This window comes from Triturus cristatus, chromosome 10 (assembly GCF_964204655.1).
Source record: "Triturus cristatus chromosome 10, aTriCri1.1, whole genome shotgun sequence".
NCBI lineage: Eukaryota > Metazoa > Chordata > Amphibia > Caudata > Salamandridae > Triturus > Triturus cristatus.
This window is the reverse complement of record NC_140593.1, coordinates 609,361,472-609,505,650: the sequence shown is the minus strand read 5'-3', so window position 1 is coordinate 609,505,650 and position 144,179 is coordinate 609,361,472. Positions and strand designations below refer to the sequence as shown.

General features: G+C 44.4%; 1 pseudogene; it reads right to left on the bottom strand.

Moving 5' to 3' along the window:
* Positions 1–62,124: 62,124 nt before the first annotated feature.
* On the bottom strand, positions 62,125–66,164 carry LOC146789786 (DET1- and DDB1-associated protein 1 pseudogene; annotated as a pseudogene).
* Positions 66,165–144,179: the final 78,015 nt, after the last annotated feature.

The window sequence follows — 144,179 nt, the reverse complement described above, 5'->3', positions numbered from 1 at the left end:
AGAAGATAGACTCGGTCCTCGTGGATGTGGGCCTGGTGAGGGCCGATTTGTCCAAAACGAATGACCGGGTCGATTCTCTGGCCCACACTACTTCGAGCCTCACAACAGACGTGGCGGCCCTCCAAAAGGAGGTGCGCCGGCTTGGCCAGGCGAGCGCCCTGATGGACCGTCGACTGGAGGACTCTGAGGGTCGGGCCCGGAGGAACAATGTCCGCATTATCGGGGTGCCGGAGGGACGAGAGGAGGAGGCGGCGGATCTATTTGTGGAGGATCTGATTCTCACCCATCTCCGGCCCCGGGGGCTGAGTAAACTCTTTGCGGTGGAACGTGCCCACAGGGTCCCCGGAGGAAGGCCTAAGGCCGGAGCCCCGCCGAGGCCTCTCATTGCCCGGATTTTCAACTTTCGGGATAGAGACGCTATCCTGCAAACTTCTAGGCTACAAGGACCGGTCAGGCTCGACAACATGGACGTGAATTTCTACCCTGATTTTACTCCGGCGGTCCAAAAGCAGAGACTGAGTTTTCTCGGAGTCAAACGTCGCCTACGGGACCTGAACCTTAAGTACGCAATGCTTTTTCCAGCTAAGCTGAGGGTAGAGGTGGATGGCCGCACGCACTTTTTTGACCGTCCCGAGGCGGCTGGGGACTGGTTGGACACTTTGCCCGGGGATCGGGGCCGGGGGGGTGGGGGAGGTGCGGTTGGCGGGGAGGGCTCGCCGGATCAGGACTGAGGGATGAATAGTAGGCCTTGCTCTGGACAACATTCTTGTCACCATTGACTGCTCGTGTATGTTCCCCTCCTGCGGAGGTCGTACGGGGTCTATTGGGGGCTTTCCCTCCTCCTCTGGGGGACTAGTTAGTTTTTCATCTATGGGGCGACAGGCACACTGCACTTTGGGGGGGCTGTCTGGGCTCATGCAGGGGTGCAGGGAGGGGGGAGTTCTGTTGGAACGGGTGGGTGGGGGTGGGGTGTTGTTTCTTTTTACCGCAAGGCAAACCCTTTACTGTATTGGTGTTTTCGAGGTGCTCCTGGGGGGACGACTGATGGCTTCTGTGTGTGATGGGGGGTAGGGATTTGACTTTGTTGTCGTGGAACGTTAACGGACTGGGGGATAGGATTAAGCGTGGTGTGGTCCTGCAGTATCTGAAACGAATTTCACCAGATGTGGTCTTCCTGCAGGAGACACACCTTATTGGTAATTCCTTTCATGCCATGAATCGGCGAGGCTATCGCTTGGTGGCCCACTCGGGCTTCACCTCGGGCTCGCGGGGGGTGGGCATCATGGTTAAGAACTCGCTCCCGCTGGAGATTGATGAGGTGCGCCATGATGAGAGGGGACGCTACACTGTCTTGGTGGGTAGAATGGAGGGCAGAATAGTCGTTTTTGTATCAGTGTACGTTCCACCGGGGTTACAATCTACCACGTTTGCGGACCTGGGGCGCCTCCTCCTTGACCTCCCGGGGGGGCTTCTGGTAGTTGGGGGGGACTTCAATGCGGTGGCTTCTGGGTCTATGGATCGTCATCCCCCTAGGGACCTCCCCCGGGCACAGGCGTGGTTGTCCGGCCTTTTAGATACACTGGGATTGGTGGACTGCTGGCGACTAAAGCATCCCGCGCAGTTGCAGTACACCTTCCATTCGGGTGCCCATGGTAGCCTCTCGCGGCTTGATTATGTCCTTGTCCCTGCGGCCTATGCTGGGAGAGTGGGAGAGGTGCGCCATCTGGCGCGGGGTATTTCAGATCACTCCCCGCTCCTGTTGCACTTTGGTGTCTTCCCGAGGGGGGAGGGCAGGGTAGCTCCAATCAATGCATGGTACCTGCGCGACCCCACTATTTGTGCTGACTTGATTAAATCCTTGCAGCGGTATTTTGAGGAGAATGTGGGGTCTGTTCCTTCGGCTATCTCCCTGTGGGAAGCCTTCAAGACAGTTCTTAGAGGGGAGGCGCTCTCCTTTATCTCCCATGCCCGGAAGCGCGAGCAGGAGGAGGTGACCCACGTGGAGGCTGAAATTACTGAACTAGAGGGTGACCTGGGGAGTGGGGTGACGGATGCCGCACTACATGTTCTACACCTTAAGCAGGCGGCCTATAGGGCCCTCGTCACGGAGGCGACCAGGGGCCTCAGTAGAGAGCAACAGGGGCGACTGTATGATGTGGGTGATAAAGCTGGTAAATTGATTGCGTGGTTGGACAAAAAGGAGAGAGCGAATCGTGTGGTCCCGCTGATCGAGAGAATGGATGGTGTGCGCGTCACCGAGCCGGAAGCCATTGTCTCCTGCTTCGCGGATTATTTCCGCGAGGTGTATTCCCCGGTTTCTCCCTGCTCAGAGGAGGATTCCCATGCCCTGCTTCGGGACATCGCGCTGCCCTCCCTTTCGGTGGAGGACAGGGAGTCGTTGGAGGCTCCTCCCACCTCGGACGAGATCGCCCTTGCCATACGCTCGATCGCATCTGGCAAGGCCATGGGCCCCAACGGCATCCCTATTGAGCTGTATAAGTTGCGACCGGACGTACTGGCGCCCCACCTTCGCGCAATGTTCCTGGCGGCCCGCTCGCGGGGCTCCCTTCCGCCGGACCAGCGTCTGGCTACAATCGTGGTGATCCACAAGGAGGGGAGACCCCGTGAGCGGGTCACATCCTATAGGCCTATCTCGCTCTTGAATGCGGAGCCCAAAATCCTCGCCAAGGTGCTTGCCAACCGGCTGGTCGGCGTGGTGGGCGATCTGGTCCACCAAGACCAGTCCGGCTTTATACCCCATCGCACCACGGCCCTTAATTTGCGGCGCCTGCACGGGGTGCTCGCGCGTGTTCCGTTTGTGCGGGAACCGGCCATCTTGGCGTCCTTGGACGCCACCATGGCGTTTGATACGCTCGAGTGGCCATACATTTGGGCGATGCTGGCGAAGTTTGGCTTTGGACCGAGATTCATCAGCTGGGTCAAATTGTTGTATTCGGGCCCATTGGCGCAGGTGGTGGTGAATGGACGAGTCTCGGCCCCATTCGCGCTGGGACGGGGCACGCGACAGGGTTGCCCCTTGTCGCCTCTCCTGTTTGCACTGGCCTTGGAACCCCCTGGCGGAGTGGCTGCGGTGGCACCCTTCCATCCGTGGTCTCCGCTGGACCCCCGAGCATGAGGACCGCGTGTCTCTCTATGCTGACGATATCCTGTTGTATCTCGCCTCCCCGCGTAAATCACTGATTGTCCTGGTTGATGTTTTGCGCTCATTCGGCCGCAACTCAGGCCTTGTCATCAACTGGGCTAAATCATGTGTATATGTGCTTTCCGGGGAGGCTCCCGTCCTCCCGCGGGACTGTCCGATCCAGATTGCCTCCCAGGGGTTTCGGTACCTGGGTATATTCATTACTCTGGACCCGGAGGCCCGCTACGAGCGGAAATTGCTTCCCCCCCTCCAGCGCTTGAAGGAGGACGTTGTGCGTTGGCGGCGCCTGCCGCTTTCGCCGCTTGGCCGAGCGGCATTGTTCAAGATGATGTCGTTGCCGCGCTTCCTGTACGCTCTCCAGAACACTATGGACTTGGTCCCGGCGCGCTACTTCCGTGAGGTGGAGAGTCTACAGCGTCGCCTGTTCTGGGACGGGAGGCCGCGTATTGCCTTGGCTAAATTGACGCTTCCGTGGTACGACGGGGGGGTTGCCCTCCCGGATATCAAACGGTATTACTGGGCCTCCCAGCTAGCTGCAATTAATCACGGCCTCTACGGGCCCGCCCTGAACCCGGCATTTGAAATGGACAAGATGCTCCTGCCTGGTGGCGACTACAATTGAGCGCTCTACTCTGGCGCGCCCGACCCCCGCCTGACGGGACCTACGCGTGTCATGGTGCGTGTATGGCACGCGGCTAACGCAGCTATGGGGTGGAAGGACCGTTTGACCCGGGCGTCACCGCTATATGCGTCTGAGAGGCTGGGTTCCCTGTGGACCTCGAAGGGCTTCGAGAAGTGGGACACGATCGGCATCAGTACAGTGGGAGATCTCTGGACGAGGGGAGGATTTAAAACATTCGAGACGCTGCAGACGGAGTTTCAGCTGCAGGGCAGTGAATACTTTCGGTACTTGCAAGTCCGTCACGCACTGGGCTCCGTTTTCCCGGACGTCGCATACATTCCGGAGTCCTCCCCCCTGGAGGATAGAGTGCTGGATGGCCATGTTCCAGACAGCACGATCTCCCTTATATACAAAAAACTGATTAATGATCGCTCGGGCCTGCTGACTGGCCTCCGCGAGGCCTGGGTTGCCGATGGGCTGGAGTTGGACGACGAGGACTGGATTTCCGCGGTGGCCTCTCCGAAGGAGGTGGCCATACCGGCTCGCCTTCGCTTCGTCCAGCTTAAGATCCTCCACCGGGTTTACATGACGGGGCCAAGGCTTCTGCGTATGGGCTATGCTGAGGATGGGTTGTGTAAGCGTGGGTGTGGTGCTTTGGCGACTTTTTTGCATATTTTGTGGGAATGCCCAAAGGTGGAGCGATTCTGGCGTGGTGTGCATGAGGTCCTGCGAGTGGTTACGCGTGTCGCGCTGTTGCCTGAAGCGAGATGCCTGCTGAATGTGTGGGAACCAACTGACTACTCGGTTCCGCAGACACGATGGGTGACTCTGGGATACATGATAGCTAAGCGTGACATCGCGCAGCTGTGGGGGTCCCAGAGGCCCCCGGCGGTGTCGGCCTGGAAAGAACACATGGATTGGTGTATGTTCCGTGAAAAGGTGGTGTATGTGGCGAGGGGTAAGCCTGGGGCGTGGGTGAAAATCTGGAGCCCCTGGAACGCCTACCGCGGGGGTATTTGTGAGCCACCGCTGCTGCCGGCTGCCTCGCCAGCTCCGTCCCCCTGGCTGGCCCCCTCCCCCAGCCATGGGCACGAGGTTCCCCAGTCCCTGATCTGTTCCCATTCCCCTCTTTAGAGTCTTGCGGCTGGTTGGGGTCCCCCACTTAAGGAGCGCGTGCTGTCACTTCGGATTGCGGGTTGCCTTGCGGGTGTGGTTTTTTGTGTTGTTGTGTTTTTTATAAAATGAAACCGTATTGTGGGCTTGGAGTTATGTGGCCCGCGTCATTGATACCTCCTGATTTACCTCTTTGCACCGCCAAGAGCCTTTTTCTGCATGTATGTCATATGCTTCTGCCACTCTAGCGGCCGGCCGGACGGTTGTAGGCCCATACTTGTATCTATTTAAGATTGCAATAAACGGTTTCAAAAAAAAAAAAAAGAATTTGCAGGTGCAGAAAGAGGTGAGTTGTCCACCACAGCGACAGCAGCAGGTTGTTGCCCAACAGAATCAGGCGCCTAAACCGCCTTTTCCACAGAGCATAAATCCTCAAAAATACAGTAATGAGACAGGATTCTACAACGAAGAACAGGTAAATAAGCTGCCGCGCGCTAGTGCTGTTTCGCAGTATTGGCTACAACGCGATGAGAGTGAGTCAGAAGTAAGTTATTGACGGTGCCGAGGGGAGGGAGAAGAGTGCGAACTTGGCGCAACTCTAGAAGTAGACCAGACAGGTCCTTTTGTGGATGGAAAGGTAAATGATGAAAATATTACTTTCCTAGTAGATACTGGTGCTACTCAATCCACAGTCAGGTCAGCTGATGTTAAAAACCTTCCTCTCTCGGATGAAACAGTCCAAGTAGTTGGAGTATCCAACAGACAGATTAAAACGTATCTTACAGAACCAGTAAAGGTTAACATAGGGAAATTTTCTGAAATGCACCGCTTTGTCGTGTGTGATTCAAGCCCTGTAAATCTGTTAGGGAGAGATTTGTTGTGCAAAATGAATTGCACCATATTTTGCACTCCCGATGATATAGCATTTGAGACCCCTGATGAAGATGTATTGTATAAAATGACTATGGCCAATATGGATACTGAAATTACTGAAGCATTTGCTGTATTTAACCCTGATGAGCTACCGAAAGAACTGAAAAAGACAGTAAAGGCAGAAGTCTGGGATATCACAGGAGAAGATGTGGGATTAATGAAAAATGTAGACCCTGTAAAAGTGACAGTGAAAGAGGGAAAAAGTTATCCAAACATTCCTCAGTATAAATTGACGCCCAAAATAATTGAAGGGATTACTCCTATAATAGAGAAAATGATTAAACAAGGTATTTTGAGAGAAATAATGAGTAGCCAATGTAATTCACCAATTATGGGATTGAAAAAACCTAATGGAACGTTCAGAATATTGCAAGATTTGAGAAAAATAAACAAAATAGTTGTGTCATGTTGTCCTATTGTACCAAATCCATCAGTAATTTTGTATCAGATTCCACATGATGCAGAATGGTACACAGTGATTGACCTGTGTCATGCTTTCTTTTCTATCCCATTGCATCAAGACAGTCAGCAGATTTTAGCATTCCGTTTTGGCGACCGAATTTTGGCATGGTGCCGAATCCCACAGGGTTATACAGAGAGCCCCTCTATATTTAACCAGATATTGAAAAAGTCCTTAGAAGATCTAGAGATGTCCGAGAGTTCAGTACTAGTCCAGTATATTGACGACCTGCTTGTGGCGTCAAAAACACGAGAAGCTTGTGTAGAGGATACCATAGCATTGCTAAATCATCTAGCAGATGGAGGACTTAAAGTATCCCCTTCGAAATTGCAATTCTGCCAGATAGAAGTACAATATTTAGGCCATAAAATTGAAAAAGGACTGAGAAAATAACAGTAGAAAGAATCAAGATAATAAAATGAATGAGAGCCCCAATGACCCAAAGAGAAGTGAGAATGTTTCTTGGAATGGTAGGATATTGTCGTCAGTGGATAAGTAATTTTTCCCTGATTGCCAAACCTTTGGTACGTCTGACGAGAAGGGATGTAAGAGATCCCATCGAATTGAATAAAGAATAATTAACAGCCTATAAACAGTCGAGAGATAGTTTGTGTGAGACACCAGCATTGGGTATGCCTGATTATGAGAAGAAGTTTGAATTGTACTGCAGTGAGAGGAATGGATGTGCACTTTTTGTATTAATACAGAAACATGGGAAACTGAGAAGACCAATTGCATATTTTTCAGCTATGCTTGACCCAGTGGCTGTGGCGTTGCCTGGTTGTCTGAAAGCAGTGGCTGCCACTTGTAAGAGTCTGGAACAGAGTGAAGGAATTGTGATGGGATATCCTGTGCGAGTGTTTGTACCTCATGATGTGGCAATCCTTCTAACAAGGAGCCGCACTCAGTTCATGACACATAGTCGACTGACTAAATATGAAAAGGCCATATTCGGTGCAACAAATGTGAGCATAGTGAGATGTCTGAATATAAATCCTTCAACGTTATTGCCGGATGCTGAGAATGTGGAAGTCAAAGACGACGTGGATCATGACTGTTTCGATGTGCTTGATTTTTGTACCAAACCACATCCTGATATAAAAGATGAACCTTTGTCAGAAAGTGATTATGTAATGTTTGTGGACGGGTCATGCTTGAGAACGGATGAAGGAAATCTGAGTGCAGCATATGCAGTATGTACAGTTGCAGCAGTAATGGAAGCATCTTACCTAAAAGGAGTAAAATCAGCCCAAGTAGCTGAACTCTTCGCATTGACAAGGGCATGTAAATTGGGAAAGAATGTAAGAGTGACTGTGATAACCGATAGTCAGTATGGCTTTGGTGTCGTGCATGACTTTGGCCAGATTTGGTCACAGAGAGTATTTTTGACTTCGAGTGGAACGCCTATAAAGAATGCCAAAGTGGTTGGAAAATTGCTCGAGGCGATACAGCTGCCTAAGCAATTGGCTGTTGTGAAGTGTGCTGCACACTCTAATACTGGAGATGATGTAGCAGTAGGGAACAGGTATGCAAACGTTATGGCTCAATATTGTGCACAAAACCAGAATTCGGTTAACAGGGCAAAAGAGAAGGAAATGAATTCATGTCCTTTGTTGTTTACTAACATTGTGAATACCTGGGAAGAGGTGAGGCAGTTACAAGAGGAAGCAGGAGATGAGGAAATGAGACAATGGGTCAAGGTAGGATGTGCACCAAGGGAAACAGATCATGTATGGGTGTATCGGGATGGAAGACCAGTTATGCCTGATAGCACGGTGTTAGCCATGGCCCGAATGTATCATGGACAAGCACATGTAGGGAGAGATGCCATGCTTAGATTATTTAGGCAGACATGGTATGATTCAAAATTCAGACTTGTAGCTGAGAGTCTTTGTCAACGATGTCTTATATGTCAGCAGTTCAATCCTGGAAGAAAAACAGTGGTAAGTCTAGGAACGATAGGCCGAGAAGGAGGGCCTTTCACCAGAATGCAAATCGATTTCATTGAGATGCCTCCCTGTAACAGGTTGAGGTATGTTTTAGTGATGGTCTGCCTGTTTTCTAGATGGGTAGAAGCATATCCCACAAGAAGAAGTGATGGAATAACAGTAGCAAAACTGATTTTTCAGGGAGTTCATACCAAGATTTGGATTTCCAGTCACAATGGAGTCAGATAGAGGAAAACATTTACATAATGAAATCATGAAGCTGATTTGTGAAGCATTGAATGTACAACAAAAACTGCATTGTGCCTATCGGCCAGAGGCTTCTGGTGTGGTAGAACAGGTAAATGGTACTATTAAAAACAGATCAGGAAAGATGTGTTTGGCCACAGGACTGAAATGGCCTGATGTCTTGCCTCTGGTACTTATGACTATTAAATCAATTCCAGATAGAAACACAGGTTTGAGTCCCCACGAAATTGTAATGGGGAGAGCAATGAGGCACGTCTTCATTCCAGTCAACAAGTTGTTCCTATCTCTGAAGATTTGGTGTTGGATTACTGTAAGGGGTTGGCTGACGCCGTACATTCTGTGTTTCATCAGGTTGGATCGGATGCCACCACCCTTGAAAAGAAGTCAGCTCATGATTTAAGCCCAGGTGACTGGGTGAGAATTAAAGTACACAGAAGAAGGAACTGTTTGGTCTGACATGGGGGAAAACCACGACAAGTGATTTTAACTACAACAACAGCTGTAAAGTGTGCTGGAATAAAGAATTGGATCCATGCTAGTCATACCTTGCGAATTCCAAATCCAGTAGATAACAAGGAAGGAGAGTATTTTGAAGAATCAGAATCCAGCTCCGAATCTGATACTGAAGACAATAGAACAGGACAAAACTTTGAAAGGGGGGAGTCAGAACAAAATTTGACAGTTGCCCCAGAGAATATTCCCTTGAGAAGAGAGTTGCAGATATCAGACACCAGCTCAGACTCAGAAACAGAACAAGCACAAGTACGTATTGGACGAGAGAAAAACAGTGAAGAAACAATAAAAGAGATTCTTGATAAAGAAATTCCTGATGGAAAGTTGAGAGAAATTCCACCTGAAGTAACAGAAACAGATGGTCAGGTGCCAGATATAGAGAGTGAGGGAAAGATTTTTGCGGAAGACCCCCGAGGAGCTGTAGGGAATTCGAAAATCCAGTTAGGAGAAGGGACAATTAGTCAGCAGGAAGATTGTGTTCAAGAAGCACGAGGAGGGACAGAAGTAGGGAAAACTGAAAAAGTGGTGGAAAGAAAAATAGTTGAAGGTAAAAGTCAAGTTGAAACAGAATCAGAAGACAGTGATGAAGAGGTACCTGAGGGTCAAGTTCTGAGGAAAAGAGCATGGAGAGCTGAGAAGAATGATAAAGGAAAGAAATGGAAAAGACCAGCAAAAGATGAAATTTGGCCAAACAAAATAAAAAGATTAAGATACCGTCTGACAAGAGTGAATTCATATAGAGCTGAACAAGTAAATGAAGTATCTAGTCAAGAAAAGTTGAAAAACGAGGGAAAAACAACAACAGAAGAAAATAAGAGAACAAGAAAACCTAACCAGAAGTATAAGTCGCCAGAATGGTCATATGTGGCGCTGCCTGAAATAAAAGAAGAGGCAGCTAGCCAAGGAAATCCAGAGATGACTGTCCCAGAAGTGGTTGAGGAAGACGAAGAATCAGAAATCCTGAAAGTTATCTTGTCCGACATTGGAGAAGAAACGGATGTTTAGGAAGTTCTGTATCAAGATTGTGAAAGAAAAGTGAAAGACGATCAAATGCCAAACTGAAAAGACTAAAAGCAATACCGATGGAAAGACAATAAAATTATTGGAAGAGACATAACTGATAGAACCAAGTAGGTGCTTAGAGCCTTGGGTTAGACAAAACTAGTTGTGAAGTAGAAGAGGCTAAGTCAAAAGACACTGTTCATTTTTTGAAATGGCAAACACAGAGAATAGAAAAGCTAAATGTATATTTCTTAGAAGGTGGCTAAAAATGTGTTGTTGTATTACAGGATTACTAATGCTTCTATGGAGTGCTTTAGCTTTGATGATCTCATTTAAAGTTACACTAGATACATTAGAAGGGCATAGTGAGAATAAAACTAATGTAGAAAAGTTTCAGAAAGTATATCCGACTAAAATAGATAGAAATTATATATATAAATGATTTTTCTAACAATGTATTTTCAAAACTACTATATGAATATGTAAAGACAATGGATGTGAGGGATTGCTACGTCTGCATGCAGTTACCTGCATCTGTATCTGAGGGAGTGACCTATCATCACCTCCCAGTAACGTATGGAATAACATGTAGTGTAATAGCAAGTTTGTTTTAGAAAATAGGGAAATTAGAATATTATTTTTCAGATGTAGATAACATATTTTCACAAGTACCTGTAATTAACAAATTGAATAAAGTTAAACCTGCAAAGGTATTAGGTGAATTTTTCTTAGAAACTAAAGAATTAACATTAGAATCTATATTTAGAAATAATCTAACTTGTAGTTTAAAGAAGGAGGAGAAGGTGTTCTTAGATATGGTTGAAGAAAGGAGATTGAAAATGCAAAAGAAAGCATCTGAGGGAAGAGAGGAAAAGACAGACTGGGATGTAGAAAAGGAAAAACATTTAAAAGGAGAAGCTAGTCCAACAATGGCTTTAGATTGGCCTCAGAAAGGAAAGTTGTGTATTAGAAGGAATCAAACTGCATATGATAATTATTTTCTAGGTAACAGTGATTGCCATGATACATATCGAATCATGGGCGGATGGGGATTTAAAGGAGGAAATGATCCAGTTTTTGCTGGATTATATTTTATCTGCGGGAACAAAGCATATTATCGATTACCGGATCATTGGTTTGGCACATGGTATGTGGGTCTGGCTTTCCCAAAGATATTCCATGTGGGAAGAGGAAAGGATTGTGTACATGAGCTAGGTAGACAACTAACACGTAGAAAGAGAGAAACTTGGACAGAAACTGTGGGAGACATTTTTAGAAAATTGATACCAGCAGTGGGAATATCTCTGAATGCACATAAAATTAGAAAATTATCAACAGTAGTGGATCGCTTGTCAACAAGCACCGCTGGAGGATTTTTATTGGTAAATACAGATATGTTTGCCATGCGTGCCATGGTAATGCAAAATCGACTTGCCCTTGATATAATTTTGGCAAAAGAGGGTGGAGTTTGTGGAATGCTGAAAGTTCAACATTGTTGTACTTACATTCCAGACGAAAGTCAAAATCTAAAGTCATACATTAAAAATATAATTGATTTGCATGATGAAATTGCACCACTGGAGGCTGAAGGTGTTTGGGAAAAGATTGGAAAGAAATTATCTTATACTAAAGATTTTCTACTAAAGTTAGGTAGTACATTTATAGGTAAAATCTTATTTCCATTAACATGTGTAATTTTTCTGGTATTAGTTTTAAGACTAGGATGCTTATGTTGCAAAAGAAAGAAAATACAGAAAAATTTAAAAGGAGAAACTTTGAAAAAGAGAGAGAATAAAAGACGAGAAAGAGAATTTGAAGAAGTAGAATTAGAAGAAATGAAAGATAGTATGTATAGAAAAGCAAGATAAGAAGAAATTGGGGAAACAAAGATGTTAACTAAATTTTATGAATTCATTTTCTTTTCATAATAAATATACAAAATGTTAGGTATTGTGGTGATAAAAATCACCAAAGGGGGGATTGATGGAGCAGGTAGTGCAAAATTTTGTATACCACCTCTATTTTTGCATGAAGATACTAATTAAATAATCTATTAATTATAATATTATTAAACGAGTATTGCATGTATACTAATCCACATTATTAAAACTTGAATTACACATGGGATTTGCTATCTGCATGGCTAAATAATATTTAGAACTAAAATCTGTACGCATACTAACAATAGTATATGTACTAATAGAATACTGCATGATATATGTTGCTTTGTGATGTTGCACCCATGAGGAGGATCGAAAAGGTGAATATAAATGGCTTTAAATGTCGCTATATGCTAGATAAATACAAGCACATAGAGGGATTAGCAAGGGGTTAACATTAGGATCACCAATTCCATGAATTAATTATTTGTTTGTGTTTGTTTCGCTAAAGTTGGCATTTGGGCCTAAATCAAAGATGGCCGCTGTCACCACACGACGAAGTGGCCATTATCTCATGAGGCACGGAGTGAGCTGCGCATGTGCAAGAAATCTCCTAAACCTCGCAGCGACCTCTACACAGACTGTCCCTGGTCAAGGATGGCAAATGGGATTTTCGCCAAGAAAGGGGAACAATCATCCTCACAGTAAACCGGAACAAGCCGATACTTCGTTGACCAATGACCTCACCCCTCGAACTGTACTGAAAATCCTGGGACAATGATCGTACAATCTCAACTAGCCAATCACGACCACTCTAAAGTTTAAATTTGTATCTTCTATAATTTGTTTTATTATAAAACCCTAGTAGAATAGGGAGGGACACCTTCTACTTTCTAACTGCCCCTAACTACAGCAGCAGCAGCGGATGCCATGTTCGTTGTGACGCTTTCCCTGATGTTCTAGATGCTGTCCGATTGATTGATGACTGCGAACTTTTCCAAATCTATGGGCTATGATAGATGCTTGTACGGCTTCTGGTCCTTTGATAAATTTGGGACGGTAGCGTGCTGAGCAGAGGACTTTGAGCTTTGGCCTGCTTTTCGGACAATTTACGACAAAAATCTGGTTATGCAGAGTCAATGAATTAGAGGACTTCAAATAGCCAGATTAGGTAAATATGATGTTCCGTGATTTACCTGAATTAATCAAGAAATTCTAAACTTTGGCGAGGCAAATGCAAATATAAACTTTATGAAAATTTTAGATAAACTATTATTGATTAACAAGACTTAATGAGTTTGTGGTTTTTCATTAAGAAAGTTAAAGATTCTGAATCTTAAAATGTGTTTTAGCTGGTTTTAAATCACCATCAACCAACACAACTAAATTGGTCCATTTGACCAAGTGGGAGGAGTGCCTTGATGTTTGAGATTAGGGATCTGTAGGCAAAGGATGTCTATGTATATTTTGTAAAATAACTTTTCTCACCCTATAGGGTTTAAGGTATTTCCCCCACATGTCCAGCGCTTGAATTTCTCATTCCTCTTGGCAACTGTACCAAGAGTTAGAAGAATGCGGTCTGGTGGCAGGATGTTTTCATTCAATGCCGCCAAACTTTGGAACCTCCTGCCCCTTCAACTCAGATCCAACCCCAATCTTTCTTCATTCCGTAAACTCCTGAAAACTTTTCTTTTTACTTTCCAAAATTAGCTTCCCGAAGTGTTCCCGGCCAGCCCTCACTCCATTCTTCAAGTAGCGCTTGGACGCCTTCTGGCAGCAACTGCGCTTTATAAATCCACTTTTCATTTCACTTTTCATTTCTTGTGTGTGCAGACTAGTGAGAGAGACGTATGAATGTTGGTGTTATGGGCCCCACCAATGAATGCATGTATGAATGAGTGTGCGTGACGACAGGTCTGAGGATATTGGTATATGTTGTTCCCCACTACCCAGTCTTGCGATGGATCAACATCATCTCTTCTCCATCGGCTATTAGACTTTGGATAATACCCCACTCACTAATGGTTAACTTTGCTAAGAAACAAATCATCCTTTTCGCTGTCAAATCATCAAAAGCATCCTAGCATTTTGACACCCACCCCAGCACCTAGGAACCCTGAGGTGTATTTTTATTTTAAAAAGAAACTGGAATCATTCATCAAACACACATCCACCTTAGTAAATGTAACAATATATATAGAAAGAAACCGGAAATACCTCACCTTTCAGGCAGTCAAGTTCATAATAAACACATTAGTGTTCAGTAAGTTAGACTCCCGTTGCATGCTTCCTTTCCTTTTGCTAAGATTAAACATGTTGTCATGCCAGCACTCTTTGACCTGTAAGACACACACCCATTCATCACTCTCACATCAAGCTAGGTGCCTGTCTGCCAAAAACAGGGCGCAGTACAAATTGCTAATCTTTGTGTTCAATGCCCTACATAGGTCAATCAGCTCATCTTACCTTTCACAAGTGGCCACTCAACAAACTGTGTCAGGCTCTGAATGTTCAGCCATTGTCTACCTTTTTACAGTGCTCACCCCTTCTCTGCTCTCTCTTTGTTCAAGGTCTTGGCAACACCCTCTCTTTTTGAGTTTAAACAGAAATTCCTATCCTGTCTTCAGTCTAGAATGACCAAATACTAACAACTTTTAAATTTCTATGGAGACTATCATTTCCTTATAAAAATGGTAAGGATTATTTTAATATTACATGTGTGTTATGACTTCAGAATATGCCTGTAATAAGAAAATGCATCACTAGTCAATCAATCAATCAATCAATCAATATAGTCTTTATTTCGATTTGTTTCAATCATAAGACAGTGTACAACTAAAAAATAGTTAAAATAGTCATGAAACAGTATCTACGATCTGCTAGCGTCTAGACTACAATTCATTAACATCATCTAACGTTCGCCGATATTAAAACATGATTACAATAAAATCTCAACAAGGTAAAACCTATGATAAAATGATTTGATTAAAAAAAAAAAGCTTAAAAACGGAATTAAATAACTACCACATACATTTTATCTGATACAAGCTGCTAAGCCCATAGTTATACGATGAGCACACCAGTAATAGCAACCTAGGTGTGCTTGCCAGCCGATATAGGTAGTGGATCTACCGCACCAGGACATGGTCCTCATGACCTCCTATGAACAATCTGACATGGCTAAGGTACGTTTAGTTTTTTATTTTGGCTCGAATTACCCACATCCAACTCAGGAACTTGGCCACTGTAATCACTATGGGTTACTCAGTGTTGGTCTTTAGAATCCTGAGGGCCACCATGGCACATCTGGTGCCCAAGTTCATACAGATTGGTTTGAGCCATTTATTCCTGGGTGACTTGTAGGCTGGACATACGAAAAGAATATGGGCAAGTGATTCAGTTTGGGCTGGGCAGAAAAAACATATATCGTCCGTCGGGGGCTGCCATCTACTGGTGAGAGCTTTGATTGGAAGCGAGCCCACTCTGAACTGATGGTGTTTGGTCTGGTGATTAGATCCCAATAGGACTCAAGTTTGGATTCCTCTTTAAGCTTCAAGAAATCTCTCACCATAGAAGGCCCTGTGGCTGCTATAAAACACTTGGATTTAACCATATTCCAATACGCTGCCTTAAGGTCCCTTTTAGATGGAAATAGGGTGTCCTCAGAGGCCACCCATAGAGAACACATCCCCATATTGGACAAGGTGGTTTTTAAGTTGGTTAACCATGGTATCTTTCATAGATGGCCCAATGCCCTGACTTCAGTGAATGCCTTGGTATATAATGAAAGCTCGGGAGTTGTCCAAAGCCTTCTCTAGTGCAATAGGTCTAAAGCGGGCTAGGCCCTCTATACTGTGACACTCCAGATCTAGGTATAAAGGCTTGAGTGGGGTGGATTGAGGGAGGCCTATTAAAGATCTAACAAATGTATTCTGTGCTAGGGCCAGGGAAGATAAATTCTCATAAGCCCAAAGTTCGGCTCCATACAATACGGAGGAACTAATTTTAGAGCTGTAGATCTTTAGCACTGGGGAGATGGGTTTGGACTGTGAGAGGCTCTGCTCTTTAATTAATACACCAGCCAGTTGTGCATGTTTAAGGGACAGCATATCTATCTGGGTCTGCCAGTTCCATCTCCTACCTAGCGTTATCCCCAGGTAAGTGAAAACCTCTGTCTGTTCCAAGGGGACGTTGTTCATAAACACTCTTCCTTTTATGACTTTATGTTTGTGGAGCACCATAAACTTCGTTTTCTCCACATTAACCACTAACTCATGTTCTTGGCAAAATACCTCAAAGCGAGATAGTGCTGCTTGAAGGCCCAGTTGGGTCTTAGATATAATTAGGGTGTCGTCCACGAACATGAGTGGAGGTATCTTCATACCCGCTAGCATTGGAGCATCGGTGGGGTAAGTGGTGTAATACTGAACAACTCTGTATACAAATATAGAAAACAAGGTTGGTGCTAAAACGCACCCTTGTCTAACCCCCTTGTTGACAGCACACCTATCTGTGACCTTCCCCTGCTTTCCCCAACGAACCTGTGCGTAATTTGATTCGTGCAATTTTACAAGGAAGGACAGTAATTTCAGCGGCATCCCCATATCCATAAAAGATCTCCACATTTTAAGGCGAGGGACTAGATCAAATGCAGATTTCAGATCTACAAATGCCACGTAGATTGTGCCCCCTCCAATAATGACTACCCTCCAGTAAATAGGCACAAACTTGAAGACCTGGTCGATAGTGCTTGTATGGGCTTGAAACCCCGCCTGCAATGGTGTTAAAATATCTATCTCTCCCATCCAGTCCTGGATTCTGACTAAAACCAACCTAGCCACTACCTTCTGAATTGAGTCTACGAGGCTTATTTGCCTATAATTGCCTGGTAATGATCAATCACACTTTTTATATATGGGTAGGATCTCAGTCCCTGCCCAGGTATCAGGAATGAATGCACCACTGGCTGTAGCATTCACCAGCAATTTTATGTAGGTGACCCAGTGTTCCCTGTCATTTACGAAGAGATCCGCAGGTATACAATCGGGACCTGGGGCCCTACCTCTCGGGATCGAACGAAGTACAGACTCGACCTCGGCACTGGTAAAACATAAAATGCTTTTATAATTTCCTGAAAGTAAGGGCTGCCATTGCGAAATCCAGAGTGTCTCCCAGATCCCCTTCGCTTCCCAACTTTGCAGCAAAAATTAATAGGCTTGGTCACCATGTCTCCCAAATCTACCGACTCCTGCGTCCCAAATCATCCAATATCAATTCTAAGGTGGTAAGCTACTGGAACGATCTGTCCAATACTCAGTTATCTGACGCTGCCTGGCCCCAGATATGGAGATCAGTCACACGTAATAAGATTTCCCCGGTCCTCTCCCAAACGAAATTTTGGTTATTACACAAGGCTTTTTGGACACCAGCCAGGCTATTTTCCGTGGGGATCCGGGACGATGATATATGTTGGAACTGTAAGCAAGACAAAGGGGATTTGGCCCACCTTATTCTACTCTGTCCTATTGTGAAACCCTTCTGGGATAAAGTTTATCTGTTTCTGTATGCATTATTTAACTGTCCTCTCCCTAGGTCCTTGTCATCCGTAGTAACTGCTTTTTTACAGGAGGACTTGCGCTCGGAGGGGGATCGTGACCTCCTTGATCTACTATTGATTTCGGCAGTTAAAATGATACTCACCAACTGGAAGGACACTAGCAAGGTCTCGTATAAGTGCTGGATGAACTGGGTCATTCATCTCAGGGGAGCAGATAATATTGTCCTACAACAGTCACCCTGGAAATCACCCACGAGGAACATTTGGTCTACCCTGGATAACTACTTTGCTTCCCATAAGCCGCCATGACTTTATTTCTAGCAGAAAAGTCGCAGATTGTCACCATACCAAGGTCACTATTAAGATGGTTACTTGTTGTTGTATCACGGTATTTTGTTGTGTAGCTAGAGGCGCCGGACATCTCTTCTGTTCTTCTCTTCTCTCCTCTCTCTCTCCTTCTTTTCCTTTCCTCCCCCTCTCCGGGTGTTGGTGCCTCGGTAGGGCATCTTTGTTATGATGATCGTCTAATTGGATAAACATTTGTTGCTCCGGTGAAACACAGTCATGGGTATTGGGGGCCCGCGATCTGAGCCCAACTCCTGTACTGCTTTTATGTTCTTGTTTCATAAAACTTTTCAATAAAGATATTTTGAAATTGAAACATAAAATGCTACTTGGAGTAGCCCATTGGAGTGGGTCATCGCTATGATTAAGAGTAAACTGTGCCTCAAAGTGAGTAACCCACAGTTCAGGAGAAACATGGTTAGTGGGAATCTGATTTAATTCACCACTGCCCCGTTTAACAAGTTGCCAGAATTTGACCATAGTTTTCCCTTCTCCGGCATCAAGCAAATCCTTCCAACGTGTCTCATGCCAGTCCTTCTTGGCTTACAATTGGGTTGTCTTATATCTAACCCTGGCTAATTTAATGTCGCCCATAGCTTTAGATTTTATGGCCCTTGATAGCAGCCTGTAGGCCTCTCTACAGGATTTATTGTACCAGGAGGCTGCCTTGGGGCCGAGATCTTTCCTGGGTTTGTGACTTTTTATAAAAAATGGTTTCAGTTGAAAAAACAATTCATTGTGGGTCTGAACGATAATCTGATTGATGCCCTCCTGTGAGTCACAACTTCTGAGAGTAATTATTGAACAAACTACTAGTTCCTTCATCTTTTCCCGTTCCCTGTCATCATTAGCGATCCTAGCCCATCTTACTCTCCTCATATCGTTTGTGAGCCTGCTGTTGGCCTGTTTATGGTCTGCTGGGCCGGTTTTGACTTTTGATTTACTTGTTATTACATCAAACATTGCCAGGAGCAAGCTAAAATCTATGCAGTTTACCATACCATCCAAAGCACTTACACAGTGTCTTTACGAGTTCAAAACTGTCTCAGTTTGCAAATATGGGCCTCTTTTTAGGTATCTAATTCATTGATGCGGGTACTGTTATTTCAGTGCCAGGGCCTATTTTCTGTCCCAGTATAACCCTGTTCGGGCTGCCCCTCACTGAGAGTCCTAATACAGCAGTACCCCGGTGTGAGAAGTTGGCCTGGCATATGCTGGTCACTAGTTATAGTGGCCACCTTACACCAGTCCAATTCGACTCTTATGGTAGATAGGTTTAAGACAACCTTTTAAAGAAAGCTATCCTAGTGGTAGCTGTGGAGAGCAACCTTCAGGCTAAGTCTCAGAGGAATGTAAAGCAGATTGTTTTACCTTATAATCTCTTGAATTACCAAATGAAAGGACACCACACAGGTATATATATATAAAATGTATATGTATTTATTTCTAGACACACTCTACTAATCTCTTTATGAGATTAGAAGTCAGGAACATATGCAAATATCAACATTTCACAATAAGTTAAGCACAAATATGGCTGGGGCCCTAGGGGTGTACCAGACCAGATTAGAAGTCAGGAACATATGCAAATATCAACATTTCACAATAAGTTAAGCACAAATATGGCTGGGGCCCTAGGGGCGTACCAGACAATATACTAAAAAAGAGGTTTAGGAAAGTCGACTTGCAAGGGGACAAGGCCTAGGGCCTGTAGAATCGCTGGGGCTTCACTAATCCACCCAAGGCAGGTAAGTAAAGGACCCATGGGAGACGCGTGCAGTGTGAGAACACAGCCGCGGGTTCCCTATTGATTTCAATGGAGCAAGTCGGGGTTGGATGTTTAAAGTTTAAGGGTACTTCTAGAGAGTCTACAAGCAAGCCACTTACAAGGTAAGTAGTTTGAGGGCCAACACCCACAGGAGCACCGGAGTGCACGAGTTACCTCACCCAGGGAAGCCAGGTGCATAGGTGTCTTTTGGTGTCGGGTCGCGTCGTCGTTTTCAATGGAAACAGAAGAAGTTTTGCTGCTTGTGAAGACTGGAGAAGTGTCCGGTGGTATCCAAGGCTGAATTCAAGATGAAGAAGACCTGAAAGCAGAAGGGACAGTGTTCACAGTTATGTTATTGACATTTGTAGAGCGCGACTGTTACCCGAAGGTGTCCTGGCGCTATTATATGAAGTCCATCCTTGGTCTGAGCTGGGTGGGTATAACAGGACTTTAGAGCGTAAATAGCCATGTTTTCAGGGCCTTCCTAAAATCCAGGTGTTTAGTAGTACTTCTAAGGTGTAGTGGGAGAGTGTTTCATGCCTTGGCTGCTCCCACTAAGAAGCTACGTCCTCCCCAATTAGCTTTTTTTGCGATTGGGACAGAAACTACTTTTGCCTCTGATGACCGCAACATTCTTCTGGGTGTATACCATTGAATGTGCCTTATCAAATGAGTGGGTCCACTTCCATGAAGGGACTTATGCATAACGCACATGGCCTTAAACAGAATTCGTTTTTTTACTGGTAACCAATGTAGCCTTTTAATCTCAGCCAAGATTGCGGCGTATTTTGGAATCCCAGAAATCAGTCTGGCAGCTGCATTTTGCTTTAGTTGGAGTTTTTTTAATAGTCCCTCCTGGATGTTTAGGTAAAGGCTATTACAATAGTCCAATCTCGATAAAGCCAGGGCTGAAACAACTATTCTTTGGCTTTCTTTAGGTAGTAGCGGCAGGATCTTTTTACATGACCTCAATGTATACGATGTAGCTGAGACTACCGCATTGATTTGATCGTTAAAGGATAGCTTATTATCGATAATGATTCCTGAATTTTTTACTTTCCCACTAGGAGTTGGGAGGGGTCCCAGTGAGTCTGGCCACCATGCTGGGGTCCAGAAGTTTAGATCATTTCCAAAAAGAACCACCTCCGTTTTGTTGGAATTTAGTTTGAGGCAATATTGAGCCATCCAGCTGCCCACCGCAGTCATACAGTCCTTGAACCCGGATGCTGTACTCTGAAGTCCCCCAGGAAGTAGAGAGACCACAATCTGGGTATCGTCGGCATAGGAGGTGAAGTAGAACCCAAAGGATTCTACTAAAGGTGCCAGTTGTTTTACGTAAATATTAAAAAGTGTTGGGCTAATGGATGATCCCTGAGGGACACCACAAGGGAGGGAGTATGATTTGGCAGAAAAGTCTCCAAGAGTAACGGTTTGCCCTCTATCAGCTAAGAAAGACTTAATAAGTTTCCAAGCTGTCCCGTTAACTCCAATCTCTTGCAGCCGATCCATCAATAGCCCATGATGGACCATATCAAAGGCTGCGGAGAGGTCCAACATGATCATTGCCTCTTTTCCTCCTTGGTCCAATATAGATCTAATTTCCTCTCTAGATTTGAGGAGCGCCGATCCGGTGCTATGTCCCCCCCGGAAACCATACTGTGTAGGATCCAGCACATGACCTTCTTCCAGAAATCTGAAAGTTGAGTATTCATTATTTTTTCAGCAATTTTTGCAGGTAGTGGGAGCCTAGATATGGGCCTACAATTATTTGAATCATTGGGATCCAAATGTGTTTTTTTCAAAAGAGGTAGGACTGATGCTGATTTCCATACTTTGGGGAAGTAACCTTTTCCAAACATGCTATTTATAATAGTTGTTAAAATTGCCGAGACTGGTTCCGGAGCTAATTTCAATACTGATGTGGGACATGGATCCATTGGTGAACCTGATCTGGCTTTCTCCAAAAGTTTTTCAACCTCAGAGACTGCAATTGGTGTGAAATTGTGGAACTGAGCCACTATGCTATTTGGGCTTTTTATACCTGTCAACCCAGATAAAGGTGTCAAGTTTGGAGTGTGTGAAAATGTGGAAAAGTTGGCTTCAGCCTTATCAAAGAGGGATTTAGCTATCTTATCACAGAGTTCTTGACATGCTTTTATAGGGGGGGAACTGGTTGAGCCAAGACTGTGAACAGTTCTTTGGTGGAGTTTTTTGCAGCATTGATTTTAATGGCAAAAAACTCTTGTTTTGTTTTATAAAGCAATTGTTTATATTGCTTCAAACTGGCTTTATATACTTTTTTTTATCAGTTTCACCATACTTCCTTCGCCAAGTTCTTTCAAGATGTTTAAAGAGGAGTTTTTTCTCTCTAAGTTCTTGAGAGTACCAGGGTGAGGTCTGTCGATCTCTAGAATTGCGGAGGATTTTTTTTGGAGCCAATTTGTTACTTACTGCTTCTAGCCAATTAGAATAATTCAGAGTGGCTTCATCTAGTTCAGAAGGAAGATTAGGGAAGGTGTCTACTAAAAAGTTGTTTAAATCGTCAGCCTTCACCTTTTTCCAAGATCGACTAACCATCTGTTTCATCCTCATTTTTTTGGTACCCTGCGTGGGGGATATTACCATGAATTTCACTACCTTATGATCCGACCAGACCACAGGGAAAATGTCAGCAAAAGTGACTTGTACATTATTTGAAAATATTCCATCTAGGGTATGGTCTGCCTTGTGTGTGGAACCAGAGATCAGTTGCTTTAAATCAATCGTGTTCATAAGATCTACTAGCTTTGTGGTATCACGTTCACTTTCAGCTTCTAGGTGGAAGTTGAAATCCCCTAATATCGTGTAGGAACTTGCACTTAATTCATTTTCCACCCAGCTGCCGGCTTGTGTTATAAACCGGCATTTAGGACCAGGAGGCCTATACACAAGAGTGCCTTTAAACGTAAATTGGTGCGAAAGATAAAAACAAAAATCTAGTGCTTCGCACTCCAAATTAGATGAGCTTTGAAGGTTACGTTTAAGGAATCTTGATAGATTATTGCTAATCCACCTCTTTTCTTATTTTGTCTATTTAATGTGTGGCAAATATAACCCAGGGTGTGGCTTTCACCATATCTGGGCCAAAGGCCTCATCTGTCCATGTCTCCGTAATAAAAGCGATCTTAATGGCTTCATTCTCAATTAAGGAAGCGCATTCAACGCTATGTTTGACTAATGACCTTGCATTCAATAATAGGCATTTAAACAAATTCTTTTCTCCACACCCTCTCTTTTCTTTAGACAGTATCTGTGTGGTTTTAGCCAGCTGTGGGATGTACAATGGTATTATTGTTCTGCAGCTGGGACAGCTCATCATGTCATTAGCAGGCTTTTTATCAGGGAAAATACATATACACCGGGAATTATACTCCTTAGTATTTAAGTTGTACAGCATTGCGCTAGAATAGGTCCGGCGTCTGGATTCTCTTAAAGTAGAAAGGGCATGGGGGCTAGCGCTGTGCGCGGGCCGTGCGCGGACAAGTGCAGACGGGCTTGCCTTAGGCGCGCCTTCAGCGCGCCAGCAGTGCGCCTGCTGCGCGCGTCCACTGCGCGCTCGTGCTGGCATCCGGTTTTAGTAGCCCGGAGGAAGAGCCACTAGTACGTCAACCTGCCTTTCCTCTCAAGATGGCGGCCTCGCCCTGGAACGAACGGACCCCAGAGGAAAGCTAAAGTGAGTGTGTGCAAGCAATAAAAGCGGCGATTCAAGTTAAAAAAACACACCATCACAGCGTTACTATTAAAATATAAAATACAGATTCTTAAAATACCCCAGTATCAAGCTCCTTTAAAGTCCCCCGGCTCAAGCCTCAGGGGACCACTTGCCAGTGACCCGGGGCCAGGAAGATGGATGCCCACGGAAGTCGGGTGATTTCAGGTGATCAACGGTGTTTTGACTCTTCAGCCATGAGGTCCAGGAGGCATCGACGACAACCAGGAGCTGGATTCGGAGTGTCTCACAAAGTCTGCAGCTTACTGAGGTGTCAGCAACCGGATTGGAGCCAACAAGCCTTGGCAACAGCAAGTCTTGTGTAATGTGAAGAAAGTCAGTGGTGCAGACCAGCAAGGTCTGAGGGACTCACCCAGCGAGGGTAAGTCAGGGCAGGCTTGGAGCAACCAGGGGAGCCCTCTGGTTTGATGATAAAGTCTTCAGCGGACCCACAAGCCAGCCGGCAAGGGATCACAAAGACATCTGATGAGGATTTGCTTCACAGAAGCCCACGGTCACTCGGGACGAGGTATGCCTCTGATTTTCAAGGGAAATCCTGCTGGTGGCTTGCACCATATGTGGTACAATGCACAAGTTTGTAGAACGTCGTGAAGGGGTTGCACTCGACAATAGTGCACGGTACCCGGGTATTGCTGTTCCTCGTCACTCGTGGGGTCCACTCGCCTCAGCTCTGCTGGGGACTCACAATGGCTGTCGAGAAGTCAGGAAATCCACTTCCGGGGATGCAGGGACTTCGGGCTCCAGCGGGAATGGGAAAGTTTGCGACCGTTGATTCAAGTTTTTGGTGCCTGCCAAGCAGGGGAGTCACTCCTTGACTCCAAGGGAGATTCTTCAGTGTTCCAAAGGTAGTGGAACACCGATGGTCCAGGATTCTTCTTGTAGAGCGTCGTCCAGGGATATCTGACTTGCAATGGCAAGGGTTCCCTAACTTATACTAAAGGAAAGGGAGGGACTAGCTCTATGACCACTCCTCTGGGAGGGTCAGGGGAGTGGGTGGTTACACCCACTTCCCTTTGTCCAGTTTTGCGCCAGAGCAGGGGCAGGTAGCCCCTGAACCGGTTTGAGCTGGCATATGCACAAGGGAGCCTACTGCTCCCCCAGTGCAGGACGTCAAAGCACTCTAGGAGTGCACCCACCCAGCCCCAATACACTAAATCCTGTCTGGAAGGTGGTTACACCTCCCTGTGACAGGATGCCTATTGTTGGGCCTCCTCCACTGCGAGTTTCAGTCAGCAGCAGGAGGGCAGCCCAGTGTCTGTGCTGGTGGCATCCATGTTGTGATGCCAGGGCTCTTTCAGATTTCTACCGTGTTTCCACAGTAGGTACATGTCTTCCCCTCTAGAAGGGTGGGATCATACTCCCACATCAGTTACTGGTGTGGGGGTATGATTCCAAGTTGTTTGACACTAAACACAACATGTTTTGATGCAGTCATTCCAAAGTTAGCATTTGCCGCTAGGTCATAATGCACTTAAGAGTATATGGTTTAACCACATCCACAAACAGCCACAGAGAATAGACTCTGCCAGCTGCAGAGGGGCCCTGCTCATGCAGAGGCACCCCCTCACATTGTAAACCAAGCACCCTGCTCTCAGGATTGATAGGGCCTGCCTTAGGGGTGACTGATAGGTTTATATGTGTGTGTATGGTGAGATATAGGAACCTATACCTCAGTGAGGAGTGCTAACACTACCTCACCCAGGCTGCAGTAGCAGGCCTGTGGTGTCAGATTTAGTCTGCTTCCCAGGGGTGGCATAATACATGCTTCAGCCCCTGGTAGGCCTGTGAAGTACCTATGCCCTTGGTACCTAAGGTACCATATACTAGGGGCTCATAAGGTACCACAGTATCCAATCACTAGTGCATCTAATATGCACTCCAAGGGGCAGATTTATGAGCCCCTTGTGCCTCATTTACGCTGCCGTTGCATCACTTTTGTGACGCAGCGGCGGCGCAAATCCTGCGCCATGCTGCGGGTATTTACAACGCGACGCATCTGGGAGATGCGTCACGTTGTAAAGCCCTGCGCCAGCAGTAGGCGTACCTGTGCAGAGGGGGGCGTTCCGTCGTAGGAACGCCTCCTAAAAGTGGCTGAGTGAAATCCACAAGATTTCACTCAGTCACTTTTGAGCCCATGCTGCGTCAAAACCCTGCGCCTGCTTGAAGCAGGCGTAAGGATTGACGCAGCATTGTAATGATAGGGCACCCCCGTGCCTTGCTGGAGCTGCGCAACTCCAGCAATGCGCCGCCTTTCCGACAGGAGATGCGTCACGCCTCTGCCCATCCGAGTGCCACGGTGCGCCGCATTGTAAATGAGGCGCATCAATGGTGGCGCACGGGTGGGCAGATGCGTCGCAACTTTTCTGGCGCATCTCTGCTGATTAGCAGAGATGCGCCAGACGTCATAAATCTGCCCCCAAGTTGTTTAGAGAGAACAGATAGACTGGGGCCCTGAATAGCAGGGACCCAGCCAGACTATAGCCAGAAACCAGTGTAAATATCAGAAAAAAAGTGGGGGCAACATAAGTGCAGATCCTACTCTCCTACACCCAGGCACTCAGAGAGACCTCTCATTGTGGCACTGCAGGCTCTCACAGAGGAGGAAAACACACAAGATGATGGACGGAATGTTGCACAATGGCAAAACATTCACCCCCAGTCACAGATCAGGGTTTAATCCATCGTTATTTTGCTCACCACACCACCCCAGTTCAGACATGGACATATGCAAATCAGTCTTGACCCTGTGCCTCATGGGAACAGTCCAGCCCGAACTGCCAGCCATGTCTTCCCTGGACCGGAATCAAGCATCCTAGGACCGGTTTCTGGCTATCAGCCGTCATCAGCCAGGATAGCTTGACTCCAGTGACGTAGTGAGCACGGGACCCACGTCTGGGCATACCCTTCCCACATAGGGTGAACAGCAAAACACACAAGATGATGGAGGGAATGTTGCACAATGGCAAAACATTCACCCCCAGTCACAGATCAGGGTTTAATCCATCGTTATTTTGCTCACCACGCCACCCCAGTTCAGACATGGCCATATGCAAATCAGTCTTGACCCTGTGCCTCATGGGAACAGTCCAGCCCGAACTACCAAGCCATGTCTTCCCTGGACCGGAATCAAGCATCCTACGACTGGTTTCTGGCTATCAGCCGTCATCAGCCAGGATAGCTTGACTCCAGTGACGTAGTGAACACGGGACCCACATCTGGGCATACCCTTCCCACATAGGGTGAACAGCAAAACACACAAGATGATGGACGGAATGTTGCACAATGGCAAATAATTCACCCCCAGTCACAGATCAGGGTTTAATACATCGTTATTTTGCTCACCACGCCACCCCAGTTCAGACATGGCCATATGCAAATCAGTCTTGACCCTGTGCCTCATGGGAACAGTCCAGCCCGAACTGCCAAGCCATGTCTTCCCTGGACCGGAATCAAGCATCCTATGACCGGTTTCTGGGTGGTGAGCAAAATAACGATGGATTAAACCCAGATCTGTGACTGGGGGTGAATGTTTTGCCAATGTGCAACATTCCGTCAATCATCTTGTGTGTTTTTCTCACAGAGGAGGAGCCTCATATGGCAGCTCAGAAAACACTCAGAGAGGGCTCACAGTCACACAGAGTGCTGGCAGAGGGGCTTCACAGGGTGGCACCACAGGCAGCCTCAGGGAGGCCTTGCAGAGGGGTGTCGCATAGGGGGCTTGGACGGCAGAGCCACTGGCTGTCTGAGAATGACCTCTCATGACAGAGAAACAGAACTTCTCATGAGAGGGTTCACATGGCTGCACTTTCACCTTTCACAAGCTAGCACCTAATGAAGTTACAAAGTATAAGGAACAAAGCACCAAAAACTATGCTTGGTACAAGGATATGTCCTCTCCTTCGAGTTCCACACCGCTATAAGGGCAGGCAGCATTCAGCATTGTGAATGTCTTTGGTCATCAGTGACTTTCACTATCAGTATAATGTACAGTTGAAAGCACAAGATCCCAACTTTAAAGCTTTCTCTGCTGACACATCCTACAGAAAGTAAATATGTGCCTTATTGTAAATGTGATATCAGTATATAAACATCATTATTGTTTCCTTTCATAGATCCGCCCTTTTTGTCACTGACCAAATGATATCCATCATCACATTTTCCGGGTGTTGGCACGTAATCTAAAATGTACCCTTATGTTCTGCCTTTGTAACAATATATGTTTTAAACACAGTGGTCCCTAAACAAGGACAATGAAATTTAAAGAATAAATATAGAACCAGAATCAGTACTATATTTGAAGCTGTTCAGCCCGACAGAAATGCTTTTAATTCATAAAATTAGCACAAAAACAATAAAGTGGGACACAAGCCAGCGTCCTACTAGGTGTACATACAGTATATACATAAAACAGAAAAACAAACAGGAAGGCTCAGGCAGAGCGACTTGCTTGTATATTATACATCCAATTAGCACAAGCAAAGATGTGGTGGGACACCGTTACACATGGGTAATATTGTTTGGGAAAGCATTTACGGTGCATATTTGGTTGGCGACGACGACGTTTCGAAAGGGGCGTTGCACATGGGGTGTGTACCTGGAATGAGTTATCAATCAACACACATAATTTAGAGCGCCAATGATAAAGTGGTGGTGCCGACCATATGTACACCGTAAACGCTTTCCCAACCAATATTACCCATGTTAAAAGCATTTCTGTCCGGCTGGACAGCTTCAAATAGAGTACTGATTCTGGTTCTATATTTATTCTTTAAAGTTCATTGTCCTTGTTTAGGGACCACTGTGTTTAAAACTCATAACTACCCAAGGTCCCTGACCAATCAGATTGGGTTCCCTTGTCATTTATAAACTTTGTAACAATATACAGCACTTCACTGACAAGCGATATTAAGCCCTTAATACACAGAAATACAAAAAAATCAATTTTGAATACAAGTTTCTGAAAATGTTGGCAGGTACTGGAAATTGTGTTGCAAGAACTGTTTCCTCTTCACCATCTCTTGAGATTTCACCATCCAATTTTCTCCCAAGAGAACAGCATAAAAAGTTGACCAAGTGAATATTTTCACAATCAATTACCAGTTTTTGTCTCTACCCTTTCCAATTAAAATCCACATCCTGGTCTGTCTCCTTTTAAGTTTAACTCTTCTATCCTTCTCGTCCAATGCTGAGCTGTTTGTTCGCTGCAATACAAGATATCCACTAGGTATATTCACTGCATGGATATTTGAGAAGATTGGTTTTGTCAGTGATCATTACTTACTAGGTGAGAGCTGTCTGCATAAGGCGTTGTAATTAATTATTTACTGTATGGGCAACCAATCTTTATATTTTTCATCTATCAATCATATTCCAGGTAAAGATAATGCAAACTCGCTTCAGTTACCCATTAATTCTTGCAGTGACTTCCTCACATTAATTCACCCATAACAACAGCACATTTGAGTGTTGCCAAGTTTTTGCTGCAAAGACATGCAGGCGTGGGCTTCTCCATAAGGAGAGTGCTTTGTTGGAGAGTGTTCTCACATCCATTTATGAGAAGTAAGAAGAAGCACTAGTAAAAGCTTTGTAATGGAGCCAATCCACTATAGCCATTGCCAAGTGTGAGTGTTTCAATCGCTTGCAGACAGTCTATAATTAAACACTTTCAGATGGAACAATGCAGAGCATTAGAAAAGTGCCATTAAAATCAATTATCTTTAAGTTAGGGGTGGCAAATTTGTAATTACGCCCAGTTAGCCCCGGTAACATCCGATATGTGCAGTATCTCCTGTTATCGCACATACTGTAATTATCAAACACAAGAAATTCTATACACCTCTATCTTGGTTTTATAATTGCAGTATATCATGCAGGGCCATCCGTAATGACGGCCATAGTCGTGAAGAATGAACTTCGCAAAAATCACCTCAAGGCCGACATAGTTTAGTTTGCCTAATCCCATGGGTTGGATTTCAAGCCCATGAGTGACATAAGGCTTCAGTGATTTGTGGTTCATTACTGTCTCCCAAACTGTAGTAGGTAAAAACATTGACAGCCTGTCTGCATCATGGTGTTCTTTCCCCACTACCGGAGGTCCCGCCCACCCTGGGAGAGGAGAAGAAGCATGAAGAAGTAAGGAGATAGGTAAGCAACTGCCACTTCCTGCCCCGGTGAGACATCAGGAAAGTCCCAGTGCACTTCAGGGTCTTTTTGACAAACTTTGTCAGATTTAGACAGAGCGAAGGTGATGAACTTAAAAAATGTGCAAAGTTGTGCGTAATCGGTCCTTGCAGCTCCGCGTCCCCCTATCTACCTCTAACAAGAGTTTATGGGAATAAGTGCTATGGCTCTCAAGGTTTGCTATGCCTTGCCGTTGTCCGTCTTCTCTGACACCAAGAAATTCCTTTCCTCTTCTCTATCAAAATCATCTTCTCATTTCTAGTGGAGCAGCAGAATTTTAGCTCCACCCTTACATGTCACAGAAGCACAATATATGTGCACTTAGTCGCATATATTGTGTTTGCTAACTTTATTAATGTAGAGTGAACTATTCAAATTTATTACTGAAATGCATTCACTGTAGAACATTAGAGATTCATAAATGTGTGCACACTTACGTTTAACCTAAACATGAATGAAATGTAGTCTCATACATATTTGCATGTTAGTCTCAAATTATGTTGCATTTATTTGAACAAAAACCAAAGGAAATGAGGCACAGGGTCAGTCAGGGTCAGACTGATTTGCATATGGCCATGTCTGAACTGGGGTGGGGAAGTGAGCTAAAGAATGATGACGGATTAAACCCAGATCAGTTGACTGGGGGTGAGTGCTTGCAATGTTCAACACTCCGTCCATCATTTCCTTTGGTTTTGCTTTGTTTGCCATAAATTGGCAGGGTATGCTCAGACGGGAGTCCCTTGCTCACTTTGCCACTGGATTCAAGCAAGCCTGGCTGAAGACGGCTGAAATGCCAGAAACTGGTCCTAGGAAGCTTGTTTCCGGTCCCGGGAAGACATGGCCTGGCAGTTCGGGCTGGACTGTTCCCATGAGGCACAGGGTCAGATTGATATGCATATGGCCATGTCTGAACTGGGGTGGCAGAGTGGGCTAAAGAACGGTGGTGGATTAAACGCAGATCAGTTGACTGGGGGTGAGTGCTTGCAATGTTCAACACTCCGTCCATCATTTCCTTTGGTTTTGCATTTATTTGAACTACACAGCGTATGTTTGCATTTATTTTGAAGTAATACGTGTACATATAATATGTACCTGAAGTGTACATTGTGAAATTTCACCATAGCTAAATTAACTAGGCCTGAGTTTCTAATGCATTTTGTTTGCCTTGCATGTTCTCTCCTCTGCAGGTGTGGTTTCCAGGCTCCAGTAGCCAGAGAAAGGAGTGATATGTATTAGAGATAGTGAGACATGAAGAGCTAATAAGTTGAGGAAGCATTCTAATCATCTCTTATCAGCAATGGTGTACTATCCAAGGTCACGTGAATGTCCCGGTTTTGTGGGAAAAGAAAATCTGGAGATGTTGCCGCTGTGAAAAGTGAAGTGTAACAGCATTGGTCCCTGGAAGGGTGGTGTGAGTGTCAGATGATGAGGATGTATATGTATGCTTCAATTAATGTATACACTGTTAAGAGTTTACAGCAGACACCTTTTGAACTCTGCTCACCCTATTCCTGAGAGTGTAAAGCTTTATGCTAAGTACTTGTTCTCTTTTGGAAGATTTCTACTGAAATCTTCATGATGCTGACACCTTCCTGCTTCTTAAATTTCTCTGAGATGTTTCAATTATGAACCATCCCCAATCTAACTTTAGAGCCCTGGTTAGATGACTTTAAGATTTATACATGCTGAGAAAGAGAGGTTGAGTTTTTTTAAGGAACATTGACTTCTGATTTCTTCGCTTGTACTTATGTGGTTGTGTTATCATATATTTAATGCTATCAAACTGATTTTACTTTGACTACCCTTCATTTCTGAATTTGGTATCCAAATGATGCTTAATTTACAGTGATAGTAATTAGTTATTATTGTGTAATAAACCCTTGTAACTTTAGGTACCAAATCCTGGTTCTTATTGTGTGGCCAAATGGGCTACACAGATTTAAAATATTTTATTGATTGCTAACAAAAGCACAAAGATCTCTTGGTTAGAATTGGTAACCATGCTCTAACACGCCAACACTAGCCATTGAAGGGTCTTTGTTTTACATTGTATTCTGTATCTTTTTGGTGAAAGCACTTAAGAAATTCAATGAAATTAAATCCTTCATATTTGATTCATAGTTGTTAGTTTTGTATGCAAAAGGCGAGTTTTATGGAGAAAAACACTCATATTAGGCAAAGTTGTTCTGTGGAAGAGAGTTAATCGTAGGCTCTAACAATGTTGTACAGCGTCTATCTTGTCAAATGAGAGAGAATGATTGTGTCATATTTTCAAGAACTCACCAGTAGATGGCATTACCATCTTTCTATAGAATGATACATTCAATTCAACTTTGTTTTACATATATTACTGTTTACAGTTGAATGCCCTGCTCTTCAAGGAAGTACACATAACATTTTTTATGCACAAACTTTAATTCACCCAAGTCGTGAATTTAGTGAAATATATTGCATTACACAAGTACATCTGGTACAGTAGGTTTGCCAATACAGACACTTAGGTCTCAATCTGAGTGCTAAAACAGATGGCAATATCCCCTTGCCCCAGATTTACTGATACCAGTGACATTGGTAACTTAAAATGATTTATTACTGGTGTAATCAATAATTCTCTTCCTAATACAACTAATTAAGTGTCATTCCTTCTCCCCCCTCCTCCACCCCAGTAGTTAATTTTCCCATCCCCTGTACTTCATTTTGAGAATTCACCCTCTTTTAGCAGATGAACGGGCATATTTACAAGGTGATTATACCACCAGAACGTCACTTTTTTTGACGTTCCGGTGGCGCAATGCCCTGCACCATATTTACAAAACAGCGTTAAGCCACTTTGCATGGCTCAACTCCGCTTTGTAAATATAGTACCCTTTCACGCAGGTATCTGCGTGAAAGGGGTGCGTAATGGGTGTTCCACCTCAACACCCATTGCATTTTGATGCCGCCCCATGCAAAAGTTGGCGTTAGATTGTTAAAGATTGTTTATGTGCAGGAAGGTGTCCCTTCCTGCACATAAACAATCATTCCCTACAACCCAGACACCCTTGCACTATGGCGCAAGAGTGTCTGTGTTGGTGCTAGTAGCTATTTTTAGAGCCGGTGCAAGGGAAAATATTCTTGTGAATGCAGTGCATCCCTGCATTTTTCTAAATGACACAGCGCGGCACTGCAAAATTTTATGCAGCGCCATTTCCTTGTGAATATACCCCAAAATCTACACTACAGATCTGCAGTTAGCTTGGATCGCATGATAATGATGGTGTTGGGTCTTCATTTTTGTATCATATGACTGGAATGGCCACCTGTAAAGAAAGTATCAGCGGTCAACCCAAGAACAAGATATAAACATATCCTGTAACAAGATTGGGTTCTGGTTCCAGGTTTGGGCAATGCTTCAGCTAACTTCTGTTTGCAACAAGTTTAGAAAAAGACCAGGGAATCCTGTCGACGAAGTCAAGGACTTCCATAGATTGCATTGTATTAAAATTGTGACCTCCTGGCTTGATTCCTCAGAAGCATATTGTCTAGTCTTTTCCTATTGATGCCTTCCAGAAAATTAAAACAAACCTGGCACAAAATGTTATGTTCAGCCGCGGTCTGTGCAGGTAACAGCAGTGGGGCAGTGGGGCCGGGTAAGGGGGTATTTCGAGGGACGATACAGAGGGGAAATTAAATAAATAATTAATTTTCCCTCTCTCATCCTCCCTCGAAATCCCCCCTTACCCCGCTCCACCGCTGTTACCTGCACGGACCGCAGCTGGTTATGTTGGAATTTACTTTCCAAAGAAAATGGTGATTTACGTTGCAAAATTTCAAGAAGTAATGCAAAGTATTTAAAAAATGGGGCAAACTCAGTATGCGCGACTTTGCTAAGGTTACATACTACATAATGCTTCAAACATGTTTCTCTCTTCAAATACTAAAATGACTAGCCGTGGGACAGAATATATATTTGCTTAATGTATAGTACAAATCGAGCATAAATAATGCATCTTCGGGGTACTTCATTTAATTCAATGACTAGGATGTATTTGTTTAAAGCTCTTTTCTAAGGGTAGAATGATTTATAAACCATAGATACATTAAAAAAATGCTTTGCACTGCTACAACAGGTTTTCCTCTCTTTTTGCCTTGGTGGTGTAACATTTACTAGAGTAAAATCTCTTTGCTCAGTAATACTTTAAGCAATTAGCAAAATTGAAAATTAGAATTGCTCTATTTTTGAGCCTCTGAAAGGCTTATATAATATGGCTCTCTTGTTTGCACACTACAGTAAACAAGTGCCTTTTAAAAGCTAAATCTGTATTAGAGAGGAGTTCTAATTGCAACACTTTAATACAGTAAATAGCTATTACGCTGAAATGCCTTATCTATTCCCAGAAGCACTTCCTCTAAAGCTACAATTCCTGGACACACATTTTATTGCTATATTAAATACTGCATCCAATTAAGCTGATACTGAGGAACTCCTTGCTGTTAACACTGAGCCTTCTATTGATCAAAATAATAAATGTATAGATTTATTCTAAACATATCGAATAAAAAGTGACTAAGATTTAATGGCAGCTCCATTGCAACTGCAAATACTCCTCTGGGGGGGTCAACAATATATTAAGCTTGATTGCTTCATTAGAAAAATGTGGACTGTGAAGTCCTTTTTATTGTGATCCATAACTTAAAAAATATCTCATAATATTTAGCCAAATCCACCCGAGGATAATGATTGTTAATTTTGGCTTAAGGCAATTTAGAGATTGTCTTCAGAAAGGGGAAAAGGCAGTAAATTAGACTAATATATTCCGACTTCAGATATTTGTAAGAGTCTTAAGCCATAAAAAAAAACTTTAGTCAACCAGGCTCACCGGTCCTCCGGTATTAAATCCGGCATCTCGTAATATGAAAAAGTTGATAGTATTGACCGAAACATATTGTTAGTAATAAGAAATGCTGACACTATCATTTTAACTCGTGCACCCACTACTCATATAGTTTCGTAATATTGAAAACATTAGTACCTGGATTGGCATACTGGGATCTTCTCAAATACTCCGAAAGATTGATTTTATAGGGACTACGTACCAACATAGGTCGGTTCAGGAAGCCTTTTGAGGATGCTTGATCCACGTCACTGTCACGTGCTGGTTTCATTATTTACCCTGCCTGTGACGGCAGGTCAACTTGTCCGTTTATTACTGTATAGCTTTTTTATGTTAATTTTTCATAGTTGTTAGGGCTACTTACAGTGCAAGGATCCATGCTCCGAACAGTTGTTTAAGGATAGAGCCTGATCATGGTAGCAGTGAGGAACATTTTTCTTTCAACAAACAGTACGAAATCCATGGGTCTAAGGCGAAAACTAGAAAAATACGTGCTATAGAAGCTACGAACAGATGAATTTTAATCTATTCAGATAGTCACTAAATGCCCACCTAGAGGCGCCACAGGGCATTTCCCTTATTAGGACCAAATCCCTCACTCACCAAAAAGGTGACATGCTTCATCATGGGGATTCTCCTCTCCAAGGAAAACCTGGTTCCTTGGAGGGCTACAACCATCTCAACTAGAGAGAGGAGCGCAGGGATGTTTTGAATATCTAATGGGATATCCTAAATCCTCATGTAAAAGACAAAAGTGTGAATGAAGGCGCAGCGCAAATAATATGTAAGTGCAACAGTGTAAATTAAAACTGTATAAGAGTTGTACAATCAAACATTTATACGTATACACCCTTTACCAGGATTAAAACTAGAGCACCAGCGGTATGGATTTAAAACCGCTCTGGTGACAGTGAAAAGAATGGTCGACATGTTTCAGCCATAATGCCCAAGCTCGGGTCAGGCTTTCATCAGGACCTATACCAGGTGCTACTGTGAACACAGTGAGAACCAGTGCAACAAAAAGGATACCGTAATGTAACTATATCAATGTATCCAATCACTCTTCAGACTATCATTGGATGGAAGAGGAATATACCTAAAATACAAAAACAACTCATTAATAAAGAAAAACTATATTCATCAATCATAAGGTGTGTCATGTGACTTGCTGAATAGAAAATAACTTAAATCTCTTACCCGCATGTGCTGGGTATTCAGTCCCACCTCTGCCTGGCAGCCGCTCAGGAAGGGGGCACCGCTCTACAAGGGAACGGTGTAAATTGCAATTAACAAAAACTTGTCCTTCCTATATCCATGGGTAAAAACTGACTCCTATAGAAATTCAAGAAGGCAAGTATATACATCTGACTACAAACTAGGAAAGCATCAGGGAACTTATCAGTGTGAAAACAATCTAAGCAAAAACTAAATAAAAATATTAAAAGCAATACTGTAATAAAACAAATTCAATTGTGATTACACAAAAGGCCAAAAAGAAAGACGGGCCAACGTCATGAAAAATATGGAAACCAACTCTATTATAGTACGATCTCGTGTCTATGCAGAAATCTGATGCATAAGATGTTGATAAAGCATCAACATCAAACGCTCATTTATAAAACTCAAAGAAAATAGCCGAGGGCCACCAACCAGTTAGAAGATCTTATCTACAACCCTTGGCCTTTACTGTTTGTAAATGTTTTCAAATGGGGAATGAAATGTTTTCAAATGGGGAATGAAAACGTAGTTCCAGCCAACGTGGCCCTGAACTTCTCCTCAATACAAGATAACAATATTATTACTGCCAGCCGCAAAGTAATTCCGTGCTTAAGTCAAAATAACATCGGGACAAAGGCCAGAATGGCAAACAAACGAAAATAACAAAATACCGAGCCCCTCTCACCTGTCCGTCGTTACTCCGTGTCGTGTAGAGCCGGCGACCGGAGGTGGAAAGGAGACGGGACCCGCGGCCAGTTAAATAATACACTGCCAACTCCAAATGTTACTCAGCTGTGATCGTCACGTGGGGTCAAAAAGATCACGTGTAGAGAACGGGACTACGCAAAAGTAAAGCGTAGTCCACTAATTGCCTCCACAATCGCAAATAGTTTATGTCAGAAGTGGCCTTGCTGGAAAAACTTGACACTTTCATAAGTGACAAAGTACTCCCGAAAGAGCGACCTCCGGGATATAGTACACACCCCTTGATCCTTTCGCTACTAACCAAGTGGAAAAGGGAGCCTGCGCTAATCCTGAACGCTACTCACACGCGCATGCGCTGTGAATAGATAAAATACCGCTCACATTCACTACGATATAATATCTGCTGTTCACCCGATGGGCAGGGATATAGAAGCCGAGTGAACCCCAGAAGACCCCTGCAAATCTATACAGTGGGCAAATAAAGACCCATAAATAAATACTTAGGTTCTTTTAATTAATGTTCAAAACACTGTGATGTTTGGGTATATAATTCAATCGGGTCACTAAATAGTGGCCCCTCACCACATATGCATGCTCTATGCATAAAACAGATGACGTCCCCTTCTCATGCGATATATCATTTGATTGTGCAAGTCTCTTGAGAAACAAATTGGTGCAAGGAAGCACAGGGGGTTTCATTCAGAAAGAAAAAAAAAGGCTGACCCTATAATGTTTGAATGTATAATCAGATCCAGCGCCTGGATGGCCAAAAGCCAATATCCAAAGCTACCGGTCCTCCATCTGGAAACAAACACTCTGTGTACCCTGGATGGCTCACAAAAATACTGACAGGGGGTTTCATCAACCGAAGTATGAAGGTCACGGTACTTAAAGTGAAGCCCACGGGATATCGTCATTTAAACCTCCACTGTCACTTTTTAACTTATGAACCCACCATTGTTCGCGTCTGAATAGAAACGAGGTCACATCTGTAATATGTGTTGGAATGAACGGTTTCACCAGTACAGTCCATTTGAGGTCTGCTGGGTTATGTGCAGCATTCAAAAAATGTGTAGTCAATTTGGTGGAAGATTTCCTACTCCTAATGGTGCTCTTGTGTTCCAGTATTCTTGTTTTTACTTTCCGCGTAGTCATGCCTACATAGCGGAAGGCACACGGGCAGGTAATCAAGTATATCAAATTATTGCTATTGCAATTAGTGTTACTTTTTAAAAGCCACGGTCTTGGTGAGCCGATGTCAATCTCAGTCGTGTGGATCGTGTGCGAACAAGCTGCGCAAGCCCCACAAGGAAAATGACCCTGAACTGGGGATAAACCCCAAAGGGTATTCTGTTGATTCGTATTAGGAATGTGAGGACGTGTATGTACCAAACGATCTTTAATATTGGTACTCCGTTTGAAAGCAAACAATGGACGCGGTAGTGTTGCCCCACCAATATTCAGAATCTTCCAATTTGCCAGGATGCTCTTTTTAATTTGGTTTGAAAAACTGCAAAAAGTATGCACACATGCCAGTCTGTCCTGAGTGGCTTTAGGAACACTTGGTTCCAAAAGAGCCGCCCGATTGTTATTAGCAGCTCTTTTAAGTGACTTTTCACAAGTGTTTTGGGATTTTTGCATGTTTGTAACTGCAATGCCAAAATACTCGCATGCTCCGGATATTTACTAACAGAAGAGCAGTTTCTTTTAATGCGTAAGAATTGGCCAAATGGTAAATTATCCCGCAGGGCCTGGGGATGAAAGCTGTCATATAATAGAAGTGAATTTTTGGCCATGGGTTTCTTAAATAGTTCAGTGCTAAGCCCTCCCTCCATTGGACTGATCAAAATATCCAAGAATGGTAGCTGAGTATTGCTATACTCACATGTGAAATTTAAAAAGTCATTCTGACTGTTCAACCACGCCTGGAAGTCGACAATAGATGTTGATGTCCCTCTCCAAACAACAAAAACATCATCGATGTATCTTTTCCATAATCGGATATTATCCATGTATGGATTATTGATGTTAAAAATGCATTGTTGTTCAAATCAGTGAACATACAAATTCGCCAGACTGGTGGCAAAAACGCTCCCCATCGAAGTGCCTGACACCTGGAGAAAGAGACGATCCTCAAATTTGAAAAAATTCTCTTTCATCGCAAGTCTCGCACAATTGACAATGAAAGGAACTGGAGTGATTGAGTCCAAGTTACTGCTTAATAAAAGGGTTTCAATGGTGGCAAGGGTCTCATCTTGTGGAATACAGGTATATAAAGATTCCACATCGAATGAAACCAGAAAATCTTCCTCCGGTTCAAAAGAGATCTCCTCAACCAACCGTAAAACATCCTTGGTGTCCTTCAAATAGGTGGGCATTTCCAACACCAATGGTCTCAAGAAATGATCCACAAAGGTGGAAAGAGGTTCTAACAGTGAACCCACACCTGATACAATGGGGCGTCCAGGTGGGGGTCTCTGAATTTTATGCACTTTGGGAAGTGTATAAAAGTATGGAACTACTGGATGGATTTTAGTCAAAAACCTAGCCTCACTGGCAGTGATCCAACCATTCGCAAGAGCTTCTTCCACTATGATCTTAATCTCCTGCTCCAATCTCTTGGTGGGATCTGTTCTCAACACTTGATAGTATCGTTGATCATCCAATTGTCTCAAGCATTCAGTCGGATAAGCGGAGGTGTCCACTACAACAATGGCTCCCCCCTTGTCAGCCGATTTAATGGTTACTGAGTCATCAGAAGATAGAGCGCGCATGGCAAGGCGCTCTTTCTTAGTTAAATTCTGAAATTGTCTTGAGTTGCTTGAACAAAGACTGTCAATCTGCGAGATTATTGCCTTTTCAAAGGTTAACACCTGTGGGGGGTACTTGGTTAGATAGAGGATTGAATGTGGATTTGATCCTCAATCCAGTATTCATATCTGTCTCGATAGCATCACCCTCAGATTTATCTTTGAAATAAAAATGTAGCCGAATCGTTCTAAAAAATTGAGCCATCTCTTGTCTCACCTCAAAAGAATCACCACGGTAAGAAGGTACAAAACCCAATCCTTTATTCAATAAGGTAAGTTCGTCTGGGGTTAAGATCTTTTCACTGAGATTAATGACTAAGTCATCTCGTTGCTCGTTCCTGCCCGTGCTTCCGTCATGCTTCTTGTTGATCGTGCTGGTGGATTGTCTGCCCAGTGTACTTGGGCCTGTCGGTTCCGACGTTTCCCTCGCGATCTCCCTCGGCCATATCCTAAAAAAGACTGATCCGAGTAAAACTGGGACTGCGGTTGGTAGGGAAAAATGTGCCCTGGTGGTGGAATCGGGGGATAGCCAAAAGTCCCAGGGGGCCACCATTGCGGTGGTGGTTGAACAACACCCCGTTGGCCTCGCCATTGACCTCTGCTTCTTTGGTTATAACCTCTATTCGGAGGGTGGGCTTGATTCGAAAGTTCAGAATCACTAGACCATTCATCACTGGATGACGTGGAATAATTAGATCCATACCTTTTCCCTTGGCGATTGTATTGGGGAGGCACATACTCGGCACTTGTATACGGGTAAACTTTTTCCATTGAAAACCGAGCCAAGTCTTTCTTGAATTTATTTATCTTCATAGTAAGGACAGAATCCTTGAATTCCTTGTTGTTTTTGTTGTTTTCCTCATTCCGTTTCTTAAAAAGAGGACCTGATAGAGTGACTTTAATTTGTGATTCTAAGGACTGGATCTCGATCAATATGGTGTCTGCGATGCGCTTGGCTGTGTTAATTATTAAAATTAACCAATCACGAGTACATCGCCAAGCTATCAAAGACCAGTCCTTAAGAAACAATTTATCATCCAGAAAGAGGCGAGGAGCATTTGTCACAATTAGTCCTGTCGGGGCACAGTTTCCCCTCAAATATTCTGTCATAAAGAGATTTAAATTATTTTCTATTCAGAAAGTCACATGACACACCTTATGATTGATGAATATAGGTTTTCTTTATTAATGAGTTGTTTTTGTATTTTAGGAATATTCCTCTTCCATCCAATGATAGTCTGAAGAGTGATTGGATACATTGATATAGTTACATTACGGTATCCTTTTTGTTGCACTGGTTCTCACTGTGTTCACAGTAGCACCTGGTATAGGTCCTGATGAAAGCCTGACCCGAGCTTGGGCATTATGGCTGAAACATGTCGACCATTCCTTTCACTGTCACCAGTGCGGTTTTGAAATCCATACCGCTGGTGCTCTAGTTTTAATCCTGGTAAAGGGTGTATACGAATAAATGTTTGATTGTACAACGCTTATCCAGTTTTAATTTACACTGTTGCACTTACATATTATTTGCGCTGCGCCTTCATTCACACTTTTGTCTTTCACATGAGGATTTAGGATATCCCAGTAGATATTCAAAACATCCCTGCGCTCCTCTCTCTAGTTGAGAGGGTTGTAGCCCTCCAAGGAACCAGGTTTTCCTTGGAGAGGAGAATCCCCATGATGAAGCATGTCACCTTTTTGGTGAGTGAGGGATTTGGTCCTAATAAGGGAAATGCCCTGTGGCGCCTCTAGGTGGGCATTTAGTGACTATCTGAATAGATTAAAATTCATCTGTTCGTAGCTTCTATAGCACGTATTTTTCTAGTTTTCGCCTTAGACCCATGGATTTCGTACTGTTTGTTGTAGCAATGATTGGGGAATAAATCCAGTGTGGTCTTTAAATTTCCCTAAGACCCTCTTGTTTGTAATCTGTTTTGGTTTGGTAGGAACATTTTTCTTAGTCATCACATCTTTTTATATTTCCTGCTTTTTTTTTACCTTCTCTCTCTTTATGATCCTTCGCCTACCGCTCAGGCTTATCACTGCAAATGCAAGCAATGAACAGTTGTTAGGTAATGATGTTTAAATGGAATGTAAATTCTAGATTGAAGACAAAGAACTAGCATGTGCTTGTTGGTATATTCCATCTGCTCCAAATGTTCAACGTTTATCTTTGTTTGGACACCCGAGAAAGCATCCCTAAAATCCTACGTATTAAGATATATAAGTATAGGCCAGCATGGAGATACAGTGAAGAGAAGGTAGATCTTGGGGCAAATTATGAATTTCTGTGATATATTAGTCTGTAAAATCTAAAGAAGTTTACAATTTCCCAAGAAATGTATCTCTTTCTCAATAAGGGGCAAAGAGTGTAAACTTTTTTTTATCCAACTACACCACCTCACAGCCAGCCAAAATGCAGCAGCAGTTGAAGGTAAGATGTTTTCTCCTGCCCTGTTTTTAAAACATATGTATAATTTCTTTTCCACTATGAGTTTTGAAACAATGGCCAAAGATGTGAGCAGCATTGCAGTTTGACTGTCTTGAACTTGTACCAATCTAACAGTTATTTAAAAAAAAAAATGTTTATGGGTCTTATTTAAAGTTTAGCGTAGAGGATACTCAGTCAAAACGTGATACATATCCTGTCCGCTGTATTACAAATGGGAAAGGTTATAATACACTTGTAATACTGCGGATGGAATTTCCACCCTGTTTGTGGAGGAGTAACCCATCCACAAAACTCAAAATAAGGTTCTGTACCTCAGACGGCATGTACATGACCAAAGCAGAAGCCTCAACCGTGGCCTATAATGCTTCATAATGGTGCTCAATAAAACCAAAGGGCCTTATTTATGAAGGCCTGTGTCAAATTTTCACCGACATTGCGTCACTTTTTGTGACGATGGGGTGACGTAAATAATGCGCCATGTTGCACCATATTTACGAAGTGACACATCTAGGCAGATGCGTCACTTCGTAAACCCCTGTGCTACATTATACCTGCGTCAGGTATAATGTATGCAGGGTGGGCGTTCCCCCGCAAGAAAGGGTCGTAGGAGTGACGCAGTGAAATCTATAAGATTTCACAGCACCACTTCTAGGATGCGAATGCGTCAAAACCTTACGCGTAAGGCAGGCGTAACATGGAGCTTGCCCCATGTCAAAGGACACTTTGCTGGAGTTGCATCTGTTTTCAGAAACACCCCAGCCATGCACCACTTTTCGCCGACAGTTAGTATCTGTCATTCCTTGTGACATGATGTGTCATAAAGTATATATGACGCATCCATCATGTCGCAAGGAGGGCGCACTGAAAAGTGTTGCATCGCTGCTTTCACGCAGCGATGCAACACTTCTTATAAATGAGGCCCAAAGTCTTTATGTAATGTTCTAATACCAAATGTATAAATGAACACTTCTTAAATGCCCCTTCAAATTCTCTTCAGCAAATAGGCGCAAAGTAGAATATGACGGCAGACCAAAATTCATGAAAATAATTTTGACATTTTGCACAATTTTTTAAATCCTTGCTCCACCCCTCCAGAGTCATCAGGTTCGATTTGTAATTTAGATTTTTCTTTTAGGAGTCAATGTGGTTTATTAACTATGTGTTTCTACAATAACTTTGGAAATTATCAACTGTATTTCTTAAACTCCAAACACAACGCGACACTTGAAGAGAAATTCGTACAATGGTTTGACTATTGGTTGGCTATTGGTTTTTTTAGGCGTTTCTGGGACCATGCATAGTGATGCCCTTGTTTGGGATTCCACCCTGAAAATAATAACAGGTGTATGGGTATGGTTATTGTGTGTACGTGTATGGGTTATCAATGCCTAGTCCAAGAGTGGGCTGAAGGAGTGGTAAATGCTAAAATTGTATTAGAATTAAAGTGAAAAGTCAATCTCAACATCAACATATAAAAAGTTGACTTTTATCAAAACCAAGTGTGTGCTCATTGAATACGAAAATGAAATTCTCGTGAACGTTTTTATAATAAATGAAGCATGAAAAGTTTTGATAATTCACATAAAGGCAAGATTATAATCAGTGTTCTACTTTCCAGAAAACCGCGAGACATGTCGTGTTGACTTTCAGTTCCTCTAAGGTCGCCCTTTCTGTAGCAATAGATTAACACCAACCCTTTTGTGTCATTACACACAAAAGCAAAACATCTGACTTGTAGACATGTGACCCAGTCTGTCCTTAATGTCACGCTGTCTCTTCAATTGTAGAAAGCGTAATTAGGAAGATTAAGTCAGCTGAAACCAGGAAGAAAGATATGCTTTATTCGGTGATGCAGTTAGAGAATGCATGAATTCCTCTAACTCAATATTATTACATACATAGACACCCAATTTACAATAAGCCTTTTTTTCAGTCCAGTTTTCTTTTAAAGTGAACCATATCACTCTGAATTTTCAAATTATGCATTCACCGGAAAGTGGAGGAGTAAACAAATTACTAAATGTTGCCTCCTCATATTACTGTTCAATTGGCTGCCTTATTCATATACTTTGGGTTATCGTCACAGTCATATACAACTAAGAGGTAGGCATAAAGCAACATTGTCTGTCACATTCTTTCCTCTGAAAAAGCTCAAGCACCGAATACACCAACTTTAAATTATTGTAGGTAAAACACCCAGAAACAATAAAATGCTCTCTTATGATCACTGTTACGAATTCCTTATCAATTCCATTTCAAGGATTCTCCATATTACTCGGGTAGGTTCTGCTCATGACTAGAACGTATAAGGCGATATACCTTTCCACCCCTTTGTCATACCCTTGACTATCTCCCTAACTCAGACCAGTCTTCCTGTCTTAGGGTCTTATTATGACTTTGGCGGTCTCGGAGCGGGGCTGCCAAGCCGCTGCCCCGCTCTTAGACTGCCAAAGCCATAAAACACCACCTGCCAGATTACAACTTTTAAAGTCTCCAGCTGAAAGTTCTTTGGCGGTCCCACGGCGGTGCCGTTGAAAAATGCACTGCTATAGGAGCATCTGTCAAGTCTATGCCCTGCAGGAACTCGAGGTGCATGCAGACAGGGAGCAAAACGTGTACCCCCCTGCATTCGCCTTATGGCGCAGAGGCACAAGGGGATTTTCTCCTCACCACGACACTATTCATGACAGTCGAACCGCCATGAAAAGTGTGGCAGTGGGGAAACTTGTAATATGCTTTGTGTAGCTGCAAGACCACCACAACACCGCCAGGGAGCTCTCACCCCAGGAGTTTGCCGCGGTGCTAATGTGGTCCGACCCCACAAGTTGTAATGGGGCAGTCAGACCGCCAGTGCGGCAGTGCCCGCACCGCCACTGTGGCTATGGCAGTCCGATGGACCGCCCTAGTCATAATAAGGCCCTTAATCACCATGCTCTAATCCACCCTTCTTCTTTTGGTTCATGCATTGAAGATGAACTCTCAAATATGTCCTCATGTTTCTTCTTTAACACTAAATCTCTTTTTGGTTCCCTTTCTCCCTTCTTAGGTCTGACTTGACAGTGCAGCTCTCTGCCAGAGCTTTTGGCACTCCTCTTCTTAAAAAGAAAAGAAAACATAAAAAATATTATTCTCTTAAAATGGTGCCTGACAATTATTCACAAGGATAAGCATAACTTTCCTGATGGACTTTGCAATTAACAAAGGGACTGGTCAGGGGTGCACGTTATCAACTATCCTATATGTGATTGCACTGGAGCCACTTCCCTACACGTTGAGGCAAGACTATCATCAATTTGCCCTGCGGTTCACAAATAGGCCCATACTCAGATCACTCTATGCTGATGACATCACGCTCTATGTTAGCAACATGCAAGTGTGTTTCCACCCATTGATGTGTGAACTTATAACATTTGAGTGGTATTTCTGAAGTAACAATCAATTTGGGCCAGTCAAAGTTTTTTCCGCTGACTTCAGCCACCCATGTTGAATGAGACTGCCCTCTTAAGTGGTGCTCTGCCCCTATAAAATGCCTGGGAGTCTGGACCAGTTAGAAGAAATCATAGAGCTTAGCTATGGTAGAGCTATGACTGCATTTGATGGAAGTGGTGCTCAATTGCTCAAACTAACCTTTTCAATGGCTGGGCACATTGGCCCCATCAATATTGTCAACCTGCCCAAATTCCTTTACTATTTGCCAATATCCCTAATATCCTATAACTCACTAAGGCATTTTTAAACAGCTAGATTTGCTTCTCATCCAATTGACATAGGCTGGAAAGAAACCAAGGATAGCGTCGGACAGTATGACTCTACCATCCCATAAGGGAGGTTTGACAATACCGGATATTGAACTTTACTACCTGAGTGCCAGAGCACATTTTGCACACTATTGGGTAAACCCCCCTCGGTACTCAGCCCTTCTTGCAGACGAGAGGGAGATGGCACACCCGCTTAAACTTGAGTCAGCCATTTGGTTGAAACAACCCTCATTGAAGTCCAAAATAAATACAGTGAGCTGTACTGTGCTGGCTTGGAAACAGATCAAACAAAGAACTAATACATGGCCTTTATACACACCCAGGGTATCACTAAACACATACCCACTATTTGACATGATAGCTCAAGAAAAAGCCTGGCCTCAGTTTAATAGGCTAAACATTAAAAGGTGGGGGAATTATATGAAGAAAGCACATACATGTCACTAGACTCCATCATGCAAGGACCACACTTACACCCCCAGACAAATTTCTTTATTACAGGGTGAAATTGACAAGTAGACAAAAAACACCTAAGTTCCCCTAGGAGCCAGTCTTCTTTAAGCCCCTGGAAACACTGATGGCAGCTGAGCATGATCAGAAACTCGTTTCTGCTAAAATAAGGGCACCTGATCCAGCTTGCTTTACACACCGGTTGCAAGGCTGATATTGAATCACTAATTACTGATGATATTTGGTCATATCATGGTGCACAGGCAGGTGAACTCTCACCAAGTAGTAAATTACGGCTGATCTATTAAAGATATATACATAGGGGCAGATTTACAAGCCCCTTGCGCCACTTTTGCATCACTTTTAACATGGGAAAAGTGACGCAAAAGTGGCGCAATGGGCTTGTAAATCTGCCCCATAGAATTTATTGCACACTACTAATGCTGCACAAATGGAGTCTGAGAGCTGATTGTAGATGTGAGAGATGGTGGAGGGAGGCCTCTGAGTTCCTGCACCTTGCATCGAACTGTGTAATGATTAAAAAATACTGGGTAAAATAATGAATGTTATACAGACTATCATGGACACCCCCAATAAAGTAACACCTCTAATTGCACTCCATGGGTGGGTGCAGAAGAACCCATATGGTAACTGGGTGTTCACGGCTTTGGCCCTACTACTAGCGAAAAGACTGGTAGCACAACACTGGGGCTAAGGTTGTGCCCCCACCGACCAACAATGTAAACATGTACTCATGCATTGCAGCAAACAAACAAAACTCTATGCTGAGTTGCTCCCAGTCTACTGAGACTAATACTGATGAAATGTAAAGGGCCACACAAGATTGTAATTGAAAGTGCAGAAATGTATATAATTTGTAGGCTGTTGGGGTGTGATGAAAATGCGGGTCTTAAATCTTGGAAGGTATATTATAATATTGATTTTATTCAAGTTGGAAAAAAAACTAAACTTTTTTAGAGAAAAAGAAAAAAAAATGATGAGCTGTTTCCTTACATTTCTCAAGCTTCCCCTTCATATTCGAGATCAGATTGACCTTTTCTGTTTCTTTTGATTGTGAACATGCCTCTCACATGGAAGGTACATTTCTTCTTCAATGTCACTGGATCTATGTGTCATAGAGGTCCTTCTTCAATGATGCGTGTTATATGTTGTCCCATAATACTTCTTCTATGTCACTGGTTATGTGTCTCAATGTGGTTCTGCGTGAATATAGTACTTTTAGTAAACTAATGAATCCAAACTAGCTAACACATGGACTGCCTGATTTATTGATTTCTTTAAAAAAAAGGATTTTACAATTACCATGCACAACAAATGTAATAAATGAAGCTGCTCCTTTTACAAATAGCATGTGGTACTGCATGGTTGTTCTTCTTACTCTCAGGACACATAATAACAACTGGTTGTGACACTAGAGCCTTGTGATGCTCGCTCTCGGCACACTCTGTGGCAGACTGTGGTACTGGTGGTTGGAACTTCTCAGGTTAAAAAATGGTTCACCCACTACACAAGTCTTCTTTATTAACACTCTGAGGAGTTGGGTCGCAGAACCTTCCCAGGATGCTTGTTTCCGGTCCAGGGAAGACATGGCTTGGCAGTTCAGGCTGGACTGTTCCCATGAAGAACAGGGTCAGACTGATTTGCATATGGCCATGTCTGAACTGGGGTGGCGGAGTGAGCTAAAGAAAGATGATGGATTAAACCCAGATCAGTTGACTGGGGGTGAGTGCTTGCAATGTTCATCACTCAGACCATCATCCCCTTTAGTTTCGCAGTACCTTAATCCATCAGACAAGCTCCTTCTACCACGCACTGTACCTGTTCTTTGAAAAACATGACTGTTACTTGAACACCTACCCTTCCATTTATACTCTGTAAAATTGCGGTAGACACGGGGAGAATATGAGGGAAAATGCGGTTCCGGTTTGCAGTTTTTCCTCATATTCCAACCATGGCCACTGTGGCAGGGAGTGAGTTTTGCCTAAAAAATGCAGGCCTGTTGAGGACAAGAAGCTGAGAATGTGGGGAAAAACAACTGATGTTCATATCACAGTTTCTTGGTAAACTTTCTCCATTACTCCAAATTATGGAAACAGAAGTGTGCGCCATAGAGTATTGGTACCGCTTTTATCAACAACCTGCGTTGAGGTGGCGGTTCCATGTGGAAATGTATAGTGTGAAAGGGGCAATGTTTGCATAGTGATTTTGTTTAACAGAATAAATGAACACTAGAAGTTGGCCATGAATAGCAATTTATTCTGGGCTGATGTGCCAGTATGCCCAAGCATACTATTTTCAGTGAATTCACTTTTTCATACTTCTATAGCTGCCACATAGCAATATAAGCTGCCATCTATAGGCTGATATACTAGGAATTTAAGCAGGAGCAGGCAGCGGACAATCCAACATAAATAATTTTTTTCAAAAATAGAATGGTAAGCTTTCAAATGTGCACTCATACTTTACTTAAACCTTAAAAAACAAGCAAGCTATGTGAAATATATAAGATGTTATTAACCCATGGTAGAGAGGACAGGCAGCAGGCTCTCATTCCTGCTTCCTGACAAAAGCGTTGGTTGCGATGAGCATCCAGCCAGACAGCATATCAGTACGAACTGCAAGAAAGACGCATTTTATTGAAAAGGTGCGGTTTTCTATAAAGAAGGCGCACATTCATTATCTGCTCATGCGCAATCGTAAACATCACGGGGCATATTATCAAGAACGGCGTTAAAATTATCGCCGCTTTAGCTGCAGGAAACTGCCGCTAAAGCGGCGATAATGGGCTTGATAATATGCCGCAGAGAATTCCCATAGAAGCCCATGTTGACTCCAGAACATGGGCTTCTATGGGAATTCTCAAGGGCATATTATAAAGCCCATTATCGCCGCTTTAGCGGCAGTTTTCTGCCGCAAAAGCGGTGATAATTGTAACGCCGTTTCTTGATAATATGCCCCCACATGTGCGGATAATGTGCGTGCACATTGCGGTGAGAGCGAGCCAGTACAACTATGGAACCTAAGGCCTCACTTATACTGGCTGAAGTTGCGGTTTAAATGGATAAAATATGGGGGGAAATGCATTGGAGCATCACATTTCTTCCTTATATTCTCACCATGTCTGCAGTGGCAGTAGACAGGTGATGAAATTAACCCTTAAAATAAGTAGATTGTGAGGAAAAAGTGCACTTGTGTATACCGCTGTTGCTCCACACATCGTCCTCTTCTCGCATATTTATGAAAGCTGAAATGTCTTCTACATATATGAGAAGCTGCGTTTATTAACCACCTGCTTTTCGCTGGCGGTTTATAAAGGAAAAGTTGTATCACTATATAGGAAACATTGGACTACAAAATAACACGTTATAATGATAGATTTGGACTGGAAGCAGACACAAATTTCATTCAAGGACTTATTTTAAAAGTTATTGGTGAATGGTGAAATCAAATTTTGACTAACTGCATTGAAAAAGGTACTTCAAGAAAAATTACCTTTCTGTGCCTAAACCTCTGATGGCCTTTTTGCCAGAATTCAACTGTCACCTGACTGTTTTCCTTTGTTGAGATGTGGATTGCTCCTAGACAGAGGACAAAAGAGCTTAAGGGTGGGGAGGTGTTGGCCTTCCCTTGACAGAACATCTTGGTGGCTGTGCCCAAGGTCTTGATACACTTCAAAGAGGTCTCCCCGACAACAGCCTTGCCCCTTCCTTTGACCTTCTAATCAGCTTGGCTCCAAACCCATAGGGAGGGTTGAACTGCCCAAGAACTGGTTTGAAGTGAACACAAGGTTGATTTTCCCATTATCATAGTCATACATAAGTTTGAGTTTGACCAGAGAGCTCTAAGGGAAGATTGGCAATCTTGGATTTAGGTAGAGAAGGGAACTGTGGGATAGGTTATAGTAAAACACACAGGAAGTGCTGTAAATATAGGTATGGTCACATCTGGTAACTCTTAGCTTCATGTGGCCAGTAGTTGTCCCCACCCTATGTTATTTAACACCTATGTGGCACCCCTTGCCAAGATAGTGAAATTATATGGGCTGGAATTGTACTCTTATGCAGATGACACACAGCTTCTGAGTTCCTTTGGCTGTGAATCTAGCAAAGTTTTATGAACGTTTTGTAGCTGGTCTGAGAGCTACAGTGGCCTGGATGACAGAGAATTGTCTCCAGTTTAATGTGGGTAAAACTGAGATTATGGTATTTGGAAAGGACCCTAACATATGGGCTCTTGATTGGTGGCCAGCTGAACTAGGCACAGTTCCACCTCCAAAAATGGTTGTTAAGAATCTTGGAGTGTATCTAGACCAATTTCTTTCTTAGAAAGAACAGGTCCGTAATACCGTGGGGCTTTGTTTCCATCAGTTACGCCTGTTAAAACAGGTTTTTCTGCTTCTGGTAGCCCATTGGCAAGTGAACACATCATCCCCAAGGCACTTTATGGTAAAATATATGTCACCCCTAGCACCCTGAACCTCAAATCACGCCAGAGCTGGAACGAGGACCGAAGAAAGAGTGCATTGCAGACCCCTGGACTTGGTAAAGGGAGGCTGCACCATCTGCTGGACTGCACCTGCTGCATCATGGGCTAGCAAAGACAGGATTGTGTCTGTGGCTCCTTGCTTGGTCAAAAGTCATTCCCAAGCCCCAGACCATAGAAGTGACTTCAAGGGTCAGTCACCTGAACCCCTCGAACCAGCACCAGGGCCAACAAAGCTTAAGTAGGCCAACTCAGCAAGTCAAGAGCCACTTTAGAAGAATCACCACTGACTGCCACACAGCGCCTAAAGAGATCAATCCTTGTTGCCCAAATTTTGCACTGAGTCAACCAGACCTGAAAGAGTCATCTGAGTCCAGATTGGTCACCCAAGAGGGACACCAGCCTCCACCAAGGTATATCGCTGGGACTGCTGTGTACGGAGACCAGTAGCTCAGCTACAGCCGGCCTTCTACTGTCTCGAAGACTTTGAGCGACCCCGACTTCCGCTGCTAAAGTTAGCCCACCAGACCCGTGGAGCAAGGAATAACCCCAAATACACCCCCGTTGACCGGATAGCATCCAGAGCATCCTTGAGCATCTTCCATTTCCTGCATTTGCATTATCAGACCACTCCATTGAAGTCTATGGCAATTGTGCGGTAAAGATTGGGACTGGACTGGAAAACACTTTGGTGGCCAGGTAACTGTCAAATACTCCTTATTGGCCCCCCAGACCGTTTCTCTGTTGGATTTGGTCACCCAAGTCGAGCTGGGGTAGGTGAACGCAACTCTTTACGGTTACCAATGCTTGTTTGCAGTTAAACTGAGATTTACGTTTTCTTTAAAATCTATATCTTCAGAGCCCTCAAGTGGATTTTGCTCATCTTTGACTATAAAAATTCAAAAACATATAATCTATTTTAATAAATCGGTGTCAGATTTCTTTCATGTTGTGTGGCTTTCATATTTCACTGTTTGGAACGGTTAAAAGCTTTGCACTCGTTCCTTTGTTAAGCCTTGCTTCTCAAAGTCATAGCTACTCAGGGATGAGCTTAAGGTTTTACAAATGAGCCTGATTGGACCCAAGACAGTTTTCTTTAGTATATCACACGGTAATGCTGCAAAGCCATACCATTTAATTCACCCAAATCTTCACAGTTCTCATAATCATCAGTCTGCCTGACCCACTGGTGGCTTAGCATTGGGTAAGGTTCTGGAGATTTCTTGTCCCTCTGACCCTAAAGAATGAAAATAATGGCTTTCCTCCTCTCTACGGGAATCCTTTCAGCATCAATCTCCTCCTGAAAGGAACAAAGAAGCACACCCAATTAGACTGCATGGAAGCCAACACAAACGGCAGCAAGGAGTCCTCCAAACCTGCAAACACCGAAAACAACAACACTCTCTCCCGAGGACTGTGTGACAACTTGGCTGATGTCTTCCATGACAAGATCTCGGTCTTCGACGAAAACTTCAAACCCCAACCCTCCCTGCCGACAGCATCAGCCTGCTCACACCCACAAACAAAACCCTGAACACCTGCTCACCCATTGGGACCCTCTCACAACTCAAGCCACAATCTCCATTATGAACTCCGTGCACTCTGGAGCACCCACGGACCCCTGTCCTCACCACATCTTCAACCTCGGGAGCAAGACGATTGGCCATGAGCTCAAGAAAGTCCTGAACACCTCCATTCCCTCAGCCTCCTCACTTGAAGACAAGAAAAACACTGAAGTGAGGCCCCTCCTAAAAAAGAAAATCCGTCCAACCCAGCAGAAACTAAGAACTACCAGCCGATCTCCCTGCCTCCTTTTCCAGCTAAGGTTCTCAAGAAGACAATCAACCAGCAACTCACCGGACACCTGGAACACAACAACCTCCTGGACCCCTCTCAATCCAGATTCCGAGCCAGCCACAGCACTGATGCCATCATGCCTCTCCTGTACCATGGAAAAATGGTAGCCCTCATCCTTCTGGACCTAGCAGTCACCTTCAATACCATCTCCCATCACATCTTGATCAACAGACTCCACCACATCGGAATCCAGGGAAACACCCTCAAATGGATTGCCTCATACCTCACTGGAAGAACCTAGAGAATCCGCCTCCCACCATTCACCCAAAACCCAAGAAGATCATCTGCGGCATCCCCCAAGGATCGTCCCTCAGCCCCCCTTCTTCAACACGACACCCAGCTCATCTTCTCGCTGTCAGAAGACGCCTCCACCACAAGAGCCAACTTCTACAGATGTCAGATGAACATTGCTGACTGGATGAAGAACAACTGTCTCAAGCATAACAAAGACAAAACAGAAGTCCTCATCTTTGGGAACAATGCCTTGCCATGGAACGCCTGCTGAACTCGGCCGAGCCCCTGCCCCAACAGACAATACACACAAGCCCGGCATCATCTCGAACAGCAAGCTATCTATAAAGAAACGGGTAAACGCAGTCTTATCCGCCTGCTTCCACACTCTACGTATGCTCCACAAGATCTTCAGGGGGCTCCCAATCAACACAAGAAGGACCATCATGCACGCCCTTGTCACCAGCAGACTGGACTACAGGAACACACTTTACATAGGAGTCATTGTACGCCTCCTGCAGGGACTACAGACAATACAAAACTCAGCGGCAAGATTCATCCTCGACTTACCCAAATGGACCCACATCACACCCCACCTCAAGAAGCTACACTGGTTACCGATCCAGAAGAGATGCCAGTTCAAGATGTTGACCCACGCATACAAGACCCAGCACAACGAAGTACCCGCATACATCAACTAACACATGACCTTCCACTACCCTACCACCGACCTATATTCCGCCTCCCTCTTCCTGGCAGACATCCCTATATCCACCAAGGTAACAGCAGAGGACGCTCCTTCTCACCTCATCGCTCTGGCAATTCAGGAAAGGACTCAAGACTTGGATGTTTGAATGAACAGATCACCACAAAGCAATTAGTAACTCCAGTGCCTTGAGACCCCCACGAGTGATATGCTGTGCTTTACAAATCCTTGGTTGACTGATTGAATTGCCACCAAGAATAGTAAAAACTCTTCTTTCCACCTTTTCCATGGAATTCGTAGTTCACATTTATTTTGCAAAAATGTTATGTGTGGTTCAAACTAAATCTTTAGATTCCGCAAAGGTCAAATGTTTGTAGAAAAGAGATGCAGTGCTATACAGTTCACAAGTACCATGGGCGAAACATTCAAGAAAATATGGACAATGGAAATTGATGGAGGAAAAAATAAGGAGCGATAAAAACTAGAAAAGTCCACAAAAAAGAGAAATGTACAGATGTGATGAACGTTGTATTTCAGCATTACTCTAGAAAGGGTTTGCACAGTACTAATGTCCCTAGAATATTACTTTATTTGAAGACAGACATTGTGAAGTGTTTATTAAAGTGAAAACTGTTATAAATATCCTATGAAAAATCTGTCACAAGCAGGGCTGGCTTTAATGCTGGTGGCGCCAGTGCGACAATCTTTTTAGGTGCCCCCTAATGACCTCTTTCTCCATGAATTCCCTCACTACCCCCTTCAACGGTGTCCCTCGTCTCTCCATAGGCCCTCACTCACATGCTTTTCATTTGTTTTATAGCGCTACTCATAAAAGTGTAGGGTGCCAGAGCACTTTACATCACACACATTATACAGAGACAAGGAATCATATGTGTGCAAATTGGTATATAATTGATGTTACATGAGACAATGGGGATTACAAGGTGTGGGAACCACACTATCAATACTAGTAGGCAGCATATTTTAAAAGTGTTTGGTCTGCAGAAGCACAAACTCTGGATTTAAAAAGTACTATATTGGTTGGAGTTGGCTTTATTAAAAAGAATGTATTTCTACACAAACTAATCCTTTTAAACAATGTTAGGATAATGAAAGCTTGGGGGAAACATACGGTTCCAACTCCATGTCTTGCAGTTTGCGTGCAGCTCTTTGATGACCGTTCATAGGTCACTATGCTATATTATGATTGTAACCTATGAACTTCCAGTAACAAAAGGATCTCTATGACAAAAGCAGTAATTCCCTGAGCAATCCATATAAAATACAGTTCTGTGATCTGCATGGTACATGTCCTGTGCATCAGGCATATCAAACCTCTGCACTACTTTATGGTGAGTCAGAACTATCACAAGCCAAAACTCGATCTCTCTCCGGCAGAAACATTAATCCCTAGAGTTATCTTGACATTTTTATTGGTGCCCAAAAACTGTCTGACACGCAAGGAGCTCTACAGCAGGTGCTTCTAAACCCATAAGTTATTTCTAAACACAGTGCCTCCCGAGGTCAGTGCCAGGTGGGGCTGCACTCCTACCCTAAAGCCTGAAATGTATGGAAAACAACCAAGTCAATGAATTAACAAAATGACAGTGATCACTACAACAATACTTGGAATGCTAAAGTTGTGGAACGTCTCTCCACAACACGCACACTAGATGCAATGAGGAAAATGTATTACCACGGCTGATGAAGACCAGCTGTGTTGAGTTGCACCATCATTACCTTGAGGTTTTCTCCAGTCTCCACTCCGCACTGTCACCCAAAAAAATGCTTTCTACATCTGGCCCTACATTCTGTAGCCTTGAAACATAACCTATACATTTCAATTAGAACACCAATTTGATGACATTTATGCCTGGACTTTTATAATACTATGTAATTAGATGAGAAGATATTAGTGAATGATAGACCTTCCCACCTCAACTTAGTTCCTTCTGTGTAAGTATGGTCTGTAACTGGTCAGGAAGATTTTAGACACTGAAGCCCAAATTTAATAATTCTTTGCACCAGGTCTGTATCACTTTTGTGATACAAACCCAATGCAAAGTGTTGGGGTGGGATTTACTATCTAATACAAATCAGGATTTGCGTTGGAAAGTATCCCAAATTAACACAAGGTCGCACAATGCACTACTCTGTGGTAAGGGAGCATTTCATGTATGCAACCACACATGGTTTTAGATCTAGAGCCATATCTACAAACATTCTTAGCAGGGATTTGCACCAAATCTTCAGCCTCCCTGAGGCATTCATAAAAAGGAGAAATGTTTTCATTTCTCCTAGTTTTTCCTTCATTGGAAGAATCCCGCATTTTACAGCACACATACAAAGTTGGAAAATTGTTAAAGGATAGTTTTTGTACTTGAAGAGTCCCCTTCCTGTACACAACCTATGCTTTAGAGAGTGAACACACTCTTCCACTATGGGAAAAGGTTGTGTCTGTTGGCGTATGGCACTCAGAAGTGCGTCAGTAGTGGTGTGGTTAATTCATTAAAAAAAAGTCCAAATAGTATCGTGTTTCTCTTGCTGTCCTCTCACTTTAATATACAATGGGGTATATTCACAAGAACGTGTGATAACTACCGCAAGAGTAGCGTAACGCAACTTTCAATATCGCAGCCCATCATGAGAAAATAACCCTGTGTCAACGTGGAATTTACAACAAGGCAGTAGCATGCGATAGTCACCAGATAACCTGCCAAATCTCCGCATGAAAATCAACGCCACGCTACATAAATGCAATACACGAACACAAAAAAACATTTAATGAGGCCAACCGTGGTACAAAAAGTAGCGAAACCAGCCACAGGCCTGCAAATCCCACGCGTCTGGCGGAACAATGCACCTTAAAAACCACAGAAAAAATACACCAAAAACAATCCAAAGCACGTAGCAACATGGATGCACCCTGAAACAGCGCAGGGGCCAACTCGAACCCCACAATCCCCACAGACTACCAGCAAGGCACAACAGGGTCGGGGAAGGCCAAGGAGAAGAGGGAGAGGAAGACGGGGTGCAGACCACAGTAAAACAAGACCAGCGTCACGGAGGTGACAGAACACTACCAGCAACTGACCCACTAGCAGACCACCTGGATTGCAGTCGGAGTGCCCAGGAGACCAAGCCAGGAGGCCAATAGGCGCCGGCATGACGTGACTACCTAAACCAGGCACAAACCCGCTGCCAACAGAAAGGCAGCAACGGCGACAGGAGGTGGGAGTCCAGCTCCACCGGAGGAGTTGAAGGAAACCCAGGCCACAGTCATCAGTGTGGAGACGGTGCAAGGAGTAGGTAGTACGGACACAGCTCGAGAGGACCTGACACAACATCAACAGGGAGTGCAACGAACAGGGCCTGGGGGAACGGGGGGAGTGGGCACAATGGCATACATGCACAGCGAGGTGTAGCACACTGCACACCCACAATCACCCAGGTCCATGGGCCCAATCCCCTTGGCACCCTGCAGCACACACACTTAGCACGAACAGCACACCCACATTGACGACAACGAGGAACAACGCACATAGCCGACACTGCAGAACAGAGAACACAACTGGCTCCGCACATGCACAGAAACATGCCTACTACATCTGACGGAGCCGGAAACTGTGAAATGTAAATATACGCGTACGACATCACATCCGTCATGTAGACCAAATCTACACTGTCCCGCAGAAGAATCCAGCACCCCCCAAACAGTCACAATGTATATTGCCATACAGTCTGTATGCAAACCTGCACAATGCGCCAACATATATGTCAATGCAAAGTCAATACGCACCTTCCCTTCACATCGCAAAGGGGCACACACCACCTTCAGCAGAGCACAGAATACAATACATCAGTGATGCCGCAGAGGACCACCACACCGTCGACACCGACACCCTACAACAGCACATGGATATCCCATGCAACCCCCCACCAGGACCCGGAAAGCCAAGCTACTCAGAAGAGAACACTCAGCCTGCAACGGACCACACAGCAGGAAGCACCCGCAAGCACAGCTGGCTCACGACACTTCACCCACCCACACATCGCACCCCAATGTCATGTTCCTGCACGCCAAAAGGAGGTCGCCCAACAGGTGTGGGTGGGGGCCGAACCCATGGAATGCGAACCAGGACACATACGTAGGTGTCCATCACCCTTCAGGGGCCACGAACACCCCACTAAGGAGGCCCACACTGCCATAGAGACACATGCAGTTGCACATTCACATTACAGAACCACGGGCAGGGGCGCTCAAATTCCAGTCACACACCCATGTTGGCTCTGCGTACGACGGGCCTGGCCACTCCCCTTATGAACTGAGTGGGTGACGACAAAGCTACATGTCCAAGCTCCAACCCGCTGCCTGCGGTGACACGTCTGCATCCGATGTACACAGCACAATGTAATGGTGTCGGGCCCAGGGCCCTCATGCATACAACAAGACCACAGGGACACACGCAGATACCATGTCGAACTGGCTACAGGCACATGCGCCCGGCCCCTTTATTGGCAGGGCCACATGTACAGTGACACCTGTGCTGGATGTGTGTGCGGTGAGTGTAAGCCATTCCGCACAGAATGTCTGGTGCTGGCAACCACTTGAACATTAGACACCAGTGCAACGGAAACAGAAAACACATGCATAAAAGAGTCAACTGCTGAGCAACATGGAGGGAGCCAGAGAAAGTCCAGAGGGCAGCCAACACGCAAACAGAAGTGTCCATGAGTTGCAGTGCACTGGGGATGGGACACTAGAGATGAGCGCGCCCATGTGAAGAAAAAGTCTCGGATCGTGTCCCTCTGACAGACACCTGATGCAGATGCAGTGGGCTGTGTCATACCTGCATCATATTCCCCATCAATGTCTCAGGGCTCCCACAATGTTTGAGGTGACATAGCTGCGCAACCTCTCCACAGCTCATAACTCAATCAGTAACGGAAAATGGCTTGCGGTGCACTGAGTCACTGGCACCTGGAGTGCTGAGCAGGGTATCAGGCCGATGATGGCATTCACGACAGGTCTGAGCAACTCCGTAAGTCTGTCAGGACCACAGTTTCGACTTGCGGTGGTGGCATGTGCCTCCTGCGGTGATGCCACGTCCGAGCCGGTCAGGGCTCGATTTGGTGTGTGAGCCCTGGTGGGACGCTGTTGAGCCCGGGGGCTGCGTACAGCGCAGGGCCACAGAGAAATGGCGTTGATAACCCCAAGGCCAACGCTTCAGGGGCCATCTAATATCTCAGAAGAAGGGGTCCTGGACCTGACCAGCACAGAGTTAGTGGCCCTGGATGCACAGCGGCCAGCACAGGCACCCAGCCACGGGATGGTGACTTGCGGTGCAGTTAGATGGGCCATGCGACCTGAGCGGGTCACCATCAATGTCTGAGGTGTATGTTGCGGAGGGTATCGGGGGACAGTGGAAGGTGTCCTCCAGGGTATGACGCCGAAAGGTTTGATTTTATCCAGAAGCAGCAAAAGAAGGAGTGGAATGCGACAGCCTCGTTGCCACCACCAATTAGGTATCAGCTACATGAGGATGAAAACTGCCCCCTAGTCCATAGGCTCAGACGTCACCAAAGTTCAACCAGAGAGTGTCCATGATTGTCAGGGAACAGACTTAGTGGCACCGGGGCTGACAGGGGATGCTGTCTGCGATGATGCCGGTACGCTGATATGAACTCAGCCGTTGCAAAATGAAGAGTCTGTGACTTACTGGACCGCAGTGTAGGCCGGAGGCAGTGGTCAGCAGTGGCCCACAGCTACGTGTTGTTGGCTGGCAAGGCACAGAGTTAGTGACACAAGGGCAGTTGTCGGTAGTGTCCGATCACCTCTGTAACGATGATCTTGTTCCCTCCGGACTGCAACGCGTCATCCTCTTACGCCTCTCCGTGCGTGCAATGACATGCATTCTGCCTTTTGAATGACCGATGTTCAGTTCCAAATCTGTGACCCACTCGTGCGCAGCATAGGACGAGGGCAGTAGTCCGCGTAGGGCCACAGACACGTGTGGTTGTGATGCCATGCACAGACTTGTTGGCACCACATCGAAGTGAGTATAGTGACTTGTCTTATGCCTTAAATGGTGTTCACAGCCATGGTGTAATGAAGACTCAGTTCCAAATTTGTGACCTACCTGACCGTGGTGTAGTCCTGAGGCAGCGGTCAGCATGGCCCATTCACCGAGTGTCGCTGGCATAGGTTGGATGGCCCCACCGGCCTGCATAGTTCAGGTTCAGTGGCACCACGTGTTGGGACACCTCCGTGTATGTGACCCAGGTTATTTCCGGATTGACCTGCATCTTCCTCTTACTCCTCTCCGTGCGACCACTGGTGTGGACTCTACCATTTGTGATTTGTGCCTAGGTGCTGGATGTGGGACCTACTGGTCCACAGGGTAGTCCTGGTCCCTCATCCACGTATCGCCAGCTGGCGTTAAACAGGGTTAGTGGCACCACGTGTCGCCGGCTGGCATTGAACAGGGTTAGTGGCTCCACGTGTCGCCGGCTGGCGTTGAACAGGGTTAGTGGCACCACGTGTCGCCGGCTGGCGTTGAACAGGGTTAGTGGCACCATGTGTCGCAAGAAGCACATATGGAACTATGCCTCGATTGATCGAAGGGAGTCTGGTGCTGTTGCCGGTGGCCCGGATTTGGGGTCACTGCCATTCATGACTCAGGACACAGTTTCACACATGGGACCTACTGGGCCCAGGAGTAGGCCTGAGGCAGCAGTAGAGTACGTCCACGAAAAAGGACTCAAGCAGGCCCGTGCCATGGAGGCCATGATGGTCTGAAGAGGCTGCCAAGGTTGCGGGACTCGGGCCTGGAGCTTGAGCTGGAACGTGGTGCGCCCTCCTTGACACACGCTGGTGTCGGCAGGTGATCAGTGAGGCCTGGCTGCGCTGGGGCGGGCCTGACGGGTTCGTGGTCCGGCAGGTGCACAGTGTTGCAGGCAACTCCGCTCTAGAGGACGGCGTCGGCCTCGTGGCGGGGTGAGAGGCGCCGCCCTGGCAGAGACGTTGGGCTTCCCGGAAGAGGACCACGCCCAGGGCTACGTGCTACTTATTCTCACCCCTACGCTGGCGTGGCATACGCTGGGACATCTCACTCCGGTCACGCTTAGGGCGGGGGGGGGCGTAACAGGCAAGATTTCCGCGAGGCCCCCCACTGGCTGTGGTGACATGGTTGCGTCAATTGTCCACTACACTCCATACACCAGAGGTGTATGTCACCATGGATATGGGTGTGTGCTGCATACTGCGGTCTGTCCAGCACATCTCCGCCACTCTTGGCATTGTGTACTTTCCCAATCATGGTACTATTGCCTCCTTCACACATGCCTGGTTGCCACCTCTCCCCACATTCGACTGTTGTGTGGCTGAGGTGCCATGCCGTTGATGGCTCATGTTCACGGCTTGGCCAGGTAACCATTGTGAGTTGTTCTATTGTGTCTGGTGGGTAGTCATGTTGTTGTGCATGTTGGTAGTGATTTTGTGACGTGTACATTGACAGAGTTGTGAGTTGCATGGTTGTGGAGTTGAGGTGGGTAGGGTGCCCATTTGAAACTTGCCATGGGGTTGTGCATTTCCATTGTTGCCATCCAGGCTGGTTGCTGATGGACTGTCAGAGGGTGAAGGAATCGTCCACAGTGGCTGGGTATTTGGAGGCGACATTTAAGGTTCCACGGTGTTCTGTTGTTGCCTGCACATTGATGTGAGATGTGTGCTTCTGTTGCGGTGATTTTGTGCTGTGTCACCAGGGGGCACAGGTGGGACATGTGTGCTGTGGATTGCCCCCAACACGTGCGTGCATCCTGCTATGGCGTATGGTCCTTGCTTGATATCCAGCGGATCCTGCGCATTGTATTGGACGTATGGGGACTGGGGTACCAGGGTGATGGTGATGTCCAGGACAGGTGTGGGGGACTTGGATGTGGCTGGCTGAGAGACTCCTCCGACTCAGGCGGGTGTTGTTCGGGGGAGCCAGGGGCCAACAGGTGCAGCCAATCCAGCGGCTTGGTGTGGGGTGGGACATTGGTTGTCGGCTATGTTGGTGCTGTAGGCCTGTTAGGCGATGATGGTCAGGATGCGTAGGATGGTTGTCCCTTTCAGCCTGTAGTGGACGGTGACATTATCAGATGTTAGGTCTGTGAGGCTGGTGCGTTTCCTGGGGGTCTGCTGTTTTTGTCTGCGCTGCCTCTGTGGTTGTCCGGGGGAGAGGAGGGGGTGTTCGGGGTGTGAGGTGGGGTCTTGGGGTGGTGTCGGTGGGTGTTGTGGCCCTCTTGGGTTTCCGGGCCCCATGATGAGTGGCTCCTTGACATCTGTTGCACTTCCGATGTGGCCCTGGGCTGTGCTCCCTTTTGTGGTGCTGGCTGCCGTCCGACTTAACACCAGGTCCGAGCAGGTGTAGATTTCCTGGTGCTGACAAACCTTATTGCCTGTTTTGTGTTTTTATCGCCGATCTGTCTGTTCGTTGAGAATGGTGAGGAGTGGTGTGGTTGCGGCTTTTGGAATGGGAACGCCCACTCTGCATCTCATTAGCGATAGTTGCAGGGGGCCTCTGTGGCGATGTTTTTTGCGGCTGCTATCAAGGGTAAACTGGTGCTGTGGGCTGTTAGCACCAGCTTGTGAATGGGGAGGTAAATTTATCACGATTTTGGCTGCAATAAAGTGCCGTTAATTTGGTGATAGCTCCTTGTGAATATGGCCCAATATGTACTAATAACTCTTCGTCCATATTTAAACCTCCTGGATGTTATCAACTCATATCTAATATACATCAGTTTAATGACATTCATTGAAGTTCACTACAATTTGCTTATTCCAACCTGCTTTTCCTTCACTTACATAAACTTTGTACAACATAAATAAAATACCCAGCAAATAAATATATACGGCTCCTACGACTCCAGAAGTGGGTTTGGATGGCAAAATTGGGGTGGCTTGGGATCAAAGGCAGGGTGGAGAAAGAGTAAAATGGACTTGTTTCAATGAGGCTAGAGGGGATGCACCACAGAAGGGGCGTGTGATAAAGACAAGTGTGTTTAAGTGCCCTAGTTCATGTCCTGGCAATCCGTCCTGGCAATTTAGCATGGCGGCGCAGAGGCTTCCTCTATTATTTGCACTTGTTCCTGGTCTCTCTTCTTTGATGTATTGTGTTTGTTCCATTAATGGTGTTAGTAGTGTAGGAGGATGTTGGTTTTGTCTGTTACGATGACTTGTACAGTTGGGTAGTCCATTGTGGGTAGGTACACTGAAGATCTTCTCTTAGAAGCTTTGCATACTGAGTCTGCATGAAATCTACTGAAGTTGCTCTTGTTGTATACAGGTAACCCTTTAAAAAACCTGCCATCATGGCCCTCCAGCTGCAGAAGCGGATTCACCTAATATGCATCAGGAATCCATCGTTCAGAGAATCTTTTCTCGATTTCCTCTTCAGATATTTCTTTCAACCCTGCTGATGGCTAGGAATTGTACCAACTCATCAGTTCTCGCATGGCATCATTTTAAATGTCGGTTGAGAACAACAACAAGATCACATTTCTGACGGCTGGTAAATGTTCCAAACCCCATTTCTGCCCTGTTGATCATAATTTACAGGCTTGAGAAAGGCTTCGTGCAGAACCCGAAATATATTGAAATTGGCAGTCGTGCAATAAAGGAGTTAAAATGGTATCTCTGGAGCACTCGCTTTTTCTATTTTAGAAACCAATATTCATAATGCCGATGTAATGTACACCACATGTGTAGCTACAAATCACAGTTGTCCCAAGATACTGGACTGAATAAGACATTCTCTACAGATGAGCGGATGTGTCTGTTAGACAACATAAAAAGACTGACAGATAGAGACCAAAGAAGGTCAAGGAAAGTCACTGCCAAGGAATGAACATAAGGAAAATAGAGAAATATTTAGCAATGCATTGGCTACAAAAAACAAGAAGATAATATTTGGTAAAATGTTTACCTATGAATGCATATTAGGAGTTTCCGCTGAAGGCTTAATTGTGAAATTGAGAGTTATGTGGTTGCCTGTGAGAGAAAGGGAATTGAAATGTGGCTGCTGGTAAACGGTATCTCAATGAGAGAAATATTCAGTTAGAGGAATTATCGCGTACAGTAACTGCATCACCAAATAAGGCTATCTTTCTTCCAGGTTTCAGTTGAACTACAATTTCGTAGTATGGTTTTCATAATTGAAGAAGCAGTGTGGTTTTGAAAGGTGGGCTGGCCCACAAGTCTGATGATTTGGTTTTGCGTATACTGGCACAATGGTTTTGGGTTTAGGTATTCGTTCTCAAATGGCAATGAGAGGGGAACTGAAAGTCGACAGCACATATCCCCTGGTTGCCTGGAATATATCACAGTGGCCATCATTTTCTTTTTTTTGATTTATCAGAACTCCTCATGCTTCATTTATTGTAAATGGTTTCTCGTGACTTTCAATTCCATATATGATGATCATGCCCTTGACAAAAGTCACATTTTGACATTTTGACATTTGTTTTGACTTTTAGATAACATCTCTTATGGAGTTCTAACAGTTAGGCTTTGATCTGCCTATTCTAGGGGCAAAAATAAAGAATGTCTACTTTTTGTACTATATAACCATATCGCTACAGGTTTTACCTACATCTCCATGATCAAATGTCAACAAGACCACCACTATTCTTGGGGTCCCGTAAGCCTTGACAAGGGTTGTATGTCAGAATATCAAGCACATCTTTGGAGTTGTTGTCCTGAAAGTAAAGTGGCTGCAGCTTATCATGTATGTTCATGAACCAAATGGTGCTGAACAAATTACAGAGATGTTCTGAGCTTCAAGATGCTTTAAGATATTGGGTTGCATCCGCACTTCAGAGTGTCCATGATAAATCAAACGTGAAAATGCAGATGAAGAACACATGCATGCTTTAATTTTGAAATCAATTCACAGCTTATGCTGTAGAAGCTCAGGTCAGCTTAATTTAAACTGGTGATTGCAATTGGGGCCCACTGACACTCATTTCTTTGGAGACTGCTACTTACTTTGCTTCATCAGAATATGACCCAGAGAAAGAATGAGGAAAACACAAAAGGAGGAAAGGGGGAATAATAGAAAGATGCAAAAACAGTTACAAAGGGAGACAGGAAGATGAAAAAGAACCTGCAGTAGTGAACTAGGGAGTAGGGAGTGTATGGTGGTGGAAGGCGTGAGGTGCAATCAAGACTAGGCAGCCCTGGTATTCAGAACTCCTGGCATTCGTCAGCTCTGGCTGTGGGCTTCTGAGAAAAACTTTGGGCACTGGCATGAATTTTTTACAAAATAAGCACTGGTTCAGGGCCATGAAAAGCGTGAAGTCTGTGGCATTTGCCCCCTCTCCACCTGCCCTCACTGCTCCCTTGGGACAGCCCTACAGCAGGCCATTCCTTAATGATGGTTTAATATGCATCTCAAAAGAGGTCCTGTTCACTTCTCTGGCAAGCAGATTCTCACAAGAGTGGGAGTTCATCCAATCCTTGCATCTAGAATTATGGCTATTGAGAGCAAATGTCTTTGATTGCTTCATCAGATTTGCAGAGAGCATGATTAAGACATATGACTGTGATTATCATATCAGTTTAGGTGAGTTATGGCTGCCTTAAGGAAATGTCTGATGAGTTCCCAAGGGAAAAATCATTTTGTCAGTGATCAGGCTGGGAGCTTCCACAGAGTTGCATGGTGAGTTGAGTATTAACTCAAATGTAGCATTAGCAGAGTTGGCCTTGATTGTCAATGATTCAATGATGTTTACACAATTACAAGGCAAGTACTTCAGGGGGTCACTTTAATCAGAAAGTGCAGTTTATTTATGGCTAGGTCAGGAAAAGATTTGTCTTTCATGATGGTGCTATTTGAGCTTTTATTCCCGTGCAGTAAGATCAATCTGTTTTTAGTTTGTGCTAGAGGGACGTGTGGTCATACAAATCCAGGAGAAGGTAGTGAGTGGAGTAGAACAGGCGCTCACCCATGGGATGGATACTGAAGATAGCTACTATCTCACTGGGAAGTATCAGGATCTTGAGGGCCAGAAATGATGGGTCTCCCTTTGAGGCATCCAGATTTAGAGGATCTGAAATATGGTTTTGTATGAGATTTGGGGGTCCTTATGCAACAGTGTTATACAGAAGTGGCAGGAGACTGAGAGGAGCATTAAGGATTTTTATGTTTATCTAACTTCAGCTTTAAGAATAGAAAAAATGTCCTATCCAACTGGAGCTTTAATTAATTTGCCTAAATCTTTACTTCTTGGCAACATTTTTTGAGAAATTAGGAGGGCAAATTATTTTATGGGAAGAAATGGTTATGACTAGTATATTAGAGGGAGGCATACCATCTAATGCTGTCTGGGGTCTGCATTATCTGGGGTGGTAGTGTGTTATAATAAGGCTGCAAGAAGAAAATGGAAGACTTATTAATAGATGTATGCTGGCATGATAGTTTACAGGCAAAGTGCTCTATAAGATTAGTTTTGTGAAGTATTAAAGAGGAGAAAACTATATTTATACAGATTCATTGAAAAAAACAAAGGTTACAGGGGCGTAATAGTTAGGCTCAGATTTCACTCATTCAAAACCAGTGGAATTCAGCAGTTATAGTTACCTGAGGTTACTGTAACTTACACCCCCAAAATGCACTGCTTAGGACATCACATATTACATCACGCATGACATGGTCAGTGACATCCCTGATAAACATCTCAAATGACATCACTCATGACAACATCCAGTGATTGTGAGGTTTGTCTAAAGGTTTCTGGGCCAGATGTACAACCATTTTTCCGGTCGCAAACGGGAAATCAGCCCATTTGTGACCCCAAAATAGGTCTGCCCCATGTACAAACTCGATTTTGCGAGTCGGTAACCTATTACTGACTCGCTATTAGGAAGGGGCGTGCCAAGGGTGGCCCTTCCCAATAGCGAGTCGCACTTCAATGTGGTTTTTTTTTTTTTTGCAAAAACAATTTTTATTGCATATTTTCAGTTACAATTACCGTTCGTTAATTACCCTCATGCTGATGGACATATCCGACTTCCGGAAATCAATGTGGTATATGATCCAGTTCGCGGTCATCCAGATATTCTGTACCCATCAGCACTCCTATATGCATAATCACCATCCCCCCCCCCCCCCATGTCAGTGTGCCATAATACAAGGTATAAGGATGATTCTCTCTTTTTAAGCTGCTGTGTTATTGGTTGTGGGCTACTCCCCACTTAAATAGTCAGGCTCAGTTCTGTAAGTAAAAGTGGTGTACTCGTTCCATCGCTTGTGTTCTACCCGGTACATCTCTATTACTGCGCTTCCGCAGGCTGCTCCACTGTATCATCGTACCCCACTTCATCCGTTACCCACCCTTGGAGCTCAACCACTAGTGCCTCCCATGCACGTGCCATGTCCAGCGCCTTTTCATCGTTCCCCCGCAGTGCTAACTGTAGCCTGAACGTGCCCTCACTACATGCCCAGTTGGTGAAAGTCGCTCTCCATCTCGCAAAGCTGGGACCAACTCTCGATTTCCAGTGCAGGGTGATTTCTCTTTTGGCCAGAACTAGCCCTAAATCGCAAAACTTGCTCGTAATTTTTGTGCGCGGATTGTGGGGAAACCATAGCAGCAAACAAACTCCCAGTTCCACCTCCAGGTCCCGCCCTGTCACCTGGTTTAAGCAATCAATAACCTCGTCCCAGTAGCGACTTAGTGACCCACAGGACCAGAACATGTGTTTGAAGTCAGCCCCCTCCTTCCCACACCGAGGGCATTGCGGTGTAGGGTCCCCGAAATACTGAAATAATTTAGCTGGCGTCAAGTATGCCCTATGCAAGGTGAAGTACTGCACCAATTGAAACCGGGCATTACGTGTGCTCTTCCAGGCCCGTCTCTGTAGCTTGAGCCACGTCAGTGCAGGGATAGGTTTCCCAATATCCATTTCCCATTTGTCCTTTAGAGCGTTCAAAGGGGCTAGGTGTTCAGTCGTCAGTCTCCGGTAGAGGCACATAATGGCCTGAATTGTGCCCGCTGCCATGAGAGTCGCACTTCAATGTATGATTATTTTGCGAGCGCAATTTCTGTTGCTAAACACTCGCAGTTTACCACCTACTTCAAGTAGGTGGTAAGCCACTCGCAAACAGGAAGGGGTCCCCAGGGGACCCCTTCCCCTTTGTGAATGTGGCAAAAATACTTTTTAAGAGCAGGCAGCGGTCCCAGGGACCACTGCCTACTCTTAGAAAATGAAACAGAAACGTTTAATTTCTCTTTTTTAAATGCATCCCATTTTCCTTTGAGGAAAACGGGCTGCATTAAAAAACTGCTTTATTTAAAAAGCAGTCACAGACATGGTGGTCTGCTGACCCCAGCAGGCCACCAGCCATGGGAGTGCTAGCCATTTCCAATGGGGTCGCAAATTGCTCCTGCCTCATGAATATTAATGAGGCAGGTAATTAGCGACCCCTTTAGGAATTGCAAACAGTGTCTGAGACACTGTTGTAAATTACATTTTGTGATGGCAAATTGCGAGTCACAAAACGATGCAATTTGCGTCTCGCAAATTGTAAGGGTCGTACATCTGGTCCTCTGAGTGTTAAAGATATATAGTAAGATTCTACAAATGTTAAATTAGTAAACTTTGTGTACTACTAATGAGTGATACTATTTCTAACACATATTTTGTGAGTGGCTGTGTGACTGCATCCATGTGTGAGTAGGTGTCTCAGTGGCTCTATGGGTATGTGAGTGGTGGTATGGGTGAGTGAATGACTGTATTGCTATGTGTGGCTGTGTTGGTGAGTGAGTGGGTGTGTCAGTGGTGAATTGGTGAGTGCATAGATATGTGAGAGGCTGAATAGGTGAGTGATGGGGTGTGTGAGTGGCCGTATGGGTGAGTGAGTGGGTGTGTGAGTATCTGTATGGGTGGGTGAGTGGCTGTGTGAGTGACTGTATGGTTGAGTGAGTAGGTGTGTGAGTAGCTGTATGGATGACTGACTCAGTGTGTGAGTAGCTGGATGGGTGAGTGAGTAGGTGCATGAGTGACTGTATGGGTGAGTTAGTGGTTGTGGTTGGCTGTATGAGTGACTGGATGTGTGAGTGGCTCTATGGATCAGTGAGTGGGTGTGTGAGTGCTTGCATGGGTCTGTATATGGGTATGTGAGTGGCTGAGTGGGAGTGTGTATTTGAGACGTTCTATGGGAGTGTGAGTGGTTCTATGATTGATGTCATCAGTGATGTCATTTGAGATGTCAACTGCGATGTCACTGGCCATGTCATGAGTTACGTAATATGTGAGGTCATAACAGTGCATTGCGGGTGTATAAGTTATAGTTAGTTCAGGTAAATGTAACTGTTGAATTATACTGGTTTTGTATGAGTGAGATCTGAGCCTAACAATAACGCCCCTGTAACCTTTGTTTTTTTCAGTGACTTTCTAACGTTTTTTAAAATTCTATTTCCCAACTATAATGTCCCTGTAACCTTTGTTTTTAGGGAATTTCTACATTTTTTAAACGTTTTAATGCTAACTGTAACCTGTTACCTTTGAGAGTGGCTGAGTGAGTGGATGTGTAGGTCTGTGAGTGCCTGTGTAAGTGTGTGTGTGTGAGTGTCTGTGTGGGTCTGTGAGTGGGATTGTAAGTACCTGTGTCAGCCTGTAAGTGGGTGTGTGAGTGGGTCTGTGAGTGCTTGAGTGGGTCTGTGAGTACCTGTGTGAGTGTCAGAGTGGGATTGCCTGTGTGGGTATGTGAGTGGGCCTGTGAGTGCCTGTGTGGGTGTGTGAGTGCCTGTGTATGTCTGTGAGTGGGTGTGTGAGTGGTGCTATGCATTTTTGGTATTTGCATACTCAGGTTATTTAAAAGGGAGAACCATGGACTCTGCTCTCGCCAGGAGATGACAAGAAATAAACCACTCATAACAGTCACTACACATTAGATTGTGCTCCAATAGATCAACGATAAATTCACCTCCATTAAGGATTTCATGTCTTTTTCAACGTGGAATACGAGAGGAAACACACTTGCTTAGCCTTCGCCAAGCCTAAGAAGGTAGGATTGTTTGTGCTTTACTAAAATGGAGCTTCAACTGGGGTACCTGCTATGTTGATATGTGTAAGTGCTTCCAGTTGAGGTTTCACTTCTGTGAAATCAGCACCAGGACCAGAATCGAATCTAATTTTTTACAAGAAGAGTCTCTAGTTTTGCTAAAAAACGTCTGACCTGATGGGAGTACTTTCATTTGGTCAATTAGTAAGTGTTACCTCGTTGGTTAACTGTCTTTGCATATTCTACACTACAGCTGCATACAGGACCAATAGGTGTGCGTATAATTTCGGTAATGGAGCATCTTCATCCACAAATATGTGATAATATGAATCCTCAGTGATAGAAGACCACAAGACTACAAAGAGATGAATTGCCATGAAACAGGGGTTATTCCCCTTGACTAAATTAGGTAAGCGCTTCTTTTTTTGGTGGAAATGTCCTCGTGTTTCTCTGCCTCAATAACGCATAATCAAAATGGCTGAAAACACCATTGAGGGCCTTTTGTTAAGCTGTCCATCAATGTGGGAATCAGGGAAGGACCTTTGCATACTATTAGGGAAATCGAGGAGCGGGCCACACAGCTTCCCTTCCCGTGCCAATTTTATCCCTGGGGACCCCATGTCTGCAGGCAAGGAAAGAGATGAAAACTTTGCTTCCAGCAAGCGGGAGCAGTTTGACAGCTACCGCTTTCTGGAAGCAGAGTGTTTGCTTTTGGTTGGTGGGAGCTGTCAGGTCCTGTCAAGCAAAAGCAAGGAACTATTTCCCAACGGTGGGCAAATAGATAGCAGGAGCCGGTCCTGGGAGGTGGCAGTCCTCAGGCCAAATATGGCTTCAGGAGGGGGGCCCCCCTCCGTTGTTCTCTAGGGCTCGTCTTGGGGAGGTGGTGGTCCATGGGGCCTTATATGGTCCGGAAGGGAGATGCTGGCCCTCCTCCCTCTTTTATAAAAAGTAATTTGGACCAGGGAGGTGGTGGTCCCTGGGGCCAGGGGTCCGCACTAACCCCCTATTTAATGTTTATTTAAGCCTCGGGGAGGTGGTGGTCCCCAGGGCCTGGGGAGGTCTGTGCAGCCCCCCTTATAAATATTTTTTATATTAGCTCCAGGGATGTGGTGGGCCCAGGGCGTGGTGCTGCGCAGCCCCCCACTCAATATTAACATTAGCCCTAGCGGTGGTCTGCAGGGCATAAATAAGGGCTGGGAGGGGGACCACATAACCACACTCCCTCACAGACCACTGGTGGGACTGTGATGCCCACTAAACATGCTAAGGCCAGCTTGATGGCACTCAGTGAGTTTAGAGCTGGCACACACACCCTAGAAGGGGTTAACTTGTTTTCCCTGATTATGATACGAGAGTTAGGGCCTGCCAAAGGGTAAGGGAAGTTATCATTTGTGACCACATTGACGTGTTTATGCCAAGCACGTCTGCATCCATCAACACTTTCCACATAAGTGCTGAGTTGGAGTGCTGGATTCAGGTGATCGCATTTCACATATCTCTGTTAACTTATGGTAAGGACACACTCTATTTTTGGTCCTCTTATTCACTGATGATACCTGTTAATCAGCTTGATATTTCGATTACGTATCAAACCATTCCATTGGCCTTCTTCCTATGCTGATGACTTCAATTTCCCATTCTCAATGGGTACTTTCCACAGATCTATTGAATGGTAGAGGTATTTTCCAACATACAGTTCATCTGTTGAAACCTTGCTTGTTCATGCTACATTAATGGTTTTAATATCACTGACATCTATGATTTTATCATTAATTTTAGATTAGACCTGCCTGTTGTTATGGAATCAAGGATTTCTTAAACGTTTGCTCCTCTTATTATCCTAGTTCTTTATGAGGATTGCAAATTAATCATGCCTCCCACCTACGATGAGTGGATGGCTAGGCTGTCACAGGTGTGCTTGACTTTCCTGATCACTCTGTATAAATATATTTCTGAATACAACACTCATGAGCTCACATAGATGATTCAACAACCAGATGATTGGCGTTGGTGATTTCAAATCAAGGATTGAGCTGTCTTCTGTGGACCTTTCTGTCCCTGCCAATATTAGTCCCGTTTCCTGTGTTCCAGCTCATTCTAAAATTCTGAAAAAGGCTTCAGAAACTTGACTCAGATTATTGGATTGTCAATTTTCTCTGTTCCATTTAATTCGGTTTATTTAATGTGGGGGTGTACAGTCAGTGCTATTGTCTGTGATATGAAAGCACCCTTAATGGTGGCAGTGTTGTGACTATAATTATGCTGTATGTGTTGGTGGCCTTCCAAACATTTGATCTATTTTTTCTTGCCAAACATCTACATCTTATATAATAGGAACATCCTGTGCAAGGAGAGGAAACACCTGGAGAATGGAAAGCTAGTAATCCCATAGAATCTGTCCCCATATACTCCTAAAGCAGCTACACGTATAGTTATAAAAGGGCTTTTGAAACTAGTAGTGATCTGCGTATTCACCATCCCTCTATCAGTGGTCAATTAGAGCCTCATTAGGGGATCACTGTTGTGAGGCTTGATATTACTGCCCCACTCCACCGATAATAAGCATACGGGTAACTCCGGGAGTGGGGACACAGTTAAAGGGTACAACACTTGGGAACCTGAAGATTACCTAAAATATGAAGGATTACAATCACTTAATCTGAGTACAGCTCCCTGGTAATTCATAGTTTCTCCAGGGAGTTTCACCTGGAGACTATGGGCCAGATGTACAACCGTTCCAAACTGCGACTCGCAATTTGCGCTCAATAGCGAGTCTCCAATGTACAACAGTGTCAGAGACACTAATTGCGATTCCCAATAGGGTCGCAAAATGTGAGGCTCATGAATTGTAATGAGCCACTCGCAATTTGCGACCCCAGTGGGAATGGCTGGCCCTCCCAGGGATGGTGGCCTCCTGGGCTCAGCAGACCTCCCTGTCTGGGACTGCTTGTCAATAAAGCAGTTTTTTTTAAATGCAGCCCGTTTTCCTTAAAGGAAAACAGGATGCAGTAAAACAAAAAAAACAAAAAACGTTTTTGTTTCATTTTTTTAAGGGCAGGTAGTGGTCCCTGGGATCCCTCAGGGACTTGTGAATCGCACTACTCACCCGTGAGGGTCTCAAGGCGCTGGAGGGGGGCGAGGGGGGGGGGGAATATAATGGTATTGGACTGCTGTGGATATGGCAGTGGCTTATTGCAGGAGGGTATTCAGTTGGAAGAAGCCTTCATGTACAACAGCATTTGGATTAATTATACACTTATTATTATGATTATTGTTGAGAGATATATATAATATATATATGTGTGTGTGTGAGAAATTGACACTGATACCCCTGTTTTACCCACTTATGACCCACTCTACCTCCCTCACTGATCACTGAATCCCACTCACTGATCACTGCACCTCACTCACCGATCACCATGCCTCTCACATTGTTCAGTCTACCTCACTCTCCTATTGCCTTCTTCACTTGCTGCTCAACCATAACTGCATACGCTGCTTCAATTACTGTTTGGCCTGCCTCTGTTACCTCAGGGTCTGTCTGAATCTCATCTCTGCCTGCCTCAGTCTATTTAAAGCCTGCGTAAATCACTCCTCATCCTTCTGTACTCACAGGTCCTTCTGACTCCTTCATTGTTGCAATCCTTTACACTGTGCTTGGCCTGCTCCATTCACAGCTTTGCTGTGGGACTTCATGTTCAGCTTTCTTCTCTTTCTCAGTCAGCCGATTTGTGTGCTACATTAAATTAAATTAACATAACATAACATTAATCTGTCCCATATTTTGCTCAAATGTCTCGTATTTTCCAGGTCACCCTACCTCATTCTTCTCATTACTTTAACTCAATGAGCCTATTTCTTTCGGTCACTGTCTCTTCTAAAGGCTTTTTATCATATTTTCAGATACTAAATTACAGGGGTATGTAAAGATTTAATTTTCGGAGCGAGGTTTCGCCATATTTGGATTTCTTGTAGTTTAAGAGATTTCCACTTTTCTTAGGTGTGCAGTTTTCCCTGCATTTAGTGTGGGAAGCCAGTAACTTGCGAGCGTTTTTTACGCGAGTGCATACCATTACAGTCCTTTTCCTCACTGGTGGCCTGACACTTGCTAGGGAAATGTCGGGCAAATTACAAATGGGATAAAAATGGAGAGTATGCAACGTTGAAAGCTTTGAAAAAGTCCCCAATTTCACTTGAAAGCCTTATTGCGCAGAACTTCACAACCTTTTGCCAGAAAATTAAATTACAAGGAAAACATCTTAGCGACGTCGCACACACCCCTAAATTGCTCATGCCACGTAGATATGCAATAAAATGAAATTATAAAGTAAAACAGCATTTTGAGCATGCAGAATCCTGCGTCTACTTTAATCTCCGTTTCTTCTTAGGCCCGCTGCTAGTTCCGTATAATTTTGCGTGCCTTGTGATCTAACCGTTATGGCAGCGTCGAAAAACAAAGTGGTATAAACATACACCTCAAAATAAACGAACTGCCAGCGCTTCCGAGAAAGTAAAAGTAGAAGAGGTCTAACCAGCCCAGGACTGAATTTCCCGTAGCAGGGTCGCATTGTTTCAGTTCTTCTTTGGGTTCACGTCATCGAAGTCTTTGTAGAGATGCAGGAAATGGCACAGACAGACGAACAAAACGTATAAGTGCGGCCCGTTGATCGTGCCATTGTTACACGCCGCCTACGGTAAAATGCACGCCCACAGCTTCAAACAATGCCGGGCCAGATCTCAAAACATTTTTGACTGGTGGTATTTCATGTCGTTGGCTGTGCTTTCTCTAAACACCTTTTATCATGCTATTACTAAAGCAGGATCCTGGAAAGGTCAAGGTGTACCAGGAAATTTGAGGCACGTTTGTTATCTAGTATTTTGTTGTGGTGTTTGTTGTTTTTGTACTTTTGTGGTTTTTTTTTTGCTTCATTATTGCAATGTGACTTTGTTGTGTTGTACTGTGGTTGTTTTGTTATGTTTCGTTTGTTCCGTTGTGATGTGGCATACAATTTTTTTAATTGGGTGGTTTATACTGCCTTGTTAAAGCAATTGTGCTATGTTCTATCATTTACTTATGGCAACAAATGCTGCTGCATTTCCAGTCAAAAACAGCACATGCAATGAAGTGCCCTGTAACATTTAACCAGTTAGCACAGTCTAAGGTGGTAAAATAGCACAGCTCCATCTTGTCAACCACTTGAGATATCAGTCAGCCCTAAACTGTGGCAGAAACTGTGTCTACCTTAGAACACTCCACTTATATGGCCCTTACATTTATTTATTTATTTTTAGTGTTTTCTATAGCGAGAACAAGACCCCGAGTAGGGTATCAGAGCGCTTCACAATACAGAGGAACAAGTTCAAGAACATTTTAGTAGGGTCCTAGATGTAGATATGTGGCATATATGCGGTTCGGCAGAGAACAACTCGATAGTGATCATAGTAAGTAGAGATGATTTGTTCGGTGCAGTAGGAACAAGTTCGAGTACGAACAAATCATATTAGCGAGGGTGTTATCGCGGGCATCATAGATACAAGTTTAGAGTAGTCGATTGGTTCAATGCAAGCAGGAGTGATATCGAGAGTGGAACTTCTGTCGGAGTCGGATCTTGTGATCGCCAAAGTGGGGAGATGCACTCCCAGAGAGGGGCAAGTCAGAGATCACATCTTATTTGTACTTTAGTAGGCAAGATGGAAAACAATTTCTATTGAAATGCTTCAACAAATAATGTGAATATTTGTATCACGAGACTTCACTCACAACTCTATAGACTCGTTAACAATTATACACCTTCTAAGCTTGATCTTTGGTAAATAATAAAAAAAAAAGAGTAGCAAAGGCCTGGGCTAGGAGTGCATGCTGTCTTCAGCCAGATGGCAAAAAAAAAGCATTGGCTAAGTCAGAAGGTCTCCGCTTAGCTCTGCCAATGCCTTTTAGTGATGCTCTATAACATTGGTCTTTTTCCCCAATGATGTGCAGCATTGTCCAAATAAATACATTGAAAAAATTGTGATGACGCAACTGCTGCAGTCACTCATATCATTTCATTGGCGCATGAATGTATGACGACATACGTGTATGCATGTGTGCACCAGTGAATTGGTGCGGTCGACATTTTCTTTTATTCTTTATTTGTCATTCCACGATGACAGACAGCAATTGGCTTAGGAAATGGAAAAAATATTTAGTGCGAAAGTGCAAAAAAATAAATAAAAAAGGACAATGGGGTGGGTGGTATTGAAGGAGCAAATGGGGGAGTGGGTTATGGTGAGGAGAGGAAAAGCATTTCACGAGGGAGAGAGCAACAAGGGGGTGCACACAAGTAGCACACTTGGAGTGAAGAGCATAGAACACAGAGTATGAGAGGCAGAGGAGAGAAGAACACAGAGCTTGGGTGGTGGAGGAGAAGCACACAAAATTGAAACCAACCAAGAGAGCAGTGGACAAACACACAAGAGCAAGAAGATCACAGAGCGCAAAGGCACAGATGAGAAGCACAGGAGAGAGAAATATGAAGTGCAGGGATCATTTGGGGGGAGCGCACGGGGTAAAGGGCTGGAAAACACATGCACTCTCACAAAGTGCCTAACCCAAAAAAAAAAGTTTCCTAAAAGTGAAAGGATAGAAGCCAGCCAATCAGAAAGATGGCAGGGAAGGCCATGCTCCAAGTGAGAGACAAAGATAAGGTGGGACAAGGAAAGCTATTGAATAAAAAACACGCATATGAGAGTGACAATAACACCAAACAATGGCAAGCAGTGGGTGGACTGTATAATCCTGTAAGTTCTTCGGAAGGCCACAATATGTCCTTTTTCAACCAGACAGCTTCTTCTGTCTGGTAGGCTCGACCTAAAAAATAAGAAAGGAAGTTTGAAAGCAAACCTATAACCTTCTTATTTCAGTGTACATAGCAAGACAGTACTATTGCTATCACTACTTGATTTAGGGTAACGTATCCAAAGCATTCAGGGAGTCATTTATGGGTTTTTGACGCAGGCCAGAATAGCAAGTCACTTTGCTGCTGCCCTGCGTCAAAAGAAAAGTGGAGGAATGCACTGTATCTATGAGATACGGCGCATTCCAGTCCTCTTCCCCTGCGCGGGCGCCGTTTAGGCAGAATTGCGCCAACACAGGCACCCTTGTACCATGTTGCAAGGGTGTCTGTGTTGTAAGAATTACTGTTTTTGTGCATGAAGGGACACCTTCCTGCACAAAAACAATCAATGGAGGCGTTTTCCTCCTATGTGTGCTGCAGAACGTAGAGAGAGTAAAAAACAAGGAGAAATGAAGTAATTTCTCCTTGTTATGCCTTTCTTGGGGAGGCATTGGCTTTTGACTCTGCCCCAGGTTTACACGATTTTGTAAATCTGGGGCATTGCCAAAATTCATGGTTGTTGCATGGGAACACTCACCACAACGCCCATGGAATGCCTCCTTGACTCAGGGTAAGGCAAGACAGCGACTTTCGCTGCTTTGTCTTACTCCATATCTATGAGACCATGCAAAGCCACGCAGGGTGGCTTTGCATCACCTCATAGATATGATTAGGAGGCCTGCACCACAGGGCCGTAAAAAAAAAGGGAAACTCCGGGGGATGCAGACCTCTTGTAAATGAGTCCTCAGTGCTTTGCCATCTCAGGAACAGTCAGAATGTATTGATACATTCCCTCTCGAGGCACAAAGAGCGAGAATGCTCCTTAAGTGCCCCGACTAGCAATATCCACAAAGTAATTTGCAAATACATTTGCAAATTGCTATGCCACTTGAGTAAATTGTGATTTCAGATTTTGAGTTTACAATCCCTGCAATTTTAACAGTGTAGGCTTTGAGACCCTAAATCCCTCTGTGCATGTAGCACACTTGTATAAAACATAATACCCATCTGTGCATGAGGCCCAATACATAATTATGTTGCTTAGAGCCTGAATAATACCTTAATTGAGCATTCGATCGCAGTCCTTTCCCATGACTGGTCACACAGCAGCCAGCTGTAGCATCTTGGCTCTAGAGCTTCCCAATCAGGCACTGATAACAACACACCTAAACTGGCATCTCCAACCCTCCTGCTACAAGGCCACACCCTCCTACATAGCTGTACAGTGTCCAACGCTACCCGGGGCCAGAATACACAAGGGCAAATCTCTCTTCTTGTACACTCTCATTTATGTGCTTTTGTGGGTTTAACAGACTCTGCTACTAGGAACAGTTTTCACATGGACCTACAGTGATACAAATACCCATATCTGAAATTGGATAGCAGTCAATGGTATTAACTCACCAATTCTAACAAACAGTGCAATCGGTACCAACCCTCCAACCACTGATACCCAACCCCCAAACCAATATGCTATTCAATGTTCTCTACTCACATCTTGACTCCATGTTTGCCTCAACCACAGTGGTGCATTTTGTCACACGCCTTGAAACCAATCCCTGCGGGCCTCTGACCATCCAGTTTAAAACCTAACCGTAGGCCACAACCATTGCTACATATTTTCAGTTAGTCACCATCAAGATCTAGTATCAGACTTCCAGACAAATGCCCCAGATAAGATAATATTTCTTGCATTCTTAGATCTGTTCTCTCTGTAGGTCTAATTTAGTGATGTATGTGAATTAATGGAAAAACGGAAACTGAGAAACCACATTGGAGGAAACCAAATCATAGAAAACCAATTTTAAGGAAAGACAAATATATCAAAAATTAAAGGAAACATTTTAAAGGAAAGATAATTTTAAGAAAACACCCACAATCACACTCTTGGGTGAAGATTAGGGGCACTGAGGTTTTTTTGGTTCAGGTATGGGTGATGTTTAGGGTCAACGAGGGGTGTTTAAGATTCAGGGATGAGTGGAGTTTTGGGATGGGGAGGGATTTTTAGAGATTAGGCATGGGTGCAGTTTAGGGTGGTGAGGGGTTTTTAGGGTTCGCGTGTGTGTGGAGTTTAGTGGAGGCAAGTGTTTTTTAGGGTTCAGGGATGGGTGACTTGTAAGGGGTGTTGGGGTTTTTATGGTTTTACGGATAGGTGCAGTTTATGGCTGGGTAGTGTTATTAAGGTTCAGTGAATAGTAGAGTTTTAGAGTGGTCAAGGGCTTTTAGTGTTCAGGAATGGGTGGTGTTTAGTGTGGTGTGGGGTTTTAAGGATTCAGGGATAGATGGAGTTTATATGTAGAAAGAATTTTTAGGGTTCAGGGATGCAGGAGTTTAGGGATGGTGATGGGTTGGAACAGTCACCCCCAGTCACGAGATCTGGGTTAATACATCATTCGTTTGCTCACCATGCCACCCCAGTTTAAACCTGGCCATATGCAAATCATACTTGACCCAGTGCCTCATGGAAACAGTCCATCCCGAACTGCCAAACCAGGTCCATCCTGGACCAGAAACAAACATCCTAGAACCCGTTTTGGGGTTTCACCCCTCATCAGCCAGGATAGCTTGGATCCAGTGAAACAGTGAGCCCCGGACCCACGACTTAGCATTTCCGGCGCACTTAAGCCGAGAAAGCAAAAGACGCACAATTGATTGATGGAATGTAGAACAAATCAAAACATTTACTCCCAGTCAAGACATCTTGGTTAAATCCACCATTCTTTTGCTCACCATGCCACCCCAGTTTAGACCTGGCCATGTGCAAATCAGTCTTGACCCTGTACCTCATGGGAACAGTCCAGCCCGAACTGCCAAGCCAGGTCCATCCTGGCAAGCATTCTTCAAACAACATTTTTCTTTATCCATTATAATCTTCAACACAAACTGGGAGCACCGGGAGATGTGTGGGTGGCTATTTCCCACAGTTGTATGAAAGTACTAATTGATGGGGCAGGCACGACATTCTCTCTCTAATGGAGAATCGCTCTCGCCTTGCCCATGTGGGAGTAAGTCTTCTGAGTGTCAGGATCCGAACAATGTTGTTCAATAGGAAAGATTGAAGTATACTGGAGCAAGAAGGTGTGATGAAGAAATCCACACATTGGAAGTATGTAGTATATCGAGATTTCTAACAAAGACAGAAGCATCTAAACAGTGGAAATTCAAAACCGTAGAGTGGTATCTAGAAATAAAATAATTCCAGGAGGACTTAGGCTGAATGCATTTCCATCTGCTAAGATTATAAGTAAAGTAATATGGGAAGAGAGGAAGAGAATTGGAAGAAGCATTATTTACTGGAACCGGTTTGTTAAAGAGGCAGAAAATGAGCATGTAGAGAAACTTGAGAAAGAGCCGATGTGAAAAGGTACTAGAGGGTATGAAAATGGAGGAAGTAGCAAAAAAATCCAAGATATTAAACATGATGGCTCGCTTTCAAGGAAGGTGCAAATACTCATTTTTCCAGGAGTACTATAACTACTATTAAAGAGTTATCATCAGAGCAAAGCTCTGCAAGCAGTCACTCTGAATCTGACAGTCAGTCAAGAATCAACCAGTGCAAAAGGTCAACAATTTTCATTTTTTTAGAGGTAATAAGTAGAACGAGCCTGGCAGCATGAAGTGCAAAACACATCCTAGGAGGAAAAGAGACTCAAGGGACAGAAAAGGAAAAGTGGAGGAAAGAAAAAAAGAAAAAAGAAAGCAATACATTTCTGGGAGTAAAACAGCAGACACAGAATGGAGGAGGAGACTTTCGAACATGCAATTTGTTTTAATTTAAGAGTTGACATATTCAAATTTGTAAGAAATGTGAAATTAAACAAAATGAGGCTACCCCACCAAAGCAGCAACAAATAAACATGTTTGGGGAAGACAAAATGTAACCATACAAAATGCTGTGGTTGTAAAGATGTTGTTGTCATTAGTGTATTAAAGTGATAAAAACAAATTGGAAGAATTAGCTATTGAAATTTGTATAGATAATTGCTATTCAGTTGACGGTATATTGAAGCTAAAATCCACATTTGTTCCTAGGTTCACAAATTAAGAAGGGAAGATGGGCTATACTTTTTTCAAATAAATATAAAGCACACAAAATATGATGTCAGTAATGCTTCCTATTTGTCTAACCACTGGCAATCGCTTGGGGTAGCAATACAACCCACTGTTCTTTTTCCCTCTCTGTCACTTCAGGCAACATGCAATTTGTTTTAATTTAAGAGTTGACATATTCAACTTTGTAAGAAAGTTGAAATTAAACAAAATGAGGCTACCCCACCAAAGCAACATCAAATAAACGTTTATGGGGAAGACAGAAATGTAACCATACAAAATGCTGTAGTTTTAAAGATTATGTTGTCATTAGTGTATTAATGTGATAAAAACAAATTGGAAGAATAAGCTATTGAAATTTGTATACATAATTCCTATTCAGTCGACGGTATAGTAAAGTTAAAATCCACATTTGTTCCTAGGTTCAAAATTAAGAGGGGAAGATGGGCTATACTTTTTAAAAATAAATATAAAGCACACAAAATATGACGTGAGTAATGCTTCCCATGTGTCTAACCACTGGCAATCGCTTGGGGTAGCATTACAACCCATTGTTCTTTTGCCCTCTCTGCCACTTCAGGCTGGACTGTTTATATTGGAGCAGGGTCAAGACTGATTTGCCTATGGCTGGGTCTAAACTGAAGTGGCAGAGTGGGCAAAAGAACAATGGGTTGTAATGCTACCGCAAGCCATTGCCAGTGGTTAGACATATAGCAAGCATTACTCATGTCATATTTTGTGTACTTTATATTTATTTTTAAAAAAGTATAGCCATATGCAAATCAGTCTTGACCCTGCTCCAATATAAACAGGCCAGCCCAAAGTACCAGGTCAGGTCCTCCCTGAACCGGAACACAAGCAACCCTAAACCAGTTTAGCCCTGATTGGGGCAAGTTAGTCGGGTGTAGCTTTGTTCCAGTCGCACAGAGAACGGGACCCACGTCTGGGTGACTTTCACACTAAATAAATAACTACTTCTTACATCAAAGTCAATGACACAAGCATAGAAATATTCGCCCCGTCTGAGGGGAGAGGCTAAATGTGTACATTTGAGAACGTGTGGGGTCCATGGAGGAATTATAGGAGTCTTCTGTGAGCTTAGTTACATATGTATATCTCCCTATTGCCCAGCAAAAACCATGAAGAAATTATTGTAATGGTTGTTGCATGTATAGAATATTTAATATTCAAGTAACTAATGTCTATGATGCCTAGAGTTGCTCTGGGGAGATACCCACCTACGTACTCAGTTGTGTTCCATGCAACGTACTTTGGAATGTTGTCTTCAAATGAAAAAATTAAGAGTTTAAAAGAAATTCACCCGTCCTATGGTCACCTATTCATTAATGGAAATGTAGGAGAGGGAGCAAATGCTTAAGAGGGAGATATCTGTAAATATGAGGAACAAATAATGGCCTAATAATAATATGGAATTGTTTTATAGCTGATATATATTTGATTCTGAAATCAAGTGAGTCAAATCCTAAAGAATTCCATAGATTACTGAAAATTAATGATTCTATTACTGATTTGAGTTTTGAATAAAGCGGTAAACATATTTGTCTTCTGGAATGTGATTTTTTTGTAACACTACAGAGTAGATTATAAAGAATATTACCATATAGCAAACTAGATGCTAAATCAGAACAGCCTACACACCCAAAAACAAATATACTTCCTGTTTTTTTGGGGGGGGGACAATGTGTGAGCAGGGAAGTAGCAGCAAGGAATGATAAATAAGAGAAATCTAATTAAAATAAAATCTGGAAGGAAGTTATCAAGGGAAAATTGTAAACTAAGAACACAAAAGTAGAGGACAGACCATTTAGCAAATAAAAACACGCAAGAACCAAAGAAATGAGCAAGTGATAATAAAATACATTCATTAAATAAAAATAATTCAGAAAATAAGCGCATTTAAAATGATTACCGTTTGCTATAACAATTAATCAACATTTGAAAGACAATGTGAAACAAAAATGTTATGTAAAGTTTAAAAGAGTTAGAACATTTAAGAAAGTAGTATGTTCCAATGACACCACAAAATATGAAACTAAATTACACATGGATACCCAGATTTCTGCACTTCAAACGTTTTTTTATAAATTTGGAACTGCACATGATATGAACGCATCTAAGGTAAACAACAGCCATCATTGATAGTGCAAGCAACGGGAAATTTGAGATTAGGCAATTTAGGAAATGTTTCCAATTTACTCTGTGTTTGTCATTACCTTAGCTTGCGCAAAGATTTATGTGGGCTCTATGACATGACTGTTGGAAGACAGAAGGTGGGAACATTTGAGAATTTTGAAAAAACCATCACTCTATATATCCTATGACAGCACATTTTGATCAAACCCATCTGAAACAAGATAATAAAAAGACAAAACTTGTAGGCATATTACAAATTAAGGCTGGCCAAAGACTGGGAGATAGGAAAGCTACCTTTGAGGGAAAAAGAATGCTTTTGGATACAAAAATAAGGACTCTACATGCCTAATGTATTTTCTATAATAAATAAATCTTAAATACATAAGTATATTATGGACTAAAGTGGATTAAAGTTATTAAAGTTTAGAAAAATAATTGGTGAACAATTGTAATATGCTGAGGACGAAGAAAAAACTAGTTACCAAATTCAGATTATTTATACAGTCAACAAATATCAAAGCATTTTCAATTCTCACATGAAATTGGCAATAAACAACACATTTATCACTTTTGATACTTTTTTCCAGTTTAGCATGAAAGCCAATTAGTACACTTTAGATGCAATTCAAACAAAATACATATGTACATAATTGAAGTGATAATATTCGACTTTGTAAGTGTAGACTTGGATAGCAGGAGTTTTTATTGAAAATGAGAGGGATCAGAACAACTGTTAGTTGCCTGAATAAAAACATGCTTCCTACAGGATAGCAGTGGGATTTGAATGCTCTAGAAAACTCGGATTGAGTTTATTTTTGAAAAATCTATATTGAACCTAACCAATAATTTGTACTTGTTTGTAATCAAAGGACTCTGATCAATATTTAAGAAAGTAAAAGTAGAGAAAGTGAAATGTATTATTATAGAGAATAGAATGACAGGGTTGCATAACAAGACCACAATCAATGAGATTAGCCTATGTCATGGTGCACATGCATAATCCGGCGTTACCTATGAGAAAAATAAGCATTAGGGATCTAGACAAAACACCCTGAACCAACTCCTAACCTGGAGAGGGTGAGTGGGCAGATAGGTAAAATCTGCGGGTAAGTGCATCCACATTCTCATGACTTAATCAGGCTTTGTGCTCCTCTACAAAATCTAACTCTAGCAAAGAAATAGACCATCTGACCAATTTGGGATTCTCTCTCAACCATTTCAGTGGCTTATGCTCTGTTTGCACCACAAACGTACTGCCATACAAATATAGGCGGAACGGACTCAAAGCCCACACTATGGCAAAGCTCTCCTTCTCAATAGCTGCCAAGTTTTGCCCTCAGGGTAGTAATCTCCTACTAATAAAGGCTACCGGACGCTCTAGATCTTTGTCATCTATTGAGCTCTGTTAGAAATGGGGGTCTCTAGTTGGCAGAGGTCACAAAGTACCTGGGATGCTTCACGCAAAACAAACAAAATGGCTGCAGCGAAGGGGATGCGTCGGTTCTTTGCTTCAGGGAGGTGATGCGTCAGTTCCTTACTGCAGCGCAGGGGATGTGATGGGTTGGTTCCTTACCGGAGAGGAGGTGATGCGTCGTTTTCGTACTGCTTGGGGAGTTGATGCGTCCATTTCTTACTGCGTCCCCCAACGATGCGACAGTCTTGGTGCCTCGATGCGATGAGTAGATCTGGTACGATGCATGGCTTCGTGCAGCCACACAGCAGGCTTGCATTGGGATCGGTGCGGTGATCTCGGGCTTCGGTGATCACTGCACCCGATGCGTCGAGCGGTGATTTCTCGAGCTGCATCAGGCGCTGCGACTGTTTCTTCGGCGATGCGTCGGAAACAGGTGCGGATGCAACACGCTTCTTTGATGTTGCGTCGATTTTCCAGCTCCCAGCGACAAACAGTCTCTAGGGGTCATAAACAGCAGCAGGCACCTCTTTGCAGGTTGGAATTCCCAGCAAAGGAATTCAGTGGAGCTGGTGGTGAAGTCTTAGTGGCCCTGAGACTTCAGAACAGGAGGCAAGCTCAGTTTCAAGTCCCTGGAGATCTTTTCTTCAAGCAGCAAAGTCCTTTTTCCCTTTTCTTTGGCAGCAAGCAGCCATTGCAAGCCAACCCCAGAGAGCAAACAGCACAGGGGCAGTATTCCTCCTCAGCTTATCCGGCTCTCTACTTGGCAAAGTTTCCTCTTGATTTCCCAGAAGTGATCTAAAAGTCTGGGCCCCTCTTTTTATACACCAAAACGCTTTGTTCTCTGTAGGCAGAGAGTGTCTGTACCCAGCCAAAACCAGTTCTGTGGGGCACTTTGCAAGGGAACAACAACCTCCTTTGTCAGTGTGAGCCCTGGCTCCGGACACACCACAGGGGGGCGGAGCCGTCATTTTGGGAGGCAGGCACAGCCCTATTCAGGTGAAGGTGCTACTCCTCCCACCACTCCAAATGCAGACCAGGCCTATTCAGCCCAGCCCTGACTCATCAGACTTCTGGAGCCGCTGCCCTCTCCAGCCCCTGTCACCCAAAAGCCAGACACGCAATACACAAACCTAGCAGAGCCACATTGGATGGTTAGGCAAGAAAATACCTACTTTCTAAAAGTGGTATTTTCAAACACAGAATGTAAAACTAACCCGTACTAAAAGATGCATCTTAACATTCTGAGTTCAGGCATACTAAACTTTATTTTCCCACCTTGTTCCCAGGATCAGTTATGTTTATAAGATGTTATAAACAAACTCCCCATTCTGGCCTATGGGAACAAATAGCCTTGCAATAGTGAAAAACGAAATTGGCTGTATTTCACTCTCAGGACATGCCACACACATCAGGGCATGTCCTACCTTTCACATACAATGCACCCTGCTCACAGGGGTACCCTGGGCCTACCTTAGGGGTGACTAATATGTAGAAACAGGAAGGTTTAGGGACTGGTAAGTGTGTGCACTTGCCAAGTTGACATGGCAGTCCCAGACTGCACACAGGCTCTGCAATGGCAGGCCTGAGAAACATTTTACAAGCTTCTTCTGTGGGTGGCACAATCACTGCTGCAAGCCCACCAGCAGCATTTGATTTACAGGCACTGGGCACACATAGTGCACTGTATTAGGGTCTGACAAGTAAATCAAATACGTCAATTACGGAATCACTAATCCATACCAATACTTTACAAAGGGAGCACTTGCACTTTGACACTGAACAGCAGTGACAAAGTGCCCAAAGCATCTAGACCAGCAAAAATTGAGTCCTATACACAGCAAAACATAGGAGGTAGAGGCAAAAAATAAAAGGGAGACCCACGCCATTGGTGCCAGGTCTAACGCCACAAATCATTTGCCAAAGACATCTGTATGTATAGTGAAAGGCTGACCATAGTCAGGCACTTTCAGTACTAGGGCAGTGCATAGTGCCCTCTTCAGTTCCTCAAATGCTTTTTGTCACTCAGCAGTTTATATTATCCTTCGAGGCTGCTTCCTAGCGGTCAAAGCAGTCAATGGGGGAACTATACTTTGTTAGTTCAACACAAGTTCTTGTAGTACCCGGTGAGTCCTAAAAAGGCCCTCACTTCAGTCTAGGTAGTAGGCACCTCGCATTCCATCACAGGCTGAATCTTGACATCCAACAGGCAAATCTTCCCTTTCCTGACCTCATGCCCAAGGTAGACTACAGAGGACTGGCCCACTTGACACTTAGTTGCCTTGATGGTCAGTTTCACCTCTTGTATCCCAACCAACACCTGTTCAAGGTGAATCCATGAATTGCTAAGCACTGCAATATCATCCAAGTAGACCACACAGATCTCTTCCAACCTTATAACAAAATGCTTCACCAGTCGCTGAAAAGTGTCAGGAGCATTTTTCAACCCAAAGTGCATCACCTGAAACTGATACAGGCCCTCTGCTTACAAAATACAATCTTCTCATTACCATTTGGTGTCAAAGCGATCTGCCAATAACCTCTGGTGAGATCCAAAGTGCTTAAGCACTTTTCAGCACTTAACTGATCCACAAGCTCATCCGCTCTGGGGATTGGATGGGCATCTGTTTTAAGTACCTCACTGAGGGTTCAGTAGTCCACACAGAACCACAAGTCAGTGGACCCTTGCTTTAGTACTACAACTAAAGGGCTAGACCATGGACTACAAGACCTCTCAAGGACTCCCAGGTCAAACATTTTAGCAACTTCCATCCTAATGCATCAATAAACCGAGTCAGACATTCTGTACATTCTGCTCTTCCCAAACAGACTGGTGTCAACCCTAGAGTCAGCAAGAAGAGGTTGGCAAACTATCCCAAAACATCGCTACACTCTTTTTGCTACTCAGCCATTAACTAAGAGGCTAACTGAACCCCTTCCATGGTGCCATCCTTCATGTCACTATGCTACAAGTCAGGAAGAGGCTCACTATCTTACTAAACTTCTTCAATAGCCATGACATTCACTGTGCAGTCTCTCCGGAGGTAATACTTTAGGTTATTCACATGGAACACCCTCTTGTGTTCCCTTGTGGCACCTGTGTGCAACACTGCCAGGACCACACATCACTTCAGCAACCTCCTCACCAACTTCATCACCCCCTCACCATTAGACCCAATGACTTCTCCTACTCGGTGACCTCAACATTCATCTCAACAACCCCACAGATCACAACGCCGCTGACCTCCTAGAAAGCCTCAACAACATTGGTCTCCTGCAGCATGTACAAGGCCACGGACTCACGCTGCTGGACACACACTCAACCCAATCTTCACATCCAGCAACAATATCGCATTCGGCCACATCTCCCCACTCACATGGACAGTCCACTGCATCGTACACTTCTACAACAGCGCCTCCCACCCCAACAGACCCAAACCGACCATCAAACTCAGTTGCAACCGGAGCAACATAACAGAATCAGAATGGACCAATCCACAAAGAAGACCTACAGAAAGACCTACCCACCTGTGAGAAACAGCCTGTCGTAGACCCTTTAACCACCACCTACTCACTGGGAACTGGCACGTTAACCTCACAGACATGGGTTGAGAAAACGTCCCAAGAGCGAAGGAGGAACAAAAGGGTTAATGTAATGACGTCCTCTTCCACACAGAAGGAAGGAGGAGTCTGCCAGGGGAAGCACCAAACAGGGATCCAGCGAGGAGTAGAAGGAGGTCGGTTCGTGGAACAGGAAGAGGAAGAAGAGTCGGAGGTCAAAGGGCAGGGCGAGAGAACACCGGAGAATGCTGAGAACTGAGCAGGAAGCTAACCAGTGGAAGAAGAAGGAGACATGGAGGAGAGCGGACCAGGGGACAAAGAGTCGTTAGAGGAGTGGAGCAAGGATTGGTGGGCACCCCCCCTCAGGAGATGCCCATCGACTGCCACAACTCAGGCAAGTTGTGGCTAGGGCGGTGAGTCGGCGGGGACATTTTTTGTTTGTTTTATGTTTTGTTTGTTATCGACTGCACATACTCTTGGTTTGTTTCGTTCAGGGAGCGGGTGAAAAAGAAAACTATGGGAAGGGGGTGGGAAGAAGGAAAAGGAGCAAAGAAGAGTACAAGTACATGCTGGCACTGGGGGTGCATAGAGAAATAAAACAGGGGAACTGAATACAAGCAAGGAAAACAGGGAGAGAAAGATAGGCAAGTCAGTAGATAGACTGACAATAGACAGTGCCCCACAAAAAGCCTGAAAATACTCAGTGAAGGCCCTCCCCCACCCCCCAGAAGATGTAGAAGGGAAAAGTGGGAAGGAGGCTCAAAGAGGGACACCAAGATCAAGCCCCAAATGTTGAATATGTACATTTAGGCTCTCTTCTATTCTTCTCTCTTTCGGTATGTCCCTACACTCTTTTGTCAGTATGAATGGATGAAAGAAAAGGCTACTAGACTCTACCCTCCCACACTACTGACCCTACACCACCCTAACTTACCTTGAGAAGATGTGCTTGACCTTTCCACTCAAACACCTTCTGGGTGTGGTGCAAGGTACTTATATCACCAAGAACGACTTCAGGATACTCACAGTCCTATTTTTCTTTTCTCGAGCATCCTGGGGAAGAAGTTCCCCTCCCCTTTTCTCCAATGCCTGGAAAAAGAAAAGAAGAGAAAGACTAAGCCACAGCCTGTTGGACTAATAGAAACATCAAGAAAAAGGGACACACAATACTTAGGCTATATCACCTATGTTATCAAGACCAATAAATAAAAGTAACCATTGTGAAACACATTAAGCCTCCTAGCTTCTATTTCTGCCCATCCCTCCCACACCATCTTTGACAATTGGATCTCAGACTGCACCAACAACCTGGCCCCATGAAAAAGATCAGACACACAAGAACTTGCACCCAAGCATGCTGTTACACAGAGAACCTCAGAGACTCCAAGCACCACTGCATGCAGCTCGAAGGAAGATGGAGGACCAGTTGAGACAACACCTACAGAGAAACCCATAAATCGGCTGTCAGAAGGTACCACGCACAGATCAAAGAAGACAGAATAGCAACCCTCGTGATCAGACGTGAATCCTGCTCCATCACAAAGAACTCTTTAACATCATCAAGGAATTCGCCAACCCGACAGCCGCCACTAACACCATAACCCCCTCACAGATCCTCTGTGACAACCTGTCGGGCTTCTTTCACAACAAAAGTGTCAAGACCTACTCCAACTTTGTACTCCAACCCACCATTGAGGACATCACCACGTGACCTCCCACTGCCCCCTGGAGACCCCACCTCCTAATAAACTGGAGCCCACTCACCACAGAGGACACCACCAGAATTATGCAAACCATCCACTCAGGGCCTCCCTCTGGTCCCTGCCCCTCCACATCTACAACCTCAGGGCTAACCTCACCACTATCATCAACTCCTCCATCCTCAGCGGATACTTCTCAGACAGATGGAAACACACAAAGGTCATTGCTCTGCTTAAGAAACCCTTGGCTAATCCTGAAGACCTCAGCAACTACAGGCCCATCTCTCACCTACCTTTCCTAGCCAAAGTCCTGGAGAAAGAGATCAACAAGCAACTCTCTGCCTATCTGGAAGAGCACCACCTCCTGGACTCCACCCAATCAGGATTCCGCAGCAACCACAGCATGTCCGCTCAGTCATGGACAGAGGAGAAGCAGCTGTACTCATCCTGTTCAAACTCTCGGCAGCGCTCAACACTGTCTTGCACGGCACCCTCATTTGAAGTACTCCAATTTTTTAGACTCCAGAGGTGCTAGGGGTAGCACCCTATGACTTCGAGTACTTCCTGATGTGGTATTATAAAAGTCTGCATGTCTTGATAATATCACAAAGAACTTGGCAACAGAAGCTGAAATATGAAAAGACATCTTTATTAAACTCAAATGAGTGAGACTACGTCGCACAGAAGCCTTAGCAACTGAATGAGGCAGTCTCCAGAACGAAAACCAGTGTTCTCTTTTATAATGCATATTATGCTCTGGGCAACACCGCCCTTCTCTTGCAGTTGGTCATTCACATATTTTACTTCAAAGAACAAGCAGAGTCGTGATTGCAATCTCACATTTCAGTTCAGCCAGCCCGCAATTATTTACCGAGCAAGGCTCAGATCCCACATCTGACCCCAATAAACATGAGCATCTCCTGTTAAGAGAAACAGGCCATAAAGCAGGAACAAGCAGGTGCGAAAGTGATTAGCCGGAGGCTTGTGTGCGATGAAAGGACTTTATGGTGTGTCAAGCCCTGATGCTAATCACAGGTGGCCGGAGGAAGGGGAGCTCGTGAGACCGGACTGACCTGGGGCAGCGGAGACCAGCTGCCCAGGTCATGGAGAAGTCAAGCAGAAAGTACATGTATTCTAAAGGCTTATAATGTGTTTGTCTATGTGAGGGCAATGACAAGATGGCCACCGCTCCAAGATGGAACCCACAGAGTCAATGTATAATAACGTATACATAGTGCATTTGGCAATGGGACGTTATGCAAAGCGCTTGTAAATACCGCATTGACCAATCGCGGTTTGCTAATACATGAATAAACAGGGGTAGGGCCCTGTCTTCTACGTGGTCCCAAATACCAAAGTACGACACATTGCCAGACCTCAGGAACCAGGAGAACAAGGGCTTGCCCTAAGTTGGATCTCCTCATTCCTCTCCAACAGGACACAACTGGTCAGACTTTCCACTTTCACCTCCGGAACCCAAGAAACTCCCCCAGGGCTCCTCCATCAGCCAACCCTATTCTACTTTTCCATGGCACCTCTAGCCCGCATCATAAGAACCCACAACATCAACACCAATGACACTCAGTGTCAGGAACAACACCACAAGTAACAAATTTGCCATCTATATGTCCAACATAGCAAACTGGATGTGAGAGAACTCAACATGGATAATACAGAGGTCCTGATCTCTGGAAATAAGAACTGACCCTAGGACTGCTCCTGGTGGCCACCTGACCGAGGTCCGAAGCCCCACTCCCCAAAGACCATGCCAGAAACCTCTGCTTCATCCTCGATGACAAGCTCTCAAAGAACAAACAAGTCAATTAAGTGATCTAATCCTGCTGCCACATCCACAGAAGGCTCCACAAAATGTTCAAATGGCTCCCAAATCATACTAGATGCACAGGGTACCCAGGCCCTCATCACCAGCAGACTCAACTAAGGCAAGGCATTATATATCAACATCTCCAGCCAACTCACTCAAAGGCTCCAAATGATCAAGATCACTGCCACCAGACTCATCCTACACATCGCCAGAAGCACAAACATCATGCCCTACCTCATGGAACTTCACTGGCTACCCATCCAGAAATGCAGCAAATTCAAGCATCTCATGAATGCATGCAAAACCCTCCAGAATGCAGGGCTAGCCTACCTCAACAACCGACTCCAACTCTACCAACCCTTGAGACATCTATGCTCCACTTCTCTCTGCCTCGCACATCCGTATAAGCAAGATGGGAGATTGCACCTTCTTCTTCATCGCTGTCAAGGCATTTGCCCACCCAGAATGCTCTCTCTGCACCCTGTGTATTGCTCTTCAGTGCCATGAATCCCCCACATTCCATGTTCTTGAGGGCTGTCCTATCCGTTGACACCTTACAGCTTCAGTACTGCACTTCTGCACTGTTATGTCCCTCTGTGCCTTGCAGCCTTCCCATAATGTTTTCCTGTACCCCCCCCTTATTAGTGTCCCAGAACAAACCCTCTCCTGTCCCCCCAATATCCCCATGAATCATAGCAGGATCATGCTCTTCCTTTCTCCTGGATAATCCTGCTGAAATCTCTCAGGTCAGGATTTTCGCATGGCATGTGTATTGGTAGTCATTTTTGGGGGGCAAGTATAAATACTGCTCCCCAACACAGGAAACCTGCTTGGTTTAGTTTCCTTTGGAGGGCAACAAAGTTCCTGCCTGAAGATCGGACCCAGCCCAGAATCCAGAGACACTTACCAGGCACCATCCATGATGGAGCTTCTGTCCGGCGACCACCAGCTTTGATATTTGCAGAAAGGATATAAAGAGTCTAGAGTGAACTGTGAGATTGATTATTTTATTTCCTTAGTGCAAGGTGGTGCCGCCTAGGTAGTTAGTGCTCATGCTGTATTTGAACTTCAACTGAGCAAATGCCAACGGAGAAAACTTGACTATCGCCACTAATGGTAACCATACTCGGTCACTAGAGGATAAAGATGTTTTGTGAACTTATTTGTGAACTTTGTTGGAAAGACAAATGTAAGGGAAATTCTCCTGTGACCTGCATTAAGGAACCAATAACCTGTCTTCCTGAGAGGTCTCAGGAGAATCTTTGGAAGGAGAGATAGTCGCATTGCACTGAGAATGAGAACTTATCAGAAAGAATCTATGCTATTAAGCTATAGAGCTATTTACCATGATGTCATGTTGATTGAGAGGTAACCTAATGTTGATAATCACCCTTGTCTCCTTGCATTCTCAGGATTTCCCTGGAGCATCACTGATGCGACTGAGAGCTCAAGAAGCCTTGCTCGAAGTACGGTAATTCCGGGCCTTCAAAGTTAATTGTGGCAGTCTCAGTCTCTTTCTCTATACCCCAGTGTTCACCTCACCAGGCTGAGAGTAACTTCAGAGGAGAGGGGGAGGGGCAACATCGCCCCAACAGAATGTCCTGGAATTCAGGTGCGCAGTTTCATATACCTTGACAATTGCAGCCAAAAACTGGACCGAACTCCCTCTACATACAAGGACCACCACCCCACTCCTCACCTTCCGCAAGAAGCTGAAATCCTGGATGTTAAACTAGGAACACCTCCAGATCTACCCTCCTGTTCTGGCAGCTGGATACCCTCACAGGTGAGAAGCTGTGCCATACAAACATAACAAGTAGCTTACCTTGACACCTTCTGAACTACCTTGTATGACCCACAACATTTGTTTTCCAAAGCCCTGGGACAAATAGGCTCTATCACCAACACCTCCTGGCCTTCCTGATACCCAGTCAGCGTAGCTTTTTATTCATACCATTCCTTCATCAGCGCTTGGCTAGCCTGAAGGTTTTCCTTTGCCTTACTCATGTATTGCACCATCAACTTCTTGTGGCCAATCACATAGTCCAGAGTTGACAGGGTGAACAAAATCCTGTCTTGCAATATCAAATTCAATGAAAACAAAGTCCCAATCTTAAACAAAATCCCAATGCATTTCGGCATGCACTCTTCATTGTTCCTCCTTCTTTCACTGTTTGCTTCGTCACCGCAATGTCGTATTTCATTTGTTAGAAGCATTCGTTGTGCACTCTTTTGACACTCCATTTCTCTCAGTTTTGAATACTAATACTCTCCGCTTTGCTGTTATTAGACCCACATAAGGGATGTATGTTTTCATACAGTAACTTGCATGTTTTGAGATCGCCTACATCTACCACTCTCATTACGCACATCGTAGGGCCATGAACACTGTTGGGATTGCAAATCCTAATATCGTGAATGTACCATTCTACATTTGACATTGACTTTTGACCTTTTGTTGTAGTTCCTTTTGGTGGATTTCTACAAAGTCAACTTTCCTTGATGATAGCCACCCCTGAAGAAGGGTTTTCCAACCCGAAATGCATTGGGATTTTGTTTAAGATTGGGACTTTGTTTTCATTGAATTTGATATTGCAAGATGGGATTTTGTTCACCCTGTCAACTCAGTACTTCATGATAAACAAGAATATTATTATGGATTGTACAAGATTTGAACCAAGTGACTTGCTTTTAAGTTGAATACAAGTCGTTTTTTCTTTCACAACAGTATTGTGGTTGATTTACTTTTAATAACTTTTTGTGAACTCTTGTTTGAGACCTTCGGGTCCCCTGTTGTGCATCACGCAGGCTTGGATTTTTCCAAACCTCCAGTTTATTTGCATTATAGTCAAGGGGTCAGGGCTCATACTCCCTTAACGTGATAGCACACAAAAATCACACAACCATGGCATATAGCATTTATCATTGTTGACACGCTCAAATTAGGTGTGCAGGCCCATCCTTCTCTATTATTCAATCAAATAGTCCACCACATCCTTCTGTGTGTGGAGACTTTGAGGTTCCTTCCCACCGTCTCATAATAAAACAAGTGGACCTCCACCAGGTGTTCACACAGAAGTTTAAAGGAACTTAACCCTACTCCGATCTGCTGAATCTCTCGGTAGGCAAACAAGAGACATGGAATGAGAAGATCCCACTTCCTCCTGGGTTCTCTGGTAGAGTTTCCATCATGCTATTCAGTGTTTTGTTAAACTTCTCCACCAAACGATTGGTTTGTGAGTGGTATGCCATGGAGAAGTGGTATGTCACAGCAGCTTGCTACCACATCCCTGTCATATAAGAAGAAATAAAGTTGCCTCCCGGATTGAAAATTACAGCCTTGGAAATCTGACCCTAGAAAAAATCCCTAGGAAAGCTCTTGCTGCCACCTATGCAGTCATGTTCCTCAGAGGTACAGCTCAGGTTACCTGGGATGTGATCCACCACAGCCAAGACGTACTTGTTACAAGATCTTACAGGGCGGTTAAATGAACCAACAATGTCTATTCCCACTTGCTCAAATGGAACACCTACAACTAGTAGAGGCACTAGCAGTGCCTTAGTGTGGTATCTTCTGTTTTAGGGGATGACTGTCCTTTTGCCGCACCCCTCCCCTCCGGGTCATAATGTTCTTACCCTTCTTGAGATGCTTTGGAATGTTGCTGCACCGAAGTTTCTAAGTCAAGCTCCCTGCGAGGAGACGCCAGGCACCGGCGGTGTGAGCTGTGGCTGAGGTCAATTGCTGTCAAGCATAATAAAGATCTTTGAAGATAACAATGTTTCCCTGTGATTTCACATGCCCTTGTGAACTCCTTTCTTGGATTTCACACTTGCGACAGAGGACGGGCATAGGAACATTCGTGTGACTGCGGATTTTGACCTCAACACCCGAGGAACTTCGATCTCTCAAGATTGTGAGGCTGCGGTTCCGTGAGTAATTACGGAGGAGCCCCTGCTGATTGTGAGGCTGTCTGTGCACGGCTGTACTATGAGTTGAGACATATCAACTCACTGCGGTGTGGAAGGCTGGCTGCGGTACCTGGAGTAAGTACCCTAGTGGCCTGTGCCATTTCGTGGCTGTTTGTGGGCTGCGGTGCCGTGAAAAAATACCAAAGTGCCCTTCTCTACTGTGAGACTGTATATACTTTGTAACTTTTGAGCGCATTTTTTTTTCTTTGAACTGTCACCGCTTATAAAATCAGCACAACAAGAAAAACCCGGTTGTCGCATGACGCTGCATGCTCAGTAAGTGGCAGGTCTTTTGTAGTGCCTCACTCTCCTTTCTCCACTACGCTATTCTATTTAAACAGCTTTTCCTCTAGATACCTGTTTCAGAGCGCTGCTGTAGTCCATCCTTCCAGCTGGCGTGCCGCTGCTGTTTTGGATCCCAGTGATAGCTTTTAAGTGGAATGAGGAGAGAGTATTCTGAGGAGAAAAGAGTTTTGATTATTGGGCATTTACTACCGCTGGTAGTGGCTGCCTGAACTGCCTGTTTTTTTGGGAAAATAGACACACCACTGAACAGGAAACAGGGTTTTGAGGACACCTCCACATTCAGTTTGGCTCCTCTCTGTGTTTTTAGAGCAGTGGTGTGGAGAAAGCATTGGCCAGTCATGCTGACTGGCACAGCATTCCAGTTTGCGTCATTTGGTGAGGCTTCCCGCACACTGTACCTTGCATCGAGGGAGTGGTGGTCACGCTGATTGGCACAGCTTTGCATCTGTTTGGTTCTCAGAGGAATCTCACATGCACCACAGAAGATCTTGCCGGTCACGCTGACTGACACAGTGAGCCGGAAAATACTTTTGAAATTTGTGGGTTAAACTCACCCCCTAAGAAGCACGCATTTTCCCCTTTTCTGCGCTCGCTTTCTTTGTGGAGTCTACATTCACCTGACAGTGTGCTTAGGTACTTTCAACCCTTCATGTCAGCCAAGGTGTCTGTCCATGAATAAGACTCACCTTCTACCTTATAACTCATGAAAGAACATGAGATCAATTTCACAAGGCAGTAAATGAACAATGACGCCATCTAGTGGAGGTTTATTTTTTTCCCTCGCGATTTCATTGCTGCAGTCCTCTGGTCGTTTCATGAACAAGGTATTTGACTCCCGGTGTTTACTTGGTGGTGTTTGGATTTGTAATAAGTGGGTGGTGGTGAGAACGAAGGGACAAAGAAGAAAGGGAGTTTCTAAATTATTTCATGGTAGAAACGTTTAACCACATATAGTTAACATGCAGAATGTTACACCTCCACCATTCTTCTTGGTCACACCAGGAGAGCCTACTCTGAAGTGGATCAAGTGGAAAAATGTATTTCAAAACTATGCAGTGGTATGTGGTCTAAATCTAGGTTTGGAAAGGAAAGTAGCATTGTTGTTACACTCCCTAGGGACTGAAGGTCAAGAAATTCTAGAACATTTCCCCGACTTGAATGCTAACGATGCCAGAGGGTTAAACAAATATGAAATAAGCTTAAAAAAACTAGACATACATTTCTTGCCAAAAATCAGCAGCATCATGGAACAGTACCATTTTGGAAAGAAAGGACAGAAAGAGGGCGAGACAGTAGAAGAATTTGTGTCTGAGTTAAGAAAACTGGCTGCGAGTTGCAAATTAGGGGGGGCGTGTGAGGAAAGAATAAGAGATCAGTTTCTATTAACGTGTAAGATAGAAAGAATACGCGTAGAGCTTTGGCTGAAAGATGACCCACCTCTGGGGGATGTGTTAATTGTTGCTAAACAGGTTGAACACATGATGAAGTGTGTCAGTGAAATAAACAAGATTGCGAAGGGAAGACAAAGGTTAATGAATTCACGAGTGAGAGTGAAAGTGTACTAGTGGTTAAAGGTGCTAAAAGTGATCAGAAGGAAAACAAAGGTGGTTGGAATTCAAAAGACAATTGCTACAGGTGTGGCAAAGTAGGCCATTGGGCAAATAGTAGGGAGTGCCCTGCTCTCAAGGCAACATGCAACAAGTGTGGAAGGAGATGACATTTTTGAACCTGCTGCAGGACTAATGCTAACTACAAAAGAAGCAGTAGAGATGACACAACACGAGTCTGTGAAAAAGTTGTGTTGCAAGTTGAGAATGGGGCTGCGAGTAACCCAAAAGACTTCATAGCTATTGTAGAGACAGAGATTGAAGTAATGTTTGACTCTTGCTCCAATCTGACCCTTATTTCTGCAGAGGAATTTGAGAAGGTGTCAAGAGGCAAGTTGAAACTCCAAAGAATGGATGTCAGGCCGGGGGGCTATGCTGGTCAACCCATAAGTATGAGAGGTTTCCTTTGGGGCACAGTTGTCTATAAGGATAGAGTTGCTGCAACCAAGGTCTATGTGTCAAGTAAAGGAGACAACATACTGCGGTGGCAAGCGCTGAAGGATCTGGGCATCTATCTCAATTCAAATAAGAACCTGCAAATTTAGGTACAAGAGGTGGGCAAAACATGTGAGGGAATTGAAGAGGAGTCCAAAGAGGTGTTCTCAGAACGTTTGGGCTGTCTTAAGAACTATGCGCACAAAATCAGAGTAAAAGAGAACGCAAAACCAGTGACAGCCAAGGTCAGAAGTCTCCCTATTTCCATGCAGGAACCCGTGAGAGAGGAATTGGAGAAACTGTGTTGATTGGGAGTGATCAAGCCAGTGGAGGCCATGGAGTGGTTGGCACCTATAGTAGCAGTTAAGAAAGGAGATGGGGCGGTGCGCTTATGCATAGACCTTAGGGTTCTAAACATAGAGGTGATTGTAGACAAGTTTCCCCTCCCCAACATCTCTCAAATGATGAGCAGACTAGCTGGTGCCAAGGTCTTCTCTACTCTGGACCTAACATCAGCCTATTATCAGGTCAGACTACACCCAGAGTCACAAGACTTCACAGCATTTTTCAAACCTATGGGGGCCTACAAGTTCAAACGTATGCCTTTTGGACTTGTTTTGGCCGCAGCCGTCTTCCAAAGGATCATGAGCAACCTTCCAAAAGGGATTCCGGGAGTTCTATGCTACCAGGATGATGTTCTGATCTTTGGAGAAGACAACACACAGTGTGAACGTAGGCTCAGACAAGTCCTAGGGAGATTCCTAGAGCAAGGCCTTACCGTGAAGAAGGAGACATGTAGGATTGGGTGCTCAGAGATAGAATTTCTGGGACATAAGGTAACAGAGGAAGGGATTCTTCCCAAGACAAAGGTGCAAAACACAATGCTTAATCTAACCTCTCATAGAAGCAAAGAGGAGATCAAATCCTTTATGGGTAAGATTGAATTTTACAGTAAATTTGTTCAGAATTTTGCCAGACGTACCTATCAGATTCGTAATCTTCTCAGGAAAGAGGTAATGTTTGACTGGAGTGAGGCATGTCAAAGGGAGTTCGATGACACTAAGAAAGCACTGGCTGAGGCACCTAATCTCAAAGCTTTTGTTCCCGGTTGGAGGACTATCCTAAATACTGACGCTAGCTCCAAAGGGTTGGGTGCGGTTCTGACCCAAGAAGGTGTAATGGGGGAAGAGATCATAGCTTTCGCCTCTCGTTCTCTACACCAGGCAGAGTACAACTACTCGGTCATCCAGAAAGAGGCTCTTGCTGTACATTGGGCCATTAACAAATTCAGAGATTTTGTGTGGAAGACTAAGTTTGACATAAGGACAGACCATAAACCCCTAGTCGAAGAGGTGGGTAGTGAGCCTACAAAAATACACCTTTGGGGTCGAATATGTACCAGGGGTAAGGAATTTAGCCACTGACTGTCTCTTGCGGCTTGTGGAAGAAACTCCTTTAGGGATCAAGGATGGCAAGGTGAGGAGGACTATGAGATGAGGAGTGAGAACGTGTGTGTCATCACTCAAGGGGCGGTGGTTGAAGTACGATGGAAGGAGGAGTTGAGTGCAGATGGGCTTCTTCAAAGAGTATGTGAGAAAATCAAGGGTGGCTGGTCTGATCTAGACAAAAGGGAAGAGTCTCCAAGGCCATACTGGATGCTCAGAGACACGCTTTCCGTCATGGACAATCGTCTCTTCCGTGGTACAAAGTTAGTTCCTCCGGGTAACTTGAGAGAGGTTCTGGGTAACTTGGCTCATGAGGGCCACCTGGGCATTACCAAAACTAAGCAGAGGTTACGCCTGGACTATTAGTAGCCAAATATGGATTTGGAGATAGAGAGGAAAAGAAGAGTGTGTGTACCATGCTCCGCCAGTAATAAGGTACTTAAACAACACACACCTTTCATGCACTGCAGGTCACCGGTGGAAGGTCCATGGGCTGATGTAGCTTTAGATATAGTAGGACCATTAACAGGGGAAAGCCGCACCCCATACATACTAGTACTCATGGATTTATACTCCAAGTGGCCTGAGGTAAAGTTTGTGTCAGAAATCATAACCAAGTGAGTCATCGAGTTTCTACTGGAGGTGTTCCTTTGTGAGGGTTTTCCCAGCAGCATTCTGACGGATAATGGGGTACAGCTCTGCTCTAAAGAGACAAGGGAATTCCTTGAGTGCAATGGGATCAAACACAAGTCGTGTGCTTTCTGCCATCCTGAGATCAATGGGATGGTTGAAAGATTTAACAAGACCATCAAAGAAAGCATCCAGTTAGCTAAGGCCAGTGGGTTAGGCTGGAAAGAAGAGGTTGTCAAACATCTGAAGGCTTACAGGTTAACTCCCCATCAAACCTTGGGTATGACACCATTTGAGCTATTGAGAGCTAGAAAACCCATCTCTAGATTGGTATCAGGGTGGATGAAATGGCACAAGGGGTGGACCACTCTCAGCAAATAGACACCATGGAGGGACAAAGAGAGGAAGGCCATGGCGGATAGGAAGAGGAGGTTGGACAAAACTCACGCAGTAAAGGAGATTCGATTCAAAGTAGGTGATCTAGGTAAGATCAGAGCTCCGACAGGGAGACCAAGCTGGTCAGAGTTCACGGAACCCACAAGAATTGTGAAGCTGTTCAGAAATGCTGTCAAGACTCAGGATGAGCGAATCTGGGCAGAGTGGTAAGATGCACTGTTCCCACAGCGCATGGGGACACACCTAAAGCTGTGGAGTCAGGCAAGCCGGATTCTGCCATGTCTTGTGAGTCAACAGCTGCTGGGAAGATCAACACTCATCGAAGGTTGAGTGGTAGGGTTGCCTGTCGTCCCAAATATTTGGAACAGTATATTGATAAGTAATCCAGAGTTTTCCTGTTCTATTTCTTGCTAATTCTCTTCTGTTTTAATTGTAGAGGAGGAGATGTGTGGTATCTTCTGTTTGAGGGGATGACTTTCCTTTTGCCGCACGCCTCCCCTCCGAGTCATAATGTTCTTACCCTTCTTGAGATGCTTTAGAATGTTGCCGCACTGAAGGTTCTAAGTCGAGCTCCTTGCGAGGAGACAGGGGCACCGGCGGTGTGAGCTGTGGCTGAGGTCAATTGCTGTCAAGCATAATAAAGATCTTTGAAGATAACAACGTTTCCCTGTGATTTCACATGCCCTCGTGAACTCCTTTTTTTTTTTTTCTTTTTTTTTTTTTTTTTTAAAACCTTTATTTTCAAACGTCAGGACACAGCTATTCAGCCGACAACCCGGAGGTTCGGCAGCATCGATATATAGAAACAGAGATGCGTCCCCAGTACCGTGAAAGGAGAAGTGCAAAGGTTCAATTTTAAGTAAACACAAAAACACACAACAAACCCCAGCAAGGCAAGAACACTGAAAGCCCATGGTGAAGCCCCCCAGGGGAGGCCGGACCCCACTCATCTACCAGTTACAGTACAGTGTAAAGAGGAAGAAGGGGGACAGCAGAGGCCAAAAAAGTCCATAAACCATACTGAGCTGGAAAGAAGGTTAGGAGGAAAGCTGTTCCTCGGGAGGGTCCAGATCTGGGGCAAGACATATTCCCCCCCGTATTGATTCCACCGCCCCCAGATGGCGTGCCACTTCCGGGGGCGGCCTCTAGCGCAATAGACCGTCTTCTCCCTTAACATACTCCAGTCCATATTTTCTTTCCACGCGGTCAATGTGGGGGGCCCCGCGGAGCCCCACAATCGCGCGATATCTCTCTTAGCGACCATGTTACCCAGAGTCACCCATTGGGTCTGCGCCTCATCGTGGTCAGTGGGCCCCCAGACATTCAGGAGGCAACACCGCGCTTCCGGCTGCATAGCAATGCCCGTCACCTCCCCCATCACTGCATGGACTCTCCTCCAGAATTCCGTAATGACACCACATTCCCAAATGATATGCAGGAAAGTACCCACCATACCACATCCCCTCCTGCATAGGCCGTCCTCCGAGAATCCCATGTGAACCAGCCTTGGCCCCGTCACATACACTCGATGCAGTATTTTAAGCTGCACCAGCCTCAGACGCGACGGGATCGCGACCTCCTTAGGAGAGGAAACAGCCGACTGCCAATCCTCATCATCCAACTCGAGGCCATCCCTAGTCCACTGGTCCCTCAGCCCCAGAAGCATGTCCGCCCGGACGTTGATCAGTTTCTTATAGATGAGCGAGATCGTGCTCTCGGGCATATGGCCATCAAGGACCCGGTCCTCCAAAGGAGAGGACTCAGGCACCTTCTCACCCTCTACGAGGACTGATCGGAGGGCGTGACGCACCTGAATATATCGGAAATACTCGGAGGGCCCCAGCTCATACTCCGTCTGCAACTCTTCAAAGGACTTCACCTTCCCCTTATTCAGCACATCTCCCACCCTGGAGATGCCGATCAGGTCCCATTTATCAAACCCTTTTGTGTGCCAAAGCCTTCCCAGTCTCTCCGATTCAAATAGCGGGGTAGCGAGGGTGAGCCTATCCTTCCAGCCCAGCGAGTCAGTTGCCATCTTCCACACACGCACTGCCACACCCGTGGGCCCCGTGAGGGACGAGTCTAGGGACCGCGAGTACAACGCCCTGTAGTAGTTACCACCACGCAGCAACCACCTGTCCATGGCATACCCAGGGCTGAGGGCAGGGCCATAAAACCCATGATTAATCGCGCTCAGCTGGGTGGCCCAATAGTACCGTCGGATGTCTGGGAGCGCAATGCCCCCGTCGTACCATGGAAGCGTCAACTTTGCAATAGCTATTCGCGGCCGCCCATCCCAAAGCAACGTTTGTTGGAGGCCTTCGACCTCCCGAAAGTATTTGGCCGGAACCCAGTCCAAAGTATTCTGCAGTGCGTAGAGGAAGCGGGGAAGAGACATCATTTTGAACAGGGCCGCACGCCCAACGAGGGAGAGCGGCAGCCTCCGCCAGCCTTCAACATCCCGCCTCAGGCGTGCCAGGGGGGGGAGCAGGTTCTTCTCATATCGCACAGCAGAGTCCATGGAGATAAAAATCCCCAAATACACAAAGCCCTGCTGAGCGACCTGTATCGAACATGTTCTAGGGATCGGTGGAACCTCGCCACTAAGAACATACAAATACGATTTACTCCAGTTGATAACAAGACCCGAGTTCCTACCAAAAGATGTGAGTACGTCACAGACCACTATAAGTGATTTCTTGGGTGAGGCAAGATACAGCAGGATATCATCGGCATAGAGCGAAATACGGTCCTCGTGTTCAGGCGACCATCTAAGGCCCCGTATATCCGGGTGCCAACGTATCCACGCAGCCAGCGGCTCTAGGGCGAGGGCGAACAACAAAGGCAACAGGGGACAACCCTGCCGAGTACCCCTCCCAAGCTGAAACGGAGTCGACGCCCGACCATTCACCACCACACTCGCAAGTGGCCCCTCATACAGCAACCTCACCCAGCTCACAAAACCGTGGCCAAAGCCGAACTTGGTCAGCACGGCCCACAAATATGCCCATTCCACCGTGTCAAAGGCCATCGTGGTGTCAAGAGACGCCACAATAGCTGGTTCACGCAGCGTGCCCGCCCTGGCGATTACACCATGAAGGCGCCGAAGATTTAACGCTGTGTTTCGGTGCGGGATGAAGCCGGATTGATCCGGGTGGACCAAGTCACCGAGTACCCTAATCAATCGGGTCGCCAGGATTTTAGCCAGAATTTTCGGCTCTGCGTTAAGAAGTGAGATAGGCCTATATGAGGAGCATTTATCTCGGGGTTTGCCCTCTTTGTGTATAACCACGATCGTCGCCAGTCGCTGGTCCAACGGGAGGGTCCCACTCCCCCGCGCCTCCACAAACATGGCGCGCAGGTGAGGGGCGACCCTATCCGGAAATAGCTTGTACAGGTCGACCGGCAAGCCGTTCGGTCCCGAGGCCTTGCCCGAGTTTAACGCGCGGATAGCCCCCGCCACCTCGTCAACCGTTATGTCACCATCTAGATCGTCCCTATCTATATCGGAGAGACAGGGCAACTCGATATCACGGAGGAGGTCACAGTGAACTCCTTTTTTGAATTTCACATTTAGTCTCCCCTCCTGTCTTACCACTCAGCTGGTAAACTGGAGAGGTTCTAAAGAGCTTCTCTGTAAGAATCTCTCTGTGTCTTTGTGTATCCCTGGCCAGTAGAACAGAGGGTCCAACCTATCCTGTGTTTTTCTAATCCCTAAGTGTTCTGCTAAGGACACTTCATATACCAGTGACAACAGGAAGATCATGTGATCTAATGGAACCCCTAGAATGTTGCTAGTTCCTTGCTCAGGATTTACCGGTTCACTATAAAGTAGACCATCCTCACAGGCAATATTGTGTTTTTTGGCCACTCATCTGTTGACCTGATCCAGGGCTTCTTTCTGAAGTCCCACAAGTATAGAGCTCTCCTCTTGTGCCTTGCAGAAATCTTCTCGGGTAGGCCTCCTAGCAGCTAACAAAACCTGCAGTTCTGAAAGCGATCCAGACTCCAGCAGATCGTGTGCTTCTGGAGCCTCATCCTCCCCTCCCTCTGGAGCAGAAGCAATAAATCACCTCGACAGCCTTTGCCTTCCCGGAGTCTGCCCTTTCGAGTAAACTACCATGTCCCTGCGAATAAGAAGATCCCTGCCTCATTCGGAGACTGACGTGCAGCCTGTGCTCTGGTCAACACAGCTATTGTTGCCAAAGCCAGAAAGGCTTCTGGTCCTAGCATCAAGCCAGGGCAATCAAATAATTGTTCAAGAGACATCCAGTTCCCTGCTTTTCCCTTACCCTGCCTGACATCAATGATGGCTGCCTTGCCATTGGACTCAATCTCAACCCTTGTATGTGGATACTCCATTTCCTTTCCACTGGCTAACAAACCTGTATACTTGGTTCCAGGGAGTATCTCCTCATTCTTAAGGTTTTTCCACTCAACTATAGTGCGGAAGTCTCTAGTATCCCTCAGGGCAGGCACTTTCCTCCCATTGATACTAACTTCCTGCACAAGTCCCATTGTGTTCGTATTGATATGCTTCGGAGCATCTGGGTCCTTCTCTCGAATGTCCACAGCTACTAGGTTGAATGCAGCCGAATCCTCTCGGTTACCTGCATGCACATGTAACATGTTTACTATGAAGGGTGTTGGTGGGTCAAATTATTTTTCTCTTTTGTAGTGCCCATTCTTGTGGCACATAGTAGAAGTCACCAACTTGGACTTAGAAGAGCATCCTTTCCTCCCCTTCTCATGATGCTTCTTCCTGGAAACACCATTACCATTCCCATGTTTCCTGGGACTTCCTCGAGTCCCATGAGTATTACCTTGGCCCTTACCCTCCGGTCTGGAACCAGTCAGTGGAGAGTTCTTCTCCCTCTTTGGCTGAGAACTATGCCACCCCAGCCCTATGTGAACCTTTTTAGCCAACCACTTATCAGCTAACACTGCAAGTTTCGTTGGATCCCTTTCTGTCAGATCGGACAGGTATTGCCTAAATGGAGTACAGCACTCCTCCTTGAATCGCTTTCACCATCTACTGGTTAAGGGACTGAAAATCCTTGTCCTCCATCTCTCTTACCTACTCATTCTAATCACGCAATACCCCATATATCCAAGGCTCAAACGGAATCTCTGTAGCTATTGAGCTGGCTTCAGCCCACAAACCGCTTACTAATGGTACAGTAAAATGTGCATCAACATGTTAATCTCACGCCCATACCCTTCTCCTTACTATTTCTTATGTGACCCACCACCTTCCTGAGATGTGCCCAGGCTCCTCCTTCTTTGTGATCTATCACTGAATCAAAGAGCAACCTTTTGAAAGTGTAAGGAGGAGTCTCTCTCTCTCTCCCTTCCTCCAGTGTGGCCCATTCAGCTCACAGGAATGCAGCAATAAACATCTGTCTGAGGTGATTCCTCTACTCCTCATCTTCACCAGGCTGGCCTGGGTTTCCCAAAATGGAACCAAGGGTCCTCCGTGTATTGTACCATTGCAGGCACACCGACTCTCAATATACATTCACAGCACACTTACTTTTCAGTACTTTTACCTCCATGCATTGTACTACTATAGACACACATGCAATCAGCACACACATTCAGTCTGTGCACACTGTTCACCACTATAGCTTTCCTGTATAGTACCAGTGAGTGCTATTTACAAACACACAAACTACCAGGACACACCCTCATCATGTGTGTGCTGCACAACACTTTACCTTTCATGTATTAAACTTCATGCGAGCACACATACACCCAGGCCATTCATTCATTGCACATGCATTGCACTACATCACCGATGTAATGTATTCCTCACATGCATACATACACCCAGTACATGCACTAACCACACATATACTGCACAGTACTGCTCTACCTGTGCACTGTACCCTTCCCAGGCACACATACATCAAGCATAGAGTCACTACTCCTGCACTGAGGGTGAGTGTGAGTTAAGCACACAGCAGCAGAACTTTTTAAAAAGGTGAGGGAGCCTATAGGCCTCCCTGGAGTGACACAGGGTAAAAAAGACATGTTCACTACTAATGATCACTATGCAGTATGCTGCCACCACCGAGCTTGTGCTTCTTAACTCCTGGTAAAGGCAGTAGCCTTCCACCACTATGAAGGCAGCACTTTGGGTGCTCCTCCGGGTCCAACAAGAACCCAATCTGTGAAAGAGGCCTATATCATGGCACACACGCACAATCCGTGTTTACCTTTGAAAACGCATACACAAATGTCAGACTATTATTGGCCAGGGGTGTAACGAAACTCAAGGAGCCCCCCTGCAAAGTGCATGGGGGCCCCACCATGCTCCAAACCCAGTCAGAAGCTATCAGTAGCCCCCCTTGCGCAGTGACTGAGGGGACACCCTGGAGCTCAGAACCTCCTGAACCTCAGGGGCTTTTGTTACGAAGCTGTTAACGCCCTCCAATGACACCTGCACTCCAAGTGCTAAAGAAAAACGGGGTAGGTTTACTAAGATTTTATGTAACACAGCACAGCCACCAGAGTTGATGCACTGCATTGTATTAAAGGGAGAGAGCAGAACATATGTTTTAAAATATGGCGCTGCTTCTCTCTCCATAGTGCATGGTTGTCTGTGTGATGTCTAGTATGGGTCTTGTACTGAAAGGGTACCCTTCCAATACAAAATACTATGCTTAGACATAGTTAAAATGTTTTGTAACTTTATCTGTGAGCTGTACAGTACAGCACACATGCAAACTTAGAACATTTTTAAGACTGGAAAACTGTTCTCGCACGTTACGCTTCACGCCTTTTTAACAAGCCGTTTTGCAACTTCTATGTGTGCTGCATTAAGCAGCACATATAGAAGTTGCAAAATGGCATTTAAAGATTGTTTATGTGCAGGAAGGTGGACCTTCCTCCTGTACGTAAACAATCCTCCCGTGCACGCAGACACCCTTGAACTATGGCGCTAGGCTGCTAAGTGTAGAGCCAGTGCAGGGGGAAACAAAGGGCTGCACCATATCCTTGTAAATATGGTGCAGCCCTGCGTTTCTGAAGGGGCGGAGTGAGGCGTTAAGCCAGGAAGGCTAACGCCTCACTCCGCCACTTCCCTTGTAAATATGCCCCTTAATGCCATCTTTCCAGCGCAAAATAAAGTATATACCAAAACACTTGTGGTGCAAAGTATTAGTAAATCTTGGCCAACTTTTTATGGTTAGCGCTTAATCGTTAAACGGAGTGGAGCAAAGATGCCCTTACACGCAGAGTGCAGAACTGGGACTGGCTAATGGTGTCTTGAAACCTCTGACCAGCTTCACGTGGAAGAATATTGCTTTTTTCAGTTAGTGATGATTCATTTCTTTCCTCCTTGCTGTGGCCAAATGCCACAATGTAATCCTTTGCTATTAAAAAGCACTGGAATGAATCCAGCTGGGCAGAGCACTTGGGCAGAATTCCAAGAGGCCTTTTGCAGAGAAGTGGGCGTCCACTAGTCAAAGCCAGCGTCCATGTAATTGAATTTTTACCACTCAAGATCAGGCAGACGGTAATTCAAATGTCTCCTGTTGGGCGGAATAAACCGGAGTTAACGCACTTGTGCTTTATTAAAAGCCTCAAACGGTTTTATAATTGGATGTAATGAGGCTGTTGCAGCCTTTGATGTTAAACACATCCACTGTGGCATTTCCTACCTTGCTGAACCAGTCTTAAATCATAGATTCCTCTGGGGCATATATGTAGAAATTCTTTTTTTCCCATCACCTTTTTATGCAGCCGGGCCCCTTGTACAATTGTATTGTATCCTTTTGCGACAGTAAGGATTTAAAAAACATTTCTTGTGGGACTTGTCAGTTACACTCTTTGACACTTGGGATATGCGACAATAGCTGATAGAAAAAACATTTGCAAAACAATAGATGTGGATTTAATGTGCTAACAACACATGCACACACAACTGTGCATTTATGTATGTGCTCACAATGAGGAGCCGACAGTGGAATAGACAGGAACATGTAAAATAGTCCCTTGGCCACTGGATTGTATTCATTCATTTGGTAGCAAAAGAACACACACAAACGGGCAATATAATTAACAATTAGTACTCTGGCCAGGGCTTAAATTGTAAAAGGATAAGTGCCAGTGCCCAAAGTTTACACAGAAGTCTGGTGCTGTCGAATGTTGGGGGTGCCCAATGTCAAGGCTCTCCAGCGTGTCGGACTGGGACAGAAAATAGACTCGGGAACCAAAATTGAAGGCGATTAGATAGTAAAAAGGGCCTCATGTTTCCACTTTGGGCAGTTTTGAACTTGCAGAGACAACACTATTGGAATGTGGAGCGGAGTAAATTAGGCACCACCCAATTTACGTCATGCATAAACATTTGTGCACACATATACGAATGACATTTATATTCACTCTGTGGTTTAACTTCATTAACATGTGTGATACATTTAAATGGACTAGTAGTATGTAACCATTATAACTACTAAGAATTTTAATACAAGTGTATTAGGTTGACCAATAGACCCATGCACTCATGTTCACTATATATAAATAAATATATATATATATATTCACAAATATTAAGTATTGCTTTCTTCCACTGACTTATAGTACTGTAATGTGCATCTACTTAGGTTTTTAGATAACTTACCATAACATTAGGCCTCAGATTAGACTGTTTGATTTCACACTGCCAGTTTGTTGTTTTCTCTTCTTTGTAGGTACATTATCATGTTTATCAAGAAGAAGGGTATGCAGTTCCTGGTAAAGCAGGGCTAACAGGAAGAGAGAGGTGACTAAAGAAATCCCTAACTACACACTGGTAGTTTTGGTGAGAAAGGGGAGGGACTGGGAAGGCCTTCCTTTCGGAATAAGGGCCCTCACACACCCAGCCAGCTGGGTGTCATGCTTCATCATCGGACATGCTCCTCATCGGGTCGGCGCTGCAATACCAGACGGGCACCCTGTGCAGGGGCTCTTTTGCGGAGATCTTTTTATTCCTGGCCGTATGGTGCAGTGGGTGTGAGGGCCCTAGTAATGTAGGGGTGAAAAAGTGTAAGTTAAAACAGGGAATGGAAGAGTCAGGGAAATTAGATTTTAATAGTCCTGCCTTCCCCCTGGTTAACAATGGAGTTGGCGACTCACTGCAATAATGCTGCAGGGTGTTGCGCTCAGTCTTGTTTGGTCAACATGTTTCTTGCCAGTTAAGTCAGGACGATCTAGTGGCAATTCTTCAGGACCCACAAAAAGTAACTCTACACTAAAAAAGGAAAACATAAAGTGGTGTACTAGCCTAATTGTAATAAAGTGACACCAGGAGGTGAAGTACCTGCTGGTGCAGCAGCCAATCTGAAATGAGAAACCAAGAAATCAAGGCGGTTCAATATCAGTGATAACAATTCTGGTAACACTCTCACAGCCCTCGTGGAAACACCAAATAACTGCACATCAATTTCATACAAGTGGTTTAAAAGGTCGTTGCTGTCGACCACGTTGGCCCCGCAATGCTCATTACACTATTAAGTGGAAACTGTGAGGCCCAGTGGGATCATAATTGTTCGGTGTAAAATGTAAAAATGACGCAGCAGCTGGGTGAGACAAAAGCAACTCACCAGTAACTAAGTTTCAATTAGCCCCTTCAAATCACGGCAGGTGAAGGACACGGGAAAGTATTGATGTCCTGGGGGCCATGAGAAAAGGTAAAGAGAAAATTCAAAACACAATTAAAAGGGGGCTACAAGATTAGCAACAATGTTGCCGTTAGCTTTGTTGTCGGTCTCCGTTAGTAACAAGAGGCAGAAGTGAGGCGGCTCAGAGTCAGTACCACGGATGGGCAGAAGTAACTTCCGGCCCCCCCGGCATGTCAACAAGGCCCCGCTGGTCGACGCGGCGGGCAGCAACCCCCAAGGGGGAGGTAACCACTCCGCACGTCGCACCGGTAGGGTGCTTGACAACAGAGCTCAAGGTGCGGGCTGTGAGAGAACGCACCCAAACTCATGGAATTACTGCTGACGCCTAAAATCGGCGTCAAGGCTTTAGCCTGGTGGGTGTCCTCGTACATACAGGACACCAACAGATTGGCTCCAAATCGCACATAGGGGATTAAGAACTCACCAACGAACTGCGTCCAGTAAACGTGTGACCTACCCGCACTGCCGGATCCGGGAGGTAATGATCCCGTCTGGTATGCGGTTTAAAAAGGCACGCGCAGGGGGGCGGAGTCCCATGACGGGAGCCAAAGGCTGGTGAGTAAACCCACCTAGGTGGCGTGGACTAGAAAACATGGGAAAAAAATTAGCAGCCATGTTGGTAGTCATCCTCACTTCATTAAGGGCGCCATGTTATAATGGACAGATATAGGTTGTGAATGTGATTGTGTGTGAAGGCCACTTGTATCACACTGTCCTGAGTGTAGAACGGACGCCATGTTGGAAAGTATATTTGGCGCTAGACTGGTATATAAGCTTCGATTAGGGTGCCATCATATTGTGGCATTTAATAAAGGCAACGGACTACCATTGAAGTGTGTGATGTCATATACCGTGTGGTTAAGTCCTGTTAAGGCTGCCCCAGGGGATATCTTCATTTAGCCCGTGTTTGTCAGTGGCTAGACGATAAATCCATCTCTGTTCTATCTTGAAAAGTGCTGTTGGTGGGATTGACGGATGTGCTTCCAGTATCACCCAACTCAAATTATCACAGCTGTGTCTAGCAGTCTCAAAATGTGTGAAGAGTTTGGTAGTCAATCTGTGGCAACTAATGTTGCTCTTATGTTCACTCATGCGTATTTTTGCCGCTCTTTTTGTCATGCCTACATACAAAAGGTGGCAAGGGCATGAGAGCAAGTAGATGCAATTGATAGTATTGCAATTTGTATGTTTAGTCAGCTTCCAGGTAAAGTCATTAGAGAAGGTGATTTCTTTAGTGGGTTTTGTCATTGGGCACGCTGGGCAGGAGCCACAAGGATAGTGGCCCTGTACTGGTGGGAGGTCCCACAGAGCTCTCTGTGTAGGGACGGTTCTGATCTTCAGTCTAGTGTGGATCAGTATATCTTTAAGGTTACTGGTTCTCTTGAAAGCAAACCTCGGTTTAGCTAGTTGTAAATCACCGGTATTAAGGATATCCCAATGTTTTTGGATAATGTTTCTGATCCTATTGGAATCTGGCGTAAACGATGTCACACATGTGAGTGTCTCGGTGGGTTCTTTCTGATTGTATTCCAATATTGCATCTCTCTTGTTGTACCTGGCTGTTTTCATAGCTTGTGACACCTTGTGTCGTGGGTACTGTCGTGCATGTAAATTAGTTGCCAGGTTATTAGCTTCTGATTTATAGTCTTCAGATGAACTGCAATTCCTCCTGATCTGGAGGAATTGGCCGAACGGCAAGTTCTCTTTGAGGGCCCTTGGGTGATGACTGCTAATCAATAGGAGGCTGTTACAGTCTGTGGGCTTTTTATATATTTTAGTCATCAAATTACCCTCAGTCAGGACAATGTTGAGGTCGAGAAAGGAGACCATACAATCGGAGATTGTGTGGGTGAATTTGAGGTAGGGGTTGAGTGTATTAACCCAATTACAGAATTCATCGCAACTCGCCCTATCTCCCTTCCAAAATATCATCATTGTAACGCCTCCATAATATGAGATTGTTGAAGTAGGGGTTGCGTGTATCGAAGATAAGTCTAGTTTCGAAGGCAGCCATGTAGAGGCAGGCCACACTAGGGGCGAATGTGCTGCCCATAGAAGTGCCCTGTGTTTGGTAGTAAAGTTGGTTATTGAATTCAAAGAAATTTTCTGTAAGGGCAAGGGTTGCGCACTCCATGATAAATGACACCGCTGTTGGCGACTCCCACACAGAAGAATTGAGGGAATCTTCAATTACTTTCAGGGTGGCACGTTGAGGGATGTTGGTATACAATGCCTCAACGTCCATGGTGACCAACAGGTTATTCTCGTCATAGCGTTGGAATCCCTCAATCAGTCGTAGTACATCTTTTGTGTCTAGAAGGAATGACGGTGTCTCCTTAACTAGGGGCTGCAAGAAATGGTCACAGAATCTGGAAAGAGGTTCCAGAACTGAGCCGATCCCTGACACTATGGGTCTCCCTGGTATGGATCTAACATTCTGGTGTATTGTGGGTAGGATGTAAAAATACGGTGTTATGGGATCTTTAGTGAAAAGGAATTCAGCCTCTTTTTTACTTATCCGGCCTTCAGTTTCTGCTGTAAAAACCATAGTAGAGATCAGGGTGTTCAATCTTTTAGTCGGGTTCACAGTGATCAGAGTATAATACTTGGCATTATTCAGTTGTCGTAAGCATTCGGTGTTGTAATCACTGGTAGACATAATTACAATCGCACCACCATTATCAGCCTGCTTGATAGTTATGTTGGGGTCGTCAGCGAGAGATTTCACTGCTGTCCACTCCTTTTAAGAGAAGTTGTAAAAAGGGTGTTGGGTCTGTCCATTGTCAGGTCTTTGAGCACCGCCTGCTCAAAAGTCAAAATCTCATTTGGCACCATGCTGTTGCTTGGTGTAAAGGTAGAGGGATTATGTAACCCGTGTCATTTCTGGGTTGGGAGGGTCTATCTTTAAAGAATTCGTTCAACCTCACTTTGCGAAAAAAGTTATGTATTTCACATTGATCTCTGAACCGATCGATTTTAGGGGTGGGTACATAGCCTAGGCCTTTCCGTAGGACAGTTAATTGCGTCTCAGTAAGGTGCCTGGGGGAGAGGTTCACTTCTAGTTTTTATTCCCCCTGGTCATGCTCCTGGTCTCTACTGAGTTCGGGGGCTGTTCCTGCCAGTGAACTTGTTTGCATTCCCTCTTCTTCTTCTTCTTCCTTTTCCTCTGCCCCAGACTCTTCCTAAAAAAGGCTGGCTATTTCCAGCAAATAATTGTGGTGGCCCCTGTGGGTAACAAGGTGGTCCCGGAGGGTACCCTGGGAATTGCCACATAGGTGGTCCTTGATAAGCTTGTATGGGAAAATGGGGGAATCCTGGTTGTATATTGCTCCTCGGATAGTTATGTCCCCAGCTCTCTGTGCTGGAATCGCTGCTAGAGGAGATGCCCCTCCTTGTTTGAGTCGTACTCTCAGCTAAGGAGTAGCCGGTTTTGTTGGAAGTAAAGTCAGCTTTCAGATGGGGATAAGCCTTTTCCCTGTCAAACTTTGAATATCTTTTTGCAGTTTGCTGATCTTTTGTTTCATCAGAAACTCTTTGTTTTCTGCTAGCTCGTTGTTAATTTCAGTAAGCTTGCCTTTGTAAATTGTTAATACGATAGTGGTCTTGAGGATGCTCTCGGCTATTTGTATACGAGTAAGGAGGGCGTCAGCTAATCTTTTCGCTGTGTTAATGATGAGGATAAGGAGATCCCTTTTGCATTTCCATGACACTAGGGACCATTCTTTTTTGAAAACTGCGTCGTCCAAGAAAAGACGAGGGAAGGTGTTCACTATGAGTCCGTTGGGGGCTATGTTGGCCCGCAAGTACACAGTCATCATTGCGCCATGCAAGGTAATTTTCAACCACTCTTGTTTCATGGCAGTTAGTGTGGCCCAATCGTCAGCCTGGCTGCCTGATACAGAAGTGCCGTTGGCGCCTATGATGTTTCTCATTAGATTGAGAAAGACTTATTCTATGTATTAGATTACTGATAGTGAAGATCAGGAGGAGGAAGCTGGCAATGAATGTGGAGTGGTGATGGTGAGCGAAAGGCCTCCTGTTCACATTGTATCAGGAGAATGAACTATCCAAGGCAATAGATGCACTTCTGACGGTGTGGTGATAGAAATTTAGGGAGTATGTTTCCTCAAATGCAATTGCCTGATTAGCTTCCGTGGTGGGAATGAGCTATGAACGTTCTGCCCATTGTAAGTGTATTTTTAAATGGTGTTTCATTGGTAGCTAGACAGACTCTATCCTGACTTTGAGAGGGAACAGATCTCTCTCTGCTGGGCTTTTCTGAGTGTAAAGTTTCTTGCTGGAAACTCTTTCTACTGAAGCTCGGATTCATGCTGACAAGTTCCAAGCTTCCCAAATAAAAAATTACCAATAGAGCTCTACCTTAAGACATGCATAGACTAGAAAAATACAGTTTCTTTATGGAAACCCTGATCGCATCTATTTGTTTCCTTTGTGTTGCGGCTGTTACTATTCTGTACCTCACTTTATTACAGCTTAATTTACTGGCACATGTTGGTCTCTAGACCTTATTGCTATATCTTTTAAATTTATTTCTGCTTTGCATATACTGGTTGAATTAATGTTTTGAAACAAACCTTTATGGTTGAATTTATTGATTACACTACCTGCCACTTTATCTCAGTCTTGCAGGTTCTTTTTTCATCCTTGCTTTCTGTTCTTGTCATTCTTTTTAGCCATTTCTCTCTTCCTCCTTTTTTTCCTTTTGTGTTCTCTCTCTCTCTCTTGATCTGGGGCAAGGTCTAATGAAGAAAAATGAGTGCTCTGTGTGCAACACCTGCAAGTACCGGATCAAATTAAGGACTGGGGCTGAGCCAAGATGCTATTGACAAAGTTTAAAGTCAAAGACTGAATGAGGTTGGTCAAACGAAGCTCTTGCTTGACGCAAAGTCCACTGCATGTATGCTGGATACAACAGGTCGGTTCAGGCTGCTGCAATGTCAACCATGTTCCTAAAAATAGACCTGATAGGTGCAATTTAAAACATTTGCAGGACGTTTTGCTCTATTCACAATTTGCTCCAGGTACAAAATCAATATTTTTGTAAACTATCAAAACGTACAATATGAAATCTGTGCAAGCACAATTTGCTTTTGCTGAATTTTGCTCCTGCATATATTTTTCTCTGTGAATCTGACTCTGGTCTTGGCATACATTCCAGGCACATCAGTCTGATTAGAGACAAGTGAACTCAGCGGATTTACGCTTAAACGTCTCTGCACAGGGGCGTAAATGTATCAAAATAGCAGCTAAGACAAAGCGTTCATGTTCTGCATGTTTGGTTTGCCACTGTAAGTCCGCCTTCACCTTTGTCTGGGTACAAGGTCTGGTGTTTAAACCAGAAGAAAAGGCCACCATTTTGAGATTGTTTGGAGGATAACGGATGGGAGTATAATGGCTGATTAAGAGTTTGGCAGACCGCACCTTTTTAAAAGTGGATTATATCCTACAGCACTTGTAATACAGCAGATGAGATATCCATCAACTCAGTGCATTCCAGACCTCAATGGCTCTCTTCTGAACACATGAACCACTGTGATAAGAGGCAAGACATGTTTGTCTAGCTTGCATGGCAACAGTGTCAATCATCCCTGGGCCATATCATTGAGGTTAATCTATTGATTAAGAACACTCAGCACCCGCACTCTTATGAAGCAGCAAACATGCAGTCCTGTGATTTCCGATACAATGCTGCATTGATCCAACAACAATATTAGACACCCACCAAACTGGGTGTTTCCTATCCCCATTCATATGCAAGTACTAGATTTGGGAGACTTCTGATGTCCTTGTGCTATTTATCTTTTGACAGTTGGAATACTTACAATAATAAGGGTGTTTCCACAGGTGAGGACTGTGACTTGATGTCCTTACAGACTGGCATCTCCCCACAGCAATATAATCCAGTTACTCAAACTACTGCCACATCCCAATGGTGTCTCCATCATTTTGTTCTGCCCTGGTGATGACCCTATTATAAATAATCTGTGTTAGGGGTCGAAACACTCCCACACTGAGTGTTGCTTTCACATCCATTATCCTGATCAGCCACTGGTATACATTTGCATAACACTTGCACACTTTACAAATGCATAACCACCCACGTACACTGCGCCGCACCACTTTTTGGAGCAGCTTATTTTTGAAAACGTAATTATAAAAAATGTAACAAATGTTGTTTGAATCCCAGACTAAGTCTATCTATCACCTGATGGTTTGTCCTGAAGTTGAGGCTAACACTTCCCCATTAGTGACCTCTGTTACCCCAACAATTGTTCTACCCAGGTCCCAGGCTTACTGGGTTATCACTTTTTCTTTAAGACTAGCAAGCGTGGGGAGGCACTGGAAGAATATGTGAACAAAAGGGGCACTTGTAGGCACACCCTCGTCCTAAAGCAATTGATCTGATACATAGTAGCAAATGGTTGATCTGCAGTAATATGCACAATCTCGAGCGGTACTCTATGGGAAGCCTTAGCTCACTTTTGAGAAGCACCAGCCCAGTCAATGCCAGGTACCAACAGGGGCATTTTGCAAATCACACCATAAGTGAGCAGGGCACTGGTTAACCCCAAAATGTGTGTAGCTGCAGTATGCAGCAAAGCACGTGCATTTTCCCCAAAGCAAGCCTTCAATGTCATGGTGTCTTGATGTGGGGAGGCATACTGACCAACTGTGCTATTCTAGATATGCCACTGTGTGTTGGTGCCAAAAAATCAGTGGGACCAGGGCTCATGGTTGGTGCTGACCCTCTGCAATCCTGTTGTGGCTGTCTTTTAGCACTAAGCGATTGGGATGGGAGCCCATTCACTGTGCTGCCATGAGGGCCATTGACTTTCTTGCTATGTCACTGTATCGGAGCACCTCTGGTGCAGTGTGTAACTGTTGATAAGCTATTCTTATTGTGATGAGTAAATTATCTTTATTACAACACTGGGAAATCTTGTGGTAAGTGACAAATTAAGCATTGCTAAGATATGGATTAAATCAGCATCATTGTTTTGCCCTAAAAAGAATGCTGCTGGTACCAGTGCTATTCATAGTAAGCATGAGTCTAAGGTCATGACCTACTATTCCTATTGGCAAACTGGGAACGTGCAATTTTCATTTCAGCCAGTTTGCGAATGGGAATGCAATAGGTCGCACTGTAACAGGGGGTTTCAAAATGACCTGTCTAGTGTATATTAATTAGGTAGGTTACAATTTCCCAGCCCGTGATTGGCCAAAAAAGCTGTTATGGAGGCCAGCAAAGGACCCCAGACCTTTGTTTTAATTTTTGATGCAGCCTATGTTCACTGAAGGGACCAGACACATCGGGATCAGCAAGCAGTGGGCCACTGGACGGCAGCCTGCTTACCCCAGAGGCTGCATGATTCCCAAAGGAGAAGTTGTCCCTTTGTTCCCTTTGAGGTGTTGGTACCAAATCATTGGGTTGCCACACCAACTGTGGTCAAAAACCATGTATACATTCCTTTCCGAATCCCAAGTAAGAGAGAGACAGGCCTTTCAAGCCTCCTCCCATTTGCCATTCAAACAGGGTCACAGAAGTTCTTTTACGAGTCATAAAGAGTTTTCCGACTCCTAATCACAGCTTTTGTAAATAGGGAAAAAGTACATTGCAGTCGCAAACCCTCTTATTTTGCAAACTGAAAATACCTTTGAACATCAGGCCTTACACACGTGGTCTGTCATCACCAGGTTAGTAAATACACCAGCCTCATATGAGCACTGCAGCAAGCAGTGGCACATGGACGCAGGATCGGATTGAGAAGGAGGGCAGTCGGGCATTGGGCGATGGGCCAGTGCCTCAGGGTAACCTGGGGGCTAGTTTTCTGGGACTTTGTAAACCAGCCCTAGAGATTTAATTCCTTCCCCGGTCCCAGCCAGACTACTGTAACGTGGCTCCAGCATCACGGGCACTCCCCTGCTATGCTGTAAACTGAGGCTGGGGTCCAGGTGTTGCTTTGGCCTTTGGGGTATTCGCACCTTAGAGCCCTGTCTTGTGTGACCTGCCATGCCAGAAGCAATGTTGTACCATGCTGTGCCATCGTGATTAGGCCATTGATGGGTGTGGGTAGGGTGGTAGTATGGAGGGGCATTGCTGGGGGAATGGGGAGCAAGAGATTTTGCACCATTTGGCCATTATCACCTATGTCTCCCTCGAGGAGCAGGGGCAGTGTGCTTTGCTTGAACCCTCCCCTGCCAGGTCATCGTCCTGGGGCTATCGTCAGTTAAGAAGGGGCGGGTAAATGAAGTGGGCTCACTAGGAGCCAGGTGTTGTCATCTCAGCCCCAGTGTCTTTTAAGCTTTGTTGGGGAGAGGAAAGGGGAGGTTACATAAAATTGGATGTGGTGTTGTGGTTAGAGCTCACCAGGATGTGACAGGCTACTTTGCGTGTCACGAAAGAGTTGCACAGCCTGATACACGTTTTTGAGCAAAATAACCACGTAATCAATGATGTTCTCAAAATTAATCCCATTTATTCTCAATGTTTGTCCGTCACGTCAAAGGTACAAAGTTTCATGCTTTCAAGCATTTTTCATTTGCACAGGAATTGCCCATCCGGGCCTATTCACATGCACGAATAAACTTGATTCTTCCGTGTTATGCAATTTACCCAATGCATTTCAGTCGTGATTAGACCTTCTTCAGGGGTATCTACAATGGTTTAAACAAACATATATCAATCCCACATAATTAACATGCCAACCCCAAAAACTCATTATTGTTACCTCTTAGTCATTGCCATAATTCATATTCCTCCCTCCTAACATGAAAAAATAATTCAAACACACTGCCTCATTACCCAAGTTCCCCACTAAACAAACCTACAAGCACATGGACCTCAATGTTACCACCCTCACGACTGTGTGGAAATATGGATTTTTCTGGTCAGTTATGTCCCCTATCTTGGACCCCAACGGTTCTATGTGCATGTTACAAGTACATGTATGTTCCCTCCAGTTCCAGGTATGGAGACGTAAATACATGTGCGTCCACCGTTAACATGTCCTCTGTCAGATCCGCCATGAATAGGCCGGATATTCCATTCCTAAGTACAAAAGGCCACCGGCTTTATATGGTTCACTTATGCCATTTTACAGTCCAGGCAAGTAGGCCCTGATTCTGTCATCAAAACTCTTCTTGCCTTCTGCCTCTGAAAGCTCCAGTCTGAGCCTGCATCTGTGACCATGAACTTTGTCTCATTCTCTGCGCGGCTCACGAAGCCTGACATCAGCCTATTCTCTGCCAAGAACTGTATTTCACCTTCGAATTATCTGCTTCCCCCTCAGCCAATGCATTCCTGCCTAGTAGTTTAAATAAACATTCTTCCAGCTACCGAGCAAAAGGCCCGGCTTCTCTGTCTTTATACAAATAATTCATAGCCCTGTTACTATGGAAGATTCCTGCCCTCGCATTTAGTGTAGACACTTAGACGCTTGTACACGCACGCACAGTCAGTATAGAATAGATTCTGTCCGAGAGTCCTTCTTTTGTGGATAACATAGTTCTTTAAACATAGGATGTTAGATATGATTTGGGATTAGGTTGACTTGACCCCCCAGACTTCTAGTCTCCACATGTAAAGCTAAATGTCAAGTCCCCTTCACCCCCTAGTTACACGTCAATCACACGTCATGCTGCTGCGCGCGCATCTATGCCAAGTATTATCTTATAGATCCACCTATATGTGACATCATAACCAATTACGTTCCTTTTTACTCCTTATTACACCCATTTTCGGTTACGCAGATAAATCGTCATTTTCCTTATCAATTGTTACGCCTACTGTATTCGCTTCATTGTAATGTATGTACTATAAAAGTCATTTCATGTCAATAATGTATGTACTTCACTTCCTGAACCTCCGTGGTGATGGAACTTGGAGCAACCGATTATAATCGTTCATTGGAATAAAGCCCATTCCGAACCTCTAATACCACGGATTCTGCCTCTCATTTTACTGAGCTATTTTATTATGTTTCTGTATCAAATTAAGTCCAGGTAAAGGAATTTTATTTACCACATGAATGGCGCCCGAACAGGGACACTTTCTCATCTCACGCGCCGGCGGTGAGTTGCAGGCCCGGTCTCCTGCCACAGCTGGACGGACAATAACGCGTACCAGCAGGATTTCCTGTATCTCCCTCCGGTCAAGCGGGGGCGACTGAGACTGCGATCAACACCCAGACGAGGCGGTGAGAAGTGCGAAGTATCCCGACCAGAGCCTAGCTGAGAGAGCAAGATCCGAGGTATACAGAGGCCCACCAGTTTCCGAAGTCCCAAGTCGAGTCCAGTTTCCGACGAGTCGAGTCGAGTCCAGTCCGGTTCAAGTTTCCGAGGCCTTCCGTTTCCGAAGCTACCCGGTGAGTACCATTACTGGGGAGGCATTTCTGACGTGCACATAGGTTGTGCCGGTCAAGACGGGTTTGGGTACACAAATCCGGTCTGCACTGTTTTAGCAGTGTATATGTACTGTTTAGCAGTATATCAAGTATTCCGAAGTATCTAGTTATTGTCAAGAATTAAGCTTGGTGATTAGTTATGCAGACGATCATCATTGTTGTTTCAGTTACAGGTTTAATGTTTAATGTTTAATGTGTTTAAGTACGTTCTGTATATTGTGGTATGAATGACTGTTCATTATCGTGTTTATTGTATTAAGTCTGTTCAAAATCAAGTATCAGGTCAGTTGGTCAAAATCAAGTATAAGGTCAGTTCTCAATATGCCGTTCTTTTCGAAACTAAGACAGATCACTACAAGAAAAGGGGTACTCGAAGAAGCCGTTCCCATTCCTCCTAGGGACACTCCAGGGTACTTCATGTATCATAAACATGGCTTAGACGCTATATTATTTCTTGATTTATGGGTAGATTACACCAAGGAATTACCAGAAAGTCAGAGGTGGCCCACAGCGGGAACCTGGGATGCAGAGTGCATCATGAAAGTAGAAGAAGAGTTATGGAAAAGGAAAGTCAGACAGTCACAGAAAGATGCCATTGAATTATGGCGTAAAGAATCACATAGACGAACAGAAAAAGCACGTAGACAGGAAGAGAAGAGTAAAGAGAATTCCAATAAAGTTCAAGAAAATCTATTAATTGAGGAAGGTATCCGAGTGAAATCAGAACAAGTAGACAGACAAAGAAATGCCCTTATGAATGGTATGTATCCCCTTCTGGCCGAAGGATTACCTAAGGCTACTCCAGAAATACCGAAAGACTTGCCACCCCCATTGTTCCCAATAAAGGTATATCCTAAGGGGCATCCTAGAACCGCAGAAGATGTTTTTCTTTCCTCATATTTAGATGACGCAGCTCCCGAGTATGCTAATTCCGCCCCACATAGACCGCCTGTCAGGGAGGTTCAACGCCAAGATCCGGCACCCGTATCTCTACAGTCACAAGTTCTGGCAAGCACATCTGTTTCTGCATCCGCTCCTACAGCTACTTCTATAGCTGTGTCCACACCTATAGTTGCTGTGTCACGTTCGACGAATCCTTTCACGTCCGACACCCCAGATGGGGCTACGGGAGGTGCTAGCAACATTTTTTCTACGCCACCCAGAATAAATAAACTTACTTTTCAAGAGTCAGGACATTCCCGTACACCCAAACTCATTAATGCCCGTACGCTTAAGGAACTTCTTATAGATTGTAGATATGACCCTGTGCCCGGAAAAGAGGACGAAATGACCCTAGCATCATTACGTATCAGACGAGCCGCAGTGTATTTAGGGAAGTTACCAGGAATGACTGCGCATCTAGATAAAATATACCATTTTGTCCAAACAGGGCGAGATCCAGAATGTATTAACAGAGCTATGGAATACCAGAAAGTGGAGATACAGGGGGAACTGTTACGTTTCCTCATAAATTGTGTGATCAGAAATGAAGACCGACCGGGGGTAGACCCGGAAGCAATGCAAATTCTTACCCGATGGAGCCAGAATATATCAGAAGGGAGACATGATAAGCAAAATTGTATAATAGCCATGTGCCGAAAGATCCGTAAAGAAATAGAACGCCTACACGAAGAGAGATTAGAGGTAGATCAGTTCGAACAAAGCGAGGAAGAAGGGTCAGGACTGCCCACAGGACAGTCAGAAACTATAGCCTATGTAGGTAAAAGAAGATCTTGTAATAGTACGAGATGTCTTATTGACCCGATACGCCCGATATGTCCAGACAATAACAGGGGTTTCCCAACACCCATAGTCCATATAAGGTCTAACGAGCATTCGTTCCAAACAGCTGACAAATTACTCCGAGAACGAAGGGGTTATCATTTCCTCGATTCTATGGATGAACAAGATTTAGCCAGGGCAGCTGTCCATTGGGTGGACAGTCCCGGAAAATATAGTGATGATACAGTAGTACGCACATTTTTGAATCTCACCCCAGATGAACAGCGTTTAGCTGGGATTTATATGACTCAACAACTCATTATACTATATCAGAGTCAACATTCAGATCCTGGTCCCTTACCTGATATATTGACCGAATTACTCACGAATAGATGGAGAGGTTCAGGTACTAAATTAATTAAAGAAATTCTAGAATCAAGAAAGCAATATATTCTTTTTGTATGTTCAGAACATGTTTCATTGCCCGTCAAGGAAAGAACCACGTATCACATGGATAGACAGAATCCCTTACGAGAAGTGCACCCAATAAAGGGCGAGGACAACGAGTTCAAGCGCGTATTTGTATATACGCCCATATCAAAAATAGAATTGTTACAAATGAAGAAAGTGGTACCCAGTCATGACAAAGATCCAGCGGGTTTTCACCGAGAAATTAAAGACATGTTACTCATGGGAGAGTATACCTATCCCGACATTATGACAATATTAAAGGTATTAATGCCTGCTGGCATTTATGAGAAACTCAAGGAAAAAGAGTGGGAGGTAGGAGACCAAAAGATAGAATGGTCAGTGTTAGAAGCGGAAGAAAAGGCCCGAACTGCAGGAGCAGGACTCGGGGATAAAACTAAAGCACTACCAGGTTTACTAGTACAGGTACTGCCACGTTTATTAACTACGAAAAAGGAAGATTGGGGTACAATTTCAGCCTGTAAACAGAAGCAAGATGAAGACACTAGTGATTACTATGCCCGATTTGAAAAATGTTTTGGTATAAATAGTGGCATAAAAGCAAGTAGCGAATCATACCCACATCTGTTCGTAACAAAATTAGTAGAAAATGCCCTGCCCCAAGTAAAGAATAGAGTATTAAAATTCGAGAGTACCTGGCAAGGTAACACTCCATCACAAATGTTACAAATGTTACAGTACCATCACAATAGAATTAGAGAGGAACAAGAACATGAACACAGACGCATGAAAGACACGAAAATGAAAATGCTAGTTTCCCAGACAGTTCCAGCTGAAGGACATAAAAAGGGTATGACACATTCCGATTCAGCAGGACCTGTAAAAGGGACATGTAATTATTGTAAAAAGCCAGGTCATTATGTACACGATTGTCCAGTTTTAAAACATAATATCGCCATAGGTAAAACACAAGAAAGATCACGGCCACTCAGACAAGATCAGAATGAACAAGGAGCTCTGCAGCATGCCCAGGCCATGCCAGCCGCACAACAGCCAATACAGTTTGTGCCAGCTGCACCACCGTTGCCTGTTGCTGCCACACAGACAACAACACGACAAATGTATCAGACCGCACAGTATGAATATCCTGAGTATCAGCGTTACGCATGAACTAGCCTAGAGAGGGAAGTTGACTTACCCCTTATCGAGATCCCTGTAGATCAAGAAGGACCTTACGTACACAGTGAATTATTAGGCCAAGATAGAAAATTTTTACTCGATACAGGGGCAAGTCGAACAACTATAAAACGTAGTGAAGTTCCAGGGGCACCCCTCTCAGGCTCACAGAATATTTCCCTTGGTTTTTCAGGAAAACCTATTGTTAATGAAGTATCACAGCCTCTTCCACTTACGATAGGACCTCTGACCCGAACTACAGATTTATTACTTACTAAATCATGTCCAGAAAACTTGCTAGGAATAAAAACACTAAAAGCTCTAGGAGCCATAATATGTTGTTCTCCGGAAGGAGTAAGATTGTTTTTACGTGATTTTAAAGGTCATTATGTGTCTAGAGACATGGATCCCCGACTGCAGACTTTACCCACACATCTATGGGCACAAGGCCCTACTGATGTTGGTTGCATGAATATTACACCATATCGAGTCACATTAAAGGCAGGAGTGGTGCTACCACGAATGCGACAATACAAGTTACCACCAGATGCTGTAGTGGTTTTACTACAAATCATTGACGAACTCATTGCCCAAGGAGTGGTTGTAGAAACCGACTCCAATATATGTAATTCACCAATAATTCCGATTCTTAAACGAACAGATCCAAAGGCCCCGCCAGTATATCGATTGGTTATTGATCTGCGCGAATTAAACAAATGCATTGTGCCACAATTTCCTGTGGTCCCAGATATCTCGTCATTACTGACAGCCATTGATTCCGAAGCAACATTCTTTACTGTAATCGATCTCAAGAATGCCTTTTTCAGCGTCCCAATAGATCCGGAAAGCCAATATTTGTTTGGATTTAGTTTAAATGGACGTAGCTTTAAATTCTCACACGCACCTCAAGGATTTACAGAAAGCCCCAGCATCTATAGCCAAGCACTGAAACGAGAACTTGACAGTATCCACATGCCAGTTAACACTGCTCTGCTTCAATACGTCGATGATCTGCTGATCACCGCCCGAAGCGAACCCGAATGTGAAAAAGCATCACTGACAGTTTTACAATTTCTAGCCGAAAAGGGGCACAAGGTGTCCCCTTCTAAGCTGCAATTCTGTGTCCAGCGAGTTGTTTATCTTGGACACTCGCTGTCCAAGGAGGGAAGGCAGCTTACACCGGACCGCATTCAGTTAATAGCTAACATGCAAATACCCAAGACACAAAAGGAGGTGCGGGCTTTCATAGGTCTCACTTCATATTGCAGGCAGTGGATCTCTCAGTACGCATTTCTAGCAAAACCACTCATTCAGTTGACAACACAGGAGGCAGCCACATCGACTGTTCTCCCTTGGACCCAGGAACATACACAAGCTTTTGAAACGACGAAACCTAGACAAGACTTAACCGATGTCCCATTGTCAGACCCAGACCTGACATTGTATGTAGATGGTTCATGTATGAGAACATGTACAGGAGAGTTAGTGGCCGCTTACGCAGTCACAACAGATACTGAAGTCATTGAAACTAATCGTATAAATACTTTGTCAGCTCAAGCCGCAGAGCTCATCGCTCTGACACAAGCCTGTATTCAAGCCACAAGTAAAAAAGTCAACATATACACTGATTCACGTTATGCATTCGGAGTTGTACATGACTTCGGCGTGCTGTGGCGAGAGAGAGGTTATTTAACTTCCCACGGTGCCCACATTCAGCACGGACCCCTCATTCATGCCTTATTAGATGCAATACATCTACCTACTGCAATATCAATTATGAAATGTAAAGCTCATACGAAAGTTACTGATATCATTTCTCAAGGCAATGATCTAGCCGACAGAACAGCTAAACAGACTGCTCAAACCCAAACATCCGACATGACAAAGACAATAGTCCCGATGCCGACACATTGTATGACAGTTAAAGATCCTACCCTTGACGTAATTGACATACAGACACATGCTACACCAGACGAAATAAAGAAATGGACTGAATTAGGAGGGATCCAAACGGACCAAGGATGGATGATGAAGGAAAAGTCTGTATGGTTCCTTCCTGATTCAATGGTCCAAGTTATAGTTAACACTATACATAGTCCAGCACATCTAGGAGAAAAAGCTATGCTAGACAGCATTCAACACATTTGGTTCAATAAACATTTACGAGCAGCAGCCAAACAAAAAGTCCGTACCTGTATGATCTGTTGCCAGTTCAACCCAGGAAAAAGCGTTCCCGTAGAACAGGGTGGATTTCATCCTCCTGATCACCCTTTTGAAGTCCTCCAGATGGATTATATCCAGATGGAACGATGTCGAGGATTCAAATATGTTCTCGTAGTTGTCTGCGCTCTGTCCCGTTGGACGGAGGCATACCCGGTTTCAGATTACACTGCCCCGACTACTGCCAAACAGTTGGTTCGAGAATTCTTCCCACGCTACGGTTTACCACGTGTTGTCTACTCAGATAACGGCCAGCCGTTCTCATCCGAATTAATGAAACATGTTTCACTTCTGTTAGGATATCAGTGGAAATTCCACTGTGTCCGACACCCCGAGGCAGCAGGTCTCGTAGAAAGACATAACCAGATGCTGAAAATTAGATTGTCCAAAATATGCCGAGAAAAAGGTGTCGACTGGATAGTAGCGTTACCAGTTGCACTCTTTTACATGAGAATGGTAGCACACTCTCGAACAGGGCTATCCCCGTATGAGGTGATCTTCGGCAGACCACCAAATATGTGGGGGACGCCTGTACCACGCAAAATAACTGATGTTGACTGTAATATGCTGACAGATTACTTGGCTTCCTTGATGTCTGCACTACAATCTTGTCGTTCACAGGTAGCTGCAGCCTTTCCCGACAACACTGAGGTGAAACCCCATGACGTAGTTCCGGGTGATCTCGTATTTGTGAGAAATTTCGACCGAAAGACTCAGCTGGAGCCCAGGTGGAAGACACCCAAGTTGGTTCTGCTCACCACAAGGACAGCCGTGAAGATCGAGGGCCGCAAGGGCTGGATTCATTCAAGTCATATCAAGAAATTTCATGGACTATCCTCGGATATAGACATTGTGCCCTGCACTCCCTCACAGACTGATTCAAAACTTCCTTTGGTTGAAAAGACCAAAACCGAACTCTATAAAGTAAAATTGAGGCCTAGAACGTCAGACAATTTGATTGTTTAAGTCCTCTCCAAGGTGAAGCGGTTGAATTTGTCTCTGACATGTATCCTCTAGACCTGAATCATGGACAGTCGCGGAAAATGTTGAAACGACAGGCGTATTGTAAATCACTGCGTAGCCACTGCATAGTGACATTATTAATCTTGTTTTTCTTGAGTCTTTTAATAATTACTGCAAGTATATTGTTGCACATATATTACCCTATTGCCAGAAATGTTTACAATGTTACCGCAGAACATTCTTTTAGTGACTTACCCCCGCATGAATTGTCTTATAGACTTGCGCTGCGCAATAACACTTTCATTAGTATGTTACATCATTCCCATCAGACTAGTAATGCAACTAATTGTTGGGTGTGTGGCCGACTCCCTCCCTATCAGAATTATGAAGGAGTCCTGCCTTTCTTTCCACATCCGTTTACACATAATGGCTCCTGTGGAGCATGGTTTAGTTTAATCAATTCCATAGACTCAGACACAGCAGTTTACCAAGATCAGTGGGTATGGGGAAACCTAAACCTAGTTTTACTCAAGGTCTGCTACCCTGACAAGGAGGGTCGCCCCAAAAGAACAGGAACTGATCTAGAAAATGAAGTATATGGATTAGGTAATTTTACACCTAATCTCATGATTCTAAATATCGTATCCGAAGTTGAACTAGTCTTACCCACCATGTCAGTATTCCCAGCGAAGGGTGAATTGTGTGTAAGAAAGGTTGGTTCCATACATATGGGCCATAGTAAATGCACTACTACAGTAGAATTCAGTGATCAAGGCAAATCCTCATTCAGAGCTTATCGCCACTCCTACTTTATATGTGGTCAGACCGCATATATGCGTCTACCTCTAGATTGGGATGGTACCTGCTACATTGCATTCCTTTTGCCACCTGTTTTCCTAGCTCCTCCTGATTATTATAGAAATATTCATTTAGTACACAATAGAGAGCGGAGAGATCTCCCGATTGTCGATTACACTGAAACAGCATGGGAAAAATACACAGATTTCAATAAAGGCATCTTTCCCTATATAGGTACTGTTACTAATAGTAAGCTGATACGTAGATTAACTAGAACCCTTGAAGCAGTAGTGAATGAAACTATTTCCGCCTTAGGCAATTTAACAGAAGAGCAGTCTGCTATGCGGATTGTTGTGCTTCAAAATCGTCTTGTCCTTGACGTCATCCTGGCTGATAGAGGCGGAGCTTGTAGGGTCATCGGATCAAGCTGCTGCGTATTCATACCAGAAAATTCGCCATCAGTATATAAAGCCATAACTCGCCTTCATAAGATTGTAAACCAGATACACCAGAACCCAGGCACTTGGACTTGGTCCAGTTGGTTTTGGAGTGTGATATCAGCCTGGGGATGGAGAGTTCTATCCTTCCTAGGTATTGGCCTTCTCATACTATTCAGTTGCTGTCTATGTCTACAATGTGGACCAGCGATCTGTGGTCTGTGTGCCACATCGTGTATTCCACCACCAAGATCTCATTCAAGACCACGGAAGAAGAAAGAAGAACAAATGATGTTATATGAACAGATCAATGGATTGATGAAGATTGATATCTCTTGACGGGCAAGTAGGGGACAAGGAGGGAATGTGGAAATATGGATTTTTCTGGTCAGTTATGTCCCCTATCTTGGACCCCAACGGTTCTATGTGCATGTTACAAGTACATGTATGTTCCCTCCAGTTCCAGGTATGGAGACGCAAATACATGTGCGTCCACCGTTAACATGTCCTCTGTCAGATCCGCCATGAATAGGCCGGATATTCCATTCCTAAGTACAAAAGGCCACCGGCTTTATATGGTTCACTTATGCCATTTTACAGTCCAGGCAAGTAGGCCCTGATTCTGTCATCAAAACTCTTCTTGCCTTCTGCCTCTGAAAGCTCCAGTCTGAGCCTGCATCTGTGACCATGAACTTTGTCTCATTCTCTGCGCGGCTCACGAAGCCTGACATCAGCCTATTCTCTGCCAAGAACTGTATTTCACCTTCGAATTATCTGCTTCCCCCTCAGCCAATGCATTCCTGCCTAGTAGTTTAAGTAAACATTCTTCCAGCTACCGAGCAAAAGGCCCGGCTTCTCTGTCTTTATACAAATAATTCATAGCCCTGTTACTATGGAAGATTCCTGCCCTCGCATTTAGTGTAGACACTTAGACGCTTGTACACGCACGCACAGTCAGTATAGAATAGATTCTGTCCGAGAGTCCTTCTTTTGTGGATAACATAGTTCTTTAAACATAGGATGTTAGATATGATTTGGGATTAGGTTGACTTGACCCCCCAGACTTCTAGTCTCCACATGTAAAGCTAAATGTCAAGTCCCCTTCACCCCCTAGTTACACGTCAATCACACGTCATGCTGCTGCGCGCGCATCTATGCCAAGTATTATCTTATAGATCCACCTATATGTGACATCATAACCAATTACGTTCCTTTTTACTCCTTATTACACCCATTTTCGGTTACGCAGATAAATCGTCATTTTCCTTATCAATTGTTACGCCTACTGTATTCGCTTCATTGTAATGTATGTACTATAAAAGTCATTTCATGTCAATAATGTATGTACTTCACTTCCTGAACCTCCGTGGTGATGGAACTTGGAGCAACCGATTATAATCGTTCATTGGAATAAAGCCCATTCCGAACCTCTAATACCACGGATTCTGCCTCTCATTTTACTGAGCTATTTTATTATGTTTCTGTATCAAATTAAGTCCAGGTAAAGGAATTTTATTTACCACAACTGGAAAACCCTTACCAATCTAACGCTCCTTGTATTTCAACCTCCCATATGACAGACATATCCCCCACTTTCCTCTGCTTTCCATCAAGCCAGTTCCCATTTCTTACTCCAAACTTCAATAGGAGGACATAACCCTCCTCGATGTTTAATTGTGAAAAGCTTGCAATTTCAACAACAGCGTAATCTCCCAATGCCTGGCGCGTTTTACTGAATACGATCTCCCACCGTGCCTGATTTTATTTGCAGCGTTAACGACCCCGCCTCTATTCCACTCATGTCACATGGTTCACGTGTTTGAATTATTTTTTCGTGTTAAAGGAGGGGGGAATATGAATTATGGCAATGATTAAGAGGTAACAATAATGAGTCTTTTGGGTTGGCATGTTAATTGTGTGGGATTGATATGTTTTTTTAAACCATTGTAGACACCCCTGAAGAAGGTCTAATCACAACCGAAATGCATTGGGTAAATTGCAGAACACGGAGGAATCAAGTTTATACGTGCCTGTGAATACGCCCGGATGGGCAATTCCTGTGCAAATGTGAAACTTTGTACCTTTGAAGTGACGAACAAACATGGACAAACATTGAGAATAAATGGGATTAATTTTGAGAACATCATTGAGTACGTGGTTATTTTGCTCACAAACGAGTATCAGGCTGTGCAACTCTTTCGTGACACGCAAAGTAGCGTGTCACATCCTGGTGAAATATTGTATGGTGCTAAAGGAACGGAGCGCTTCAAGAGTGTATACATGCCAAACATGACTAACATGTTTAACAGTAACTTTTGGATATACAAAGGGTGTGCTTCAGGTCCTTTTGATTATGAGGTTGTGGTTAGAGCTGCCGACGTTGGAAGTAGGTTTGAGGTCCAGCATCAGCTCAACAACCTCTGATTCTGAGCAAATCACTTTGTTGTAATTTACCTATATTTCACCTTCCTTCCATTGGTACATTCATTTCCCCCCTCCCTTTGGACAGACTTGGAGTGGTGATAGACTGGTTGACATTGCTTAAGCACCTCTTCAATTTCTTATGAAGATGTGTTGTAACCTACTGTTGCCCTTGCCATTGTTCTTCCTCTCCGCTAGGAAGGGAAATGTGTTGTAATTTACCTATATTTCTCCTTCCTTCCATTGGTACCTTCCTTTCCCCCCCCTCCCTTTTGTCCCCACTTAGAACGTTACACTGAGAGTTCACCTTAGAATGTTCACAACATAGCAATGACAGTTGAGGAGAGTGGATGATTGGAATAACGAAGCACTTCCTTACCTGCAGTGGTGTCTTCTGTCATTTTTGAATTTTAACACTGGCGACTATCCTGCGTAGGGGGCAGCCAATCATCTCCCCTTTCAGTGCTCTCTCCGGAGTGAGGACTCTGTCATCTTCATTGTTCACCAGCGACATTCCGATGGAACGGTGGAGGAGTGCTGCCCTTGTCAAACAATAGGGCTGGTGGAGTGTCTTTCGCAAGCAGGGTCCTGCGATACCTAAAGCAGCGCTATCTGCTGGCGTGGTGCTCTGGGTGAGAACTGTGCATTGTGTTGCCAGAGCCACGCTGTCACTGTAGAAAGGGAGGAGCTTTTGGGGTGCCTTTCCCTCACGGGCAGCTGGATCTTGTGAGATCCGCCGGTTCCTTGGCCCTCCCGAGTCTGCTGGTTCTGCTGGTTTGTAGTAAGCTGTGGCGTTGCGCCTACTTGTCATTTTCCGCACCGCTGGGCCAAGCGGAGTGGTGCTGACGAGGTGCCTTTCCCTCACGAGCACCTGGAGTCCTTCCGGAATCGCCGTTCTTCGTCTCTCCCAGATCAGCTGGTCCTGCTGAGTTGTGGTGGACTGTGGCATTGTGTCTGCTTGCTCCTTTCCGCATTGTTGTGCCTGCCTTTCTGAGGGGAACCCGCTGGGCGAATTCTTGGCATTCCTGAGGCAGCGGCGGACCGGCGGACCGCCACTGCCACTGTGTGCAAAGGCTCCCTTTGATCTACCTCATGGCATACCCATAACTGTACTTTTCTGCTGTGAAGATTGAGTGTCCTGAGTCCACCAGCGCTGTGGAGGCTCTCTGCGACGCTGACCTGCGACACTGGTTTCAGCAGTTTCCCGCACTTCCTGTTCTCATCAGCGTCTTCGATCCATGTTGAGTAATCGACGTCTGCTTAACTCCTGTCAGTGCCCCAGGCCCTGTGGTCATGAATGGTAATGCAACCTAGATCTCCTAATTTATCATTGCTCAGCGACGAGTTGGTTCCTGCTCTCCTACCAAGGTCAAGTAAGAATTTTCATTGCATCTTTCTCCTCATTCTGACGTGACATTGCGCTGTGTGTCACCTCACACTACATTGCAAATTTCTGTGGGCAACACTATTGCGGTGACACAATCACCTTCATCCTTCTCAAATCTTCTGTGTGTAAACCTCCTCAGCGGTGACACGCACACCTTCGACTTACCTTGCCTCTCGCATACATTTAGCCCACAGTAATCAGATCTGCTCCTCCTTACCTTCAACTCCTCTGTCTCACCATGGGTATGCCTGGTATAAACCAACCACCGTCATTTCTAAAGGATTGTGGAGACCCTGAAATGCATTGGAAAAACTGAATAAAATTATTTGAGTCATACCTCATCGCCATGGGGGGAGAAAAATTCTCTGCAATGCACAAACAGCACATCCTATTACATAATTTAGGAGTTCATGGTCGTAAAGTGTACGAAACACTTACTGAGCCGGAGTTGTAAGATGATGATGACTCCGATGTGTATGATATCACTCTCATGAAATTGGAGGCACATTTGGGGGACAAAGTCAATGTGGTCCTTGAACGCCATAACTTTTTAGCAGAGTGCAAGGAAAAAATGAGTCCATCAACAACTATATAGCGGCACTCAGAGGTCTTACTCAATTATGCGAGTTTGGAGATCTAAATGATTCCCTTATAAGGGATCAACTGGTTAGGTGCACGAACAGCACAAGAGTACAGGAAAAACTACTTGCAAAAAACCCGTCTTTGAGAGAGGCAGTAGCATTAGCGCAATCCATAGAACATAATGCTAAATGCATGAAAGAAATTAAAATAAAAGAAGTAGTTGTAGCGGCTGTCCAAGCAGAAGTTCCAAACAGTAAAGTACTCAAAATTAAAAACAAAGAATTTACAAAAACTGTACCTTCTGCAAGATCCACTAGAGAAGGACAAGGTCTTAAATGTTATAGATGCGGCAGCAACAACCATTTGGCCAATAGCCCCTTCTGTTCTGCGCGGGGTGTCACATGCAAAAAATGTAACAGAAGAGGTCACCTCGCCAGGGTAGGTAGAGAATGGTCAGTAGGGAAAAGGAACCCCCTGCAAAATTTGTATTCCAGTTAAAAGACGTTGAAGAGTCTGTCAAACCCAACTATCCCAAATGTACTGTATATATTGACAATAAGCCCTTGGAAATGTTTGCAGACTCCTGTTCCCAATTTACCCTCATCAATATCACAGACTTCGAGAATTTAGTGTGTGGCATGAAGTTAGAGTTAAGTCCACCTGATATCTCTCCTGAAGGGTACACCAAAGACCCCATCCCCCTCGTTGGCATGGTGACAGTCCACATTGTTTTCAATGGGAGATCTACGGTAGGTAAACTGTATGTGGTTGAGAGTGGGGCTTATCTCCTGGGATGGCAACACCAGAAAGAGCTTGGGATCATACTAGACCCCAACAACAAGGACCAAGTCATTCTGGTGGAAGCTCCCAACAGCAACAGTTCTTTACGCCAAGTTTTTCCGGATCTATTCGCTGACAGATTAGGAAAATTGAAGGACTTCCAACATAAGATCAAAGTCAGACAAGGGGCAATACCCATTGTTCACAAAACCCGTCCAGTACCTCTCTTGTTGAGAGAGACCCTCAAAGCAGAATTGGACAAATTGTGTGAGATGGGAGTCATCCAACCCATAGATCCCTCAGAGTGGTTGGCGCCTTCAGTTTTATTGTCCAGAGCCAATGGGCAAGGTATCCGCCTCTGCATGGACCTGTGCAGCTTAAATGAAAATATATGAGTGGAGAGGTTTCCCCTACCCAAGATAAATGAGATGTTAAGCACCATGGGCAGGGCAAGTTCCTTTCAGTTATTGATCTCTCAATGGCTTACCACCAAGTGGAATTGCACCCAGAGTCTAGGCCGTTGACGGCATTTACTTCTCCCTTTGGAGACTACATGTTCATCAGGATGCCATTCAGTCTAGCCTCCACGGCAGCAATTTTTCAAAAGATGATGCAACAAATCCTCGGAGGCATCAAGAATACATTATGCTTCCAGGATGACATACTAATGTACGGGGTAACCATGGAAGAACATGATAACGTTCTTAACTCAGTGTGCCAAAGGCTCATGGATGCAGGGTTGACAGTAAAACTTGACAAGTGTAAGATCAGGGTGAGCTCAGTCGACTACCTGGGACACACTATTTCCCAAGAAGGTTTCAGACCTATATACAGTTTAATCCAAGCAGTCATGGATTCCCCATATCCAACCAACAAAGAGGAATTAAAATCCTTCTTAGGTCTGGCCGAATACATGGCAAAGTTTGTCAAGAATTTCGCCGAATGGATTACGTGACCTCTTGAAAAAAATGTAAAGAATTTACATGAGAGGAGAAACATAACGAAATGATCGATGCAGTAAAAAAACGAATCCTGGATTCACCAGCCTTAGGGCCTTTCGATCACAAAAAGAAACTTTGCTAACCACTGATGCTTCCAATAAAGGGCTGGGGGCGACACTATCACAAAGAGACGAGAATGGTGAAACCATAATAGCGTTCGCCTCCCGTTCCCTTAGTCCCTCAGAACGCAACTATTCGGTCATTGAGAGGGAAGCGTTAGCATGCTCCTGGGCGGTGAATCACTTCAAATTCTTCTTATGGGGTACCAAATTCAGTATACGCACGGACCACAAGCCATTAACCTTCATGTTCTCATCAAAAAGCAACAACAAATCTCCCCGCATCATGAAATGGGTGCTGGGGTTGGAGAATTACTGCTTCAGAGTAGAATACTTACCGGGACCCGAGAATGTAGTTGCGGACTATCTGTCTAGGTCCCCCCTCAACGTCAGTCATGGCAAAGACCAACTTGATGTGCCCATATTGTCCACACATCTTCCATCCCTAACTAAAGAAGAATGGAAAGAGAGTATGAAGAATGACAATGATATGGATACTCTCAAAGACTTGATCATCAATGGCTGGCCTGAGAATCGGTCTCAAGTCCCTGATCCTATTAAAGACTTTTGGAAAGTAAGATATGAACTATCCCTCATGGCAAATAGAATATACCGCAATGGAAAGATTGTTCCACCCAAAGACCTTAGGAATAAAATAATTGACCTTGCCCATGAGGGACACTTAGGCAGGAGCCTCACGAAAAACAAACTCAGAAGTTGTTTTTGGTTTCCAAGGATGGACTCTCTAGTAGAAGTGAAAGTAAAGGAATGCACTAGTTGTGCTAAAAGTGACAAGAGCAAAGTGTTACGGAAAGTTCCCCTATCTCCTGTTGAAGTTCCAGAGGTACCGTGGACCAAGTTAGCCGTAGATATAATTGGGCCTGTGGAAGTGTTGGGACCCCAAAAGAGGTTCATGTTCGTCCTCATTGACTACACCTCTCATTGGATCAACTTTAAATTTACACCAACCACTAACACAATCAATCTCATCTCCTTTCTGGAAAATATATTTTTCTTTGAAGGCATACCAGCGACCCTGGTTACGGACAACGGGGTGCAGTTCACCTCAGAAATTATGAAAGATTTTCTTGTCAAGTTAAATATAAAACATGAAAAAATGGCACTCTATTGTCCTAAGGCCAATAGGGTGGTGGAAAGAGCAAACCGCATGGTTAAGGATCACATCCAATTAGCCATCACCAATAACCACAAGTTTGAAGAATCCTTGAAGGAATGCATTTGGGCATGCCATACCACACCCAACATCATCACAGGGGTCTCTCCTTTTGTAATGCTAAGAGGGAGAGAACCCAGCACAAAGATGAATCCACAGTGGTTGGAAGGGGGTAAGAAGGTCATGCCCAACCATGAGACAAGCCAATTGAAAACCCAACTACATCAAAAGAAATACAAGAGTTGGTATGACCAGAAACACGGAGTCAAAGATCATGATCTCCATGTCAACACACCTGTAGTGATAAGGAAACCTACTCATGTACAACCAGGACTGAGCAAATACTTACCCTCCCAGAGAGTAATATGATCTAGCAAGAATGTGGTCCGCCTAGATAATGGACAGACTTGGAGTGGTGATAGACTGGTTGACATTGATTAAGCACCTGTTCAATTTCTTATGAAGATGTGTTGTAACCCACTGTTGTCCTTGCCATTGTTCTTCCTCTCCCCTAGGAAGAGAGATGTGTTGTAATTTACCTATATTTCACCTTACTTCCATTGGTACCTTCCTTTCCCCCCTCCCTTTTGTCCCCACATAGAACGTTCCACTGAGAGCTCACCTTAGAATGTTCACAACATAGCAATGCCAGTTGAGGAGAGTGGATGATTGGAATAAAGAAGCACTTCCTTACCTGCAGTGGTGTCTTCTGTAATTTTTTAATTTAACACACTTAATCTCCAAACCTAAGATAGGAATGAATTGTGTAATGTAAGCGGTGCTCATGTTCATTTCTGTAATGCTTTAGGGCCGAGTTCACACTCCAATAAACTACAAAAAATGAATTAACAAAAAATAAACAAGGCAGATTCCAATGAGACTAACAGATGGTGATCCAAGAAAGGTACGATCTGTGAATGTGGGCCACTTTTTTGGGAGTGCCAGGGCCTATTTGTAATCCCAATCTGAACCTGCATAGACATCAATTAGGGGTTGCAGCTGCGACCCATGGCTTGCCCTTTGCAACCCCTGGGACTGTTCTTGCGATCCCTGGCTGAGGTGAAGCAAGACAGCATCAAGAACAGAAAGAGTAGGTCTCACCCCTTGCCCCACCCTTCAGCAGCTAAATAAATGGCATTTAAAGGATTAAAGGTGGGAACTCTTAGACATATATCCCACCCCTAATCTCTCAAGAGGAATGACGGGGGGGTTAATATGTGCCGTTTGGTGACACCGGCACATATTACAGCAGACGGTTACAAGGTCTACAGTCCCGATCAGGTTTTAAAAGTGCAACATGCCTCCGAGTATGTCTTTCATTTCCATTATTTTTTCTGCCATGGCCTGCCCACGCTAACCTGATCTGTCTCTCACTGGCTAAATGCAGCTGGATTAGGGCACCGTGCGTCTTGCACACTCTTCCCTTTACTGCTGTATTGGTTAGCCTCTGTGGACCCCTCTGGCCCAGTGCGTTGCTGTACGGCTTTTCTCCCAATCTCTTTGAGGCAGGCAAGCGGCTGTGTTTTAGATTCTGTGCTGCAGGCTCAGGTTGGTGGTCCGATGTTACTGCAGTCTATAAAAGTGGCGGTAATGATATAACCAACAGCCTTGGTGGTATGCTGCACCCCACTGTACCGTTTCCTCAGAAATGACACTACACTGGTGTAAGTAACAGTAATCTTCTTTATTACCAACCCCTGCTTGGTGTTGTGTTGGCAGCAGCTCCCAGCAACATCTGCCTAACATTCCATACCTTATTCCATATTACGATGTATACAAATAACTATGGAATATAGAGTGCTCACTTAATTCCAGCATGTAAAACATTCTACACAAAACCATTACATTGCATATACTACACATACTCCTCCTTTAAAAAAAAAAAAAATTATGATAGAGAAGGAAAGAAAAGGAAAATAAAATATAAATAAATAAAAATATAATAAAGAGAGGAATAAAAGTTGCATTTTTTTTTATTTTAAAGAACACAAACTAATTGTACCTATTAGGTTTTTTACCAACTCTACCATAAGAAGTATTCAGCTCCAAAGAACAGCTCGGTAAAGCTCGACTCCCGTCTTGATGAGTTTCACCATTCTCATTTTTTTAGTCATTGGCATTTGTATCTAAATTACGTTGTGCCGTGTTATCCAGATCTATTTCATTCTCTTCATCACTCAAAGACCTATGAATCACGTAATCAAAACACAAATAGTTACGGGCACTATTCTTTTTCTAACTATCCTTAGAACTACTACTGCAACCATCCTTTGTCCTACTGCAACCTCCTAAAGCTAAACAACTCATATGCCAAACTTCCCCATTTTCCCAAAAAACTACTGTGTTATGCCTAATCTGTGAAATCTTTTTGGCTCTGCAAACTTGCCTTCTCCCTTAGGAACCTTCCTGGCACTTTTGACACATTCTCACTGGCCAACACGCAAATTGACAGATTTGGTTCCATGTCTCACATCATAATACTACTTGTTTTTGTTTTGGAAATTAGATAAATTTGGCCTAACTTCGTCCAAGTTGCAACTTGTCATCTCTTTGAGGCAGGCAACCCCGCTGTGTTTTATATTCTGTGCTCCCAGCAACATCTGCCTAACATTCCATACCAAACTATGTATACAAAGAACTATGGAATATAGAGTGCTCACTTAATTCCAGCATGTAAAACCTTCTACACAAAACCATTACATTGCATATACTACACATACTTCTCCTTTAAAAAAAAGAAATAAAATATGATGGAGAAGGAAAGAAAAGGGAGAGAAAATAAATATATAATACAGAGAGAAAAAAAACTGCATTGTTTTTTATTTTAAAGAACACAACCTCATTGTACATATCAGGTTTTTTAACAACTCTATCATAAGAAGTATTCAGCTCCAAAGAACAGCTCGGTAAAGCTCGACTCCCGTCTTGATGAGTTTCACCACTCTCATTTTCTTTAGTCATTGGCATTTGTATCTAAATTAAATCGTGGCGTGTTATCCAGATCTATTTCGTTCTCTTCATCACTCAAAGACCTATGAATCACGTCATCAAACCACAAATAATTACGGGCACTATTCTTTTTCTAACTATCCTTAGAACTACTACTGCAACCATCCTTTGTCCTACTGCAACCTCCTAAAGCTAAACAACTCGTATGCCAAACTTCCCCATTTTCCAAAACTACTGTGTTATGCCTAATCTGTGAAATCTTTTTGGCTCTCCAAACTTGCTTTCTCCCTTAGGAACCTTCCTGGCACTTTTGACACATACCCACTGGCCAACATGCAAATTGACAGATTTGGTTCCATGTCTCACATCATAATAGTACTTGTTTTTGTTTTGGGAATTAGATCAATTTGGCCTAACTTCGTCCAAGTTGCAACTTGTCATACAGTTGCGTTTCATCCAACCAGGATTGGTTTTGGAAAAAATAATTCCACCCCTCATTACGGAGAAAGGGCTTTTGCCTAAGGAACCCTGTAAGCCCACAACATCTTTTTTTAACTCACTTTCCTAAAATAATCCTGATTTATCACATAACTGCAACATCCCTTTGATAACTCTATTAAGTCTCTCGACAATTCCATTACTGGAAGGATGGTAAAGAGCAGTACATTTTTGTTTAATACCCGCAGAAGTGAGGTAACTAACCGTCTCTTTAGATTTAAACTGTACTCCATTATCAGTCAAAATGGAAGCAGGAAAACCCTCTTGCAGAAAAACATTATCCAGGAACTCAATAACAGTTCTGGTGTCCACTTTGTCAACTACTCTTAACTCAAACCATCTTGAGAACATATCAATCAAAACCACAATGTACTTGGTGTTACCATCCTTCCAACTAATTGGTCCCATAATGTCCAAAGCTAACTCTTCCCAGGGCACATTTGGGGAACATACCACACCTAAGGGTGGATTGAACGTCTTTTTAGACTCGTCAGCAACTTCACAGGTTATACAAGTCTCACAATTTTCTCAATGGCACTATCAACCACAGGCCACCAATACTAATATTTGGCCCTTCTTTTAGTGTGTGAAATGCCAGAATGACCATCATGACATAAGTGTACAATTTGGTTCTTTAACGACCTAGGGGGAATAACTTTCTCACCCCTGAAAAGTAAATTTTCAGATAATGTGAGTTCATCCTTGACTTCCCAAAATCCTTTTAAGTCATCACAAACACTTTTCTTATTTGAATTGCTCCATCCTTCAATGACTTTGGTTTTAACTTCAGACAAAACAACATCCTCCTCTTCAGCTTTTAACCATTTCTCGTGAGTCATGCTGTTTTGAAGTTCATTTATTTGTGGAATATTGGCAACAGAAACCTCATTCCAAGAGTAACTGTCAATTTCTGTTAAAGGTAAGGTCAATCTACAGAGACAATCCGCAATGACATTCTTGGCACCAGGTACATATTGGATATCAAATAGGAAATCTTGCAATTGCATGTAAGATCTGGCTACTTTGGCCATGGCTCTAGTAAGATCTTCAGTGTTTAGCAATTTTGTGAGGGGCTTATGGTCACTTCTAACAGTAATGTTTTTTTCCCCACAAAAATTTGCGGAAATGTTCCAACGACTAGACTACAGCCAAGGTCTCTCTCTCAATAACTGAATATTTTTCCTCAGCTGGAGTGAGAGACCTAGAAGTGAAAGCACTTGTTTAGTGTCATTGCATTGAGTAAGTACAGCACCCAGACCTTTGCAACAAGCATCTGTAGTAACTATGGTATGTGCATTGGGATCAAACCGTTGTAAGTTTGGTGCTATGTATTTTGCATTCTTAATAGAGACAAACGTTTGTTGACACTCGTCAGACCAGGAGGAACTAACTTCGTTTTTGAGCAAATTCCTCATTGCATTTTCTGAATAATTATTTGCAAATTTTAAATAAAACTCAGCTAAACCCAAGAATGAGCTCAAATCATCCTTGGATTTAGGAGCTGCGGCATCGATAATACATTTAACCAGTTTGGTTTTTGGTCTGACTCACTGATTTCAAGGCCATAACTTGGTTACATTTTTCAAAATTTGCACTTAAAGATTTCTGCAGTAAGACCTTTACAATTTAGTACCTCTAAGACCTTTCTCAATCTCCCATCATGTTCTTGGGAGTCACGTCCCATAATAAGAATGTCATTTTGGAAAAATGTGATTCCTGGCATATGACCAAATAATTGCGACATGAGTCTTTGAAAAACAGCAGCCGCAGAGGCCAAACCAAAAGGCATGCGGCGAAAACGAAAACACCCAAAGGGGGTAAAAAACCTGTCATGTCTCTACTGGAATGGCGCACAGGAATTTGGTGGTATGCCGAGGATAGATCAATTGTGGAAAACAATTTGGCACCCCGAGTAAGAGACATTTCTTCTATTCTGGGTAGAGGAAACTGATCCACAACTATATTATCATTGAGACTCCTAAGGTCCACACATAAACAAACTTTCCATTGACCCGCCTAGCGATGACCAAAGGAGAAATCCATTGTGAAGCTTCTACAGGTTCAATGATGCCACTCTCCTGTAAGTTTGTAAGTTCCTTTTAAACCTCATCCTTTGCAATCATAGGAATATTCCATACTTTATGGATTCTGGGTATTACATTCATTTTGACTCTAATTCGATGCAAAAAACCTTTGAGCTCACCAATTTTCCCTTTGAATACTTCAGGAAACTCATTAAGAACCTAATTCTTAGTGCTTTCACCTTCTCATACAACTGAAACTTGTTCTGGACTGTTGGGATCAAGTATAATATGTAGAGCTCTTTGGTCCTTCCAACCTAAAACAGATGGCCCATCAGTTGCTACATAAAGCTTGCAAGTGGCTCTATGATTCTTGAATTCAAACATTAACACAAGATAACCCAACATCTCAATTTTATCACCTGTTAAGCTTTCAGGAAGCACATCTGTAGGTTCCAGATGTGAGCCAATTACCCCAACAAATTTGGTTTCCCACACATTTTGTGCATTGATGGTATAAGGGGAACCAGAATCTGCCGCAACCTGCAAAGGAATCCCACCAAAATTTACCATACACAAAGGTTTGTTTCTATTCAAACTCGATGCTAAGAACTACATTGCATTTTTTATTTTCCTTGCGAATCTGTTCAAGGCTAGAAGTGTAGGAATCATAGTCTGCAAAATTAGAGTCAGTTTCAGTGAGACATGTAACTTTCAAATTTTTTCCAGACTTCTTCTTGCAAACTTTTGCAAAATGGCCAAAGATTCTGCACTCTTAACATTTAGCAGATTTAGCAGGACATTTATCCGATCTGGCATTGCGCGCTTTACTGCTACAGCGATAACAGGAAAAAGAAGTTGTAGACTCAAATTCATTCTCTTTAGATTTAAATGCCCTATTGCGATTACTCTTATTCTTTGCAGGTAACTCCTTGCAATTTTTCATATGATGAGATTTTATTAACAGTTGAAGGCTCATTCTGCTCGGAGATTGCTTTGGAGCTTCTTTCAGACAATTCTGCCTTCTTCACTAAAGCTATAACATCTTTTAAATTTGAGTCACCTTCAATCCATAATCTATCTTGAATACCCCTTTTATTGTACACACAACCACTTGATACCGAATAAATTCATCATGCAAAACCCCAAATTTGCAAGTGGCAGCCAAAGGTTTTAGAGCAGAAACGTACTTTTCAATAGATTTGTGTTGCTGCTGTTTCCTCCTAAAAAAATCATGTCTTGTTACAGCAATGCACAGAGTTGATGAATAATGCTCCAATAAATCTAAAATAGCCGCTTTAAAGATATCAATGTCATCAGCCCTATCAGGTTTCTGCATCTGATTATAAACTCTAAGGCCTTCAGGACCTAAGCAACGTAAGAGAATTCTTTTTTTCGTTTCAGGAGATAATCTTTCACTATTGTCCTTTAAAGTAGCAATATAGTTCAAAAAGTACTCTTTCCATTACACCCATTTTATAATGGGTTCGCCAGGTGCTGTAAGGAATTCTTTTGGGGTATTTAGAGTAATATTAACACTGATGCTAGCTATATTGGAGGTGGTTTCCCTGTCACTAACATCCATGGCAGTAGAGAAGATAACTCACTTTGGCAATATAATTTAAAAAATGGAACAATAACTTACTTGCCAGATTTCAGAAAACAAAACATAAATTAATTGTTCATCACTCACTTGTTGCTGATGCGATGAGAAATCCGAGAAGCTCCGTTGAAAATAATCATACAAGGGGGAAAATCAAAGACGGTGGCATGTACACCACATAAGGGTCACGTTGCGTGACCTCGAAGTGCCACAGACTCGCCCCAGAATGCCTTGCAACACTACTGCGAGTTGCGCGTGGAAGATCGCGTGAAGGAGAACACTGCCGAGCAATGTCGTCAGGAGAACGTGCAGAGATCGTTAGAGCCGGTAAGCAAATTCAAATGTACACACCGCCGTTGAACAGGGCAAACATGGCCGGTGATGCACAAAATAGCCAAATCTTGAATAAACTCGCACTGATCTGACACATTAAGTTCAGCGCAGTTAGGTAGGAATCTCTCAATTGTGGAGCCGCATATGCCGTAGTAAGCCATAGACACGCCAACAGTTCACCTCTGGAATGGCAGTGTGTTCTTCCTTGAACACATTAAAGTTCTTCCAATTCATGATACAGGCGTAAGTTTGCCTGTGATTTCTGGGAACTGGTCTTGTGAAAATGAGCACAATTTATTTTGTTTGAAGCATGAAACGTGGAAAAGTTGAAAATTGCCAATTCAATGTAGGTTGGGTTTAAGGGGTTGGTAGCCAGCTAGTCGACAATTCAATGTAGCGTTTCCTCAGAAATGACACTACAGTGGTGTAAGTAACCAGTATCTTCTTTATTACCAACCACTGCTTGGTGTGGTTTTGGCAGCAGCTCCCAGCAACATCCAGCATGTAAAACATTATACACAAAACCATTACATTGTATATACTAGACTCACCTTCTGCTCCATCACCGCCCTCCACCCCAAGCACCCTTCACCATGCCATGACTCGAAGTAACTTTTTGCTATTACCCTGTGACTACACCCGGCAAGAACTGCTGTAGAAATATGTACAATTAGGGGTATATTCACAAGAACGTGTGCTAAACATCACCAAAAAATGCTAACTCAACTTTACACATTGCAGCCCATCGTGGGAAAATAACCCAGTGTTAACGTGGAATTCACAACACGGCGGTACCATGCAATAGTCGGTCGAAAACGCGGCCAATGTCCACGATACAACCACCCAGACGGAGATAAAAACAACAAACCACAACACCAGAAAACTTGCGATGAGCCCATCCGCGATGAGGAAAGCAGGGATAAGCACCGCCAAGACAGCGAAACACACGGCAGGCGGGAATAAGCACAACAAAAGCCTTAAAAAGTAAGACAGACCAAACAGAAAACAACAGCCAACATCAATGGAGGCAACCCGAGCCAGCAGACAACCCCACCAAACCCATTGGCAACAAAACATTGTACATGGCAGGCCAACTTGGACAAGATGAATGCAGCCTGAGAGCGGAGGAGGACAATGGCACAAAACCAGAACTCCAGCAATGATGCGAAAGGCACAAACAAGAAGAAACACGCCAACAACAAGAAGGCAGCAATGCACATCGGAGGTGGGAGTCCAGCACCACACCAGGCGCTGGATGACATGGTGGAAACTGTGTCCACCACATCAGTCTGGAGATGGTGGCATGACTCGGGGACCGGAAACTGCACCAAACAACAGACACAACAGCAATGGGGGGACATGGGCACACAATGGCAAACATGCACTACTAAGCACAGCACAACTGTGGACAAACCATGCCCAAGAGAAACAACACCAACCAGGTGCACAAGTCACACAACCCGGCAATGTCACACCACTGACCAAGCACAGAAGTGAACACAACACCGCCTGAAAGGGAGAAGGGTGAGCCAAATCAGAGCTGAAGGGACATCTCACACACAGTGCAGCACACACATATAGGAAGCAGAGCACCCCAACATCCAGCACAATGTGGTACAAACACCAACTTGTGCACAACCAAACACAGGACACAAGTGCACCCGCCTGTGGCCGGTAAACGGCCATATGCATCTGGCAAAGCACGAAACAGGGACATGATAATGCACAAGTACAATTACACAGTCCTGATGGGGTAGCAATGCATTGATGGCAGGGAGCCAGAGATCCGGGACACACATTGGCATACAAATCAAGACACAACACAGTTGGAGACGAGTGAAAGTGCGGAAACTTTATCAACTAGTGCGAGTCAGTACAGCCAAGATAAGTGCCACGATATGCAGACCAATGCAGCAACATATCTGAATGAGGAACGTAGGAAAGTGCCCATGTCCACCTCGGGGGAGTCCCTCACCAACACAAGTCAGTGCCAACCCGCGTTGGTTGTCTGCCCCTGGAACATGAGTCCTGGCCAATGCAGCCATGTCCACTGTCGT